General features: G+C 44.7%; 1 long non-coding RNA gene across 1 annotated transcript; it reads right to left on the reverse strand.

Moving 5' to 3' along the window:
• Positions 1-23,790: 23,790 nt before the first annotated feature.
• LOC138842953 (uncharacterized) lies at positions 23,791-101,937 on the reverse strand. Its single transcript, XR_011377983.1, has 3 exons — positions 101,883-101,937; positions 95,752-95,915; positions 23,791-23,838 (listed from the first exon to the last, which is right to left on the reverse strand). It is a non-coding gene; the product is annotated as an uncharacterized lncRNA (long non-coding RNA).
• Positions 101,938-144,179: the final 42,242 nt, after the last annotated feature.

The raw sequence follows: 144,179 nt of genomic DNA on the forward strand, positions 1-144,179 counted from the left end.
GCATCGTATTTTTGTTTTGACAGCCGAGGGCCAATACAAGGGAGCCCAATACTATAATTCTGTAATTTCTGCAGTTACAACTGAGATAGTAGAGTCAGAGGCTAAGCGTGCAGACTCTGGGGTCAGACTTCCAACAACAAATGTTGGCCTTTGCTACTCCTTTGTGCGTTCTTAACCTTAACCTTAACCTCTCTGCACCTCAGTTGCCTCATCTGCAAAACAGATACAAATTATACTTATAAGCTTATTGCAAAGTTTATGCCCATTAATAGATGTAAAAGGTCTGAAGCATGACGTCATAAGCACTATATAAGTGTTATCCATTATTGATGTTTTTTTTTATCGGGCAAAGTGTTGTGAGGCCAATTAAATAAGACAAAGTACATTACGTGCTTCTGAACAGATATTTTTGTTGTTTTCTCTGGTCAGGCCATTTAGCACTTTTGAATGAATTACTCACACACAGAACGTTTTGAGTACTCCTGGGCACGATGGGCAAATTCCATAGAGACACACCACAGCCCCCCCAAATGCATTCTCTTCCAATCTCTATTCCCAAACTAATACATATCCCTGGAGCTCCCTCCCTATTAATCACAGGAAGGATGTTGCTTCATGCTCACCCACCCCAAGCGCGCCCAAATATTCAAGCTCCCTCATTCTCTGTTCCTGAACATCAACTCTCCTTGCAGTGGGAGAAGACCCCTGCATGCTGATCTCCACGTGCAACTGCTGGTCAATAAATTCTGGTATCTCTCCCACCTCCGCCCACCACCATTTTTTTCCTCTTTGACTATTCCCAAGTCCTCTGTCAGTGTCTGTTAGATTTTCGTTGGTGAAAAAAAATTACTTCCTAAAATGTTCAAAAGTCTTTCCTCGGTTTGTTATTAAAGCAATTATCTAGCATAACACAGTGAAATCGCAAAAGGTATTCTAATGGGAAACAAATGCTCCAGACAAGCGACCGACTGGACTGAGAATCTTTATTGAAAAATGAGAGGAAAGCGATTAGTGGGGAAAGGCAAGGAAGGAAAGATTTTCCACCTGGCCTTGGACAGTACATCAAACGGCCGTCAAAAGGATGCTATTTATAATCATTATTGCTCTGTCTTTGGAGCCCTGTTAGTCCAGCCGTGCCTCCTGTCTATTCCTGTCTTCCTTACCCACTCCCCCTCCCCACCTCTGCCTGCAACCCGGTTCACGTGGCTGCCATCTTTTAGGGCTAGGTCACAAGGGGCCATGTCCTGGAGAAAGCTTGCATGGTTTGAGGCCCGCTTGCCAGCGAGACAGGTTCCCGTGTGTCTTCATGCAGACCCCAACATCTTTAAAAACTCATTTCAACTTTCCAATAGGTGAGTCCCAACGACAAAACACAACACCCAGAAGATATGCCAGACTGTATGAATGTCCAATGGAAATTCCAGTTTTCTGGGATTGGGGGCTGGAGTAGAACAAATGCCACAGGACAAAAAGCCAAGGGGAGGATACAGTAATTCCACAAACATTGATCAGGCACTTATGATGTGTGCATTGCTATACTTAGCACTGGGAAGATATTGGTGAAAATGAAAGTTCCACAGAGCTCTTTTAAGTGCTGACACTAGTGTAGAAGGTAGATTTAATCTTGGACCAACTCCTGTTCATTGGCCAGTGCTACCTGGAACCATGACTTGCAAAGATTCTGTGCTTGGAAGGAAATAACTCTGTGATTGATTATTGATGGCTGCCAAGGACACAACAGGAGCAATGGCAACACTCTGCATATATGACAAAGCTTGTCTAGCACTGCTCTTCTCACACTTCAGGGTACATGCAAATTAACTGAGATCCTGTCGAACTGCAGATTCTGGTTCAATAGATCTGGGGTGAAGCCCAAGATTCTGCATTTCTCCTGGGGGATGCTTATGCTTCTGGTCTATGGGTCTCACTTTGAGTAGTGAGCGTCTAGTGGAAACTACCAATGAAACCACCACTTTTCGCATGGTCACATAACTTTGTCTAAATCATTGTACTGGAGAACAAGAGATTCCAGGGTGTATTCTGAAAGAGCAATTCAGCATCTGGTCTCTGAGGTTCCCGAAATTGAAGGCAGTGGTCCAGCCAGCTCAGATCTTGAACAGGTGGCTTCCATTGATTGGCTGAGAGCAAATGAAGTTTCCCAGAGGGCTACACCCTTGGCTCAGAGCCCCAGCCAGAAGTTCAGATGTGTTTCCAAATCAACTCCAAGGCTTCCACATGTCTCTGGGGGCCTCCCAGGCACTCTGTCCAAAGCTCTAGAAGGTTACATTCCTGGGTGAGTCTTTGGGCAACACCACCTCCCCCTCAGCTGAACAGATGATCACTTCAAAGGTCTTCTTTCTTGTGGTATTTTAGTACCTCTGACCTTGGCCAGGAACCATGAGCCCAGAGGCATAGGAAAGTGAAAAAGAAAAGAGAAAACATTGTTCATCAACTTCCTCACTTCCACCATAACAAACTTTGCCAAAGCATTTTGCTTGGGCTAAGTTTGAGTTTGGATGAAGACCCAATGACAGCTTACAGAGTCAGTTAACACTTGATTTAGTTCTGCACCTGAATCCTACTATTCTTGGAAGAGCAGAAGGCACCCACCTGGTAGGTGGTGTGGTATTTAAAATATTTCAATTGCTCAAAGAAAATATCCTAGCCATGCAGTGAGAGGAGTGCCACAATGTACCAGAAGATCTGTTCTGGGTGGCCAGAGATATGTCTCTGCTGAGCAGGAGTGGGTAGAGAAGAAGTAAAGAGCAGAGGACTTGGAAATCAAACTTCTGGGGTTGAGATTCTGCTTCACTGCTTACCTGCTACATCTCATACTCTTTCCTGCTCATGTGCTGCCGTCTAGCTGGACTGCCCATCTTTCTGTTCCTCTAAAAATCTCATTCCTACCCCAGTCCCTGTGTTCCTGCTAGGCTTTCTGCTTGGAAGGATCTTCCACAATCTTACAGCTGCTTCCCTCTCATCATTTGACTTACACCTCGCCTATCACCTCTTCAGAGAGGTCTTAACTGGTCATAGTGGCTGAAGGAGCCCTCTGGCCATACGTTAGCACATTGCCCTAAATAGTTTGTTTCAAAGCACTTATCTCTATCTGAAATTGAATTGTAGTTTAAATTTTTTTTAATTTATTTGTTTATATGTTAACTATCTGTATTTTCCTCTAGAATATAAGCCCTGTGAGGGTAGAAATTTGTCTTCTGTTCACTGGTGTATTTCCACATACCTTGAAGAGTTCCTGACACATAGAAAGTACTCAATATATATTTATTATTGCTGTTGAATAAATGATCTCTCTGACCATAGTGATTTGTTCAGGGATGGTCATGTGATTAAGACAAGGCCAATATGAGTGTTTTCAAGACTGTTTCTCTGTGGTTAATGGAAAGGGAAGTCACTTTCCATGGACTAAATGAGAAGGATGTGGGTGCTGGGCTGTGAGCAGTCATCTGACCTGTTGGGTGGAGAAAGGCTGTCCAAGAGATGGATTCAGCACCGACCACAAAACGGGAGCCTTTCCTGAACCCAGGAAGATCTCCCTTTGGCCTTTTAAGTTACAGGGACGATGCACCACCTTCTACCTCCCTTCCCCATCCCCCCAACCCCTCATAAAAGCTTAAATTGAGCTGGGTTTCTGTCATTCAAAATTGACACAATCCTGAGCAAGACATGCAGGGTGATGTCAAGATCTGTGTTAAGTCCCCCTCTACCCCTTCTTGGCTAGGGGACCCTGCCGTAGGTCGAATGCTGGTCCCCCCTCCAAAATATGTCCACCAAGAATCTGTAAATGTGACCTTTGGTCAAAGGTTTTTGCAGATGTAATTAAATTAGGGATCTCGAGATGAGAGATCCTGTATTAAAATTACCCAGGTGGGCCCTAAATTCAATGACAAGTGCCCTAACAAGAAAACCGCAAAGGGAGATTTGAGAAACACAGAGGAGAAGGCCATGTGCAGACAGAGGCAGAGACCGGAGTGATGCAGCCACAAGCCAAGGGATGCCTGCAGCACTCAGAAGCTAGAAGAGGCCAGGAACAGATTCTCCCCTAGAGCCTGCAGAGGACACCCTGCCAACATCTCGATTTTGGTCCAGTAATACTGATTTTAGACTTCTGGCCTCCACACCTGTGAGAAAACAAAATTCTGTTGCTTTAAGTCACCAAATTGGTGGTAACTTGTTACAGTAGCCACAGGAAACTAATACAGACCTCCAAACCCTTCTCAGTTTTCATTTCCTTTTCAGGAAAATCAGGATAATAATCCCTGCCGTGTTTTCATCAAAGAAGGCATTACACGAAGTCAGATTAACCTGGACCCAAATCCCAGCTCCTAGCTGGGTGACCTCAGAGAGCCATTGTGTTCTCCAAGCCACAGTTTCTTTATCTGTGCAATGAATGCTTTTCCAACATTCTCTCCATAGGTGTGTCAGAGGATTAAATGAAGACGATGCAGCTAAAGTTCTGTGTCTGGTGCCTGGCACATAGTAAATGTTCAGTAAATGACTAGACGATTTTAGATGAAAGCGTGCTTGCATTTGCTTGCAGTGACGTTGCCCTCTTGAAGGAGTCACCGTCAAAGGAAAACCTTGAATTATAATTTCAGGAGAGCTCCTGAAGTACCAAGGAGCAGTGCATTGTCATCTTTGTTTGTTTGTCTGTTTTGTTTTTCTCTTTTCTCACTGTCACTTTTTAGATCGGTGACTTTTGAATGTCAGGGTTATCTGCCAAGGTGACGGATGAAGAATTATTCAGAGAGATGGTTAAACACACAGATCACTGGATTCCACCAAACATTCCTTAACTGAGAATTCAGGAAGTAAGATCAGGAACCTGGATTTCAAAGAAGCAGAGCTACATGTGGGACCTACTCTTTTAGATCATTATTCCTATTATTATTACTTAGAAAACAGCTGCTGAAAATGTGCCAGATACCACCTACCACCACCACCCCCCTCCCCAGAGGCTGTGCTTGGATCTCCTCTGCCAGGAATCAGCCAGAGACAGCCTCTCCCCATGGCTGCGTCCCATCGGGACCGTTTTCAGGGAATCAGTGAGAGTTTTCTTCAGCTCACACCGACCCTGTGATGTGGTGTTCCCTGTCGGGCAGAGTGGAGGGAACACATGCAAGAAATAAACCACATAAAGAGCAATGGAATCCGTAAATCTCCAGCATATGTTGTCTGGTTCCTTAATCTCAGTTGCAGGACAACAGCCAGGATCTGGAATCACAGCTGCCCCGTCACAGATCCACAAGCCGCCCCAGTGCCTCCCGAAGGCCCTTTGCTAGAAGGAGAGACTCGACATCAGGAAAAGCTTGGTATCCATCCATGACGTAGCATCTTCTTCCTTTTGTTTTTTAAATGGAAGAGGCAGAAACTTGAAGAAGTGAAAAGACAGTGTTTAACGTCTTTGCTCATAGCCGAGGATGCACAGCTGTCTGGGATGCCGGGCTTGGCGGTAGAAACCACGTGGGGTTTCCAAAGGCAAACTGTTTTGAAGGGAAGCTGCTCCCTGAATTCAAATTCTGCCTCTGCGTTGTAGACATTTATTTGTGTTCCGGCTTACCCTGAGCTGAATTAGGAAGAGCATAAAATATTGCTGGTACCCATGTCTCGAACTAATAAGGAACAACTAAAGAAACACTCAACAGGCCTCCTATCTCAGGAACAATAGAAAGGGTTCATACTCAGCCTATGTCACTCATTTGCATGCCAGATCTCCAGAAAGTTTTGAGTTTGTAAAACCTGTTTTGACTGTGCTCCAGGCACTGGGGCCTGAAGGGTGCCAGGTAGTGTTGGATCCACTGAAACCCCAGCCTCAGGACTGGATTAACTGAATGGGCTCTGGTGCCGACTGACAGACTGTGAATCCTAGCTCCAGCATTTCCTGTATAACTGCACCTCAGCTTCCCCAATCGGTAGAATGGGCACAGCAATATGACCTCCGACTTTGGATTGTTGTGAAAATTAAATAAGCCCGCCCAGAAAAGCATCTTGAAAAAGGTCCACTTCTGGGACTTTCCTGGTGGCGCAGTGGATAAGAATCCGCCCGCCAATGCAGGGGACATGGGTTCAAGCCCTGGTCCGGGAAGATCCCACATGCCGTGGAGCAGCTAAGACCGTGAGCCACAACTACTGAGTCTGTGCTCTAGAGCCCACGAGCCACAACTACTGAAGCCCACACTCCTAGAGCCCGTGCTCCGCAACAAGAGAAGCCACCGCAATGAGAAGCCCACGCACTGCAACAAAGAGTAGCCCCCACTCGCCGCAACAAGAGAAAGACGGTGCACAGCAATGGAGACACAACGCAGCCAAAAATAAATACATAAAGATCTTGGTGAAAATGAAAAATGTTTCTTTAAAAAAAAAAGGAAAAAGGAAAGGGCCAGCTTCGTATGCAGTAAATTCTCAATGTACATTAACTAGTCATATTATCTTGGGACGTTTTCCTAATTTCTCTGAGGCTAAAATGGGGCTGATTCTTCCTGATTCACAGGAGTGTGGCCAGGTGTAGATGAGGCAGCACGTGTTCCGTGTATAACATGGTGCTTGGGACACATCACAGGTGGTCCGTCAAAGTCAGAGGCACGTTTTCCAGTGCATGGGTAGATGTTTCGTTTGCAAATACTTTTAGCAAGGAGCAGTGGGTGTCACTGAGTTGCCAGCAAATAGAAAATAAAAGAATCTCCGTTCCTGGGCAGAAAAACACTGCACACAATCAATGATTCAGGGTAACCGTATGGCCATGATATGGTCGGAGGCGTACATGACAGAATGAAATCTGTATCAAACCCAGCAATCCAGAGCCTCAGGCTACATTTTCCATGGCAGTCACTGTCCTGTCTGGCTGCAGGGACACGATAAGATGCTGCGCCTGTGGTGCCAAATCTGAACTGTTGCTGGAGGGAGGGGCAGTTAGCATCGTGTGCTTGTTCTCTCCGAAAGGCTGTTCTCACCTGCTCGAGTGATGACTTAATGCTTCAAACCTCTGAGATGGGGGGTCACACATGACAGGGGAATAAGACACAGAGCTAGACACCAGCGATGTGTTTAGGGCATGGGAACATTTGTTCTGCTCATTGCAAGAGTTTCCTTGGTCTCTTTAGAGCTGTGCCAACAGCTGGCTGAGAAATGGAAGCTTCAGAGCGTTTCCAGAGTGGAAAGGTGTTTCTCTGATGCAAATGATTTTTTCTGCTTATCACATGCCTATTACTGATCACTGGGAATACAGCTGTCAATAAAACAAGCATCCCTCTCGCTTGAAGGTGACACTCCAGCGGGATGTAGAGCTTCGGCAAAAGAATGATGAGAGATGAGATGGCATTCGTTTCCCATTCCCTGTCCTAGTTTTCCTCTAATTAGAGGCCCTGAGTGGAGAGCCAGCTGATGGTTGTGTAAGTTGTGCGTTGCACAACCGCAAGGCATACAAGTCCCACTGTAGGCTGTCAATGACCTTCCCTAGAGTCATTCAGTGCCTAACCTGTTCGACCAAGAGCACAGCTCTGGGGAGCGGGAAGGGTGATCATGTTGGGTTATACTTAGATGAAGACCAAATGCAGCAAGTGGTACAAAAAATTACGTCCAGCAAAAGATGTTACTTGTGGGCCCTACTCCTCTCCTGCTTGGGTTGGTCTGAGCATCTCACAACAACTTCAAGGCCAATATCCATCATCTACCGGAAAGTGACAATGTATCAGACTTTGTGTTGGGTTTTTAAAATAAATTACAGTCAGCCCTCCGTATCTTGGGGTTCCATATTCACAGATCCAACAAACCTCAGACTGAAAATACTTGAAAAAAAATTTTTTTCCAGAAAGTTCCCAAAAGCAAAACTTGAATTTGCCATGCTGGTAACTATTTACATAGCATTTACATTGTATTAGGTAGCATAAGTAATCTAGAGGTGTTTTAAAGTATGAGGGAGGATTGCATGGCTTACATGCAAATATGACACAATCTTATAGCAGGGACTTGAACATCCCCAGATTTTGGTATACCCAGGAATCCTGGAACCATTTCCTCATGGATACTGAGGGGCGACTATATCTCATTTAAGGCCAATACATCAATTACGAAAGTGCTAGATGCTATAACAAGTAAATCCCAGCATCTTAGTGACTCCACACAATACAAATGTGTTTTTCACTCACGTAGGAATTCAATCAGGCATTCCTAGCAGTTTTTATCCACTCAGACTCCATCTATATTGTAATTCTGCCATGCCTTGGGGCCTCATCACACTCTGAATCCATCCAACAGAGAGGGAAAGGGAGCACAAGGAGACACAGATGCTTAGAAGAGCCTTGTTCTGGAAATGATGCCCATCGATTCTGCTCACCTTCCGTTGGCTAGAACTCAGTCACGTGGCCTCTTCTTACAGAAAAAGAGGCAGGGAAATGTTTGGCCATGCACCCAGCAAGAAGAGGAGCACACACATAGCAGTCTCTTCCTTGGCTGGTTTCATTATTCCCATTTTACAGATTGGCAACAGAGGCTCAGAGACATTAAGTGAGTTGGCCAAGGTCACGCAGATAACAGGAGCTGGAAATCAAATCCACGTGATTAAGCAGACAAGGAGATTCTTTTACTAAATGAGGACAATATTAAAAGGAAATATTGAAATTGAGGAAAGTGGTTTTGCACTTATGTCCTTGAGTCTTACTATGAGCTCTCCAAGGAATACCACTTCCTAAAGTACTTTTCTGAAATTACCCCCATACTCTTACATCCATATCAAATGCTATTTCCTCTATGGACCAGAAAGCCTCATCCGATACATGAAGCAAATCCTTCTGCACTTGCCTTGTTCTCCATATTTTTTAAAAGGAGGGTGTGTATTTCACTCATCCTTGGATTTTTGTAACATCCAGCACAGTACGTGACACCAGTGGAGGCTCAAAGACTCTTGGTTTGCAATCATAACAGGCAGAAATCTTTTATGAAGCTATCTTACCTATCGATGTCGTTTTCAAAAAACCCATGACTTTGAATTATGATTCTGAATTCTAATATTTAAAAAATGGTTCCTAGTCTTGTGTACGATTTCAAGTTAAGTTTAGTTGTCACAGAGTTCAAACCGACAGCAGTTTGAACAAAGTAGAAACGTATTTCTCTTTCACATATAAATCAGATGGTAAGGAGTCCAGAGCTAATCTGAGGCCTCTTCATCACAATGTCCCCAGAGGCCCGGGCTCCTTACAAATGTTTGCTGTGGCTTCCCCAAGATGTGGCCCGTGTTTTCATTCTCCAAGTTGGCTGCCAGGATGGCAGCTATTGTATTCAGGAGAAAGAGACAAAAAAGGGAAAAAAACAAATGAACAAGCGAACGAGGTCTGGTCCAGCTGTCTTTTTGGAAAAGTGCTTATAACCTATTAGCCAAAACTTAGATATATGGCCACGCCCAGTAGCCAGAGAAACCGTAGTCTTTATTCTCAGTGACTGTATGTCGACTGAAATGGTGTATGTGTGTGCTTGGGGAGGAAGGGGCTGTTGGGGGGTGATGATGAGAGTAGATGGAAATGTGGATGGAAATTGGAGGGAAGGTGCAGCCTTTTGCCACCTGTTGAGCTGGCCTTAATAAGAGATGCCACACGTTCATTCTAGGTATCTTTCTTGACTCTTCTCAGGGCAGGGTATCTCACCTCTCTCTCCATGTCTCTTACTCTCATTAACTCTGCCATTGCACTGGCTTGAACTACATGCATGAATTTCTAATCTAAATAGTCGAATCCCCAGACCTTTCAGTTGGTTGACGTTTTCCTGGTACACGGTGCCACTCTACCCGAATGAGTTCCTTCTTGTACTTCCTGACTCCATATGAGAAGAAGGCTAAGACAGGGTCAGCCTCTATGGGGTGGCCTGAGATAGGCCTCTTCCTTTTTTTTTTTTTTTTTTCTCTTATGATTCCTCCTTATGTAAAATGAGGAGCCAGGTCTGGCTGGGAACTTGTCATCAGGGTATAGGAGCAGGAAGTTTGATGATGTCCCAAGTCCAAGTAGAACTCTACCAGGGAACTCAGTGTTCGGTGTCATTGAGTCCGGGCTGGGTTATCAATTACCATCAGGTATTAATGGTAATTCCCTACTTCTTGGTGTTCCCTACTTCTTGTTCATTCACCATTTACGTGGAATTCTTGGCACACTATTAAGGGAGGGACAATATTTAATAAGTGAATGACTAAATGAAAAGGAATCTAACTAATGCCTTCCCTGAGCCTCAGTTTCCCCAGTTGTGAAATGGAAGAAGAGAAGAGTAACCTCACAAAGTGGCTGTAAAGACTAAAGAAAAGATGGGGAGTGGTACTTGGCACATAAGAGGCACTGGGTGAATGGCGGCCACTCTGGGCGGTCGTGGTGCTGGCAACCATAGCTTTAGCATCTCCAATGATAGGCATTCAATGTCTGCCTCAGGTACTGTCCCTATTCTGTGGTTTGACTCAAACCCCCAGTGGGGCGAGACTGTGGCAAAGGAGTAATCTGAAATTAGATTTGCCACTACGATTCCCAAATCAGAATCCACTTTCATTTAATACGTCTCCATGCCGTGAGGGGTGCAGCTGTGCCGGGGATTAAACAAGGAGGACGGATCTGTCTTCCGAAGAAGGGAGAATTTCCTGTACTGGTCTGTCGAGATATTTGCCTTCCCACCATTTGTCTGGGTTGGATCCCAGATGCCCCCTCACACTGGCTTTCTCCCTCGCAATAACCAGAGATCGTTTTAAGCATCAACTCATGGAACTGAGAAGAGAGATGGACACACACTAATGTCAAGGTCTCCTGGGTGCGTCGAAAATAAATATTATTCCTCTCTTCCCAGTCGTCACACCATCCTCCAGGGATGCCCAGTATTTATTTGTCAGCTGTGCCAGCAGGTCTGGGAGAGGATCCCATAGGAGAAAACGGATCAAGGTCGTGTAACATATCACTTCAATAAATTGAAGGCAAATTATTCAATACTTCAAAGCAACGTTGAGGTTCTTGAGAAGGGGCTCGCCTCAAACCCTCAAACAATTCTACCACTAGCGTAACTTCCCAGTTTCCTGATAGAAAACAACTTGGGCAGCATGATAAAATTTGCTGGAGGAGGTAAGGGCCCATCACTCAGCAACTAAGTCAACAATCCCTGTCTCTTGGATATTCCCTGTGAAAGCCCCATTGCCGTTTCACAATAATCTTAATCCAACTGTGTCAATTCAAAAAAGTCCCCAGGGCTTGTGGAAGACTGGTACAAAGTGGCCCATTAAAATAATTCAGGCATGGAGTCTATTTGCCAACTTTAAGAATGGGGGCGGCTTTAGAATAAACCACGTGTGTCAGTCACCAATATGTCAGGTGTTGGTGGAGACCATATAAACGAACTCGTCTTGTTCAATACAATGTTTTTCTTTCATCACCTTGCATTTTGTCTCTCATGGTTGATGAGAGCTGAATCTTATGATGTGGTGGAAAAGGCGCTGGACTGGACTTAACTAGAAGCATGTTATATAATTTGGGGCAAGTAATTTTTATTTGGGGCTCCAGTGACCCAGCTGGAAAAGGGGGTAATTGGACCATAGGTAGGAGATTTTATATTTGGCATACAGGTCATATAACTCTCGACTGTCCTACCCATCACAGACATCACTAATTGATCCTTTTATTCTTTCCTGCGTATCCCAGATACAGTCTCAGAATCCATTTCAACTCAAAGTTTCAGGGGGCCACCACCAATCGATCCAAGATAGACTTTGAGGAGAACCTTCTCTATCATTCCTACAGCAGATGATCTCAAAGGTCTTCATATTGTGCAAGTACTATATTTATGGAGGGTAATTGTCCATGTCACCATTGCTTTAAGTGTGTAGAGGAACTTTCTACTTTCAGACCTCCAGCCTAGCCCTGTAAGCTTCCTTCAAAAGAACATCAATGGGGGTTAAGGTTTCCAAATAATAAACCACTCACGAGTTTTAAAAAAGCTGGTTGAGTCTCTCATCCCATAAAAGCTTCAGAAGGACATGGGAGAGCTTAATGGAGATGACCTCAAAGTGATCCAGGGGACCGTCTGGATGATTGGCAAGATCTGCCTAGAACCAGAAGACAAGGAAGCTTCGCTGGACTCGTGAGTGAGGTTTCTTCGCAGACCCAAGCTCAGTCCTACCCGCAGGAAGGGATTTGCTTTTCCTTCAGATTATAGCTGATGAAGGCATCTGTCTGCCTCTCAGAAGTCCTTGGAAGGAACATGGGAAATTGTGGCTGGGTCTGAGGTTTTTACACAACATCATAGCAGCGATAAGTCCATCCTGGACCTGGCACATCTGTTGAGGCTGACATATGGCAGAGTAATGCTTCCCTAAAGCAATGCCACTTTGGTCAAAGAGCAATTCTGGTGCAGCTGAGAAAAGAATATGGGTCTGAAGCCCGTTCGTGTGTGATGCTATTGGGCATAGCTGTTCCTGGCCTCACGACGCATCTGTGAGCTTTTCCTCCACCAACCCTAGTGTTAAAGGTGATAAAACTATGATCCCATAGAAGGATGGTGTCTGGCACTACTCCTTTGGGACACAGGCCATGAAACTCACAGTGGCCTATCACCCAAGTTTCCGTGGTGCAGAATCTTCTCTGATTTGGGCAAATGCCCCACAAGGTAGGGATATCAGAATAAGGCTCAAAGTAGCGACAGAAGCAGGAGAAAATGTTTTGAATTCTGCTGGCTTTCACTTTTGTCTGATGTACACATAAGTCTCAGAGTGATGTTACCTGAGATATTGCACATCAAGCACTTAGCACAGGGTCTGGCAGGTAGAAAGAGCTCAGTAATGGGAGATATTGAGTGGATAATTATAATAGCATCATAAGTAAGCTTCCAGCCTCGAACTTTATCTTCTCTGGTCCTCTCTCCACTCCAAGCAACAGTGATGGTGACGATGATGTTGATGTTGATGGAGATAAGTGTAGTAATGGTTTTCCCATTTTCAAGCGCTCACTGCACGCCAAGTAAGATTGCCTACATTACCTCATGCAATTCTTTTAGTGTTTATAAATATTATTGTGCCAATTTAACAGTTATGGACAGTAAGGCTCGAGGAGGTTAACTTGCAAAACTCTTAACAGCTAGTGACTGTAGGAGCCAGGATCTGAACCCCACCCCCTTCTCTTAATCACTGTCTTTCATTCACTTGCCCAATTAGGATTCATCAGGGACCTACTAATCTAGTCTATGCACCATTTCTGATTCTGGGGACACAGCAGGGAACAAGACAGAGAAGATCCCTGCTTGCATGAAACTTCAATTTTAGTCGAGGCAGACAGACAAGGAAGAAGGGAAATGCGAACTAGATGATTTCAGATAGCAGTAAGGACTCCAGAGTAAAGACCTCAGTGAGACACCATAGGGAGTAACAGAGGGAGGAAAAGCAATTAAATCGAGTGCTAAGGAAGGGCCCTCTAAGGAGGACACGTTGAGATCTGAACATAGGAAATTGTTCGCACTTAAGGATCTCAGGGCAGAGGCTTCCCTGGTGGAGAAGTGGTTAAGAATCCGCCTGCCAATGCAGAGGACAAGGGTTTGAGCCCTGGTCCGGGAAGATCCCACATGCCGTGGAGCAGCTAAGCCCGTGAGCCACAACTACTGAGCCCACGTGCCACAGCTACTGAAACCCAAGTGCCTAGAGCCCGTGCTCCACAACAAGAGAAGCCACAGCAATGAGAAGCCCGTGCACCCCAACGAAGAGTAGCCCCTGCTCTCTGCAACTAGAGAAAGACCGCGCACAGCCACGAAGACCCAGCGCAGCCAAAAATAAATAAAATAAAATAAATAAATTTTTTAAAAAAAGGACCTCAGGGCAAATCATATCAGACATGCGGAAAGACCCTGAGGCAGGAGTGACCTTGCCATGTTTAGGGAAAATCAAGGCAGCTAGAGTGGCTAGAGATGATAGAAGTGATTGTTCCAGCAAGAGATGAGCTTGAAGAAGTAAACAAAGGCCAGTTCACTAAATTATCCCTGACATTTGATGCAGAACTTGGCACATCTTCAATGATCAATGAATGATACTGAATGGATAACTTCTTTGCCTTAAGCTGGTTCCTCACCAGACTTCCTTTCTCTTTACCATGAGGAATGCTTTTCCATATTTTCTGATATTCAAAAAGCTGTTAGGACTGGGAAAATTCAAGAAAGAGTTCATGTTTAAGCAGAAAGGACTGAAAAGAACTTCCCAAGCTGGGCTCAACTGACCTCATACATGCTACAAACATTTCTTGAATGCCTACTCAGTTCCTGCCCTAGGATACTCCAGCTCCTTGTTTCCATTTGGAAGGTAAAACTAGTCCTGTTTGGGCTTCCCTGGTGGTGCAGTGGTTGAGAACCTGCCTGCTAAGGCAGGGGACACGGGTTCGAGCCCTGATCTGGGAGGATCCCACATGCCACGGAGCAACTAGGCCCATGAGCCACAACTACTGAGCCTGCGCGTCTGGAGCCTGTGCTCCGCAACAAGAGAGGCCGCGATAGTGAGAGGCCCGCGCACCGCGATGAAGAGTGGCCCCTGCTTGCCACAACTAGAGAAAGCCCTCGCACAGAAATGAAGACCCAACACAGCAAAAATAAATTAATTAATTAATAAACTCCTACCCCCAACATCTTAAAAAAAAAGAAAAAACCTAGTCCTGTTATTCCCCAGAGGTAAGGAAACTGAGTCTTATCCATGAGTCACCCTGGGCTCAGGCAAGAAGTTCAAAGCTCTAAATGGACTGTAAACACACAAGAGTCCCAAGTCCTAAGAGTCACTAGATCAGCAGTTGAGAAGGTCAGCCTGAGAGTCCTTGGACTTGGATTTAAATTGTGGGTCTGCCACTTTCTAGCTAAGTTGTCCTGGGCCAGCTACGTCACCTCTCTGAGCCTCAATTTCCTCATCTGTATTATGGGGATAATAATAATATCTTACTCATGTGAGGATACATTCTTAGTATACGTATAGTCCCTCCTCTCTATACCTTGACATAAAGTGTTGATAAGATAGCAAATGCTTATTTTATTATTATTAATAATATTATTATTTAGATAATTTTGCCTCATAAAAGAACCTGAGGAAAACTACTTGTCCTGAAAAGTGCAGCCAGAGTGTGGTATCAGAGGAAGAATGTTGCATTAGAAGCCATGAATCCCAGCTTCTGGTTCTAGCTCTGATCCCTACTTGCCGTGTTATCGTAGGCAGCTCATTTTCCCAATCTGGGCTCTGAATACCGCGGTTTGCCTCTCAGCTCAGAAATTCCAGGTTCCTTTACCTCTAGAGCAGAGCATCGAGGCAAGCAAAGGCTATGCTTCCCCACACCTGCAGTGCCTTTCCCGGTGGAACCAAAATCCATCCAGCTGCCTCAACCCTTTGGTCCTGTGTATACTGGCACATACACAGCTTCCACGTGGGCATGACTATGTCAAAACAAGCTTTCCTCTGCCCCAAGGGGTCAACCTCACTTCTGAAAATCAAGCAGCTGACTGAGTCCAGGTCCAAGCATCGTGGGAGCTGGAGCACAGAGCAAAGCATGTGCATTCACATTCCACGATGATTATGTCCAGTGATGCAGGAACCAGCTTCTTGACAGGGAGGAAGTTCCTACAGGTTGGCGTGACCTTCCTAGCCATGTGTTTATTTGACAGCCCAAGGCAACGAACTCACAGACGGGAAGGGAAGAGAGAAGGAAGGGAAGGGATAGAAAGGTTATTTAAGCACAAGAGCATCCTCTCGGGTCAGCCAAATACATTTAAAACTGTAACAACAGGAGATCATATAAGCAGGTTGAGAAAAAAGAAGATAATCAGAGACTCAAAGGACCTAGGGAGATGCTGAAACCGGGAAACAGGTACTTTGTCTACTTAGTACTTAGGTGCATTAATTGTTACTGAATCCACTTGGCACGTCATAAATACTCAAGAATTATTTGTGAAATGAATGAATGACGGGAAAACATTATTGTTGGCTAGAGCTACCAGTGAAGGTGTTTCAGGTTAAATGGGTTGTGGGAGATGGGCAGGATTTGGATTGCCAGAGGGGGGAAGTAATTAAGGAAGAACACCAGCTTTAACACAGATCCTCAGGAGAGAATCAGGTTGGCCTGGTGTGTTCAGAGACGTATTAGTCAGACGAAGCGAGGCTACGCTGAGGTCAATTTCCCTGGAATCTCGGTGACTCAATATAATAAAGGTTGATTTCTTACTCAAGTTGTATGCCCAGTGCAGGCTGTCAAGGAGCTCTGCCCCACGTACTCACTCCAGGACCCAGGCTGATGGCAGCACTGATATCTGTCAGTTAGCTGCATCATTTGCAACATGAGTTTTTATGGTCACCACAGTAGGGAAAGAGATCTCGTGGAGAACTTGAATAAGCTTGGATTCAGTGGATTGACAATAAAGCAAAAAAGACAGAGGTTAGACTTAAGGGGAAATTTTCTGGCCCTCAGAGTTGCAGAGGTTCCTAAAATGGGGGAAAGCAGTGAGTCTCCCTCCTTAGAGCTATCAAAGCACCATAGAGATATTTCCCTGTATCCCCAAAATTTCTCCAAAATATGCAGGGAGGATATTTCTCCAAAATAAGTGGGCATAGCTAACAGGACATCAGAACTGTATTCCCACTGCTGGTCTAACCGATCTCCATGCCAGTTGGGCAGATTCCCCACTTCTAGAAAGATACCTGTTATTCTTAAAATATCCATCAATCGTCCCAGAGATCTATGATAGCAACCAAGTTCCAGACCCTTAATCTCAGAGAAACAGTGATTCTAAAATTATGAGAAAGGCACTGAGCGTGGTAATCATATTTAGGATATAGGAATAAGTAAAATATACTTACCTCACTGAACAGAGATGATCATTGAGGGTAATCGTAGATCTCCCAGACATCCCAACATGTGGTAGATATTATGGCAGACTGTATTTTTGAAAACTAGCTGCAATACCATCTCCAGTCTCATCATTTATTCTTAAAATATGACTTTGACCTTTCTCATTGAAAGGAGGCCGTGTGATCCCTCTGTTTGAATCTGGGTAGGCTTATGACGGTAGTGAAAGTAGCATCATGACTTCCAAGAATAGGTCACAAAAGGCAACGCAGCTTCTGCCTGCTTTTCTTGGGACACTCACCTTTGGATCCCAGCTGCCATGCTGTGAGGAAGCCCAATCAGCTTCGTGGCAAAGTCACATGTTGGTTTCCCAGCTGAGAATCCAGCCTCCTAGAACTCAATTGCTATGCTATGAGGAAGCCTGTACTCTCTTCCCACAAAGGAAGACTGCATAGAGAAGCCATGTGCGTGTGTTCTGGTCAACAGTCCAGCAGAGATCCCAGAGCACCAACCACCAGACATGTGAACGAACGTGCTGTTAGAGTCTTCCAGTGCCCAGCTGTCAAGTCACCCTTAGCTTTTGAGTCTTTCCTGCTGAAACTCAGGCATCCTGAAATAGACACAACTAATTCTCATATTGCCCTTTCTGAAACCCTAACCTCTAGAATAATAAAATGGCTATTTTATACCACATGGATTTGGGTAGTTTGTTATACAGCAATAGAAACCAGAATGGCTACTGAGTATAGCTGGATCATCTAAGGCTTTAGTCTAATGATAACATTCTGGTTACCAGAGCATTCTAGTTAGTTCACTGGCTGTCTACTAAGTCACCATAGTGCCAGGATTTCAGAGTTGAGTTGAAAGTTTACTGGTCCTTAGTAGCAAAGCGTTTTTGTTCTTGCTACATCCAAAAACAGCATTCCCCAAAAGATCACCCCATAAGGTTATGTGTGACCTGAGTTTTCCCAGGACTCTGCAGTGGGGGATAGGATTGAGGTCATATTCAGAGAAGTAAGTTTAATTTCATTAGCTTATGTCCCCAGACATTAAATCTTCTGTTAACTGCTCTTATTATTTCTGAGACTCTCTAGGGATGTCTTGCCTTTATTTACAGAGTCTTCTTGTGTTCTTCCAAATCTAAGCTCCCTTACTGATTTTGGTATTGAATTATTTTTCATACTGTTTGCTATCCTTCATTTAAGATCTCACTCTATGGGAGAATTATGCGTTCCTGTTCCAGTGATGTCAGAGTCAGTCAAGTGACTTACTTTGGCCAGTGGCATATAGACAGAAGTGGCATATACCACTTCCAAGCACCAGCTCTAAGATCTTTTAAGAGCCATTGAGTGGTTTTACCATATTCTTTTTTCTTCCCCCTCTACTGTAAGGTCATCAAGGCCCAAGATATTGTTTATTCCATGGACATATAACATGAGCAAGAAATAAATCTTCATTGTTGTCAAGCACTGGGATTGGGGGTATTTCTCACTGCAGCACAACTTAACCTAAACTGATTGATACACTACTAATGCCTCACTATTGAGACAGCACTGATGCTAACGCCAAGAGCTAACCTAACCTCCCGGAGCTTCCACAGCTGATACCTCGGTAGTGTTAACATGGGTACCTTTGCCCTCTATTATCTCCCTCAAGTCAGATCCATGTTGAGTTCCAGAAAAAAATAAGGGGAATACTCTTCACCTCTACATGGTGTCACCTAGGACCTAAATCAGAACTCTTTGTGCCTAGCAGACCACAAAACCTAGTGACAGCAGTTCCTGCAGCTTTTGCCTCTACTCCCTCTGCCCCAAGGATACAGAAATAGATTCCAAGATTCTCTATTCTGGGAAATAGGTTTTCTGTCATTTTTGCCATTCTTTCCCTTTTCTTCCTCTCTGAGATGTTTCACTTCCTCCTCACATTTCCCTTTCTCTCATGCAGATTAAGACATGCAAAATCACTCCTGTGGGCTTGGGTCCTATCACTTTATCAGACACTCCCAGACATATCTGAGTCCCAGATCAATAAGACAAGATACCACCTCTCTCTCCTTCAAGGACAGTCTATAATTCTTCTTCCAGATACCCCCATGGGTAGCACCCTGGCTTTCTTTGGTAAGATTCCTTCATCAAGGAGATGGAGCCTCCCTCTAGCATCCTTTATAAGTAGCAACTCCGTGCCCACTTTAGCCCATCCTACTTCTTTTTTTGTTTGTTTATATATTTATTTTTTAAAATTTGTTCAATAGTTAAAGGTTACTTTCCATTTACCGTTATTACAAAATATTGGCTATATGCCCCGCCTTGTATATACAGTACATCCTTGAGCCTATCTTACACCCAATAGTTTGTACCTTCCACTCCCCCATCCCTATATTGCTCCTCCCTCCTCCCCACTGGTAACCACTAATTTGTTCTCTGTAATTTGTTCTCAGACTCTGTGAGTCTGCTTCTTTTACGTTATATTCACTAGCTTGTAGATTTGGTTTTATTTTGTTTTTTGGTTTTTTGGCTGTGCTGGGTCTTAGTTGCGGCATGTAGACTTCTTACTTGTGGCATGTGGCCTCTTAGTTGTAGCATGCAGGCTTCTTAGTTGCAGCATGTGGGCTTCTTAGTTGCAGTATGTGGGCTTCTTAGTTGTGGCATGCGGGCTTCTTAGTTGCAGCATGCGAACTCTTAGTTGCGGCACGCATGCGGGATCTACTTCCCCAACGAGGGATCAAACCCGGGTCCCCTGCATTAGGAGTTCAGAATCTTACCCACTGGACCACCAGGGAAGTCACATCTTGTAGATTTTTAGATTCCATATATAAGTGATATCATACAGTATTTGTCTTTCTCTGTCTGACTTATTTCACTTAGCATAATGCCCTCCAAGTCCATCCATGATGCTGCCAATGGCAAAATTTTGTTCTTTTTTATGGCTGAGCAGTATTCCAGTATGTGTGTGTGTGTGTGTGTGTGTGTGTGTGTGTGTGTGTGTGTGTATAATACATGTTCTTTATCCATTCATCCGTCGATGGGCACTTAGGTTGCTTCCATATCTTGGCAATTGTAAATAATGCTGTTACGAACACTGGGGTGCACATATCTTTTTGAATTAGCGTTTTATTTTCCGTTATATACCCAGGAGTGGAACTTCTGGGTCATACGGGAAAAGAATTTGAAAAAGAATAGAAAAAATACATTTTTTAAAAACCACAGTGAGATATCACCTTACACTTGTCAGAATGGCTAACATCAAAAAGAACACAGATAACAAGCATTGGTGAGGATGCGGAGAAAAGGGAGACCCTTGGACACGGTTGGTGGAAATGAAACTTGGTGCAGCCACTGGGGAAGACAGTGTGGCAGTTTCTCAAAAACCTGAAAATAGATCTACTCCTTTATTTTTATTTTTCTTGTTAGCATTTACCATCGTCTGATATGTTATCCAATTGTTTACACTCTGCATCCTCCTCTAGAATGTGTGCGTGTTTATTGCCCTAGTACTAGCATCTAGAACAGTGTTTGGTATATAGTATGTGTTCAATAGATATTTTTTGAATAAAAATAATGAAAACTCTTTCGATTTAAAATAATAGTATTGAATGGAGCCTTGGACTTTCAAAATGAATCCCATGGAGATCCACTCCATGTGGAGAGAGTATTAGTTCTTCTACTCACAGGTCAGTTGGACCACTCTGATTTTATTTGCTGTATCCAGGAGGGGCTAGAGGTTAAGATTTTATTTGCAAAGGAGGGTCAACTTAAAAAGAATTTGGGAATCACTGATACAGGCCAAATCACACATTGAGTGGATGGATAAACTGAGGTCTAGCAAGGGGAGGATGTTTACCAGATCGCTCAGCTGGTTAATGACAGTGTCAGGCCCAGGACACAGCTCATTCATTGATTTACTTTGCATCATTGGGATGTAAAGATCTGATTAAGGTGACTTAATCGGACATTGCTTCTTCCATGAACTGTGGAGTCAGGACACTGAAATGAAACTGAGTTCAAGGACAGCAGCACCTCCTTGTTAATAATCCTCCCCTGTGACACCAAGGTGGAAAATTCCAAGATCTGACTCTTTCTGACTGGCAAAGTCCATTTCCCTGTCTGATTTCGTGCGCACGTGTGTGTATTTATATTCCGTCAAGTACTGTAGGTGGCAGATTTCATTCAGTTGTGACCAACTCTTTTTAGATAGTCAGGCACTTGTGGTTTGGGTCCTTGTCTCAATGGAGGGTCCCTCTGCTACAAATGAGAAGCGCCCAATGGCTATTCTTTATCTCACAGAGGAGGAACTGGGGAAGGGGAACTCCAGGGCCGGGGGGTTCAGTAGTTCAATGACATTATCAAACTCCCAGGTGTCATTTCTCAGCACGTTTGTCTTGTTCACACTTCCTTATGGCCCCGTGAGAGCTCCTGACTCATGAAGATGTCATGAGTGGAGACCGAAAAGGGGACATCTCCTCCCTGTGTCCCCTGTTATGAGAAAGGAACAATTAGCTAGAGGTCTGCCTTTGGCATTCTCCCCACATGCCCGTGCTGGAACCAGTTTGCGTGACTCACACGACCTGAAGGGCGGGGCTCCTGCAGGAAGGGAAAACAAAATCAGAATTCTGTTGGTGTGATGATTAGTTTTACGTGTCAACCTGGCTAAGCTCTAGAACCCAGTTATTCACCTAAGTTTATGTGTTGCTATGAAGGTGTTTTGTAGATGTGGCTAATATCTATAATCAGTTGCCTTAAGGAAAGAGGATTATCCTTGATAATCTGGGTGGGTCTCATCCAATCAGTTGAAAGGCCTTAAGAACAGAAGTGAGATTTCTCTGAGGAAGGAGGGATTCTGCCTCAAGACGCATCGGCTCTGGCCCTTGAGTTTCCAGCCTACCAGTCTGCCCTGCAGATTTGGGACCTGAGACGCATGCCCAGTACTCAAATGTGCATGTGTGTGTGACCTGAGATACATACTCAGTACTCAAGTGTGCATGTATGTGTGTGCGTATGTGTGTGTATAATATATACATTTATTGATTCTTTTTTCCCTCTGGTAGAACCCTCACTGGTACTCTTAACTAGAAAGAAATTGGGGAACAGCTATTAGGTAGAGAGTCAAGATTCTTTTTTTTTTTTAACCGAACGATGGGGTTTTCAAGAATACACCATTTATTCATTTATTCAACAAATACTTTGAGCACTCGCTTTTACATTTATTCATAAATATTCTGTGTATTTTCTGGATACTTGAGAGAACAAAATGGACCAAAAGTCCTACCCTATTTTAAATCAATACCCTCTGATATATGCATTCATGTCATCCTAAAATTTACCTTGATAGCACTTATCACAGTGCATTTATACAGTTATTTTGTGATTTAAAAAAAAAATACATGTGTGGCTCCACCATTGGACCTTCAGTTTTGTTTGGGAAAAAAAGCAAATATTAAGAGGCATAAGGAGATTTAAGCAGTGGAGCAGACGTGGCAGATTTCTGGTGCTCGCACATACCTGGCTCTCCTCTCCTTCCTGAGCAGACAGAGGACGATACTTTCCATCCCCTGGAAGTAAGGTGGGGCCTGTGACTAGTTCCATCCAATGGCCTATAAATGGAAATGATGGGTGTCACTTCTAGACTGAGACTTATAGAAGCTAGCGTGGGTTGTGCTTGCCTGTCTCTCTGATATATCCACCCAAAGAGCCGTGTATCAAATATCATCACCTTTGGGAGTTAGTATTTTGACATACGAATTCTGGGAGGGACCCAAACATTCAGATCGTTGCAATGGCTCTTTCTGACTGCATGAGTGATTCCCAGAGAGGGCTGATGGCTGAGACATCCACTGATGACCAGCCGTGACACAGCGCCTCAGGCCAGATAGGGCTCCCATCACTCACTCGACACCTTTTCATTGAGTTCCTACTATGTGCAAGGTATCTGCTGGGTAATGAGTTCACAGATGTGAACACTGACCTCAAAGTTTGGGAAAGTAGATGCATAAACAGGCAACTGCAATATACAAGAGGCTTTTGGGGGTTTTGTTTTAATTGAAGTGTAGTTGATTTACAATGTCGTGCCAATCTCTGCTGTACGGCAAAGTGACTCAGTTATTCACACAGAGACATTCTTTTTTTTATATTCTTTCCCATGATGGTTGATCACAGGATATTGAATATAGTTCCCTGGGCTGTACAGTAGGACCTTGCTGTTCATACAACTCAACAACAAAAGAACAAACAACCCAACTGAAAAAAAAAGGACCTAAATAGACATTTCTCCAAAGAAGACATACAGATGGCCAGTAGGCACATGACAAGATGCTCAATGTCACTAATTATTAGAGAAATGCAAATCAAAACTACAAGAGGTTTTAAAGAAGTATCCGTGCTACTAACAACAGTAACAGCAATTATAATAAATGGTACAAAGTAATGAGCACTTATTCTACACTAAGCCCTCTTTTTAGGTTTTACCGTGTATGACTTTACTCAATCCTTACCACAAAGAGGCAAGTGCTAGTATGATTCCCATTTTGCAGATCAGGAAAATGAGGCTCAGAGAATGAAATGATTGGCCTCATTTAAAAAGCTAGAAGACTCAGGTCATAACTCATGTTCCATATTTAAAGCTTTTGCTGGAAATGGCTACATAGCACTGCTTCCTACTACGTGCCTAGTACCGGCCCTAGACCATGATGGGTGCCCTCAGTAAATAACGGCTGACTGAATTAGCAACCGCTACAATAGAGTCAGTACAGGAGCCCGGGAGGCCAGCAGAGGGGCGTTACTGAAACAGTCTAAGCCAGTGGTTCTCAAAGTATGGTCCCTGGACCAGCAACAAAGGGAAATTGGTAGGCATGCAAATTCTCAGGCCTCCAATCCAGACCCACTGAAGCAGGAATTCTGAGGATGGAGCCCAGGAATCTGCATTTGAAAGGTCTTCTGGGCATTTCTGATACACAACACAAGCTCAAGGACCTTGCTTCTCAAAGTGTCGTCGATGGACCGTCTGCATTGTCGTCACCCTCCTGCGAGCAAATGAGAAACGCAGAAGCTCAGATCCCACCCCGGACCTACCGTTCAGAATCTCCATGTTAACTACATCCCCCCAAAGATTCTCCTGTAAATTCGAGTTTGAGGAGCCCTGATCCAGACTGTTAGTTTTCAAACTTACCTACTCCTGGGAATCACCTGGGGAGTTTTCAAAATGACTGATGCGTGGGTCCTCCCTCTAGAGATTCTAGTTCAGCTGGTCTGGGGTGTGGCCTGGACATCAGACTCTAAAACTCCCCAGATGGTTGTAACGTGCAGGGGAAGTTGAGACTCGTGGGGAATCCAGGACTCTAAGAAGGCTTCCCAGGGAGGCAGCATCTAAGCTCAGTCCTGCCCCCAAGGTGGGTGTGGCCCGGAGAGGGACAGAAAAAGCCAGAGCGTTTTGGGTGCAGCTGCCACCACTATTTCTCCCAAATCAAGGGCTGTCAATCCACCCCCTGTTCACAGCCTCAGATTCACGAAAACGCTTCAGGCAAGGGTTCAGAGGCAGGGCAGAACGAGGGAGAGGTTTTGTTACATAAAGCCTGCATTCTCCGAGCTGTGCCTTCATTAATTTCAAAGTAGCCTGAGTGATAGGGGGAGGTTGGGGGCAACAATACAGGTAATAAAAAGACTTTCAAAAAGTCCCTCGTTTCTTCTTGGCTTGCCTCCCGGCCGACCCACCCAATCACAGTCAGAGAAAAAGGCCAGCCTGTAAGTGTCCAGCCTTTGCAGAGGCTGCCAGAAAAGAAGAAGCAGGGCCAGTGAGAGCATAGAACTCAAGCGGAGAAGGAATCGGTAGGGCCAGAGAGAGAGGGGCCTCCGGGAGTTTGGAGCAGGTGGTGGAGAGGGCAGGGGTGAGGAGGACGTGGAGGAAAGAGTGACTTGAGCAAAGAAGGGTCTAGATTCTTCGGAATTGGCCTTCTGGGCTCCAGCACGGGAGCCGTTTCCATTGCACCCACTTCCCCACCTCCACCTCCTCTCATCTCCTGTGACTAATGATTTTGACCCTTCCCCAACCCGATCTGCAATATCTCAGGCCTCTGTCATAGTCGGCTTCCGGCCATCCGCAGGTCAGATGGCTCTGAGCACAAGTGCGCCAACCTTGCAGCAGTCAGAAGGCAACAGGACGTAGCCAAAGGCAGGTTCCCCAAATACCCCCAGGGCCCAAGGTTTGCTCTCCTTCCTTCCTTTCCCCCTCCCCTATCTTGTTACCATGAATTACCCTTTTTTTTTTATTGTAGTTGATTTTCAATGTCTTGCCAATCTCTGCTGTACAGCAAAGTGACTCAGTTATACACATTCTTTTTTTTATATTCTTTTCCGTGATGGTTCATCACAGTATATTGAATACAGTTCCCGGGGCTATGCAGTAGGACCTTGCTGTTTATCCATTCTAAATGTTGTCGATTCTTCTCTCACTTTTGGGGCCCCTCTCTTCCAGGCCCTAGCTGAGGAAGAAATGTAAGGCAATGGTAAAGTGACAGTGCACCAGAATGAGTTCATCACAGGAAACGCTTTTCTAGAGAGACCCCTTCCAGAGGGTATTTTCGCAGAACAAATTCGGAGCCGTCACCCCACATGCTCTTGGAATTCCTCTTGGGGAATGGCCTTTGGAAATGCCTAAATGGACATTTCAAAGCAAAGCACAAAACGCATTACAATTATGCTGTGCGTTCATTTTTTTAAAAATTCATGTTTGCACCCTAGTTCTTTGACCCCGAATGAATGTACCTAAGTGAATCACCCATTTTATTCTTTTTTTCCCCTTTAATGTCTTTAATGGAGTATAATTGCTTTACATTGTTGTGTTAGTTTCTGCTGTATAACAAAGTGAATCAGCTATACATATACATATATCCCCGTATCTCCTCCCGCTTCCATCTCCCTCCCACCCTCCCTATCCCACCCCTCTAGGTGGTCACAAAGCACCGAGCTGATCTCCCTGTGCTATGCGGCTGCTTCCCACTAGCTAGCTATTTTACATTTGGTAGTGTATATATGTCCATACAACTCTCTCACTTCGTCCCGGCTTACCCTTCCCCCTCCCCATGTCCTCAAGTCCATTCTCTACATCTGCGTCTTTATTCCTGTCCTGCTCCTAGGTTCTTAAGAACCTTTTTTTTTTTTTTTTTTTAGATTCCATATATATGTGTTAGCATATGGTATTTGTTTTTCTCTTTCTGACTTACTTCCCTCTGTAGGACAATCAACACTATGTACAATAACCAGGACGTGGAAGCAACCCATGTGTCCATCGACAGATGAATGGATAAAGAAGATGTGGCACATATATACAATGGAATATTACTCAGCCATAAAAAGAAACGAAATTGAGATACTTGTAGTGAGGTGGATGGACCTAGAGTCTGTCACACCCATTTTATTCTTAATGCTTCTCCCTGAGTGATACTCGACTCTTTCCCCAGGTTAAAGCTACCCTCAAAGTTTGCAGATCTAGCCACCAAGAAAGAAACGGTCCCAAAAAAACCAAACAAGAATCTGAAGAATATGCTCCTCTTTCCCACCCCCCACTCCCAAAAAATCAACTTCTAAAAATACTCTGAATTATGACAGAATCTTCAGGAGAAATGTCCAGCCTCTGAAAGACAACTTTGGCAGAGCAATACTTACTTGAAGGGATGCTCTCTAAAATCGTTAAGGGTTTTCTTAGTCACGATTAATGAACTCAGTCCCGCTTCCTCTTTTATGTGCACAATAGTATCTGGGACAATCCCAGCTTTCAGCAACTCAGATTTTCCAGGCATCTTTCCTCCTCAGGATAAGCAACAAAGGGAACAAGCACATACTTAACTAAGTATTATAGGATGTGGTTTTCTGTTTTATTTTTCCTCTTTGATTCCTCTCCTCTCCTACCTTGAAAGGAAAGATTATTTTCACACCAAGTTAAATCCATTCAACAAGTATTTTCTGCATGCAAAGCCCTGTTTCACATGGTGTGTGGGAATCCCAGCCACCTAAGTTGTGTTTTCTCATTTATTTTCCTCTAGGGTGCCAACAGAGAGAAATGGGTTCAGGTTGCCCAGGACACTGTGTTGAGAAGGATTCTGAGGTCCAGATTCAGTGGGAAAGTACACATATGGCTTCTTTCTCCTTACATTTAATAGACATTCAAATATTTTGAATGAATAAGTGGGGGACAAAAAAGAGAACTGCATCCATAAGTGGTGAGACCTACCAGTTGGGCAAGAGGAAGTGAATCACATCATGTCCACGGATTCAAGTGAACTTTTAGAGTAATACTCATTCCAGACGGTTGCCAGAACAGACTCCCTTCCTATTTCCAGTGTTAAAAGTCACAGTATAGGTGGGTTCCCCACTGAAATAGTTTACCTTGAAGTATACTTTGCCCCATTCTGCTGAACTAGAATGGCCACACATGAAAGTATAGAAAAGACTAAAGAATTGCTCTAGAATTAAGCAGAATGAAAGAGACGTGAAAACTAAATGTAACCAGCAATTCTGCACTGGACTTTCGCTACAGACAACTCACTGAGTGGAACCTGAATGGGATCTGAGAACTACATGGTAACAGTATATCAATGTTAACTTCCTGATATTTATTCATGGTTATAATTTGGTTATACGGGAAATGCCTTTGATTTTAGGAAATAAACATCAAGTAGTCAGGGCTAAAAGAATTTACCTTGTTCACAGATATAAATGACATCTTACCCTGTTGCGCCCAATACGAAGATGAAATTTACCTCCAGCAAATATACCCAGAGTTTCCTAATAAACACTCTGGCCAACGGAAAAGAAAAAAAAACAGTCAACAGAAATATGTTGGAGAGCTGAATTAATATATTTAGGTCTAGCTTGGCGCTCTTTGTAGCTTGTGCTGAGGAGAAACTTTCCAACTCTCATGAAATATGCTTTAAAAGGAGAATATATTTTGAGATGGCCATCAAACTTTGCAGCAAAAGAACGGACTCGGAACGTTATGAGGTCTTAGGTCTTATAATATTATGAGTTGTCACAGCCTGGGGCAGTCATAGAGATTTCATGGCTTTTACTCTAGAAGACGAAGAATTCCAGGCACGTTTCTAAACTAGTATCTTACCGTGAAATACACCTGTCAACGTTCCTGATTCTTTGAAAGATGTGCTTTTAAAAAATATATGCCCCAAATGGAAGAAACGTTCCCAAATCACAGTTCTCAGGGTCGGGTTTGTGTAAGAAAGTTTTGGTGAACAAATAACTGAACAGATGCCGGAAAACCTAAGGCTTTCATTTGAGTAGAGGAGAGGGATTTATTAGACCACTAGATTAAAATTCCTGTATTTAAGACATATTTCACAAACACTTAATGGGGTTTTCCCACCCGTTAAGAGCAAACCAAGGGCACAGTGTTCCATTTTAATAGGAGCAGTAACTTCACTTCATTTATAGACTAAACTGACAGAAAAAAAAAAAAAATACCAGGGTAGCTCTGGCCAGAGAAAACATGACTTAATACAAGCGCTCAGGCAACATATTAGAAATAAAGATCTGTCTGTAGCCTTGGTAATTTCTTTTCCTTTTTCTATTTTTGAGAGGGGGTGGTGATTTGGAAGAAAAAAAATCCTGTGGTTGGTATCTAATGAAGTTAACACTTCTGGGGCAAGACGTCTATTACCTGAAAACGTCATGAATTATAATTACAGAACAACCTATTTACTCATGGAGGAACACAGGGTCAAACAGAAAACGCTGCCAAGAATCTCAGCTTTTGCCTGGGAAATACTGGCAACTGGCATAAAGCAAATGGTCTCGGGATGGGGCAAAGGCAGGAGGGACAAAGAGATCTGGTTTGAAATCCATACGCTGTTTAGCAAACACACGTAAAGAGATTTATCGTGGAGAACCATGGAGATCTATCCTTTTGATAAACTGGCCTCAAAAGACGAAGAGACAGCCCCACATCTATCTCACAGAATTACAGACTCTTAAACTGCTGGTACAGGTAGAAAGCAGGTGTAACACTTTTTCAGGGAAATTTGGAAACATCTGTAATAAAACCTTAAATAAGATGAGTACCCATCTCTAGCAGTACATCCGAAGGAAATAATTAAGCAATCTTCCAAAAAGATATACACTTACATGCAAGGATGTTTATCGTAGAGCTGTCTACAGGTGTAAAGTATTGGAAAGGAGCTAACTATTCATTGATAGGCAATTGGTTAAGTCAGAGTAATCCACAAATGAGCTACCATGTGGCCTTTATGAAGCATGACATCTATTTGTATGTGTTGCTTAGGAAGATGTCTCGATACATTAAGTTTAAATGGCAGGAGCTTAAGAAATCCAAAGTATGATTTCATTTTTTCGTTAAAAAATGAATGTATATATGTGTGTATAGTTTTTGAAAAAAGATCAAACTAACATCTACAGGACTACCAAAAACAGTTACTCTTTGTAGGTAGAATAACGAGAAAATGTTCAGTTGCTGTGTATGTCACATTTCCATATTGCTTGGATTTGTAGACAAATGTAGATCACATTATAGTTAGAAAAGTCTCTAAAGATATTGCCGGGAAAGGAAAAGAAAGTCTCTTTCAGAGAGTTGATCTCCTTTTCCTCTAGATGCTGAATTCGGACACGCCTACTTTCTAACTTTTGCCAGCTGTTGACACTGGGGGAGTCCATCCTCCACTCTGTAATGTAAGGACATTCCTTTCCTCCTAGGCTGGTGACGAGGATTAGGTGAGGTAATGTTTGCACAAGGCCTGGCCTGGTGCCTGGCACACATGAGGAGCTCAGCTAAAGAAAAGAGTGAGCGCCTTTTCCATCGAACAGGTGCAACGCACGTGATCTGCACCACGAATGGCTGTAACCAAGGGGATGCAGGAGGATGCCTGCTCGGTGTCTTGCCTTCTGCTTGGCACTTTCTGGATGATAAACAACCTAGTTGATGTGGTATCTCCACTTAAAGCTGGGAGATGGGTAACCATGATTAGTAACATGTCTAAAGCACCTACTAAGTGCCAGGCACTGTTCGGGCTCTTTAATGTGATAAGTCATTTAATCATTCAAATCACTATTGTAGATCAACATTATTATTATTATGCCCGGGTTAAGAAACCAAGGTACAAATAAGTTATGTGACTTGGATAAGGTCTCCAGGCTGCTTAGGGGTGGAGCTGAAACTAGAACCCGGAACTCTGGTTTCGGAACCTGAGCTCTGACCCAGCCAAGCACACCCCTGTCAAATAACTAGGGGTGAGATCAAGGCTAAAGAGGGGAATTCAGAGAAAGGGGCTGGGGAGGGGGGTGTCTGTGGCAGAGGGTCAGCCACTGAAACCTTAGAAAAGACAAGATGCTCAAATTTGAACGAGCATCAGGTGTCCCAGGGGGGTTATTATAACAGGATAGATGGATTCCACCCCCTAGAGCTTCTGATTCAGTAAGTCCAGGGTGGGGCCTGAGGACGTGCGTTTCTAACAAGCTCCCAGGTGGGATGGGGATGGGTCCAGAATCACTTGGCCCTTAGGGCTGCGTAGCAATCAGACTGACAGGGAGCAACGGCAAGGCAGGGCAATGCCAGCAGCACCTAAATATGCAGCCGCAGCCCTATTTCTGATTCCACAAAGTGTCAAATCATAGACGTTTATAAGCAAGTGTTCATCGCGTATAAATACAACCCTATCACCCTTTGACGTCCACATCTGAGTGATGCAGCGCTCAAGAAGTGTCTTTCAACAGCCAATCAAGGCGATGAAAAGCAACTTCATCTTTTCTCCACATCTTCCCAAAGACATCGCTGAGGACCCAGTTCATCACTTGCCCGACGTCACTTCTCTCCCACCTCATGTGCTCAGGGACTTCTCTCCTCCAAACTCTCCCCAAAAGGCCTCTCTTCAGCCCTGGGGGAAACATGCATCTAGTTGCCTTTCTCCTATCCTCCCAAATTCTTGCCTTTCTCCTATCCTCCCAAATACGCCCAAAGGACCAGGGTGGCAAGAAAAACACCAAGGAAGTCCCAATCAACTATGTTATTTTGACTGTTATTGCTACTAAAAATACTAGTAGTCAAGAAATCAGGTGGTACATTTTTTTTTTCTATTTTAGCCAGTTAATTTTCTCAGATAATTCTACCTTAGTAATTTATTTCTGCAAGACATACACCTAGTCTATTTTTTGGTTACTGTAGTCTTTTGGGAATGGAACAAGGGAGGCATAAACTCTACCAAATTCCACAATAAAAGAATTAGGAAATCTCCATCGAAGTTTTTTTTCTTTTAAATAGATTTTATTTATTTATTTATCTATTTATTTATTTATTTTGGCTGCGTTGGTCTTCGTTGCTGTGCGCAGGCTTTCTCTAGTTGTGGCCAGCGAGGGTTACTCTTCCTTGCGGTGTGCGGGCTTCTCATTGTGGTGGCTTCTCTTGTTGTGGAGCACGGGCTCTAGGCGCGTGGGCTTCAGTAGTTGTGGTGCACAGACTTCGTTGCTCCGCGGCATGTGGGATCTTCCCAGACCGGGGCTTGAACCCGTGTCCCCTGCACTGGCAGGCGGATTCTTAACCACTGCACCAGCAGGGAAGCCCCTGAAAATCTCTATAGAAATTTAAATGATGCAAATTAAGGGGAATTCAAAAATTAACGAGAATTTTTACATGCAATTTCTGGGAACCTTGATTTATAAAAATAAATGTAGTCTGAGATTTGATATCATGTTGAAAAATTTGAAAGCTGTAGCCATGTTTTGACTAATCAAATCTTCTTGAATGAGAATATTTTGGAAGGGAGAAAGGAGTGCTAATTTTCTCATTGACTTATTTTGGGGAGTCCAGAAAGTAGGTTATAAGTTTCCCAATCTGTTCCAAAGAAATGTCTTTATTGCCTCCAAATATCAATGGGAAAATGGCCCACTTAATTTAAGCTTCAGATCTCCCATCTACTCTTCAGCCAGAGGGCTTTCTTTAATGTTACATTTTGGAGTTTGACCATAGACTTCCCCTGAGAAAATATTTCTACAGCTAAAAGCAGACTGAAGACCACTGACAGAGGTCATTTCCATTGTAAAAACACGCATCTCCTGTCCTGGGACTCAACAAAACTATTTTCGATTTTAATGAAAAAAAAAAGGGCATAAACATTTTTATTTTTCCAGACATCTCTCGTGAAGGGAAAAAGAGGATTACTCATCATCGAATTAAACCATGGTTTTGTATCTTTCAGGTTTATGGGAAAATAAGAACCTCTCTCTCTTGCTTTTACCTCCAAGTCATCACCCCCAACCCCAACAAATCCACAGTCCGTTTGCCCCTGTTCACGGCCCTAAGGACGGCGTTATAGAAAGGAGCCGGCTGTCTTCCCTTAGGTCTATTTCAAAGATTATACACAAAGCGCTGGTTTCCATATTTCTCTGAATATACCATTACATAAACACCATGCACGAATTCATGTAAACCAGTGACTTTCAATCCTCACTGTGCACCCAAAGCTCCCGGGAGCTTGTAAAAAAATCTAGATTCCCAGCACTCATGCCAGATCTACTAACTAGAAGCTCCAGGGATACGTTCTGGGCGTATTTAAGAAACAGTAGCACACTCACAGTTTTCTCACTCTTTCTCCTGAAATGGGATCAGAGTCAATACCATGGGGGGAAACTGGCTGCACAAAGTCTGAAGACAAAAAGTTGCGCATCACCCATTCAGACGCCAACAGGGAGGCATGTCGGGGCGCCTAGGAGCTACTGAGCATGCTCTTACCCTTGGCACCTAGGTCCTCTCAAGGTCAACATAGTCTGTGGAATGCCATCTTGGCTGTTTCATTCCATGTCATATGCTGCCAATTCATTCAGATAAGGCTCCTGGGGAGAAAAGTCCCGGTCTCCTTAAGCAGTATTTCCCAAGTGTGGGTTTCCTGTGCGATACCCAGTAGAAAATGGATGTCTGTGGTCAAGTTCAGGACATGCTGTTAACGCTCATCCCCACTTTAAGAGCCACCGTGTACTAAGGCTCTGAAAAGTCCTGCAATAAAGAAATCTGCTTACGCAGCATTCCCCACCCATATTTGATCAAGGAATGCTTCTCCTATCCATATCCCTATCAGTAGCAGAGGGATGTGCTCTGGCAAATGCCAATCCAGACTGTGAACTGCTGAACGTAGGGTCCAATATCCCCCTGGTCTTTGTCTTCCTTAAAGCAACCAGAGACAGGAAGGAATCGGGGCAGCACGCAGGGACAGGAAAGACGTGGGTTGGCCGAAGGGATTTAGAATCATGATAGTAATCAGAGAACTTGAGTGAAATTGCCTACGGTGCTCCTGAAAGCATCTCAGCCAGGCTGGTGGTCCAACATCGTAATTAGCTAATGGGCAGAGAAGGGTTTTCCATGTTTAGAAATGAAGGCTTATCGGCTCAGCACTCAAAGATACTTTTTTTTTTTTCAATTGCCATTTTCCTCTAAGAACATGATGCTCAAACTTTAGCGTGCATCGAACCCCCGGAGGGTTTCTTAAAACGCACACTGCTGGGCCTCTCGCCCTCAGAGCATCTGATGTTGTAGGTCTGGAGTGGGATCTGAGAATTTGCATTTCTGATGAGTTTCCAGGTGATGCTGCTGCTGCTGGTCTGGGGACCACACGTTGGGAGTGAATGTTCTAGAACAACAGAAGAAAGCAAGAGGATAGGAAGTGATGGAGAACGAAGAAAGAACCGAAAGAAGAGAGAGGATAGAAGGGAGAAGGAGGGACGATGGGGAGAATGAAAGGTGAATGTGGGAAAGGGGAAAAAGACAGACAGAGAGGGGAGCGAGGAAGAGGGATGACACTAAAAGAAGGGAGATGAGGTGAGAGAGGGAGAGAGAGAGACGGAGAGAGAGAGACGGAGAGAGAGCTGCTTGAAAAAAGTGCATTCCAGTTGTCGAGGTGTCAGCGCTAGAATCTGGTCACAGGACCAGTGGGAGCTGAGCCTTGAGCGTTTGCCGGGCCACCTACTGTACGTACAGCTAGAAGTTTCCCATCCATACTTGTTGGTGGATATTCCTGGGTTTGGAGTTTCCCAGTCTCAGCTTAGTGACACCAGCTGATCTGGAAGCAAATCTGGCTCCAGCTAAGGGAGAAAGCCATGAAAAAGGAGGACAGAGTTCTCCAATGGCCTCCTTTTCTCATCTTACCGGCCCCCCTCCTGGGTCTTGTTAGATCCTGGATCTCCTTACCAACTGTCCCTCTGACCAGGGAAAACTGACAACTCATTCTGGAACCAACTCTCTGACTCCAGGCATTTCTGCTCCCTGCTGCTGGCCTGGACGCATCCCCCAGCCAACCCATGCCCAAGAGTTCCCAGAGTTCCCCTTTGAGGCCATTCTGGTCCTCATGTCCCGGGTCAGACAAACAAATTGCAGTCTTGAGGGTCAGAGGAGACCCCACCAGGGGCTGCTGATGAAATGCACATATTCCTGGGGCTGCCTTCCCAGCAAGGAAATTTGTAGCATCAGAACCTGGGGCCACCTCCACGTGAGGAAATCCAAGTGGGTGGAGAGAAGCCGGGGCTCAGCTATGTCACCTGGTTCAAAAGAGACACGCACTGGTCCCTGGAGATGCGCTGTGTTGTAGCGATGGTGGGATAAACAGGCTGAGGAATTGTAGGCTCAGCCTGGGAAGCCAGCAGGGATGGCAGTGCCTCTCTCCCCTGGAGGTGCAAGAAATCCTCCCTATAAATGAAGGAAATTAAATAGAGTGCAGGGTTTAGAGGCATTGCTCAAACTCCTAATCCAGACCCCAGGGTTGCTGAAAGGACCGCCACGCCCAGCCAGAAGAAAACTCTTTCACGGGCTTTGCTCTCCCAGGAGCCCAGCGAGGAGGCTGGACCCAGTGACAATTCAACTGGTGGAGCTTCTTTGCAATCCCAGGGCAGAGGAACGCTGGAAAGGGATTCAGAGACCCTTTCCTCTTCCTGCAGAGAAACTGAGGCCAGATACAGAGGAGAAACTTGTACAGAGGCATTCGGGATTACACAGGGATTAGTTACCACCTGAATCCGCAGGCGCACACACTTGCACCTGCAGGTGGCAAGTGGAAACTGTGTCGGGGAACAAGGCGTTTGCTTGTAGAACCGTGAGCCTGTGCAGGGTAACGCAGGGCAACAGAGGAAAACGCCTACGTGAGGCAGGATGCATCTTTAAAATGAACAAGCGATTGACGAGCACACTTCTTTTCCTATTGTGAAGTTAGGCAAGCACATGTATCACTTTTTTGGAAAATGTAAAATGTTTCAAATAAGCAGGCAAGGGAAAGCAAACCCTACCAGGAGGAATGGCTTCAGATTTTTGAGCGTTTCTGATGCATCGGACAGGAGACCAAGCCCTGTCCTTCAGTCACGTCACTTGATCCCCACAAGTGCCAAAAGGAAGTGCTTTGGTTGCAGCCATTTTTCAGATAAGGAGAGTAAAGCACAGAGAGGTGGAGGTGGTTGCTCAGATCAAAATCTAGCCCCTCTGTGCTTTTCACTTGATTCTCTCAAATGAGCGTTTTTCAGTGACAGAAATGATTCTTCTACGACATCACTTTTAATGGCTACCTACAATTCGGTGGTAGAACAGACACAGTATCTTTGATGGCAGGACTGCAAACTTTTTCTTTAAAAGCCAGAGAGTCAATACCCTCTCCTCTGCAGACCCCTGGTCTTGTCCCAAGTCCTTGACTCTGTTTTTGTAGCAGGTGAAAGCAGCAATAGGCAATACATAAACCGTGGGCATTTTGCAAATGAATAAAACTTCATTCACAGAATCAGGAGGTGAGCTGGATTTGGCCTGCGGTCTGTAGTATGCCTAGTTTGCCATCCCGTGCCCTACAGCACTGTCACTACCTTGTTATCAATGCGTAATAATAACAGTCATTATGGCTATTGTTATTGTTGTTGTTACGCAGTATAACAAAATAGCTGTGACAAGATAGGGTCTTGTATCTGCAGACCAACTCATCGAGCACAGACAGCAAATCCTGGAGAGCAGCGATGCTCAAGCTGTGCTGTGTTTGAGAATCTATGGAGCTTGTTAAAAATGCAGGGGGGGCCCCACCCCAGAGAATCTCATACAGACAGGCTGCATTAGGGCCCGAGAATCTGAATTTTTTTTTTTTTTTTTTTTGCGGTACGCGGGCCTCTCACTGTTGTGGCCTCTCCCGTTGCGGAGCACAGGCTCGGGACGTGCAGGCTCAGCGGCCATGGCTCACGGGCCCAGCCGCTCCGCGGCATGTGGGATCTTCCCGGACCGGGGCACGAACCCGCGTCCCCTGCATCGGCAGGCGGACTCTCAACCACTGCGCCACCAGGGAAGCCCAGAATTTGAAATTTTAATGAGCACTCTTAAGGTGGCCCTGATGAGGAAGCTGGGGGACCACATTTAGAAAAACACTTCTAGATGGGTCATGGGCTGGAAGGCGACAAGAGATGTCTTGGGGGAGACAGGCCAGCATCTGGAGTAGGGAGGAACAAGGTGGCACCCCTAGCAGGATAGCTCTTGGGGTCTTGTGACGATCTCCCTGGGAGCGACAGTGACAGGGTTGAGTGGTAAAAGGAACAGATCACTAGAAAAGCATCTACTACGTGCCAGGTGATTCCCATGGGTTAGCTCAACAACTCAAGTCCCTTTCCCCCAGATTAGAATGGTGACAGGAGGAGCAGAGCTTGCCTTAGAGGCTCAGCTTGTCGGCCTCAGTCTGTAATCTTGCCCCTTAATCACAGAACCTGAACAAGGACCCGAGTTTGAGAGATTGGAAGATTGGGACACAGAGGACGAACCAAGCTCAGGATGGAGGAGGGACTCACAGTGTTGGAGGCTCAAATAGGTCCGTACAGGGAAAAGCTGGGCTGCCCAAAGAGCTCTGGATTCTGTGGATGGGCTGATCTCCCAAGGGCCTCTAAGGTAAGTTCTAGAATTTCCAATTCCAGGCCAGGGAGGAATGATTCTCAGAATCAAGGTCACATGACCCACTCTACCCACAGTGCACCTGCATCAGGACTCAGGCTCCTGATGCCTGACTTACCGGCTGTGGTTTGGCGAAAAGATCCCAGCAACTTTATCCTTTCACTCGGTGGCTACGCATCTGCATACAGTTGGCACTTAATAAATGCTTGCTGATTTCCTCTGGTACCCAAATCATGTTCCTTTCTCTCTTACAGTGTTTTAGCACTGAGAGTCATGCAGGCAAAGATTTACTGTAGGTTTGTCACGGGTGGACACCTTCTGTACTACATGTGCTACATTCACGGAAAAGAATTCAATCTTCAGGCATCCTGGTGTTAACCATGAGATAATTCGTGTGTATTTTGCAGAAGTTCTGTATCTGCAAAACTTTATACTCATTCCAGAGAGGTCTGAGCCAAGTCTCAGGAGGGTTAAGTGATTTTTTTCCCAAAAAATTGTAGAGTTAAGAGGTAGAGGAGGTAGTATTTGAATAATTTGTTTAAGCTATTTAACCGCCATGTCACAAGCCTCTCTAGTTTCCAAACATTCTCTCACGTATGCTCTCCTTCGCTCCTTATAGCAGCCTGTGGCTCGTTAGGGCAAGGCGGTGGTTCTTCAAAGTGTGACTTCTAGACCAGGAGCGCCCACAGCACCTGAACTTGTTAAAGGTGCAAACTCTCAGGCTCTTTCTCAGATCCAGTGACTCAGAAACTTGTGAGGAGGAATAACCAGCAGCTTGTCCAAGGATACACAGGAGGTGGTGGTAGGGCTGCCTCTTAACACCATTGTTCAGGGTTTCTCATCAGAATCACCTGGGAGACACTGCTTTTCCCTAGACCTTGTAACTCAGGATCTCCAGAGCTGGAGCCCCAGAATCTGCATTTTCACAAACTCCCAGGAGACTCCAGAGTTTGCAAATGACCTCCAGAACTTCCACTGGACTCGAATCGCACAGCACATTCCTCTTCCCACCGCCAAATTCCCTTCTTTCCTTTGTGCCCAGACTCCCTAGGCAGGGTACAAACTACTCACATACAACTAACCAGGTGTAGAGAGAGGCCTAGTTTGGTGCAGGGAAATCAGAAGAACCCAGGTACCCTGCCTTACACCTCTGAGTTCTTAAGCTGTTTCAGTAAAAAAAATTACAAGTCATCCACAGGTGTTTATTGTAAGAATTTCAAACACAATCGAACTTCATAGATTTTTTAAAAGTGAAAGCTGTTTTTCTCCCGACCCTCACCCCCATATCCAGACCACACTCAATTACTGTTAACAGTCTGGTGTGTAGCTTTCCAGACATTTAAAATTCGTATTTAAATCTATATATGCACATGCACACTCAGCTGATAATTCAAAACAGAAATGGGACTGTGTTATTCTTATCATACTGTGGCATGACCCTCTTAACAGGATGTTGTGGACATACTTCTCTGCGTATGGTGTGTTTTTCGGGGCATACATATATAGCCTCTTCTTGCTAAAGGTTATAGGGTATTCCGCTTCCAGAAGTATCTTAATTGAATTAATTAGTCTCCAACTGATGGAGATTTTTGTAGCCTTTATCTTTCACTATTACAACATGTGGGACCCGAAACATCATCAATCACCTTGAAAAGGAGATCCTGGGATCCTGCCTCCTGTCCACTTGACGATCCTATTCTATCCTTTTCCAGTCAGACTTTTCTACGCCTAAGAGAAAAACTGACACAGAATGACAGCTACTTGTCATTTCTGTTGTTTTTTTTTCCTACCCGCTTCTTGAGGATTAGGGAAGGTAGAAAACTGAAATGAAAATTTTTTCTTTTTTTTTTTTTTCCGAGGTGGGATGATTGGCATGAATGCCAATTTGAGCGTCAAGATGGACACTCTGGGATAATACTGTCCATACGACTTTTCGAGGGAGGGGAGCTGTTTTTCCTGTTGAAAGATGTGGCTGTTGGCAGAGACAGGGTAAGTGGGTGACTTTTCCCAGGTTGAGCAGGAATCATGACAGAGATTGCGTTCGTTGCTCTCCATTGCTTGCTGTCCTTTTTCTTTCCTTCTTCCTTCCTTCCTTTCTTTCTTTTTCTTTTTTCTTTCCTTCTTTCTTTCCAGATGAACAATAATTATAATTTCATTTTTATTTCCCAATTTAACTTCTAGTATGAAGCCCCACTTGCCAGAAATTAATCTCATTCTTTTTTTTAAATTTAATTTAGTTTTTTGGCCACACTGCGCAGCATGCAGAATCCTAGCTCCCCGACCAGGGATCGAACCTGCGCCCCCTGCATTGGAAGCGTGGCGCCTTAACCACTGGACTGCCAGGGAAGTCCCAATTTCACTCTTTTTTGATGTTCTGCAGCCTCTTCCTTGAAGCTGATTCTGAAAGCTGGAGTCTTTATATAATGGCAAGGTACGGGATGGAGATGGAATTGAATTTACCAATTGAATGTATTACATTTATTCGCTGTAATCTGTTGATGGGGGCGTCCACCAAGAGTGAGATCTTCCTGTATGGCTTGCTGTTATTTTCTGAGGTTCCCCCCAATCCCATGTGATTTCAGTATAAAAGCTGCACTGCCACCCCCTCCCCCTCCCCCAGCTCCCTATGACTCAGTCCCCTACTCATCCCTGAGTCATTCGAGAATGGAAATCATGAGCAAAGCCTGGCTTTCACCCAGGCGGTGACAGAGCACATCCAGAAAATCAGGGATTCCCCATTCTGCCAGAGAGGCGTGAGTGGAGACAGCTGATTCTCCATGGTCAGGAGGGAGATGTTTCAAAGTTCCAGGCCACTGGGGTTGGCAGGAGAGCCTGTTGTTTTGGGAAACTGTGCATTGTAACACTTGTGAGAGACCAGAACTGTCTTCAAGGCGAGAGAAATAACAGCTGAAATAGACAATGCAACAGTGGTGAGCTATGACCTCACGTCCCATTGGGGTCATCCTCTTAATTACCCATATGTTAAAAACCCATTTCTCTTCTTTATCAATAATCATAGCTCATCTTGTTGTTATTGTTGTAAAAACAGCTACTCTGTTTGGGGCACTTAGAAGGCTTTATTCCCTCAAATCCTTAGGACAACACTTTCGATGGGCATTGTTGTGATCTTTATTGTAAATTAAGGAAACTGAGGCACACAAAGGTTAATAAGCACCTTGTTACACAGTTAGGAGAATATGGCCCCCAGGGCTGGTGAATGTGGTAAGCACAGAATTAATAGTCCCAATGCACGTGAACAATCATTACTAAAAAGGGACAAATGCTGCTGGCCTCAAAGCTTGTATTAGTTAACTACTGCTGTGTGACAAATGACCCCAAATATCAGTGGCTGAAAACTACAGACATCTATTATCCCACAGTTTCTGTAGGTCAACCATCTGGGAGTAGCTGAGCTGGGCAGTTCTGGCTCAGGGTCTCCAGTGAAGTTGCAGTCAAGTTGCCAGCTGGGCTGCAGTCTCATCTGAGAGCTTGTCTTGGGGAAAATCCATTTCCAAGATCGCTCATGTGGCTGTTGGCAGGAGGCTTAGCCCTCATCAAGTGCATCCCTCTATAGGGCTGCCCCCAAAATGGCTTCTCCCAGAGTAACTCATGAGAGAGAGAGAGAAAGAAACAGGGAGACAGGAACTGCAATCCCTTTTCTTACCTCATCTCAGGAGTGATACACCATCACTCTTGCTGTATGCCACTGGTCACACAGATCCACCCTGGTACAATGTGTGAGGGGACCATAGAAGGGTAGGATGCTGGTGGATGTCCCAGAGGCTGGCTGCCACATAAGGATGCATCTCATTACTAGAGAATCTTCGAGGTCTTCATGTAATACAACACGTCTGAGGGCTCAGTATCCTTTGCTTCTCTTTCCTCTCCATCCACCACTTGGACCAAATTCAGTGGTATTACAAAAAAAGAAAGGGACGCTTCTCATCAAAGTGTGGGGAGATTCGATCTTGATTCTTCACAAGAATATCACCCAACAGACTTCCTTCCTGTCAACTCAGTCTGTTCAGCAAATGAGCAGTTTACATGATCCTTTCCCTTACCCTCTTGAATCCAGGATGCTGGTTATTCCAGCTCTGCCTCCATCACTCTGCACCCCATCGCAAAACCAACTCTCCACCCTGCTTGACCTCTCTGTCCCAGAGGCTGAACCATGCAGACTCTAAGACCTGCATTCCCTTGACACTGGATTTCAATTGATTTTGCCCAAGAAAAGCACCAGCAGAAGATCGGAGGATGGAGAGAGAGGGGTTGCGGTGTCAGTGCCCCTATCCCCCCTCTGCTTCTGCATCATCATTCTGAGAATGGTTGTGGCCCTCCATGTCTACACCTCTTATTGGGCAGCCCCCCCGCCCCCGGCTCCAACTCTCGCTGGACCCTGAGACCTTCATTTTCCTCCACTGCCCCTTCCGTTCCAGGGTTGTTAACAACTTCCTGCTGTTGGAAATCCCTGAGCCCTTTACCATCCCCTTCAGGTTCTTTTTATCAGGATCACAGCTCTGTAAATAACCCCTTTAGAAATGTCTCTGAGTGTAACCATCTGAATGGAATTCTTTTTTCTGCTGGGAACCAGGCTCAGAGAGAATGAAATGGCCTCTGACTTCCACACCTTTATTTCCTCACATTTCGAGACAATCCTTTAACTATGTGCCATTGTAGAGAAGGGCATAGGGCTTATTTTAGGAGACACAGGACTTGAGAATCCTTGAGCCATATTAGGGCGTATAAATACGTCGGATTTATATGGCCATGACCATGACTACTGCATCACTCCACTAGTGTCATCAAGAATTTTATGGACGTTTAATGTAGAATGCATGCGTGTGGGCTTTCAGAGGATTCCCAGCAGATGATTACTTAAGGCACTGAGATTTGAGGAGACTGAGGCAGTTCTTCCTCACCCCCAAAATACTACCATCCTACCAAAATTGATCACAGTTTGCTATCTGGGTCAAAGAGCACTGTGTATGGCCTCCTCTTTTTTTTTTTTTTTTTTTTGCAGTACGCGGGCCTCTCACTGTTGTGGCCTCTCCCGTTGCGCGGAGCACAGGCTCCGGACGCGCAGGCTCAGTGGCCATGGCTCACGGGCTCAGCCGCTCCGCGGCATGTGGCATCTTCCCGGACCGGGGCACAAACCCGTGTCCCCTGCATCGGCAGGCGGACTCTCAACCACTGAGCCACCAGGGAAGCCCTGGCCTCCTCTTTATTATACTTTTTAAAATAAGAGTCTTTATTAGTTTTTCTTTCTGGGGAAGGATCGTTAAATAAATCCAGATTTTAAAACTCCTTTCCCCACTTTAATGAATCCTCGCTCTGGAGCCCAACTTCATCTGCACCAAGAAACATCACAGCTGAAGACCCCTATAGGACGGTTCCCACTCCTGGTGGGTCCCTGGTATACAATCTTGTTGGCCCAGGATGGGGGCTGAGGGCTGGCTTGTCCCTGATTCTGTGACTGCCTTCACAACTGCCACGTCCAGAACACTCTGCATCCTTACAGATAACTGACTTCCCAAGTCCTGGCCGATTCTTAGGATCCCTATTTCCTTGCTGAGTGACTCCATTCATTTATGTATTTGTTCATTTATGTATGTATTCAACAACTACTTTTGGACTCTGGTTGTTCTAAGCACTGGAGAAGTAACAGTAGACAAAACGGACATTATAGAGACACTAAGTATAAGTTACTCATGGAGCATGTTTGAAAGGGATGAATAAAGCAGGGTGGAATGGAGTGGGAGGTATGGATGAGGTTGGGATTTTAAACGGGATGGTCAGAATAGGCTTCCGTGAGGTGACATTCGAGCAATCAGTTGGGAGTGAGGGGACGTCCCAGCCTGCTATCCTGGGGAAGAGTGATCCAGGCAGAAGGACAGCTTGTGCAAAGGCCCTGAGGTGGCAACCATAGGTTAGAGGAACAGCAAAGAGGACTGTGTGTCTGGAGGGGAGGGAGGGGCGGGAGGGAAGGAGAGGTGTAGGAGATGAAATCAGAGAACAACAGGTGGAGGGTGAGGAATGATGGAGCCTTTCGGTCGTAGTAAAAAAACTGATTTTTATACTCTTTAGTCTAATGAAAAAGAAGATTCAGTGAGACACTTCCAGAAACCCTCTCTGTACATTTATGGAAGTGCTGAACACAGAAAGGGGCTAAAGCATCTTTCCACTTTGGGGAGAAGAGCTGAAATCATTATGCAGATAAAGCAAATAGGAAGTCTCAGCTGGTGCCTGTACGAATGCACACATGTGAGCGTGCGTGCACGCACATGCGCGCGCACACACACACACACACACACACACAGCACACTCTCCTAGAAACAAGAGTGTTATAAATAGAGAAATGGCGACGGTGGCAGCTCGGAGCCTTGGGCTGACGTCGGGGGAAGCCGCAGCACTAACGCTAATGAATTCTGATGATTCGGAGCAGTCATTAAACTAATAAACCCATCTGCAAATTAACACAGCGGCTGCAGCCAGCCAACATTTAATCAAGCCGCCTTCATTATTTTAGACACGGCACACTTGGCCGAAGTGACTGTAGGAGACATGATCGGGGACCTTCATCTGATGATTTTATCACTTGCCTGCCAGAGCGTGAAGGAGCCGGCGTGATGAAGTTACTCTGTTGGTTTTTTCCCTGCCAGAAGGGAATGACTGGGAAGGCCAAGGCTTCTTTTCCTCTCTAATTACACGATGCCCTTCTTTTCACAAATACCTTGAGATGCATTCGTTATTTACTATTTTGAGCTTACTTCTTAAGTTTTGTTATTTGACCCCCATCTTCTAAAGGAGTGTTTTTGCTTCGGTTCCTCCGATTTTCTCCCCATCTCTCTCTTCTCCCCAAACTTGATTCCGGCCCCCAACCTCCCCCGCCTTTTCTCAGTAACTCAGTCCTTGAAAACCTCAGGGCAGGCAATTCCCAGCATGAGCAGGGAGGATGGTGGGGTCCCAAGAGGGTCCTGATTCCTCTCTTGAAATGTCCAGCCGAATCCCTGTTCGTCACCTGTCCCCTCGTCCCCCGAAATGCCACCCTTGCTGACCAGTTCGCATTATTATCTGTGATCTGATTAGATTAGGGTGACCAATTTGTCCAGGATTTCCTGGGACTTTCCTAGTTTGAGCAAGGGAAGTCCCACATCCAGAGAAAGCCCTTAGTCCCTGGCAAACTTGGACAGTTGGTCATCACGTCAGAGAGTCACCACCATTTCTGTCTTATATTGGGCTTGTGCTTCCCAGGTGTAATTTGGCTTCATGTATAATTTTTATTATTGATAAAGGATGAAATGTTAACAGTTCCTAATAAGTCTCTTTCTCTCCCTCTCTCCCTCCCGCTCTCTCTGTCTCTGTCTCTCTCCTCCTCTCTCAATCTGTGTGTGTGTGTGTCTCTCTCTTTCTCTTTCTCTGTCTCTATCTCTGTCTCTCTCTCTCCCACACACACACTAGCCTGTAACCCACTGTATGTTAAAGTAGGTGGACTTTGGCTAGAGATTATGGTTAGATTTATTCAGTTTTTTTAACTGAAGTATAGTTGATTTACAATATGGTGTTAGTTTCAGGTGTACAGCAAAATGATTCAGTTATATACATATTTCTAAAGATTATTTTCCATTATAGGTTATTACAAGATACTGAATATAGTTCCCTGTGCTATACAGTAAATCCTTGTTGTTCATCTATTTTATATATAGTGGTGTGTATCTGTTAAGCCCACACTCCTAACTTATCCCTCCCCCTGCTTCCTCTTTGGTAACCACGAGTTTGTTTTCTATGTCTGTGAGTCTGTTTCTGTTTTGTATATAGATTTATTTGTATTATTTTTTAGATTCCACATATAAATGAGATCAAGATTTACTCAGTTTTGCAAACTTATGGTTACCAAAGGGGAAAGGAGGGGTAGGGATAAATTAGAAGGTTGGGATTAATGTATACACACTACTCTATATAAAGTAGATAACCAACAAGGACCTACCGTACAGCACTGGGAACTATACTCAATATTTTGTAATAACCTATAAGGGAAAAGAATCTGGAAAAGAATAGCTATACATGCATATACATATAACTGAATCACTGTGTTGTACACCTGAAACTAACACAACATTGTGAATCAACTATACTGCAATATAAAATAAAAATTTACAAAAGGACAAAGTGAAAAAAAAGAATCAGAAAAAGAATAGCTATATATACATATACGTATAACTGAATCACTGTGTTGTACACCTGAAACTAACACAACATTGTGAATCAATTATACTTCAATAAAAGAAATGGAAAGAAAAAAATTTATTCAGTTTTGAATCTTCTGAAACTTTGTGTGAGGGGTGTGTGTGTGTGTGTGTGTGTGTGTGTGTGAGAGAGAGAGAGAGGGAGAGGGAGAGAGAGAGAGAGAGAGGGAGAGAGAGAGGGAGAGAGGGGGAGACACGGAGAGAGAGAGAGGGAGAGAGGGATGGGGGGAAGGGAAGGGGAAAGATATGCCATTTTTTTTTCTAAGAAGAGGTTCAAACATTCATCAGGTTCTCAGAGGGGTTTGTAAGCCAGAAAGGTTAAGAACCGTGGCTCTGGGACATCCGGAAGCAAGGATGGGGGTGAAAGAAAACACAGTCAGAAAGAGAATCTCAGCCCCCCATCTTCTGTCTTTCTTTCGCTTCCCTCTGCTCTCTTTTCTTTCTCTCTCCTTCTCACTTTTGTCCTCTTTTCCTCTTCTCTCTCTCTCATCTCCTCCCTTGCCCTGTCTTCCTCTCCCTGCTTCTCTCTGTATCTGTTTCTCTCATCAAGAGGATTAAATGCGAGAATGTGCAACTCCTGGCTTCTGATGATATTCAATCAAATGTTTCGTCATGTTTGTTACCACGCCCGGTGAATTCCATAAACACGGTTGCGTACAACACTCTGATTTTAAAAAGATTCAAATTGCCTTTCCTGAGTGCACGGGTGGAAGGAAGGATGGGTTCCCAGCTGGGAGGTGCTGACGTGCCCTTGTTCAGATACAGACAGGGCACGTAGGGAGCTTGAACATCACGTTCAGGGTGCCCCGGGGGTCGTCTTCGGTGGTCCCTGGCCTCATTCCCAGGCCTGCCCAACACCAAATGCTTCCTTCTTAGGCCCTAGCTTAGATGGCTTGAGGGGAACTGCTGAACTTCGGTTTTTCCTTATTACAAAAAGATGGATAATCCCTGTGTTTTCTTCCTATTGGGAGGATTTGGGATGGAATGAACAAACATACTGGGGAGCATTCTCTAGAGGCAAAGAACATGGTGAAGAGTCTGGTCGTCGCTGTACTTACCCTCAGGTATTTTCTTTCCTCTGCCTTGAATAGAAATGGAAAGTTGTGTGTGTGTGTGTGTGTGTGTGTGTGTGTGTGTGTGTGTGTGTGTTTCCTTCTGCTGAACCATCTCCCCATACTTCTCAGAGGCAGTGGTCCTATGGAGGCATAAGAGGGATAGTGGAAGAGGGAACATTCATCCTACAAAAAAAGAATTCAAAGCTAATCGCTGTTCTTACCTTTGCAAACACTTCTGTCAGGTTGGAGGCTCAGGGAATCGGGGCACGAAGCTGCAGAGACTTGAGCAGAAGAGGAATTAAGTAAATAAACACACCATTTGAAGATGATGAAGTGGTTGACAGGAACCTTGCTGTGGGTGGGTTAATTGATCAATATTTGCTGAATTCTTGTATTAGATGCCGTCCCGAGTCTTTAGGAGATGTCGTTCTTGCTGCAGAGATAATGGAAAAGGTCTTTAGAAAGCCAAGCCTCCTGTCCAGACGTGTGGCATTTTATTCCTTTTCTGAAACGATAATGCCAGTTACTATTGATTGAGAGTTCGATGGGTGCCAGGCATGCCATGTGCATTACTTCATTGAATTCCCATGTTGGTGTCCACAAGGAAACTGAGACTCAGAGAGGCTGTGTGACTTACGTGCTGGAGCTCAGCTTTCTGTGCCTTTCTTCACCTGAGTATCAGTCAGGATGGGCTAATACTCAGTATCAGCACACTGCGATCTCTAATGTGCACACAGATCCCCTGAGGTATCTTGTCAAAATGCAGTTCTGGGGCTTCCCTGGTGGCGCAGTGGTTGAGTCCGCCTGCCGATGCAGGGGACGCGGGTTGGTGCCCCAGTCCGGGAAGATCCCACATGCCGCGGAGCGGCTGGGCCCGTGAGCCATGGCCGCTGAGCCTGCGCGTCCGGAGCCTGTGCTCCGCAACGGGAGAGGCCACAACAGTGAGAGGCCCGCGTACCGCCAAAAAAAGCAAAAACAAAAAAATGCAGTTCTGCATCTGTAGCTCTATTTCTGTTTTGTAGATAAGTTCATTTGTACCCTTCTTTTTAGATTCCACATATGAGCGATATCATATGATATTTGTCTTTGTCTGACTTACTTCACTCAGTATGAAAATAAATTTATGGTTACCAGAGGGTAAAGGGCAGGGGAGGGATAAATTGGAAGATTGGGATGGACATATACACACTACTATCTATAAAATAGATAAATAATAAAGACCTACTGTCTAGCACAGGGAACTCTACTCAATACTCTGTCACGGCCTCTATGGGGAAAAAATCTAAACAAGAGTGGATGTATGTATACGTACAACTGTTTCACTTTGCTGTACAGCAGAAACTAACACACATCATAAATCAACTACACTCAAAGAAACAGATGAAAGAAACATTGATTAGAATAGCCAAAAAAATGCAGATTCTGGTTTAGTAGACCCAACAATCTGCATCTCTAACAAGCTCCCAGGTGAGGCCGATGCAGGCGATCTGCAGGTCGCCCTTTGAGTAAGAGGGACTAGGTTATGCTGCAGTAACAAACATCCCGCAAATCCCAGCGGGTGATAGTAACAAGGACTCCTTTCTTGTTCATCACAAGTTGAGTGAAGGGCTCCACCCCATGTCATCCTCACTTTAAGAACAAGGATAATGGAAGAGCTATCATTTGGAATAGTGACACTCACAACAGCAGGAGAAAAAGATCTCTGGGGAGGTCTCCTATCAGCAATTAAACGGTCCAGTGAGGAAGTGATGCATGTCACTTCTGTTCGAAGTTCATTGGTTAAAATTAGTCACACCATCCCACCTAATCACGAGGAGGACACGGATTGCCTGCAAATTTAGGAAAGATGGGAGGCAGGAATGTTCGGTAAGTGTCAGTAAAACTATCACGACTGCCTACAGACCCATCTATCAAGGGCTTAACCAGCACTTCTTAAGCAACTAACACCAAGTGAGGTACTATGGGTGGTATTTAACAATCCTTTGCTCCCTTTCACGTGAACTCTGGTTACTGCAACCATAAAAAAGGAAAACATGCAAACAACAGTTCATGCACGGACACACACAAAAAGCACATCAAAAGTTTTGCAACCTTAAAATATGCAGTAATTACAAAAGAGCTTTTGGACTTATGCAAAATTTGAATTGCACAAGACTTTCCAAAATAAAACTATTGCATAAGCAGGGAGTGTCCTTGTGTTATAGATGGAGATCATTCTGTATGCAGAGTTTTGCATACTGCTCTTATTTTCTTATCATTTTGTGCGCACAGTTCTCTGTATCTTGGATTTTACAGACTATATCATTTTCTCAGGCTATAATATTCTATTGGTACAATGTATTTAACCAATCATTTCTGTTGAATATTTAGTTTGGTTTCAACTTTTAGTTTTTGCTATTATTTTCAACAGTACAGTGACTAAGCAGGTAGGAAATATTTCTGCACATTCATACTTATTTCTTTGTAACAGATGCCTAGAAGTGGAATTACTCAGCCGCAGAATATCAACACTGTTAAGGGTTTTGACGTACAGTGTCAAAATACTATCATAAAGCAATGCCAGTTCAGAATCCCATCAGCTTTATTTGAATGTCCATTTCATCAGAGCTTCACAAGAATGGGAAATAGGTTTTAATTGTAAATTTGAGAGTAAAAAATATGGTTGCAATTATAGCTTTTGCGTTTCTTTGGTAACTAGTGTGTGGGAATTTTTTTTTTTAACATTCATTAGTGAATTTTTCCTTCCCTATCATTTATTAGTCCATGTCCCTGTTCCATTTTATTTTCCTTTTGAGCTTTAGAGCTTTGCTTATTCTATGATGACTTTATGTAAAAGAGCGCCTAATCCTTTGTTTAACATGTATGTAGCTAGAGTTCTTTTCAATGTGTCTCTTGTCTTGTAGCTGTCATTTTAAAAAGACATTGTGGGATTGTGGGAGATCTGAATTGGTGGGAACTTTATGGGAGCAATTTGACAAAATGTAGCTAACAATTTGAAAATTTAATACTCCTTCATGGAACAATTCCACTTCTAGGAATTTTTCTTAAGGAAATCCACATGAATGTGGACAAATACTTAGGTATTAGGTTATTCCTTGCAGTGTTGCAAATGATAGCAAAAAGAGGTCTTTATTTTATTTAATGAGACTTACCCAATCTGTGCTCCTCTATGTTTCTTTTTTATTGTTTTGGTAAATATTAAGTCTCAGCTGCTGCACTAAGAGAGACAAAGATGTCATTTTAATATTCTTCGAGGGTTTTTTTTCCCCTAACTACAAATTGTGTGTGGGTGGTTGAGTAAATAGATAGACAGACAGGTGAACAGATAGATGACAGAGGATGGACAGAAAGACAGACAGATGATGAGGATAATAGATAGATGATGGGTAGATAGTTGGATATGGTTGGGAAGACAATAGGTAGGTGACAGATAATAGGTCGTAGATGATGATGATAGATGATGGGTAGATTATAGATAGATAATAGATAAATAGATGATAGATTATGGATAGATAGATGATAGATGATAGACAAATAGATAGATAATAGATAGATAGACAGATAGATACAGAAGAGATCCGTCTCTTTGACCAACCAGTTCTGTGCATTAAATGCGCATCGGTATCGCACAAAAAGCTCTAGTCACTTAATCACATCTGGGCTCCTCCCCCAGAGGGGATGATTAAGTTGAGCTGGGTGGGGCCCCGCAGTGGAGGAAAGAGCAGAGCAGTGCTCTTGGGAACAGAAGCCAAGAATCAGAGAGAACGAACAAGGGGCACCTGAGTCCCCACCGAGGTGGAACGCTAGAGAGTAAACGTGCAAGTTCCCGCCTAACTTAGAATAGAGCGCACACGCCCCAGCCCGGCCCCGGGCTCTTTCCGCACGCTGCCCTGGAGCACGGCTCCGAGCTCGCCTGGTCCCGAGCTGCCCAGCCGCGGTCCTCCCAGCTCTGCTTCTGAGCCCCCGACACGCCAGGCCTTTGTCCTCACTGTTCCCTCTGCCAGGATGCTCTTACCTAAGACACGGCTGTCTCTCCCCATTGAACACTCAGGTCAAAAGTCACGTCCTCAGAGCCACCCTCCCTGTCTCCTCTATTCCAAAGAGCCCCCCCGGCCCCCTATAACCAGATGGCCGTAACTCTGGGTTCTCTCCTCCATCTTCCCGCCATGGCTCAGTCTTCTCCATCCTCTTCCTCACCTCACCAGGGTTACCCCCAACCTGCTCAGCCGCGCTGTGGGTTGTCAGTAATTCAGGTCCTTCTAGTTCATCTCGGGTTGGGACCATGGAGGTGGCAACATCACCTTCCGAGCATGGTCTCCCGTTCCTCTTAACCTGTCTCCTATGTGTCATGACATCTCGCTCTGCCTTGAGTTGTGCTAGCAAACGTCCCTTATGGACCCCCAACCCTAGTGTATGACAAGCTAGAGTGGAGACAGGGAACACACTGGCCCTACACACGAATTGTTACCCTGGTGCATTGAAAACCCAGAGAGAGCTTTTGTTCCTTGCCATAACAAGAAGGCAGCATATGTGATAGATGTTAACTACACTTACGCTGGTGATCACTTCACAATATACATGAATATTGTATATTGAATCATTAGGCTGTACACCTGAAGCTAATAGAATGTTAGTTCTCAATTATATCTCAATTTAAAAAAATAGAAAGTAGGTGTTAAACCTTAAATAAAGGTACACTTTACTTAAAGAAAAAAAAAGATAGTAGCATAAATTTAATGAGGACCTACCATGTTCCAGGTATTGAGATGGGCGTGAAGGTTGAGACCCTCTCCTTCTGGGCAAGGATCCCTCCAGCTCCAGGTCACCGCAGTCCCCACCACTCCCTAGTGTAACCCTTAGCTTGCCTCACTCATTTCTTACTCCCATGATCCCTGTGAGCCGTTGAGATTCCAATCTCTCTTGTTGAAATTGTTAAGGAGTTTGGAGTAGGTTTGAAGCTGCAGAGTGGCAGGATCTGTTTTGTTATTTATGGGGGAGACAGATCTATCCATGCAATCCCAGGGGAGTTACGTAAGAGGTATTTCTTCACTTGCGAACTATTAGGTGAGCATCTTGGATGTGCCTGAATGGGCGCTGTTCTGGGCACTCTGACGAGGGTGAGGCAGTTTGCCCTGGGAAGGTACCAGAGCCTCCCTTTACTCACTCTGAGGCTTCAGATGGGCTTCCTGACGGAAGGTGGTGACTGAGTAGGAGCTAAACAATCTATCAGGGGTAAAAGGTTCCAGGCAGAAGAAATAGGAATAGAAAGTTCAGGCCTTGATGGCCGCGGTAAGGAGTTTGGCCTTTATCTTAAAGGCCGTGAGAATCTGTTGAAGCATTTGAAAGAAGAAAACATTGGATTTTTTCCGATTTGAAAAAGAACTCTCTAGTGCACACATATGTTCATGAAAAGATAATGACATGAATTGTTCAGAGCAGTGATATTTATAAGAGCTCCAAACTGAAAACCCCCCAAATGCCATTAGCAGGAGACTGGAGAAATATTTGTGGCATATTCACACAATGAATCCCATGCAGCATTTAAAAAGAATGATCTACTGATGTACAAGTACCCATAATAACATGAAGATGCTCACAAAAAATAATACCGAGTGCAAGACGCAGACATAGAAGCATGCATACCTTAAAATTCCTTTCACGTAAAATAAATAGCTAGTGGGAAGCAGCCGCATAGCACATGGAGGTCAGCTGGGTGCTTTGTGACCACCTAGAGGGGTGGGATAGGGAGGGTGGGAGGGAGGGAGATGCAAGAGGGAAGAGATATGGGGACATATGTATATGTATAACTGATTCACTTTGTTATAAAGCAGAAACTAACACACCACTGTAAAGCAATTATACTCCAATAAAGATGTTAAAAAAAAAAAAAAGAAAGAAAAGCAATCTGGGCCCAATATCTAAAGCAGCAGATTGGAAGAATGGTGTTGTCCTTTCCTCTTACAAGGAAGGAAGGGAGGGAGGGAAGGAAAGAAAGAGAGAAAGAAAATTATCCCTGTTCTCTGTCATTGTAAACTTTACTCAAACTAAAAATGCTCTCTGGATAATACAATTTTAAAAGAAAAAAAAATTCCTTTCAGATAAAGAATAGAAATAACCAAAACAAATTTATGGTCTTGAAGTCCAGATACCAGTTGCCCTGGAAGACAGCGGGGCCCAAAGGGTTGAGGACGTGATTTCTGTTATTTCTCATTGGCACTGGGTTACGTGACGCGTCCAGTTTGTGACAATTCATCCAGCTGAACATTTAGAACCTGCGTCCTATTCTGCTTGTATACGACACTAATAAAATCCTCCACATTCAGCACCATACTAGAGATGATGGTGGCTGGCCTGGGGCAAATGTTATCAAGCTTAAAATGAATGGAGTTAGGAGATGCTCAGTAAGAGATAAAACCTATAAGGTGAGCTTCCCTGGTGGCGCAGTGGTTGAGAGTCCGCCTGCCGATGCAGGGGACACGGGTTCGTGCCCCGGTCTGGGAAGATCCCACATGCCGCGGAGCGGCTGCGCCCGCGAGTCATGGCCGCCGAGCCTGCGCGTCTGGAGCCTGTGCTCCGCAACGGGAGAGGCCAAAACAGTGAGAGGTCCGCGTACCGCAAAAAAAAAAAAAAAAAAAAAAAACCAGAAAAACAAAACAAAACAAACAAACAAAAAAACCTATAAGGCTTGGATCTTCAGAGGCAAAAGAGGGAAAGCTTTGAGGGCAGAAGAAACATCGCTAGACCAAACCCAAGAGCAGGCAGGTTCCAGGCACCGTTCAGAGGAAGAAGGAGAGAATCTTTCATCTCAACCCTGTTGGAGTGGAGTGGAAATGGCAGCAAAGCCCACACGGAGTTAGGGTTTCAAAGGAACTAAAAGAACAAGGGAAGGCGAGATTTGCTGATGAAACATTTATTCACCTAAAAAAGTAACCCATAATTAAAAGACATGTGTAATAGGAATGCATCTGGGCCATGGAAAGCCGTCCCCCATACATTTCCTCGAAAGAGCTCTAATGCATCCCTCCCTTCCTCCGGGTACCATCTGCTTTGAAATGCCCCCTGCTTCCTCTTCTCCCTTCCAACCCCGCCGATATCTTTATCAAATTCTTGTTGAAACCTGGAAAGGGAAAAATATTTCCAGCAGTGAAAGCTTTAACTTGTCGCCTCGTGTTCTTCTCGGATTTCTAAAGCACGGAGGCCCGGAGAGTATGTTTCCAATATCCTCTCTCTGCGTGCCTTGTGCTCGCTTCTACACCAAGGAGGCTCTGACCCTGGTGTCTCCAGGGGGAGAGGGGTTTGGAGCTGGGGTCAGGCTTGTCAGAAAGGAAGAGGCCATCCCGCCTTGAGCCGCCCACCTCCCCCCCTCGTTTAATACATTTAACCTGGAAGAGGCACTGCTCCAGCCGAGATTAGATTACGAGGTTGGTGAAGGTGGCCTAATAAATGGCAAATGGCGGCATGTGGGGCTGAGCTAATCTCTGTTGACACGCATCTAATGCGAGGCCCATGTTGAAGGCAGCGGGTCCCGTCTGCAGCCCGACTTTGCCTTGATGACCGAAGGGGGAGGTGAGGCCCAGGGAAAGCCACTGGGATGCCTGTCTCTTTCAATCGTCTAGTGCCGGGAGTGTGCACGTCATTATTTAAAGGTCTCCTGGTACCAGCTAAATGTCTCTGCCTCCTGTGGGCCATGAGGTCGATTTCATCTTCTCAGAGCAAGCTTTGGAGGATTGCATGTCTCTCAAATGTTTTCATGTTCTCCTCGCTGGAAGTGTGAGAATGCTATCACGCATTCATTCAACAAACCTGGTTGGATTCCGTCTCCATGCAGGACCCTTGCATGAATGCATCAGGACCCAATTTTTAATTTTCCGTGATGATCACATAGATAAGGGTGCACATCCAGTTCTGCCACCTTCTCACTGGACAGATCAAAACTCCCTGAGCCTCAGTTCCCTCATCTGGTGCTTGTCTGGTCCCTTACTCCAGGGCCCAGCACATAATAGTTATTTAACAACTATTTATAGAATGAGAGCATCTGTAGAATAAAGATTGCTAACTAGACATACACACAACAGAATTGCATGAAACGAGCCATTTATCCGAATGCCATGCTATACTCTATATTTCGTGGCAAAAATTGTATAATCCCTGCTCTCCCCTTGTTCCCATCCCACTAGCTTAAATGTAAGATTCACAAGGGCAGGGACTGTTGCCTTTGTTCACCTGATATAATCTCAAACACCTGGATTAGTGCCTGAATCAATGTTAGGAGCATAATAAAGATTAGATAAATTTTTATCAAATACTGAATTGAATGAATGAGTGAATGAGTAAATGGTGAATGGCTTGTGGATCAACCTTCCTGAAAAATGTGGAAGGCAGACCATTGAACTATTTAATAGTTCTGCTTATCATTTCATTTTCCCCTTTCCTTTTCAATAAGATCAAATTCTACTACTTTAAAAATATTCATTGATCCATTGCACATCAAGTATTATGTACTCAGGCTCTGTAGACAGGGAATCTGAGCTTGGATTCCAGCTCCATCAGTTGCTGGTTCAGTAACCTTGTGCAGGACATTTAATTTCTTGGGGTCTCCATTTGCTCATTTGTAAAATGAAGAAAATAACAGCACCTAACTAATAAGGTTATTATGAGGTTCAAATGAATTCATATATATCAAGAAATGAAAGCAGTACCTAGCAAAATCATAGCTCATTATTCATGAGTATTGAATAATGTTGATATTTTAAAAATAAACCTAGTTGAGAGAATAGGAAACAATAATAATATTAGAAAAGAGAAAGGGAGAAAGGGAGAAATGAGGGCTTTTAAAAAAAAATCACTTTATTGATGGGACCTCCCTGGAGGTCCAGTGGTTAGGACTCCACACTTCCACTGCAGGGGGCATGGGTTCGATACCTGGCTGGGGAACTAGGATCCTGCTTGCCGCCTGGCATGGCCAAAAAATAGATAAATTAAATTAAATTAAATTAAATTAAAATCACTTTATTGAGGTATGATTAATATTCAAAAAGCTGTAAATACATATTGTGTACAACTTAATGGCTTTGGAGATAAGTACATACCCATGAAACCATCACAACAGTCTATGCCATAAACATATCCCTCATCTCCAAAACTTTCCTTCCTCTCTATTTATTATTTTTTGTGTGTGTGATAAGAACACAATATAAGATCTACCCTCTTAGCAAATTTTTAAGCATACAATACAGTATTTTTAAGTATAGGCACTGTATGTATAGAATTTATTCAACTTGCAAAACTGAAACTTTGTATCCTTTGACCAACATCTCCCCTTTATCCCCTCCCCCCAGCCCCTAGCAAGCACCATTCCACTCTTTCTGCTTCTATGAGTTTGACTATTTTTGATTCCTGATGTAAGTGGTACCATGTCGTACTTTTTCCGTCTGTGTCTGACTTAGTTCCCTTAGCTTAATGCCCTTGAGATTCATCCATGTTGTCCAGATGGCAGTATTTCCTTCTTTTTTAAGATTGAATAATATCTATAATATTTGTAAATACTGCATGTTCTTCATCCATTCATCCACCAATGGACATTTGTGTTGCTTCCATGTCTTAGCTATTGTGAATAACGCTATAATAAGCATGGCAATGCAGATATGTCTTCAAGGTCCTGATTTCAATTTCTTTGGTTATACACCCAGAAGTGAGATTGCTGGATTCTATGGTAGTTCTACTTCTAATTTTTTGAGGAACCTCCATACTGTTTTCCATAATGGCTGTGTCAATTTACATTCCCACCAACAGTGCACAAGGGTTTCCTTTTCTCCACATCCTTACCCGCAATTGTTACCTTTTTAAAAAAATAATGGTCATCTTAACAGGTGTGAGATGATATCGAGTTTTCGATTTGCATTTCTCTGATGATTAGTGATGTTGAATACCATTTCCTGTACCTATTGGCCATTTATATGTTTTTGCTTTGGAGAAATGTCTATTCAGTCCCTCTGCCCATTTTAAAATCTGGTTGTGTTTTTGCTATTGAGTTGTAAGAGCTGCTTATATATTTTGGACATACATTCTATCAGATATATGGTTTACGTGAGGACTATTTTAAAACTAAAGACTATACTAGATAAACATACACACATATACATATAAAGATATATGTAATGTATATATAATTTATATCTCAACAAAATGGTTAATATTCTGGGGAGTATAATATTGACTGAATTAACTGAAGACTAGAATAAAACAAGGGACATGGAGAACAATATTCAAAAATGTTGAATATTGATGTTAAAGATTCAGGAGCCAAGTTTAATAATCAACTTTTTAAGGCTCCGGACGCACAGGCTCAACGGCCATGGCTCACGGGCCCAGCCTCTCCGCGGCATGTGGGATCTTCCCAGACCGGGGCACGAACCCATGTCCCCTGCATCCGCAGGCGGACCCTCAACCACTGCGCCACCAGGGAAGCCCTAATAATCAACTTTTAACAAGGAAGAAAATGATCAGTCCCATGCCATGTAATTTGTTCCTGAACATAGGCAAAAGTGAATCACTTCTTACTTCATTCTTTGAAGCCATCATAACCCTGGTAACAGCAATGCATGACAAAAATGGCACAAAAAACAAAGCTACAGACTAACCTCATCTAGAATCATTAATGCCAAAATCCTCACTAATTAATTTAAATAGTATAATAAAAGAATCAACTGTCATGTCCAAGGAGGGCTTATGCTAGGATTAAATATAAAACAGCTTATCTAACAGTCAAGGTAGGAATATATAACAATCTCAATAGAGTCATGAAAGGCATTTGAAAAAATAATTAGCATTCATTCACCAAAAAATCTTTCAGAAAACTTGAAACAGAAGGATAGCTGGTTTTTTTTTTTTTTTAACATTCTAATGATTACCTATCTCAATACCACATCCAGAGTGAAGTTTAATAGCGACTTACTACAAGTATTTCTGTTGGAATCAAAATAAGACAATGATGTTTACTATCACCATTGACATTTAACATTTTTCCTGAAAGGTCTAGGCAATGTTAAGAACTCATAAAACAGAAATAAATAAGTAGATAAATAGACTCAGAAAGGAGAAATATGGCATTTGCAGATGATATAGTATTCTACATTGAAAACACAAAGGAAACCAGTGAAAAACGTCAAAACCCAATGAAGAGTTCAGTTATGTTGCCAGATACCAGCTAAAACATTCACAAATCAATAGCTTCTTAAACAGCAACAAATAGCGGTTAGAAAAATAAAAGGGATTCAGCCCAAATAGCAACAATTTTCGTAAAATGCCTAGGGAAAAAAACTTATATAAAATGTATAACACCCACATGCAGAAAACTACTAAACGTTCCTAAAGGGCATTTAAAACGATTTGATTAAATGAAGAGATTCAGCACTGTAAAGATGTCATTTCCTCCCGATTGTTTAAGCTGCAACGCAATTCGAAAACAAAATACCAGTGATTATTTTTGTGAGGTGCAAGTTAGGGAAGGGAGTGTGCCAAAGCAGTTTATTTCCAAGTTCATTTGGGTGACTAAGTGCACGGCATTTGCTAGGAATTTCTTTGCGAAGGTGAACGTATTTTGCCTTACCAGATCATAATATCACGTAGCTACGATAATCAGATTGTGTGCCTTGGCGGAAAGAGTCAACAGAATGTGCTTGAAGGGATAGGGGAGTTAAGCACAAAAATAAACTTTATTCAATGATTCATTTTATGATAAAGGTGGGAGCACAGATCAGGGGAAAGAAACAGGGGCTGGGACAATGGGGTATCGTTTGTATCCTCATCAGCACTGAAGACCACCTTCGAGCTTAATTATATCCCCATGGACCCCTTCCCTATCTTTTCCAAAATCTCTCCAAACTGCCTTCTTCTAGGTTTTTCAGAGGTACCAGAAGGAAGATGAGAAAGAGAGCAAGGAGGAGGGAGAGGGGAATCCTATGAGGGTAAAACCGGACCGCATTTTCTTTGCCAGGCCCAATTCCAGGTCACTTGAGATAGCAGATGCTCGGGGTGCTAAAAATCCTTCCAACCACACCAGAAATGTTTTCTCGGGATCAGCTTGCTTTAATGGGAAGAAACATAAAGAACGAATAACATGTCTGGCCCGCCCACTGCGTGTCTGCAGATGCCAGGCTAGCCTAGGAGGCAAGATGGTTCCGCGTTAAGAGGGTCCTGAATTCAAACCCCACCTGTCACTTTACAGCTGTGTGACTTTGAGCAAATGACCCAGCCTCCATTTCCCTATGTGTAAAAACAGGAGTTCTGCTACCTGTCTCACAAGGGATCATAATCATGATTGAATGAGATATGGACCATATCTCCTTTTTAGCCTCTTTGTGCCTCAGTTTCCCCATCTATAAAATGGAGACATTACTTGTACCTGGCTCATGGGATTGCTGTGAGAATTAACTGACTTAATGCACATGAAAGTCTTAGAAGAGTTAAGTGTTCACTGGATGCTATCAGTTATTGTATTATGGACAAATCCAGATAGGTGTTAAGTATTCTATTGACAGTGGTTATCATTATTATTAATATTGTTATTACCATTAATGATATACTTTTATTATATTTTCATTTAATATTTTAACATTTATTATTTCTACCTGATTTTTTTTTTTTTTTTTTTTCACCTAACAAACAGATTTTCTTGCTGAGCTGATTTCTCTCTTGTCCTGTAGACAACACTTCAGATGCCTGGTAGCAGCCAGTACAGACAAAAGCTTCATGGAGTTGCCTCTCTCTCTCCAGTTGTCTTCCGAGTTCCAAAAAACTAGATTCCCAAATGCCATGTAAAGAAGTTTTCAAGTACTTATCAGCCTGGTTCTTCCAGAGGGTTCAGTCAAGAATGAGCCCAGGGGACTTCCCTGGTGGTCCAGTGGGTAAGACTTCTCAATGCAGGGGGCCCGGGTTTGATCCCTGGTCAGGGAACTAGATCCCGCATGCATGTTGCAACTAAGGAGCCTGCATGCCACAACTAAGAAGTCTGCGTGCTGCTACTAAAGATCCCGCATGCCGCAACAAAGATCCAGTGTGCTGCAACTAAGACCCAGCACAGCCAAAATCAATAAATATATAAACAAAAATAAATATTGAAAAAATATGGCTAGGAACGAATATACCTTCAATAAATTATGACTATGTTAAACTGAGAATTTAAACACTATATTAAGGTATATGAATACACTAAATTTACAAATGTACTAAAAAGAAAAGAATGAGCCCATATACTGGAGCAAAGACACCCTTTGATGACATGACAGCATTTGAGACTGGAGACCCCCTTTGATGAGCTGTGCTCCATTTGGAAATAAGGAGTGAGACAAAGATGACTCACGGGGAGTCAGGCGTCACTTTCCCCTCCATCCTCTCCTACCCTCATCCCAGCTCAAGCCATGAGCTGCTTTTCTTTTTCTTTTTTAAAATTTTTATTGGAGTATAGTTGACTTACAATGTTGTGTCACTTTCTGCTGTACAGCAAAGTGAATCTGTTATACATATACATATATCCACTCTTTTTTAGATTCTTCTCCCATATAGGTCATTACAGAGCACTGAGTAGAGTTCCCTGTGCTACACAGTAGGTCCTTATTAGTGGTCTATTTTATATGCAGTAGCATGTATATGTAAATCCCAATCTCCCAATTTATCCCTCTCGCCTTTTCCCCCCTGGTAACTATAAGATTGTTTTCTACATCTGTAATTTTATTTCTGTTTTGTAAATAAGTTCATTTGTACCATTTTTTTAGATTCCACATATAAGCGCTATCATATGATAATTGCCCTTCTCTGTTTGACTTACTTCACTCAGTATGACAATCTTGAGGTCCATCCATGTTGTTGCAAATGGCATTCTTTCATTCTTTTTTATGGCTGAGTGATATTCCATTGTATATATGTACCACATCTTCTTTATCCATTCCTCTGTCGATGGATATCTAGGTTGCTTCCATGTCCTGGCTATTGTAAACAGTGCTGCAATGAACATCGGGATACATGTATCTTTTCAAATTATGGTTTTCTCCGGGTATATGCCCTGGAGTGGGATTGCTGGGTCATATGGTAGCTCTATTTTTATTCAAGATGCCAGAGAGATGCTTTTCAAATTAATTTGATGCCAGTGTTTTCCACATCACTAGCGCTGGGAGAAGAAAGAAGGTGATGTCTCCTCACCCTAGCTCTTGGTTACTTGTATTTTCTCCTGACCCAAGGAGTCAATATCTTTTAGTCATGAATGGAGGAAATAAAAGATAGCCTAGCTGAACTTGTGGCATTGCTTTATGCAAGGGACTCTCCCAAAAAAATCCTTTAGAAGGAAAACTTTGTGTCCCTAATGCTATGAAGGGAGCTTCCATATGGTCTGCTGAAGCCATTCACAGAGCTGAATACCTTAGAACAGGGAACAATGTTTTGGCCACCGATTAGTCTATATACCTTTTTTTTTTTTTTTTTTTTGCCTCAGAAAAACAGAGAGAGAGAGAGACCCATCCAGGGATACCAAAGAATTTCTGGAAAGAAGAAAGGAAAAACCACTCCAGTGAAGGATTTCATGGTTTTCTTGCCTTCCAAAAAAATGCCTCTCCGAGCTGGACATTTCCATTCAATCACTTTATTAGTGCTTCTCTCCTTTAAGAAATGCTCCAGAGGACTGGATTTCAGGCAGCGAAAAACCCAAGTTCCCAAAATTAGCTTGAGGTCTTAGTGCGGAGGGGTGGGAAAAAATAGATCAAGTGAAGTAACAAAAAGCTCTCCAGGATGCAGAGGCCATTTCTGACTCACTGCCCAGGCCAAAGTAAACGTGAAACCCAATGCTCAGAGAACCCTAAACGCCTGGTCACTTCTCAGAGAGAAAAATGCAACTGATCTGGGAAAAGATAGCAGTCATATTCCAGGGGGAACTTACACATTCAAGGATCATTTACTGAGCGCCTGTTACGTGTTAGATGTTGTCTGTCTTGACTCTTCACAATCACCCAGGGAGGCACCATCTATTCTCCTCATTTGACAGATGCAACCCAGAAGTCAGATTGCCCCATACGGTTTCTCTGTTTTAACTGATGCCAATAGAGCTTCAGAACATAGCCACTCACAACAGAAGCATTAGTGAGCTGCATACATTTTACTGAAGATTCTGCAGGCCAAAAGGAGGAGGGTGTTTACATCATGCACTCATGAAAAACTACCTAAGACTTCCCATCAGCCAAGTCCACTCTCTGACATTGGCCCCTCCCTGCCCTGCCATCCATGGAAGGTCTTCTTCATTTTCATCACCCGTGGGATTCCTAGATTCTTTTTCTTTAACCTCCAGATCAGCCTTCCTCCCCCTGTAGTCCTGTTATGATCCCAGAAAATAAAGGTTGTGATAGGAAGATCCAAAAGCATTGATTCATCAAGAACACAGGATGGAAAAGGAGAGTCAGAAGCCAACACTTGTACACTGTCTAGAATTCCCTTATAATATCCAAGAACATTGGTTTTTGTGCCCTGTCTCGGATACTTTCAGTAAGGGAGAACTTAGTGTCTTCTGAGACAACCCAGCCCATGGTTGGCCTGCTCTGGGAATTTTTTTTTTCCTTTACTTTGAGCCAGACCTCACCTTCCTGTAACTTTCACCCACAGTTGCTAATTCTTCCTTCTGGATCTATCTGAAATAAGTCAGATACCTCTTTGGCATTACGTCTTTCTGCTATTTGGTGGCGGCCAAGTCATGCATGATCTCATTCAGAAACTTCTTGACATCCATGTGAGGCAGAGGTATTTTTCACCCCCATTTTATAAATGGGGAAATAGTCTGACTAAGGTGAAGAATATGAGTGACGGTATAGAGCTAGTGAGGGTCAGAGGCTGGGCTTGAACACAGGATATTGAACTTGGGGTCTCACAGCCAAAGGCAGGTTCAGTGGATTCTCCATCCATTATTGTAATTGAGCTTTGTCTACTTGATTCACTTTTTCCAATGTCAGAAACAACAGTCCATAAAGGGATACTAAATGTATAGGAGGAGTGTTCCAATGAGAAAAGAAATAAAAGAAGACCAAAGGAAGGAGAAAGAAAGGAGAGGGGCAGAGAAAGAGAGACAAACTAGGTGGTAGTAAATGAGGGGGAAGAGAAGAGAAGAAGGGAGAGGGGGAAGAGAAGGTTATGGCTGGATACGATGCCAATGATCTAAAGACAGCTACCAACTCGGATGCTGTTGGAAGCCTGCCTGTCCGGTCACGGGCAGGCCATTGACTGCTGGAGATACCCATGGCAGACATCTGGAGGATGCAGGAAGTGGTGCTTCTGCGTCATGACCAACAGAAGAGATAATGCTTTCAGCTTGTGATCCCTGAATAGCATCCATTTACAAGTAGATTTCCAATCTTCTGCTGAAGGCAAGCAGAAGGTACTTAAGTTTGAAACTGCTGAATATTTTAAGTTACCTGGGTATTATTTTCCTCTAGAATAGGGGCTCTTAATATTGGATCCCTGGACTGAACTTCAAGGTGAAACGGGTCTTTGAACATCTTGAAATCAAACGTAAAATATTGCGTGAATGTTCAATTATCTTCTTTTTTTTCATATTTCCACCTTCTTATTTGTAATATGACTTTCGAATACTGTCATGATGGAGGTACGGCTGATAGTACAAAGCAACCCCAGGGTCTGGAAGAAGAGCCCTTGATCTCAGATTTTGATCACTCACTCGCCGAAGGACATTTGTAAGCCACTTCCTCTGTGTGGGAGCAGGATAGGAGCTAGGACCAGTTAAAATGTATTCGATTCTGTTTGGAGGGCCAGGGAAGGCCCTGAGAACGGCCACCAGCCCTGCACCATCTGCTCCCCACCTCCAATAAGGTCACTTTACAGTATACGTGTTGTCACTGTATGCGAAACCCCACAGCCACGCTGTGGCTGACTAGGGTAGGGTACTTCAGATGCTCTCTCTTTGGGACTTGGAACGGAACACAGAGCTGGTCGGTTAAACCAAGCAGATGGAGACCCGAGAGCTCTGCGTTCACCACGTTAGCCATGGGACCACAGACGCAAAGGCGTGGGCTCTTAGGAGTCGAAGGGAGGACGAAAGGAGATGTGAGGAGATGATCAGAGAGAGCATGTGGGGCGGGTGGAGGGGATCGGTGGGGGAGGCAGAGAAAGAGAATGTGTATATATGCGTGTGCGTGCCTAGAAGCAATGTCTGGAAAGATAACACAACAAAATAACAAAAATCGCTCTGGCTGGGGAAAGTGCGTGCTTTCTAGTCTTCAGATTTCTCTGTCTTGCCTGCCTTTTTACAGCCGGCACATATTAATTTTACAATCAGCAAAAAAATGATGAATCTATTTCCATTTGGGGAAAATTTTCTTTAAAAGGAATGCGTCTGGGGACACCAGCGTTTTCCCCCATGCGAAGCCCAAGGGAGGGACGGAGCCAGTGCTCAGGCCTTTGTAGTAAATATCTCCAGACCACACTAAATCCAATCTTCTTATTTGGGGTTATTTGCTTTCCGGATGGCAGGGCTGTGATGGATCCCAGATCCAGCACTCGTGGCATCTCAATCAGCTGTGTTTAGATGCTGCTGTGACACAAGATTATGACGTTTTGATGGGATTAGGAGATAACTTTGCTTTAATCTATAAAGCCCTGTATGCTTTGGGATCTGATTACCCTGGCAATTCCCTTCCTCAGCCCTAGCAATTAAGCTCAGCCAGAATGCTCCTCTTAATGACCCCCATATTGAAAGCTCAGGAAATCAGAAATGGGTGGTTTTGTTTTGTGTTGTTTTTTTCTGATTTTGTTTCCTGTTTCCCTTTTCTGCTGAAGGCTCTAGGTTCTCTCTAAGGCTCTTGTCTTCAGATCCCAGCAGGCTGCCTGTTTCATTCCTCTCTGCTCCCTGGAGAAGCCATCTTTGGGATGCCTTATTCTCATTTAAGCCGAGAAGGTTTGCTTCTGTCTAATCAGTTTTACTTGCGCTTGGTACCATCAGTCCCAGCAATGACGCATGTGGATTTTTTTTTTTTTTTGCAGTACGTGGGCCTCTCACTGTTGTGGTCTCTCCTGTTGTGGCCTCTCCCGTTGCAGAGCACAGGCTCCGGACACGCAGGCTCAGCGGCCTTGGCTCACGGGCCCAGCCGCTCCGCGGCATGTGGGATCTTCCCGGACCGGGGCACGAACCCGCGTCCCCTGCATCGGCAGGCGGACTCTCAACCACTGCGCCACCAGGGAAGCCCATGCATGTGGATTTTTAAATCCATCCAAGAAGTGATAGAGCTTAGATTTACAAAGATTGTAATGAAACTCCTTCTGCCTAGGAAGTTTGTTCTTCGGTCCACCATAACCACATTGGCCCCAGGTCATATTTTCCAGAGAGGTCTGCTCCCAGAATCCTTCAACTGCGAGAATTTATGATTTAAGGTCGCAACATTGTTAACTTTACTCATCCTTTTGTTTCCACTAAAATACAGTTGCAATGTACAGGATGCAGTACAAAACAACAGCAGCAAAGGTTATTGGAAAGTGCAAGTTTAATCCACTGTCATTTAAACGCGGTGCATGCGAGAGGCAGTAGATCATTCTGATGGCTGTCCTGGTTTGCCCTTCCAGCCCACCTCTCCACACTGACTTCTTCCCTGGAAGGGTGACCTGTACGTTAGCATCAACAGGCCCCCTGGCCTGAGGATTCCAGTTCAGTCTGACCAATAAATTCACAAGAGATGTGAAAGAGGGAAAAGAGAGGGGCCAGAGTATTTATTCCCCCTCGGTTCTCTCTTGCTGGGTTCGGGCTTGGATAACTGAGTTCTTCTACCAAATCCACATCTCCTGCCTGGAGGTCCTTTTCTGCAGCTATAGCTCTCTCCGTGTTTTAGCAACTTCTCCCTCTCCACGCTTACCTCTTTGGGCCTAGATTAGGTAATAGTTCAGGCTCTTGCCAACCCCAGGGTATTTCACTAGCCTTAGCAGTCTCCTAAAACCCTGCCCACACTTTTGCCAATGGTCCCTTAATTACATTGACTTCCGTTTCTCCTGTTGAGTGAGCCTTCTCTCCTGTAGGGACCCTGACCGATCCCACCATCATGCTTGATAGCTGGATTTCTGGAATCAGAAAACCTCCAAACTCAGAGGCTCCATCCCTCCCTTGGTACATGAACTTAGCACGTGATTTCATGTCCTTGAAACTGAATCATCTCATCTATAAGTAAGCACGCAAACAATACCCAGCTCATAGGGCCCTTAGGATGGTTAAGTCCACCTAGAATGTGATAGTCTGTTGGTACATAGCAATCACCCAGTGAATATCTGCTTCCTCCCATTGACTCCCATACCCAATACCGACTTCTCATTAGGCCTGGTGCCCATTAATGGCAAGGATTTTCTTCTCTGAACAAGTTCTTTCTTCGGTGAATGACATGATTATGACCCATTGACATTATCGAGTACCATGCGTTGGGAAAGGAGGTGAAAAAGAAAGACTCAGTAGAAAGAAGGGCCCCCCAAGGGCCCATCAGGTGGCCTGTCACCTTTGCTAATTTTATCAGAATAAACCCAGGACCCGGCAAAGTAATAATATCTATGCATATTTTATTGAATATTCATTGAGTATTTATTGAACACTGTCCTTCCAAAACTGGGTTAGGCATTCTTTCTCTGTGCTCCCACAGCCCTCAGTAAATCACCTTACTTATTACAATGGTTGTGATGTCTAGTTTTTGTTTCATCTGTTTTCCTCACTACACTTGAAGGTAACATGGCCTAGAATTTGTCCTCTTCTGAATAGTTTACATACTTCCTGAGACTCGTGAAAGTACTCATAAAGCACATTAAGTCAATGAGTGAATGAATGAATGAGGGCAAGTGAGTGAATGAACACTGTGTGTCTCTTGAAGGAGGAATCATATAGGAAGGCTTCACCAAAAAGACGGGACTTAATCTGGACCTTAAAGATGAATATAGTTTGCAATAGGAAGAAAATAGTTGAGAATATTCCAGGCAGAGGACATCCAAGCAGGGATGGGGGAAAGAAGTATATAAACTCTTTTGACCAGAGGGGAGATTTTGTATATTATAGTGGAGAGAAATGTGACTGGGTACCGTATTAGTTAGGACGATGCTAGTTGCTATAACAAATAAGCCCTCAAATCTCGGGGGCTTAAAGCAATGAAGTATATTTACATAAAGTCCAAAACAGGTATTACTAATCGGCAGGACGCTCAGCTTCAAGAAGTGATTCTGGAACCGTGTTCCTTCCATCCTGTGGCTTTCCCATCCTCTATGGTCACCCAGAAGTGAAAAGACTGCATGTGACTGCACAGCAGCACACTGCATGCGGACATTTATGGACCACGTGGTAAACATCACCTCCACTTATATATATCCCATTGGTCAGAATTCAGTCACTTGATCCCACCTAGCTGCAGGCAGGCTGGGAAATGTAGTCTCGGTGGGTGACCGGGAGGGAGAGTAAATGGATTTGCCAGGCACACATTGCTAAGATTGGAAGATCCCGGAGAGCCCTGAGTATCAGACTTACTTCTGTGTATTACGTGGCCAGAAACAATTCTCCTTTCAGAAAATAGAAGGTGATCTATGGAAACATGATCACAGTTGAAAGACTGCCGGGGAAGGGCTCGAGAAGGTTCTGGGGTGACCCTAAGCCCAAGGAGGAATAAGTCGTCTCTTGTGCAGAACCTCAGCACCAGAAAGTAGCTTTCTCCAAACCCAGGCATTATCAGGTTTCAGTAATTCTTGAGCCCCAGCCAAAAAAAAAAAAAAAAAAAAAAAAAAAAAACCCTTCTCCTGCAGTAGGCGTTACAGGAAAGGAAAAAGAAGAAAGGAGGAAATACAGTTCTTAAAAGACACTCACGATTGCTAGTATCAGGGTCGCTCTCATTGCTTCCTCCCCTGATTACAGGCCATCCTGGGTTTTCCAGGCCTGAGGGGGTTTTATGGGACTCGGGGCTTATAGCACTAAAACTGGGAATGTCCCAGGCAAACTGGGACAAGTTTTCACGGGAGCTCTGGCATCCAAGAAACGTGGGTTCGAATCCTAGCTCTGATGCTTAGCGAATTTGTAACTTTGGGCAAGTCACTTAATCTCTGTGAGCTGAGGTTTCATCACCTTTGGTATGGAGACAATGAAACAGCCACCTCCTTGGGTTGGCGTGAGGATTGACTGAGATAGTGCACGGAAAACACTGAGCAATGTGCCTGATGCGTAGAGTACGCTCAGGCAATGTTGATGGGGGCTCTCTTCCTTTCATTGAGGCTTGTTTAAAACAGAGGCCCTGACCAGGTTGAGGTTCCCCGTGGAGGAAAGTGAGACAGGAGCACATGCCGAGGCCACGGCACTCACTCTCCACTCAGGTCCTGCTGGGAATGCGGGCCAGGTGGTGCTCAGATGCACCAGGCAGGCGGGGCTGCACGTGGCTCTCAGCTGCCTGTCGTCAGGGACACCAGGGCGAATGGGGCTCAGATGATGCGTGAGGAAGGCAGCCCGCCCAGGAGGTTCTGATCGCCAACTCTCGCCACCAAGGGAGGAAAGGCAGGGGGTGAGGGTGACGTGATAAAAAGGCCCCGAGGAGCGTTTTATTCCCGAGCTTTCAAAGTTCACCCCTTCCTCTTACAGGAACCTAACTTTAATAACCAGAGCCAGGGAGTGAAAGAGAAAGAAACCAGACGAGCAGGCCAACCCCCTTGAAACAGGTCACGTTGTGCTCAGAAGGCAGCTTTGAAATTGTGCATGTGTAACCACAGCAGAGAAGGGTAGGGTCTCCTCTGCTCTCTCCTGGGCGTGAGCTGGAAGAAAGAGAAGAAATGAAAGGGAAGAAGAAAGGGGAGAAATGAAAGGAAAAGGAAGGGACTAGGAGAGATGATCAGGAGAGAGACAAGAGAGGAAAGAAAACCATTTTCCTGCACATACACACTAGACAGAAGGGAGCCAGCCATGGACCACCCATCTTTAAGGTTCATCATCTTCTTGAGGTTGTAGGCGATTGTGAAGAAACACAGATTTTTTTTTTTTGAGCAGTACTCTGTGCCATTATTCCTGTGCAGTATCATATTTAATCCTCATAACCAACCTCTGATTTTAGAGATGAGGATACTGATGCTCAGAATGGTTAAGTAACTCGTCCAAGGACACACAGCCTGTCAGCGGCAAAGCCAGGATCTGGACCCAGTCTGTAATTTCTACTAATGTTGGAAATGTGAAAACCAACTTTGCTACCTAGCATGCTATAAAGGCAAAAGGGTATGGGAGTACCAAGTATAGTACAGGGATACCAAGGAGGGAAAAGTACAGAAGGTACGGCCTAAAGCAAGGTTTCACAACCCCAGCACTACTGAGCCTTCGGCTGGATAATTTTTTGTTGCAGGGGCTGCCCTGTGCATTGCAGGGTGTTGATCAGCACACTTGGCCTCTCCCAACTCAATGCCAGTAACACCTGCCTTCCCCAGTCCTGGCAACCAACCGAAAAGGCCTCCAGACATTGCCAGATTATCTCCTGGGAGCAAAGTCGCCTTCCGCTGAGAACCAGTGATGTAGAAGCAGGTATAAAAAATAAATTACTATGAATTGAGAGTCTAAACGCACCATGGAAGACATTTCATCCCCTTTAACCTCATTTAATATCTCATTTAATCCCCACCAGATCCCAGTGTAGAGGCATTATTTCTTCTGTTTTGTGGAGGAAGCACTGAGGTCTTTGAGGGTTTAAGTAACATGCCCAAGTTCATACAGCTGGTAAGAGACAGAGCTGGGATTTGAACTCAGGTGTGCATATTCCTCTCCCCAACACTGTTCAGAGAGGCAAACAGAAGACAGGACGAATCAAGGAGAGAGACAGAGCGTCACAATGCCAGGTAGTAATAACGATGCCAAAAATGCAGGGACAGGTCCAGCACGTGGCCTGGTTGTGTCATGCCATCTCCCGGACAAAATCGCTTTAAACTGCCACATCGCAGGCAGCTCCCAAGCTCTCACCTCCTTTTCCTAATGCATCCCTTCCTGTGAGCGTGCCCTGCACGTGAGTCCACCCTGACTCTCTCCATCTCTCTCTCTCTCTCTTTCTCTCTCTCATATCTCATAAGCAGAGACAATATATTCCCAAATGGCCAATGATTTATGGGGCAAAGCCACTTCCCCGACCAATCGTCTCTCTTCACAGGGACACATATGTTGGGGAGCATTGATCCCAGAAACGGCCCACATGCATTTTTTGCCAGCAGCCAATGCCTTGGGGAATTCAAGAAATGCCCCTAAATTACAAAGGAGTGGGGGTGGGGAAGCTTCCTCTAGAAACTTTCTCCCCAGCTTAAGCCTAGTTGTAAATCACCCTGCAAGCATCACACCCCACTGTAAACCACAGATGTGTGGGGAACGGCAAGGTGAACTTCTGCTGGCGAGAGAGAGAGCAAGATTGACCAAGACCTTGGACGGGGTGGCCGTTTGAGGAACTCACCCTGACCTCCCCCACTTCCAGCAGCCTGTAGCTTGGCATTTCAGGGCTGATACCTCTTGAGCAGGAAGCAAGTTTCTCCCAAGGGATTTTTTTTTTTTTTGCCCTCGCCTCCCCCCTCCACCTTTCCATCCCCTGCAAAATTGCATAGCATTTGTTCTTAATCTTTTCGGGGGTGAAGGTTCCCTTTGAAAATCTGATGAAAGCGATGGACTCCTCCCTTCATTACATAAATGATTGTTTACTTGTGCTAAAACCTCTGAAAATGGTTAAGACTGGTTTATGGTGGGTTTTCTAGGAAAATAAAGGACTTTTTCCGCTGTCACATTTTAACAAAACAAAAAAAACCCCACCTTTTTTTGAATGTATTGATTTTTTTTTGAACTTTTACTGACATATACATACAGAAGAGTGCACAACTCGTTAAGTGTTCGGCTTAAGGTATTTTCACAAACTGAACAAACCAGTGTAACCTGTGCCCCAGTCTCGAAAGAGAGCATTAGTGCATCTGGAAGCTTCCTGACGCTTCCCGCCAGTAACTACCCTCCACCAAGATGAGCCACTAGCCTGACTTCAAAGAGATGCGTTTTGCCTGGTTCTGTTCTTTGCATCGGTGGGTTCATATAGCGTGGCTCTGTGTTTAGCTTCTTTCACTTAATATTACATTTGTGAGGTTTATTTACAGCATTTTGTGTAGTTGCAGTTTGCTGATTCTCATCAGCACACACGGTTTTCCATCGTGCGAACGCACCATAATTCATCTCTATCCTAGTGTCAAGAGGCATTTGGGATGTATTCTCTGTCACAGAATTTTACTGAAATTCTGTCCTTTAGAGTTGTCATTTTAACTTGCCCTATCTTTGAGCACGTTTCACTAGCTAATTTATGTTAGAAATGCATAATAAATTCTTCTTGTTAAAAATCCAACATTTCAGGGAAAGAAAGCAGGGAACATTCCTCTTGCTTTCCTTGCTTCTCCCTCCCATTTTAACGTAGCTCCATTGTTCCTGGTTTGCCGAGCTCCGTTGCAGATATTTCTCTATGCATCTATACACAGATGTGTGCAGTGCGTGCATATGGGCTTTTGAATTTCGTTTTCACATGGATGCAGTTGCTGTGCCACTTTTTTCACTTATCAGAGTGTCTTGGGGATCGTCCCATAGCTCAACCTCACCCTTTAAACCGCTGGACATTCTTCTCTTGCATGGACTTGACACGATTGATTTAACCAGTCCCCTGCCGATGTGCGTTTAGGCTGTCTCCAGTTTTCTGTCTTTGCAAAGAGGGCGGCAACGACCATCTTTTGATGTGCTTCTTTATGAGCATTTGCAAGTGTTTCTCTAGCAGATAAATAGGTGGAATTGCTGGGTGTACGCATTTGCCTCTAAGTGGTTTTTATGAGGTCAGAAGGATTGTTCAAACCACCATGATTTCTGGGTAGCACTCGCAACGTATGCGAAGGCATTTGGCAGAAAGATCCAAACCCACTTGGATTTTCCATTTCACTTCGATCCCACTTAGAGACAGTTTCCCAGCACCTTGGTCCCTGGGGACGTGACACTTTCCAGAGATTTCATGAAGGAAAGAATCTATTGTCTGCCCATGGGATGGCTGGTTGGAAATGGGATATCTGAAACTCCAGGGACAGTCGTTCAAGGACAACTGGAGTAATCATCATAACAGCACTGCAAACATTTGTTGAGTACTTACTCTGTGTCAAGCGCTGTGCGTGGAGTGCCTCGTTTAATTCTTAGCGCAGTCCTATGGGGGAAAGTACTGGGTTTGAGTCTCATTTTCCAGCTGGACAAACTGAGGCTCAGATGAAGTCACTTGCCCAGAGTCACGCTTATGTGAATTACTGGGAGCTTATATCATGCAGCGAGCTTGACGTGGCTTTTGCCTACAGAAACCTCACTGTCTACTGGTGGAAGCAGAATACGTCACCAGGCATTACAATACAGTTAGAACGAGCCCGTGCTGGAATCCAGGTGGTGCGCCTCACAGACTACTTCCAGAGGCTGCAAAGGAAAGGCAACTTGGAGAAAAGGGGGACCTACAATCCGTCCCAGGAAGATAAAATCTGTCTGTCTCTCTGGTCCTTCCAGGCTGCGGTATCCAATGCTGGCACCCTAGCCAGGAAAAGGTGACTCACTAACTAGTTCATACTAAGAGCACGAGTAGGAATCGACGGCCAGCAAATGGCTCCCCCACATCAATCCTCAAAACAGATCAAGGGGGAAACTGAGGCTCAGAGAGAAGTGACGTTTTCAGGAGTCAAAGTGAATATGGGCCAGAGCCAGGAGTTGAATGGGGTCTCTTTGTGCAGCCTGGAGCCTCCGAGTATGCAGCGCACGGCCCACCCCCCGGCCCTACCCCTACCCCACCCCGGCCTTCCTGCCCTTCAGACAATCACAGTCTAACATTCCCTAATCAAAAATATTCCAGGGCCAAATTGGGCCGGATGTGCTTTAGTGGTGGAAAGGGCTGAGAGCTGTTTAGATTCCAGCCCCAGCTTCCAGACTCCTCACTTAACAATTAAAAATATCAACTCACATACGTCGCGTAATATCGCTTCTATGTGGAATCTAGAAAAATGGTACAGATGAACCTATTGGCAAAGCAGAAATAGAGGCACAGATGTAGAGAACAAACTTACGGTTACCAAGGGAGTGGGGGAGATTGGGATTGACACATATACACTACTGTTTATAAAATAGATAACAAATGAGAACCTGCTGTCTCGCACAGGGAACTCTACTCGATGCTCTGTGGTGACCTAAATGGGAAGGAAATCCAAAAATGAGGGGATATATGTATACATATAACTGACTCACTTTGCTGTACAGCAGAAACTAACACAACATTGTAAAGCAACTCTACTCCAATAAAAAATAATAATAATAATAAACGGAAAGAAAAAAATAAAATTAAAAAATATACATCAACTCACAGCCCATTGTCCCCATGTCAGATTGATGGATGCCAACTTTCTCCATTTGCACTGATGCCTCCTGACTTTTTGAGGCGGGACCAGTTGATGATGACCCTTTTTAATTTTTCTTCTGTTTTTATTTTCAAGTCTGCTAACCAGGCCATCACTGACACTGTCCATACATTCTGGGCCTGATTCTGCAGAGGTCTGACAAACCCGCCCAGGGGCAGGAGATTAAGCTCTTCCAAATTGCTCAGATCAAGGCGAGCCCAGATTGGGTGCTCTGAGACTGAAGTGGCGGTTGCGGGGGACATCCTTTCATTCCTGCCCTTTGGAGACCTCCAAGACTAAACAGTTTAGGCCACATCTTGAAGAAAATTGCTTTATCCTTTCACCTTTAAGTGGATTCAGGCGCAATCAGTTGACTCGGGAGCACGTGGAGGTCAGCACACACACGCCAGGATGGGGGGTTGCCTGCAGAATCACCGGAGGAGGGGAGGCGAATACAATAAAGGAAGATGGAAAAGCTAGGGGGTCGGTTTGCAACCTCGAACATCTGGTGACAAATAAGAGCGTGCCGGGCAAAGCACTTGGGCTTGGAATGGGGGAGCGAAATGGAGACGAGGGTGCAGTGGAGGAGGCTTTCAAAGATGGTGACTGGGACAAACAAGGCCGCCTGTCCCTCTCAGATATCATGGGAGGAAGGGGGGGGCGGGGTGGGAAGAGGAAGGGAGAGGTCAGGTCTCCAGTCCCCAGAGCGAGGGGACACTCAAATGCTTGCAGATGGGATGCAGAGGATGGTGGAGTGCAAATTGCATCTGGCTGTCGGGGAGCACAGCACAGAGACTACTGGATTTATTAATACTGGGAGAACCTTTTGCACAAGTAGGAACAGCAAAGTCCCCTTGACCGAGAGCATCCCAGCACTAGCGGGCTGGTGATAAGGAGCCCTGAAAGCAGAAGATCTCCCACTACCTAAGTTCCTAGCCTGAGCTCCAATGACCCTGGCTGGCCACGATTTCATGAGCCCTTCCTCCTTGGTGGCAGTAAGCCTGGCTCCCTAAAATTAGGTCTTGGGAGAAGATACCCAGGGAGCGATGTTTAGCTGTAGGAACAACTTGGATCTGTTCCTCCCTGAGATAACAGGAAAGAGGCTCCGACCTGCTCTGACCTGTAAGAGAGCCAGACATCCACTCAGATGGCCAACATCTAAACTGCTTTTATGTGGAGGATTTGCATGTGTTCAGAGACCTTCCATGCATCCATTCCAGCAAGTGCGTCCGTCCCCTCTCACTCTGTTTTCCCAGTACAGGGGAATAAAGTTGCAACCCCACCGTCAACTTGGTTGACAAATCTCTCTTTTCTTCTTTCATCTTTCTCAGGAAGTTTTCAAAGGGACCTCTCAGATACTTAAGAGCCCCAAAACTAAACTTACTTTGACATCCGTTAGGATTCCTTCAGCTGCAAGCAACAGAAAAGCCAGCTCACAGTGGATTAAACCTTCAAGATATTTAACGTAGATCTATTTGAACATCTGTAGACAGGCAGTTGTTTTCCATGTTTGGGGAATCCACTCAGCCGCGCGTCAAGGCAAGCTCTGCCCATCCAGCCAGTCTACTGGGCTCAACATATTGACTTTTCTTCATGCCTCTCAACTCATGCTCACAAGATGGTTGGCCACAGCTCCAGGTCACGACCTGTGCCCAAGGCAGAAAGTGTAGGCGAGAGGGGAGGCCTTTTTCTGGCATCGCTTTCTCTTTCGAGCAATAAAGAAGCCACGTTTCCAGAGTCGTCATAGCCTCCATCCTACTCTCACTGGTTAGAATTGGGTCCCATGCCCACTTGCAGACCACAGGCCAAAAGGTGAACAAAAGCAGTTTGCAGGGAATAAGGGGGATGCCTGGTGGGCTGGTAACCATAGTGTCTGTCTCACCATCTCCCCCAGATCTCTTCCTTTGGTACCCGAATCTGATGAATGGCTCTACCATCTACCTGGTCACCCAAGGCAGATACGTCGACCTACATCATCTAGTAATCAAGCCACCCCCAGGTCCTCGCCCTCCCTCCCTCACTCCTTCCCCTGTTCCTGTCCTGTACACCCTTCTCTGAGCTTCTGAAACCCCTCACGCGATGCTGAGCATACAGCAGGTACTCAGTAAATGCCCGGATTCACTCTGTTGTCTCTGCTCTACAATCCCGCAGCTCTAGGAACAACTCAGTGAACTAGGAAATTCCCACTGAGAAACTCAACTCTCTGAGCCCCAGTCGTTACTTAAGAAGAGATTAGTGGTTAAATGACCAAGTATTGGCGTCATAGAGCCTGGATTCAAATTCCCACTCCACTAGCTATCGTGGCCCTGGGCAACCTGCTAACACACTCTTAGCCTCAGTTTTCTCATCTGTGATATGGACATGATAGTACCTCATAGAATTCTTGTGAACGTTAAACGTGGTAATACATTTAAGGGCTTAGCACAGTGTCTGGTACCTAAGAACTGAAGATATGCCTGCCGTAATTGCTGTCATTTCCCAAATGTCCGAGTTAGTTGCTGTGTAACTTTATCTCCCAGCCAACACCAGGTGCCCCACAAGCTCTGAATCATCTCTGGAACTTTTCTCCTATCCTGATTTATTTTTTTAATTGTATCTATTTAAGGTGTACCACGTGATATTATGATATACATACACATATGCTGTATTAACAGATCCATATGTATTATGATGTCCATACACACATGTATGTATTAACATATCCATCTCTTTATATCATTACTTTTCTTCTTGCTGAAGTGGCGAAAGCTCCTGGAATCTACTCTCTTAGCAAATTTCTAGTTTTCAGTACAGCACTACTAACTGTAGTCATCGTGCTGTTCATAAGATCCTTATTCATTCTGCATCACTCCAACTTTGTATCCCTTGACTAGCATCTCCCCAGTTCCCCCACTTCCCCACCCCTGATAACTACTGTCCTACTCTCTGCTTCCATGTGTTCAACTTTTTTTAGATTCCACATGTTCATGAGGTCATACGGTATTTTCCTTTCTGTGTCTGGATTATCTCACTTAGCATTATATCCTCCAGGGTCATCCATGTGTTGCAAATGGCGGGATCTCCTTTTGTTTCAGGCTGAATAATAATAATAGGTAATAATATATCATATTAACTATAATTTATATCTCATATATATGACCATTTCTTTATCCATTCATCCCTGGACAGACACTTAGTTATCTTAGCTACTGTGAGTAACGCGGCAACGGGCAGTAGACGTTTTCTCCCCAGCCCACCCTCGGGATGCAGAGTACCAGCAAAGTGCTTGAGAGCCACTGGATTCCCATTGCAACGTGGAGACCACATTCCCATCCTCACCAGTCCTGGGGGCAGCATAGGGGCTCGGTGATTGAGGCCTATTTCCATTGCTTTAGATGGAAATCGGGCAAGAGAGCTCTCGACAGCTCCCCTTATATTTATTTCTGGCCAGATCAAAGGTCCTGTCGGCAACCCGTCCTGACGTCTTGATTCCTGTTTTCCTTACTGAATTTTTTTTTCCGGATGGTGTTCGCTCCAAATAAGCTACTAAAAGTTCCCCTGGGAATAAAAGAGAGAGGGAGGGAATGAGAGCCTGGATGGGCAGAGTTTAGTTATGTCTTGCTATAAATAAGTATATGGAATTGTACAGATCTCAAAGGCCTGAGATCAGCCACTGTTCTCCACGGTGGGAAAAAGACAGGCTCGTGGTTATTTCTGGATTCCGAGTGAGATTCACAGGCACCCAGTAAAGACTGGAAAAATAAAATACTGATCATTTATCATTTATTGGGAGGAAGCAGTACCCAGTGGTCAAGGGCACCAGATCTGGAGTCAGGCATCCTTTGAAAGTTCCTTTTACAACTTAATTTGTAACCTTGGGAAAGTGATCTCATCTGTCTGTTTCCACATCTGTAAAATGGAGACAAAAATAGTTCATAGCTCACAGAGTTGTTGGGAAGATTAAATAAGTTGATGAACGTAAAGTGCTAAGGATAGTACCTAGATACTCAGCCATAAAAAAGAATGAAATCCTGTCAATTGTAACAACATGGATGAACCTGGAGGGCATTATGTTGAGGGAAATAAGTCAGACAGAGAAAGACAGATACTGTATGATCTCACTAATATGTGGAATCTAAAAAATGCAACAAACTAGTGAATACAACAGAAACAAAGCAGACTCACAGATACAGAGAATAAACTAGTGGTTACCAGTGGGGAGAGAGAGGGAGAAGGGGCAGGATAGGGGTAGGGGAGTGAGAGTTACAAACCACGATGTATAAAAAAGCTACAAGGATATATCATACAACACAGGGAATATAGCCAATATTTTATAATAACTGTAAATGGAGTATGACCTTTAAAAATTATGAATCACCGAATTGTACATTTATAACTTATATACTACTGTGCATCAACTATACTCAATTTTTTATAATTAATTAATTAATTAATTAATTAATTTCTGGCTGTGTTGGGTCTTTGTTGCTGCACGCGGGCTTTCTCTAGTTGCAATGAGCGGGAGCTCCTCTTCGTTGCGGTGCGCGGGCTTCTCATTGCGGTGGCTTCTCTTGTTGCGGAGCACGGGCTCTAGGTGCACGGGCTTCAGTAGTCTGGCACATGGGCTCAGTAGTTGTGGCTCACGGGCTCTAGAGCTCAGGCTCAGGAATTGTGCCGCACGGGCTTAGTTGCTCTGCGGCATGTGGGATCTTCCCAGGCCAGGGCTCGAACCCATGTCCCCTGCATTGGCAGGCGGATTCTTAACCACTGCGCCACCAGGGAAGTCCTCAACTATACTCAATTTAAAAAATAAAACAACAGAAAAGAATAGTACCTAGCGTATGTTCGGCAAGTATTAGTGTATTAATATTTGTTGAACAAGCATTAGACATATAGTATTTTTTTTAACCTTTTTTTTTTTCTCTTTGGCTGTGTTGGATCTTCGTTGCTGCCAGTGGGCTTTCTCTAGTTGTGGCGAGAGGGGGCTACTCTTCATTGTGGAGCGCGGGCTTCTCTTGCCGTGGAGCACGGGCTCTAGGCACACGGGCTTCAGTAGTTGTGGCACGCGGGCTCAGTAGTTGTGGCGCACGGGCTTAGTTGCCCCGCGGCATGTGGGATCTTCCCGGACCAGGGCTCAAACCCATGTCCCCTGCATTGGCAGGTGGATTCTTAACCACTGCGCCACCAGGGAAGTCCCAGACATATAGTATCGCATTCAATCCTTGCAACAGTCTTTGACATAGACGCTGCTACTCATAGATGTTATCTCCATGTATAACTCATTTTGCAAGAGAGGAAACAGAGAAGCATAACGACGGGAACAATCTGGCTACCGTTAGTGAGCAGCATTACCAGGGTTCAGAACCCGGTTTACCTGATTGCTGTTTGCGAGCCCCGTGCCCTCTGCCCTCTGCCCCTCCTAGTTAAGCGGGACCAGCTGTGCCGATGAGCCGGCCTGGCAGGATGCCATATATTTAGCAAGGCACCTAGAGCAGGGCCCACCTTGATTGCGTAACTTCTAAGGGAGTTACCCCAACCACGCAAATTAGCTGCTCTAAGTGCACCATGGAAAAGGGAGACAAAAAACTCTGTTCACCTCTGGCTGCCTGATGGTACCTGCAAGGTAAGCTCTGGACCTGTGTAAACATGACATAGTCCAGGCCACAAGCCAAGCCTGCAGATAGCACCAGGAGTGACTGGCTGCACAGTTAGAGTTTGGGATAACTTGTCAGCTCAGAAAAACTTTGCCTACAAACTGGTTATGTCACCTTGGTTAGGACATTAACAAAGGCCCACTACCTACCCCACCCATGAATGTTCTCGAGTTGCCCTCGAGGAGGGTGTCAGCTCCTGCAGACTTAGGAAGAGGGAGCCCTGGTTCCTTGAGATGTTCCTTGATTAAAAATCCAGCCTGAAAAACACATTCACCCCTTGCATTTCAAAATCCTTCCGAACATATCCATCGTGTTCCTGCTTCGGTCAAACCAGACACTTTGAAGATTTCTTTGAGAAGTGAAAATCTTAAAAGAGGGCTTCCCTGGTGGCGCAGTGGTGAAGAATCTGCCTGCCAAGACATGGGACACAGGTTCGATCCCCGGTCCAGGAGGATCCCACATGCCGCAGAGCAACTAAGCCCGTGTGCCACAACTACTGAGCCTGTGCTCTAGAGCCTGCGAGCCACAACTACTGAGCCCATGTGCCACAACTACTGAAGCCCAGGCCCGCATGCCACAGCTACTGAAGTCCGTGCTCCTAGAGCCCATGCTCCACAACAAGAGAAGCCACCACAATGAGAAGCCCACACACCACAACGAAGAGCAGCCCCCGCTTGCCCAACTAGAGAAAGCCTGAGTGCAGCAACGAAGACCCAACGCAGCCAAAAAACAAACAAACAAACAAAAATCTTAAAAGAGCCTCAAGATCCTGAACAGGAACATCAAAGACATTTGTGAACACCGGACAGGGCAACAGTACAGCAGCTTGGGCTGCCTTTCTATAGACGCAGAAAAGGGCTTGGCTTTGCTTTGCTTCGCTTTTTCTTTCCCTAATTTCTAATACATGCATGTGCCCTCTGATTCACTTTTTCCTGTTGAAAGCTTCCTCTGGTTCCCTGTGTTCCCTTGGAAATAATAGCAACTGCTGTTTATTGAGCAATTCTTGTGAGCCCAGAACTGGACTAAGCCTTTACACACATCCTCAGCAAGCCTGTGAGTTGGTACTAATGGGTCATTGTCCCCATTTTACAGATCCAAGAACCAAGGCCCTGGGAACCAAGTGTCAACCCAGTGCATAAGCAGAGGCGCTGGGTTTGGAACCAATATCTATCTCTAAAGCTCGTGATGCTAGCCTCTATGCTTTTCAGTCTCTCATCACTTCCTTCAGTTCTGTTTCTAAAAGCACCTAACCACATATATTATCAATTTTTTCCTATTACATATCTGTTTCATTCATTAACATGAAGTTAATCCTAACAACCACTTATTAAATAAGCCCTTATATGTGTCAGGTGCTGTGCTGGTAGATCTATACGCCTTTTCTCTAATCCTGCTGACAGCTCTGACAGCTAGGTGTCAGGCACTCCATTACACAGAGGAGCAAACAAGTTCAGAGAGGCTGAGTGAATGGCCCCAGGCCGAGGAACTGGTGCGTGGTGGAGCCAGTTTCGGGAATCAGGTTTGATGGGTCCAAAGCCCATGCTCTTTGTTCTGTGTCTTAACCGCTCCTACTAGTTGCCAGCTTCTCAAGGGCTGGGCTGACATCTGATGTTCTTAGTGTCCCTGAGTGGCAGGCCGTGAACTGAAGGAACTGAAAAAAAAAAAGGAAGACTCAAGGGGCCAAGCCAGTCAGCTGGGTGTTCTGCTCAGAAGAGACTTTAGATTTGCAAACTGGTACCAAAACGATGGAAACGAGTTATGCGTATTTCTTTTTGTTTAATGGAGCAACTGAAGAAAACTGGAAATAAAATTGAGTGTCAATCTCTCATAGCCAGGATGACTAAGTCCCAGGTATATATTTGAGCCCAGCAGATACCTGTTGAGTGAATAGATGCATGGATTCAACTGTGTCCTTGATATCACCACTCAGATATTGAATAGGCATCTCAGACTTCTTAGGTCCACAGCTAAACTTTTGGTTGTCGCCACCTCAGAACTGCTTGCCAGCCATCTCCCCATGTTCATAAACGGAGATCTATCTTTCTAGACTCTCCAGCCTTTGTGTCCTGCTTGACGCCTCTCCTTCTCTCACACCCCTGCATTAATCCAGCAGAAAATCCTATCTGCTCTACTTTCAAAATATCTCCTGAAATCTGACTTTTCAGCTCTCCTGCTGCTGCTGCTTTGGTCCAAGCCACCATCACCTCTCACCTGGGATATGCCAGTAGCCTCCCCACTGCTCTCTCTGGGAGCCCCCCTTCCTCTCCCCTCTGGTTTATTCTCCACTTGGCAGCCAGAGGAGATCCCTCTAAAACCCAAGCCAGATCGTGTTACTCATCTTCTCAAAACTGAGTGGCACGCGTCCACCTCAGGACATTTGCCCAGCAGTTCCCCCTCCTTGTAATTCTCTGCCTCCAGAAACCTGCAAAGCTTGCTCCCTCATCCCCCTTTTTTTTTTTTTTTTTTTTTTGGTACACAGGCCTCTCACTGCTGTGGCCTCTCCCGTTGCGGAGTACAGGCTCCGGACGCGCTGGCTCACCAGCCATGGCTCACGGGCCCAGCCGCTCCGCGGCATGTGGGATCTTCCCGGACCGGAGCACGAACCCGTGTCCCTTGGCATCGGCAGGCGGACTCTCAACCACTGCGCCATTAGGGAAGCCCCCTCATTCCCTTTTTGATGAGCCTTCTCTATCTTTTATAGAGCAGAACCCTCTCCACTTCCTAGCACCCAGAATTCTTCCTTAACTTGCTTTATTTTCCACCATAGCCATACTCTATTTGTATCTCTAGAATGTCTGTTATCATATACTAGCATTTAAGCCTCACAAGAAAAGGAACTGTCTGTCTCAGCTGAATTCTCAGCATCTAGAACAACGTCTGGCAGGCGGTAAATATTTGTTCAATGAATGAATGAATGAAAGGCTGTCAGACTATGGTTTCCTTTCACTCTTTGGAACGTGTAGGGAAGAGTCCAGAAAGGTACTATTTCCCAGACCAAAGTTGTCCAATTGAACTTTCTGTGATCATGGAAACAGTCTACATCTGTGCTTTCCGATACAGCGGCCACCAGCCACGTGTAGTTATGGAGCACTTGAAACGCGGCTACTGCAACTGGGAAACTGTATTTGCTTTTAATTCATAGACTTGCATTTTTAGAGTGGTTTTAGGTTAACAGAAAAACCAACCAGAACCTACCAAGAAGGGACTGCATGTTCAATTTTATTTTGTTCTGGTTCATTTAAATAGCCATACGTGGTTCGTGGCTACTGTCATGAGCAGGGCAGACTTAGACGGAGCCGGGGAAGTAAAGCCCTGTCCTGCCCTCACCGCCCCATGCATAGTCAGTCCCACAAGGGGATCTGGTGGGCAGCCCCGGGAAGGCCTGCAAAGGGTTTTCTCTGGAAGGATTCGCCAAAGCCCCAAAGGCTGCTTCAGGCCTCCGAGCAACAAAGTTTGCAGATCAGTCTTGAGGAAAGAGGGAAGTAGACAGCACAGCGAATCAAAACGTTCGCTGAAGACGTGAGGATGGCAAACAAAAAAGCTGCCCCCCCCCCCCCCCCCCCGCTGGCCGTCTGGTGTTCCTGTGAGCTTCTGTTGAATCAGCTCCTGGGGTCTTGGGTCTGAGTCACCTCCCGTCCACCACCTCGTCCCCCTCCCACTTCTCTGTGCTTCTCTCTTTATCTCTCTCGTTATTCTCAGGGCCCCAGTCTGCCCCTTCTCTTTCACATCCATCCTTCACAGCCGTCTCCAGCTGGGCCAAGGGCTACGCTGGGTCCTTCTGCCCATTCTTCCCTTCCCAAACTTGCTCTGTCACCTGGCTCTTCATCTCCGTAACAACCGGGAAAGCAAGTATCCTCCAGAGGTGACAAAAAAAAATTTTTTTTCTGATGGGTGAAATGGAAAAAGAGGACTGGGAACAGAGTTCAAAAGCGAAAAAAAAAGTAGATAACCCTTGCCAACAAATAAACAGAGACCTTTCTAGGGAAGAGCAAAGGGACTTGGAGCTGCCTGTAATTAGCGGCTACCACAGCCCAAAACAAAATCAGATTTTCAGTCCTTGCAGGATTGTTGCCATAGAGATGGGATCCAAGATCCGCCAGGCTGTCCTCCTAAAACGATTCCTTCCCTGACCATGCCCACATCAGAAGAAGCCCTTCCATGCTCCTTGGCGGGATGGACAGTACCCAGGACCCCACCGCGAATCCAAAGAGTGCAGGCAAGGGAGGGAAACAGACCCAGTAGGAAAAATTCCAAACGGTCTCATGCCAGACGTGTCAGCTTCTCACGAGACACAGCAGGGGAAGGATTCAGCCAAGTAGGACTTAGGGACTTTCTATTATAGGGATGCATGTGCTGGTCATCAGACGCTGCCACTGATGACTTTGATTCTTTTCATTCATTTTCATTCTTTTTTCTCTACACACTAAAAAAATAAAATACTCAGAGATACAGAGAAGTTGGTGGTACCAGAGGCGGAGGGTGGGGAAAATGGGTGAAGGTGATTAAAAGGCGCAAACTTCCAGTTATAAAATAAACAAATGGATAGCATAGTGATGTTGATAATGCTGTCTATTGGGAGAGGCACAAAATAGGTGAAGGGGATTAAGAGGCACAAACTACTAGGTATAAAATAAGTAAGTTACAAGGTAGTAATGTACAACACAGGGAATCAATCGTTTATAATAACTTTGTATGGAGTGTAATCTGTAAAAATATCGAATTACCATGTTGTACACCTGAAATTAATATAGTATTGTATGAAGTCAATTATACTTCAATTAAAAGATTAAAATTTAAAAAATAATACTGTATATTGTATATCGGAAAGTTGCTAAGAGAGTAGATATTAAAAGTTCTCATCACAAGAAAAAAAAGTGTAACCATGTGTGGTGATGGTTAACTAGACTTACTGCCTACTTGTTGAAATTGTAGACTTAACTAGCCTACATTTTGATATATACGTACATTGAATCATTATGCTGTACACCTGAAGCTAATATAAGGTTATATTTCAATTATATACAGTATTTTTTTAAATTTTTAATGAAAAAGATGACTTAAAAAAGATAGGTAGCTAAGAAAAAAATAATAAGGTCCCAATCATATTGTTCTGATAGTTTTGCTTTCTGGTTTTTTTTACCCATTTCATATTAGAAAGTAAACATGGCCACATGTTATTTATCCTTTGCATAGCTGTGTCTGTCAGTCATGATCCAGGCTGGAGACAGAAAGCCCATTACTTATTCTAATAGAAAGAATTTAATAGAAGGAGTTGTTAACTAGGTAGTAGGAAGAGGTTATGTATCGTGTTACTTGTGCTATCTCTAGAAGGTAATTAGCTTATTGTCTGTTACCCCAAAGTTTCTTCACTTACCATCCGCAGGATGGAGGCAGGGCGTCCTCTCCAATCTGAATCATCCTGTAGAATTTCGCACTCCCTGAGAGCTGATGAATTGTCTACACTAGACTACAAGCTCCTTTGGGGGCAGAACCTATATCCATTTTGGTCACCATGGTATCCCCAACTCCTAGCATGAGGTGGGGCACATAGTTGCTGTGCAACAAATATTTTTTTGAAGACAAAAATGAATGAGCTAGTGAATAAAGCAGAAACTAACACACCATTGTAAGGCAATTATACTCCAATAAAGATGTTAAAAAAAATGAATGAGTTAGTGAGTGAATGAGTGATTGGATGGATGAATAGATGGGTGGATGGGTGGATTAATGGATGGATACAGGGATGCATGGATGCACGGATGGACAGATGATGAGTATTCCATTTAGAGAAGCAGTAAATTAAAGTCTAGCCTGGTCACCCTTTCAATTCTCAGGGTAACTTTTCATTTTCCCTGAGTTGAGGCAAAGAGCATTTAAATCAAGGAACAACTAAGATATTCCCCAACCACCTCCCAAAATAGAATATCCTTTCCAAGGAAGAACTGGCCTGTGGGTCCCACAGCACTGTTTTCTACTGCTGAGGTTTAACTAGTTCTCTCCAGGAAAGATAATCCTCTGATTTCATACTATAAAAAGAAGCAGATATGATCATACTTATGCTGGGAAAGCCAAAAGAAAAGCAGATACCCAGTAGTAACAGATGCTTTCTGTTTTCTCTCTTCTTCCCAAACCCAAAAGGAAGAAAATAGAGGAGGAGGCTGAAAGAGAGAGAGAGAGAGGAACATAGCAAGGGAGGAAGAGTGAAGAAGAAAAGAGAGAAGACAGCTGCCACTTTCTGAGGGCTTTCTAGATGTCATGTGCTGTATGCATGTTGCGTCATTTATTCATTCAGCAAACACTTATTGAGCCAGGCAGTCTCCTAAGGCGCTGGGGACATAGCAGTGAAAACTATAAACATAATCTTAACTTCACAGGGCTTACATTCTAGTGGGAAAAGCCGACTGAACTCCACCAAGATTTGAGCCCAGACAGCTACATTTTAAGTGTGGAATGCCACGCTTCAAACAGGAGAAAACCAAAGCTCAGAAAAGTTAAGCAACTTTCGGGGGCAATTATCAAAACGTTTACAGATGAATTATACATAAGAAGAAAAAAATAGCGTGGATGCATAAATGAAGGGAGAATGAATGGATGTCCCCTCTCTCATTAAATAGAACAAGATCGCTTTATGGCTCCCAGACACTTCTTGCAATAATCCATCCCTGTTAAACCTACACTGGGACGGTAGGGGACTTCATACATTCAAAATAAATCCGTACCATTGTGAGCTGTGGCTTGGCTCCCCAGAGATCAACACATATCCTCTGATCAATGTAGAGTCAATCATATTTTTGAGTGTTTTCCTATGAAATAATTAGCATCAACAAAATGACATGGAGAATTATTCTTCAGCCAGGCCTTCTCCACATGCTAATGAAATCTTTACACAGTGTGTTAACTGTGCTCATTAGCTAGGCAAATCCTAAACTGTCCTGCCTGAGGGAGGTCAAAATGACCCAGACAGAAGCTGGGATCAAAAGACTGATTTCCACCTCAGCCTTTAAGCTTCCCAGGCTGAACCAGAATGTTCTAACTCTCTCAAAACCCTCAAACCAAAAACCTCTTTTTCCATTTCAACAGATGGCTCTACTTCTCTCTCACCCTGTATTCACTTTGTCATCAAATCCTGCCCATCCTTCCTCCAAAATATTTCTTGAAAGCGTCCACTTCTCTGTAAGTCAACCATCAACTCCTGGTCTGAGCCACCATGGCTCCTTACCTAGCCACCCAAGGGGACTCCCTACTGTGTGTTTTGAAAAGCAAATTTCATCAAGCTTACCGTTTCCAATTTTTCACTGATGTCCCAGAGGCCCCAGTATAAGTGCCAGAAACTGTTCCATGGCCCCTGTGGGCCTGTAGAACATGGCCTAGGCTAACCTTTGCCTCACTTCTCAGAGGCTTATTGCTCTCATGTTCAATCCAGCCACTGGCCTGCTTGTCCTCCCTCCAGTGTTCAGACTCTCTTTATTTCATCCCCTTTACACACATGACTCTCTGTACCTGGAATAAATTCTTGACCCTCTTTGTATCAGTTAGCTATGCTGCATAACAAATTATCAAAACTTAGTGGCTTAAAACAAAAATACATTTAATATCTCATGATCACTGTGGATCAAGTATCTGGACCTGGCTTAGCTGAGTCCTCTGCTTTGGGTCTCTCATCAGGTTACAATCCAGTTGTCACCTGGGGCTGAATTCTCATCCGAAAGCTCGACTAGGGAAGGATCCACTTCCAAACCCACTGGGGTGTTGTTGGGACTCAGTTCCTTGCTGGCTGTTGGGAGGAGGTGCTCCCAATTCCCTGTCATGTGGACCTCTTCAACATGGTCATTTCATCTACATCAAGCCAAGAAGGCAAAAGAGACAATCTGCTTGCAAGACAGAAGTTGCAGTCCTCTGTTAAGTAATCATGGAAGTGACATTGCATCTCCATTGCCTTATTCTATTAGTCGTAGCAAGTCACAGGTCCTGCCCACACTCAAGGGGAGAGGATCACTCAGGGCGTGAACATTAGGAGGCAAGGATCATGGGGGACACTCCAGGCATCTGTCTGCACATCCCTCATTTAGCAGGATAAATAGTTATTTTCCCTCCAAGCTTTGCTTATATGTCACTTCCTTAGCTTCCAACAAAAACTGCTTCCCTCCATACATGCCCATGCAGTGGTCTGCATTAATTAACTTACACCCATGCAGTGGTCTGCATTTTAATTAAATTACACCCATGCACTCTTAATGGCTTGCTTCGTGATCATCTTCACCATTAACCTGTTCAGTTCCATAAGGGCAGGGCAAATATCTGCTCATAGCTGCATACCCAGAGTCTACCTGGTTTGTTGTGATGCTCAGTAAATGCGGTACGCGGTACGCGGTACCTTTTTTGCGGTACGCGGGCCTCTCACTGTTGTGGCCTCTCCCATTGCGGAGCACAGGCTCCGGACGCGCAGGCTCAGCAGCCATGGCTCACGGGCCCAGCCGCTCCGCGGCATGTGGGATCTTCCCGGACCGCGGGGCACGAACCCGCATCCCCTGCATCGGCAGGCGGACTCTCAACCACTGCGCCACCAGGGAAGCCCAGTAAATGTATTTTTGAATGAATGAATGACCAAAGAGAAGTATTGTGAGTGCACCCTTGTCCCAAACTGGGCAACTTACAAAACTACCCAGACCCTCACATGTCGACCTGCCTCCTCAATATCTCTGCCTGATCTTATTCTCCCTGCTCCCTTATCAATCCTGGGGTGAAAGGAGATCCTGAAAAACTTTAGGGACTTTCCAAAGTAACACTGCTTACCCTGGGTAACCACCCATGCTCCGTCCTAAGATGCCTATTCTTTCCTACCCAGTGATGTTTACTCATCCCATAAATCCAAAGGAAGACTGAACCCATGGTGAACTTACCATATTAGTTCAGGAAGAAGAGAGCAGGCTGGAGAGGGAGCTAGTGTGCCAAGGACCATATTGTGTCAATACTTGTGAAATCTTTCAAGGTCAGGATTTATATCCCCGTTTTTCAGATAGGGAAACAGGCTCACAAAGAGGAAGTGAATTTCCCAGCGATGTGCTGGCAAACTGGTGTGAGGGAGCTGGATTCTAGTGTGTGCTGATTTTCTTTTCTTTTCTTTTTTTTTAATAAATTTATTTATTTATTTATTTTCGGCTGTGTTGGGTCTTCATTGTTGCGCGCGGGCTGTCTCTAGTTGCTGTGAGCGGGGGCTACTCTTTGCTGTGGTGCGCGGTCTTCTCATTGCAGTGGCTTCTCTTTGTTGCAGAGCACGGGCTCTAGGTACACGGGCTTCAGTAGTTGCGGCACGTGGGCTCAGTAGTTGTGGCGCATGGGCTTAGTTGCTCCACAGTATGTGGGATCTTCCCAGACCAGGGCTCGAACCTGTGTCCCCTGCATTGGCAGGTGGATTCTTAACCACTGTGCCACCAGGGAAGTCCCAATGTGCTGATTTTCTTGATGAGCGTATTCTCACCTGGACAATCTCAAGCCACCCACAGTTTAACAACTAGCTCACAAAATTCCTGAATGCTTGTCAATTGGCCTTTGCAAGCCCATGAGTGCTGGCTCCAGGTCACCACTGCACCTCCTCAGGAACAGGCCAGGGGTTCCGTTTTCTTTCTGTCATCTCTCACCTTCCACCAGATAAAAACGCCACTGAAATATTGGGTTGGCCACAAAGTTTGTTTGGGGTTTTCTGTAGCATTTTAAGGAAAAAAAAACGAATAAACTTTTTGGCCAACCCAACATTAAGCTCCTGGAAGTTGAGGCTTTGTCCAGCCCAGAGCCTTGCTGGAGGGAAATGATCAGTAAATAGCGGTTGTGTCACTGTGATTGGAATTTTCAAGGGCAGCCCAAGAGGAGCCAGATCACCCCCCAGACAGAGGATAAATGAGGATGCTGCAGAGGAAATACAGGAGGGACTGGAGAGCTCCCCTGGTGATAGCCTAGGAGGCAGGAGCCCGTGGAAATGGCCCTCCTCTGACTAAAGCAGCTGAGCAGGAAAGTAAGCAAACCAGGGTGACGCCAGCTGGGTGGGGGGCTGGGGGGCTTACCTCTTGCCTTTCTGCCCTCCCGGCTCCTGCTGCTTCGGAGCTGTTGCTCAGCAGATGGATTTGTGACTTGGGATCTTGGGAGTACCAGAGAGAAAGCTGGTGTCTGACAGGTGCTGGAAGCACACCTGGAATCTTCTCACCCGCCCCAAAGCTCCAGAGAGAAAGAGCTACCTGACACCAGCACTGAGCAGGATTTTGGAGAGCGCCCGTGTCTTTGCTCGTTCATTCAATAATCACCTGTTAAAGGTTTTGCTGTAGGCAGAGTGAAATAGTGATAAGCTAGACAAAATTAGTTCTTGACCTCATGGAGTTTACTGTCTGGTGGGAGAGAAAGAGAGAAATAAAGCATAACATCAAGATACTTCTGATTCCTGCTAACCAAGGGGGGAGAAAGGGAGGAGACATCTAATCCAATCTCTATATATAGCTTCCTGGAGGAAGTGACATTCAAGGTAAAGCCAGTCTTTCTGAGGCCAAAAGAGGGGAAGGGACATGCCTACTGTGTCTGATTCTGTGTACCTAACCCCATGTTATCAGCCTTGCCTTTCTTTATCAGATAATGAAAAGTCTATTTTCTTAGCCGTTGCTGTACACCAAACTACCCACTACTTAGAAGCATCAAGCAACAACACTCTTGTTAGGTCTCATGATTTCACAGGTCAAGAATTTGAGTGGGGCTCAGCTAGGTGGTTTTTTGGCCCTGTGTGGTATTGATGGACGGCACTCTGTTAAGCAGCAGGAGAATGGGCCGGTCTGGAGAGTCCAAGTCTTTTATCTGTGACTGGTGATTTAGCAGGGATGAATGGAAGGCCAAGTTCATCTGGGATGGTTGATTGAAGGCCTGGACATGGCCTCTCCACACGGCAGTCTCAGGGGTGTCGGATGTCATGTATAGTGGCTCAGAGCTCCCAGAGAGAGTCTAACGAGATCCAGGGAGTGAGGCTTCCAAATTCTTGAGACTTGAGCCTGACATCTGGCACAGCATCTCCCCCACTGTATTCTATCCGTAAACAGTTACAGAGCCTTCCCAGAATCCATGGGGGGAAACAGAGATTCTATCTCTCCACGGGAGAAACATTAAAGAATTTGAAGACAATGTTTTAAAACAATAAGACTCAAAAGAAGTTGCAAAATAGTACAGAGAGTTCCTTGTACTCTTCACCCAGCTTCCCCCAGTGATAATATCTTACATGACCAGAGTATATTGTCAAGACCAGGAAATTGACTGCAGTGCTGATTAATTCAGGTACAGACCTTATTCAGATTTCACCAGTTTTCACATGTGCTCCTGTGTGTGGGTGTCTATGTGTGTGTGTGTGTGTGTGTGTGTGTGCGTGTGTATTGTGTGCAGAATCCCATGAATTACCATCACATGTATGACGTTGAGTAACGATCATCTTAGTCAAAACATGGAACTGTTCCATCTCTACAAAGAGCTTCCCTCATTTGGACAACTTTAATCCACTGCAAGGTCTAACGTTGACATCAGTTTGATACTTCTTAGTATGAAGCCCAACTCTCCTATTTAAAAGTGACTCATCACTGATCCTCAATTTCTTTATCTGTAAAATGAGTCAACAATACTAAACCTAGGGTTTGCAGTGGGAATTCAATGAGAGAATTCAATAGAAATCAGGAAGCCCAACTCACAGATTTGACTTCAAATCCCAATTTCCTGCTTCCCCACCTTTGCAAACATGGGGGAATGACCTTCCGTTCAGTTCAGCTCAGTTCGTCAGTAAAATTGGAATAAAACAGCACCACACATTGTAAGAATGTGTTGATGATTATGGGGGACGATGTGGGTAAGACCCTCAGCCCATCGCCTGCCAGAGAGAACCTCTAAGATTCTCTGCCTGCTGTTCATCTGTGTCTTTCGACTTATTTATAATTCTGGCATCTTGAAGAGTTTGTGTATTTACACACCAGGCTTTGTGGTAAATTGGTTTGGGTTGGTTGTGTAATAGGTTAGGTAAAACCTTATACTGACTCTTAGCAGGATATTGTCTAAAAGAATCCTTTTCGTTTTTTCAGGTTTTTTTTTTTTTAGCCTTTTAAAAAATTTTTATTGGAGTATAGTTGCTTTACAATGTTGTGTTAGTTTCTCCTGTACAGCAGAGTGAATCAGCTATACGTATACACATATCCCCTCTTTTTTAGATTTCCTTCCCATTTAGGTCACCACAGAGCACTGAGTAGAGTTCCCTGTGCTCTACAGCAGGTTCTCATTAGTTATCTATTTTATACAAAGTGGTGTATATATGTCAATCCCAATCTCCCAATTCATCCCACCTCCCCCTAAAGAATCCATTGTTAAAATAATTCAAACCATCCTTCTCTCATTACTCTGAATAATTAGAGACCACGAAAAGTAACAGTCCCCCAAAGGGTTATAACCTGACTAGAGAAAACCCAACGTGAAAAATCCAACCATCCAATTTTCACACATCTTTAGTGAAGACGCTCTATATGGACCTGGGTTCTCAGTAGCCCAATCTCTTACTTCCCTGCAATGTGACCTCAGGAAATATGAAGACGGAAAACAAAAGCAATTTCCCTCCTAAGACAAAAGAATTATGATTCTTTGTCTTGATGTTGGCATCTCCTCGTGCTCTAGAATTCCTTTTCAGCTCCCTGACATTTCCCTTCTCTTCTCGGACAGTTTTCAGCCTGAATGCATTTCTGAAACGGAGAATCACTGGATCTGCAATCAAAGCAGAATCTCACTGAGATCACAATGTGTCTCGGTCTGCAAAGTCTCGAGGTCTCAGGGCTGCCTCCTTTTTCTCGCCCACGGTCTGCTGCCTCTTTCTCTTACACGACCACGTCCCTGCTACAGTCCATGTGTGTGTTCCTGGCAGTGTGCAGACTTAGAAACATGGCACTTGTATGGCTTTACTTAGGGAGGATATAAACTGAAACAGCCCCATTGCATGACTTTAAAAAAGCTTCTGAGAGTCTGCAATGTACCCAGGCGACATTGGACAGAAATTAAATTATGACCATTTTGAAGGAAACATGAGCATTCTTTTGTTCATCTACCCTTTGAGCGAGCCTTGCCCCTCAGCTGGGTGAAACCTCTGGCCCCTTTCCGAGAACATCACAAACTTTCCTTTGTACATATTTCCTGGAGAAAACACACAGGTGTCTGTTTTCCCTCAGCCTGGAAACAGCATCCAGTGACAGTGAGAAACCCCATGTGCATCCTGAATCCACCCCCCAGCCTCAGTAGCTGGGGACACTCGTCCTACTTTTGCACATTGGTTCACATTCAGGGCCACCTCTACTTTATAGTTAAAAAGGAAACAACCATTCTGACGCTCTCTCTGAGGACTTCTGGAGAGATGGGTCAGTGCAGTAAGATCTCTAAAATAGCGCATCTCAAAATTTCATGCACACGTAGACCTTCTGGGGATCTTGTTTAAATGCAGATTCTAACTCTGTAGGTCTGTAGGCAGGCTCTGCGATTCTGCATTTTATGGGCCGGCTTATCAATATGACACTGCAGCTCTTGGTCTGGGGACCACACTGAGTACAAGATTCTAGGGCAGTTTAATGATGAAACATTGGGAGAAAACTTTGAGGTCCCTCACAGGCATTTTCTCATTAGAAACCTTATCTCCTGAATGTCAAGAGTGTTTGGGGTAAAGCTTTAGAATCCATTGTAGCCAAGTTTTAGGCTCCGACTGCCTCAGAGTGAGCAACTCGGTCACACTCAGTCTATAGTCTTCTGAGTTCTGAAGGCACCACTGCTGGAGAAAGGCAAAGCCAGACAGAAAACCAAAGACAATTCTTTTATGTATTTGTTCTCCTATGGCTGCCATAACCAACTATCACAAACTTATTAGCTTAAAACAACACAATGTCGTTGTCTTATAGTTCTGGAAGTCACAAGTCTGAAAATAGGTTTCACTGGGCTAAAAGTCAAGACATCAGAAGAGCTACGTTCCTTCTGACCTAGGGGGGAATCCATTGTTTTGCCTTTTCCAGCTTCTCGTGGCCACCAGCATTCCTTAGCTTATGGCCCCTTCCTCCGTCTTCAAAGCCAGCTGCATAGTAGTTAAAGAGAGAGATCAAGTCTGCTGTTGTCATCCCTTCTCCTTCTCCGACTCTGACACTCTTGTTTCCCTCTTATCTCTCCAACTCAAAATAATCACATCTATGGAGGCCCTTTTGCCATGTAAGGTAATGTGGTCACATGTTTCTGGGCTTAGGATGTGGACCTATTTGCGGAGCCATTATTCTACCTACTACATCTTATATCCATTCATGAATCTAGGTGGAATAATCTCACCCTGAATAGGACTGAGGTGCAGACAGGTTCTCCAGGAGGTAGTCTTAAGATGTTGATTTCAGGGATGCTGAGAAACCTCTTTCTCCAAAGCTAGAAACTCCTTCATAGACCATGTTCTTTGGTGCAAGTCGTGTGGTAGATTATAGTTTCCAAAGATGGCCATGACAACATCTCCCATCCCATGTGCTCTTATACAGTGTGACCTTGCCAGCCTCCCATCCAGAATTGGGGGTCTGTGCTTCCCCCCTCCCTGAATCTTGGTGGGCTATGACTGTCTTTGACAAATAGCGTCCAGTAAAGTATGGCAGAAGTGAAACTGTGTGACTTCAGAGGTTAGGTCCTAAGAAGCAATACAGCTTCCATCTTGTCCATTGGGGCACTCATGCTAGAACCTTGAGACGTCATTCAAGAACGCTGAGGCCGCCATACTGTGAGGAAACCCGGGCCACATGGAGTGTCCACATATAGGTACTGCGTGAAGGCACGTCGAAATGTGCCCAGGCCCCAGCTACAGGGTCACTGCCAGCCCTTAAACTCTTCCAGCTAAGGTCTCAGACATGGAGCAGAGACAAGCTGTCTGCACTGTCCCCTGTCCAAATCCTGACCCACAGAATCTGTTACATAGTAAAATGGTTGATTTATGTCCCAATTTTCACGGCAGCACTGTTTACAATAGCCAAGACATGGAAGAAACCTAAATGTCCATCAACAGATGAGTGGATGAAGATGTCGTACATATATACAATGGACTATTATTCAGCCATTAAAAAGAATGAAACAATGCCATTTGCAGCAACATGGATGGACCTAGAGATTGTTATACTGAGTGAAGTAAGTCAGACAGAGAAAGACAAATATGGTATGATATTGCTTATATGCAGAATCTAAAAAAAATGATACTAATGAACTTATTTATAAAACAGAAATAGACCCACAGACATGGAGAATGAACTTACGGTTACCAGAGGGGAAAGGGGTGGGGGAAAGATAAATTAGGAGGTTGGGATTAACATATATACACTACTATATATAAAATAGATAGCCAACAAGGGTCTACTGTATAACACAGGGAACTATACTCAATATTTTGTAATAACTTATAAGGGAAAATAATCTGGAGAAGAATTTCCAGACTCATATATATATATATATATATATATATATATATATATATATAGACACTGAATCACTGTGCTGTATACCTGAAACTAACACAACATTGTAAATCAATTATACTTCAATCAATCAATCTATCTATCTATCTATCTATATATATATATAGAGAGAGAGAGAGAGAGAGAGAGAGAGAGTCCTTTCCTGCCTCAAAGTCTGTGAACATGCTGTTCCCTCGGCCTAGAATATTCTTTTCCCGATTCTTCCCCTGGTGAACTCCTACTCGGGTTTTCGGCAGAAGGAACTCTCCAGACTCTTTCATGTAAACCAGGCTCCCCTGTTATTCAGTGAAGAGTCTTTTTTTTTTTTCTTTTTTTATCATCAAGTAAATATTTTTTAAACAATGTAATTTATGGAGAACATGAAGACCTAAATAAGAGATTGCACACTCGAAAACACAGTAAACAATACAGTATTTTTAACTACAGGTACTGTAGTATGTAGATCTCTAGGACTTATTCAACTTGCAAAACTGAAACTCCGTACCCTTTGACCAACACTTCCCTGTGTTCCCCTCCACCCAGCCATTTGGTAACCACATTTCTAACTCTCTGCTTCCATACATTTGACTATTTTAGATTGCTGATGTAAGTAATGTAGTACTTGTTCTTCTGTGTCTGGCTTATTTCATTTAGCATAATATCCTCAAGGTTCATCCATGCTGTCACAAATGATAGTATTTCCTTCTTTTTAAAGGCTGAATAATATTCCATTGTGTGTAAATACCGCAATTCCTTTATCTATTCATCCATCAATGGACATTTAAGTTGCTTCCCCATCTTGGCTATTGTGAATGATGCTGTAAGGAACACTGAAATGCAGATAGCCCTGGGAGATCCCGATTTCAGTTTCTTTGGTTATATTCCCAGAAGTGAGATTGCTGGATCATATTGTAGCTCTATGATTAATTGTTTGAGGAACCTCCATACTGTTTTCCACAGTGGCTGCACCAGTTTACATTCCCGCTAACGATGTACAAGGGTTCCCTTTTCTCCACATCCTCACTAACACTTGATATTTTCTTCTTCTTTTTTTGATAATAGCCATCCTGACAGGTGTGAGATTATATCTCTGTGATTTTCCCTGATGATTAGTGATGTTGAGCACATTTTCACATACCTGTTGGCCATTTACACGTCTTCTTTGGAGAAATATCTTTTCAGTTCCTTGGCCCACTTCAAAAATTATTTGTTCTATTGCTGTTGAGTCGTAGGAGTTTATATATTGTGTCTATTAACCCTTTATCAGATATATGGTTTGCAAATATTTTCTTCCATTATGTAGGCTGCGTTTAATTTTTTTTGACAGTTTCCTTTGCTGTGTGAGAAGCTTTTTATTTAATCTAATCCCACGTGTCTATTTTTCCTTTTGTTGGCCTGTGCTTTTGGCATGATATCCAAGAAAGCATTGCCAAGACCAATATTAAGAAGCTTCTCGCCTATGTTTTCTCCTAGGAATTTTATAGTTTCTAGCAATTCCAGTCTTAGGTATGTAGCTAACAGAAATGAATGCATCAAGAGACAGGGAGAAGAATATTCATGGTGACACTAGTCACAATAACTCCAAACCCAAATGCCCATCCACAGTAGAATCAATCAATAAATCATGATATAATCCTACAGTGGAACAATACTCAACAATAAACAAACAGCTTCACAGACAGCAGAGATGAAGCTCACCCACAGTTTCAAGTAAAAGAAACCAGATACAAGAGAGTAGTTTCATTTATATAAAGTCCAGAAACAGTCAAACTCATCTTTGGTGTTAAAAGTCAAGATAGGGATCACCTTGGGAGAAGGGATAAAGTATGGTGACTGGAAAGGCACCGAAGGGAGAGGGTTTGGGGGCCTGGCAATGCTCTATTTCTTGGCCTGGGTGTGGTCGGATGGGTGTTTACCCTGTGATTTCATTGAGCTGTTTGTTTAAGTTTTGTGGATTTTTTTTTTTCTATAGATACCCTATAATTCAGAAAAAGGTTTTAAAAAATCAGAAGGCCCCCATCTTTGCTGCCATCTGACTTAACGGGCAACGCCCTCCTTGCAGCCGCAGCTGGGGGCACTGTTTGCCTTCGCATGGGGAGGGTAAGTGCTCTGAAGCCCCACCATCAGACCTCCCTCTTTGGGCCCAGCCACTCTGATACCTCCGGTTGGCCTCAGGCCAGCTTCCTCTCCTCCCGGGGTCCTTTGTGCTTCTCAGGTGGAAGTGTTTTCCCAGCACGCTCCCCATCCCTCAGCCAGAGGCCTGGGGGGTCTGGGTTTTGTTTCCTCAGCGACACCCTTCCCTGTGGGCTGCTTCAAATGAATCCTGTGGAAGACAGAGAAATGAGAGAGTATTTAAAATGTCAGCGGCAGATCCTGAGATACACAGCTGGGTAAATAGAGCCAGTGGAGATGTTTTTATTAGTGGCTTTACGGTTATAGTCACTTAAGTTATGGATTTCACGTGGGAGGTGGGACAGGCAAAGAGGACTAAGGGTCTTCCATCCATTTCCGGACCTTCTGGGACCAAAGCATCTGATGTCCTCAGATCTGAGGGGAGCTCCATCAGTTTTGGGGGGCTCTCGTCATTTTAGAAAATGTAAGCCTTTGCATTATCCCTTTACAAAGAAGTTTCCCTCCCAGAGATGGAAGCTTAAAGCTCCCTTTCTCTTGAATTTCTCTAAGAAGCTTCACTCCTCCGGAAGAGTTGATATCAGATTGTTTCTCTGGCAAAACATGGTTAGTTTTCAAATGGGAAATAGGAAAGGCCAGTATAGCCACTCTGATCAAGTGTCATGGTCAATGTCCTCCCAGGAACCAGAAATGAGTGCCGTCTCTGTAATTAACATGTCCAGAGTGATTATTTCATGATCACTCATTATGTGAGTCAGAAAGACCAGAGTTCATATTCAAGTTTAACGACTTGTTAGCTACATGACCTTGGGGAAATTATTTAAGCTTCTGTCTCTTCCTCTCTAAAAGATAAATAAAATAATACCTACTTCACAGCACAAGTTAACTGTTAGATACTATCAGTGTTAGAATATGTTTTCCCAACAAAACCATTATCTTAAATAGCAACATTCCCATGTTCATTGCAGCATTATTCGTAATATCTAAGGTATGGAAACAACCTAAGTGACCATCGCCAGATGAGCAGATCAAGAAAATGTGATATATATATAATGTAATATTAAATATAATGTAATATATATATAATACATATATATGTAATGTAATATTATTCAGCCTTAAAAAAAGAAGGAAGTCTTGTCATTTGTAACAACATGGATGAAACTGGAGGGCATTATGCTAAGTGAAATAAGCAAGAAAGAGAAAGACAAATACTGCATGGCATCACTTATATATGGAATCTTAAAAAAAAAAAAAGTCAAACTAGAAACAGAGAGTAGAAAAGTGGTTGCCAGGGACTGGGGGCTGGGGGAAATAGGGAGATGCTGGTAAAAAGGTACAAACTTTCAGTTATAAGATGAATAAGGTCTGAGGATCTAATGTATGAAATGGTGACTAGAGTTGATAACACTATATCAAATAATTGAATTTGCCAAGAGAGCAGAAATTAAATGTTCTCACAAACACACACAAAACAGGAAAGATAAATATGTGAGGTGATAGATGTGTTAATTAACCCAATGGGGGAAATCCTTTCACAACGTATACGTATATCAAATCATCACATTCTATCGTTCAAATATCTTACAATTTTATTAGTCAGTTATACTTCAACAAAGCTTAAAAAATAATGTCTTCTTAGAAGACATAATATTTGAGTGTTGCCTTGAAGGAGTATAATAATACAAATAGTTCAGGGCATTCTAGTTATTTTTACTGCTTAACAATCTACCTCAAACATAATGGCACAAAACAATAATCACCTTATTCTGCTCATATATTCTGTGAGTCAAGAATCTGGACAGGGCACAGAGCAGGTGGATGGTCTCTGCTTCACTGTCTAGAGTCAGCTGGGAAGACTTGAACAGCTGGGACTAGAAAACTGCTTGTAAGTGTCTAGTGCCTTGGCAAGGATGGCTGGAAGGCTGGGTTAAGACACAACTGTTACAGGAAGTGCCCACCGGCGCCTGACCCAATATGGTGGCCTCAGTGCAGTTAGACTTCTTCCACAGTGGCTAGTGTTCCAGTGAAGAAAGCACAAGTTGCCTTGCCTTTTATGATGTAGCCCCAGAAGTCACATGCTGTCACTTCTGCCATACTCTATTGGTCAAAGCAGTCACAAGCCCACCCAGATTCAATTGGAAGGGTCTTAGACTTCATTTCCCTATGGGAAGAGTGTCAAAATATTTGTGGCTCCCCCTCCCTTTTCTTGGGAAACTACCACAGAGTTTACTCTGTGCCAGGTCTCTAGCTAAGTTCTCACCACCCATGGTGTCATTTGATCTTCACAATAAGCCAATGATGTTAGCATTATCATCTTTATTTTTGTAATATATGTAGATAAGGAAACTGAGGTGACAAGAAGTGGTTTCTGGTCCAAGGGCAAACAGCTAGTCATTTGAACCCACATCTGTCTGAACCACGTTATTTGATTTTAGAATCACTGTTCTCATTAATCTCATAAATATTGAATCTCCCCCATAAATAACAGATAGATAAGATGATAGATAGATAGATAGATAGGGATAGATGCGAACCCTAAGTTGAACAGAGTTGAAGCTCAGATTCCTAAGGGACTACAGGACTCTTGCGAGACTGACTCTACATTAGCTCTCTGAGAGAAAGAGAATTCTTAGGAACCTAAAAGAATACAAATACCCCTCTGATAGCCACCTAAGAACACCGACAAAAGCCTCCTACGTGGAATCTACAAGATGTGGAACATCTGGCTACTTCCAAATATTTGGATGATGGACTACCATATTTTGGCCAACTCTTCTTCCATTTGTTTGGTAAACACAGCTGGCTTGGAAGTTAGTAGTGGAATCTAAATGCCAAGGAGAGCCCCTTAGAGATTTTCTCATCCAAATCCCCCCTTTATACAAATGAAGGGACATATATACCCATAGAAAGCAAGGGGCTTGGACAAAGTTGACAACCAAGTGGCTTTGGCATCTTCATTTCAACATGACTTGAATAAAATCTATCCTGATTTAAGTAAGATATATCTTAGGATCCAAGAATCTACCTCCAGGAAGTATCTTACACATACCTTTATAGTGTACGTTGCAGTGGAGAGGAATTGGAAATAACCTAGGTGCCCAGCTCTAGGGGAATGATAGAGAAAATGTGGGGAGTGCACACTATGCATTAATTAGAAACAAATAAAAATATAAAACGTATGTATACATTTTAATATATTCATATAGCAACAAGGAAAGTTTTTAAAACATAATGTTGAGTAAACAAATTAAGTAACAAAATGAAATTGGTACCTTACCGATTTTATGTAAAATAAGTAGATGCAAAAACTCACTATATGTTTTTAAAGGAAAAATATTTAAGGATGTATTTTAGACATATGAAAGTGAATGCCTTTAGATGCCTTTAGTGGGAGAGGGAGACAAAAAAATGGGGATTGGAATGAAGACGGAAAATACAGTGCACACAATACAATACCATGAAGTGAGGGGATGTTCTGCATATACTAAGTTGATAATATGCTATCAAAAAAGGAGCATAGGGCTTCCCTGGTGGCGCAGTGGTTGAGAGTCCGCCTGCCGATGCAGGGGACGCTGGTTCGTGCCCTGGTCCGGGAAGATCCCTCATGCGCGGAGCGGCTGGGCCCGTGAGCCATGGCCGCTGAGCCTGCACGTCCGGAGCCTGTGCTCCGGAACGGGAGAGGCCACAACAGTGAGAGGCCCGCGTACCGCAAAAAAAAAAAAAAGGAGCATAATCACCTCTATTCTTCAGATGAGGTAAAAAGAAAGCCCTCCTATGTTTCAGCCCAGTAACATCATGGGAAATACCAGGAATTCTTTGGCTGCTGACAACACTCCAGCTCTTGGCTAAAGGTCCACTGAACAAGGTTGAAGGGCGAAAGAAGCCTGTCCTTTAAAAATCCTGTTTTCATCAGCAATAATGGGTTTAAGCCACACGTGAAATATGGCCCCAGTTTCACCTTTCAGGACTTCAGGAACCTGGTTTCCCTTCACATGTCTGGGGGATATACATCTCAATGGGCGATTGAGATGTAATGTGGTCAGCTAGGGAGATCACCTTTCGGAAATGATGGATGAATTTCCATCTTCCCAAAGTGGAGGACTTTCTTCAGCCATCCCACATGCTTTCTGGATGGTCCCATTCACCACCAATATCACAGAGGGAAAAAAAGTCCCTTCCATTTCTAGAACTGTTTATACTTCGTAAAGTGCTCTCAAAATCATCACATAAGATATAGATGGATCAGGTGTTATTATCCCTGTAGCAAGAAAGTTAAAAGGCCTAGGTGGGGGGGGGTGCAACATTCAATCATGTACATCTGTGTGACTTTTGAATCCAATCCTACATTTTTTTTTTTTTTTTTTTTGCGGTATGTGGGCCCCTCACTGTTGTGGCCTCTCCCGTTGTGGAGCACAGGCTCCGGACGCGCAGGCTCAGCGGCCATGGCTCACGGGCCCAGCCGCTCCGCGGCATGTGGGATCTTCCCGGACCGGGGCACGAACCCGTGTCCCCTGCATCGGTAGGCGGACTCTCAACCACTGCGCCACCAGGGAAGCCCCTCCATCTTTTTAATATATTCTTTCTCATGTAATATTTGCACTCCTACAATTGCTAAGAATAATAACTTCATTGATCAATTTATGACTATGTGCCAAGTACTTCACATAGAGGAGGTCATTGCATCCTTCTGCGTGTGACATACTAGTTTATCCATCTTGCAAACGAGGAAACCAAGGAACAGAGAGGCCGCGTAACTCAGGTGAGGTACCACAGCTCTACGTGGCAGAGCTGATGTCTGAATCTTGCTGATCAGTTCCAAAATATTCACCTGTAAACACTGTACTTTGCTACGTAAGGTCCATAGACCCAGTTTGTCTTGTACTATGTTCTTGCGATACAAGCATCTCATTAATTGAGTCATGCATTCACTAAGAAGGTATTGCGCACCTATTATTATGTCTCAGACATTGTGCTAGGTCTTTTAGTGGGGACATATAAGCATGAGTGGCCAGGGGAATAATCAAGAGTTTCAAATTCTAGATTCAACACTATTTAAGCCTGAGTTCCCCAGAAAACAGGCTGAGACAAACATGTATGCATTGGTACTTTGATGGCCCAGTGTGCCCCCAGGGAGCAAGTAAAGGATGGAGGAATGAAACGGGGAAGGAAAGAGAGCCAATACAAGAATGTGTCGCCATTCAGTGGACCACCGTGAGGCCGCAGGACTTTCTGAGAAGCCGCGTGATACGGGCCTCGGGCTGGTCTGTCTCCTGGGAGGAAGAAGGAGGCGTTCTCTCAAGCTTGCATCCTCCAATGATCAAGGACTGCCCAAACAGGCCTTCAACTTCTGCCACTTCCAGGAAGATGAGTTAGTTCTTTGCTGTGTCCTGTATTTTGACACCTGAAGAACAGACCTGGGGCCAGAAATGAGAGGTACACAGAGCAGGCCTGAGGTGAAGCCCTGTGCATTGCACCTGCATGAAATATGGTCAGACCTTGTATAGAACGGGACACCAGGTCATGGCTGAAACCAAAGACAGGTGAGGCAAGGGGATTGGAAGTGTGCATCGGCAGTCTCCACATCAACTATTTATCAAGTGAGTTCACAAGCCAAGTATTAAATGATGATAATAATTAGAGAAATAACCGCGTTATTACGAATATGGCACCTGTCACAAAGGACAGATATACTGCCGGCCCTCTATACTGTGCACATCAGACAGGGTTTTCATGCATGCAGACAACGCCCCAATTTTCATCATGATCATATGAACCAAGAGTGGAGAGGGTGTGTTTTCATTTACAAATGAGGAACTGAAATTGAGTGTTGATGTTGGTTGCTATGGTTACCAAGACAGAGAGTGCGGGCTGGGATTCAAACTCAGATCTCCAACCCCAGGGCTATTTCCCTGTTATCTGTGAAAAGCTTGAATTCTTGCCCTATCCTATTTCAGGAAAAGACAGCTGAGTGGGGGGAAGAACAGCTGCCATCAGCCTCATAAAAGATGAGTTTCTTGCCCCCCACTGCTACAGAAGGAAGGCAATGAATATTTGGTTCTAACTGGAAATAAAGAAAATTTAGCTAAACCATTGTGGGACAGGAATATTTTCCCAGTTTCATTCAGAAATAGATTTAACCCGTTCAGCTGTTCATTACCAGTTCCTGTATGCTTGACTCTGGGTGAGTTACTTTTCTTCATGCCTCAGTTTTCTTATCTGTAAAACAGCAACAATAATAGCACCTAGATGATTGCTCAGAGGATAATCAAAATAATCGCATCGAACACAGTAAGACACCTCCAAAATTAGCAATTATTATTACCATGTCTAGACTGCTTTTACCACCTGTCACTGGTCTGTCATGTTCCCTCTATCCAGGTTATATGAACAACTCACATCACGCCATGTTCCTTCTCAGAAGTCTCCAGTGATTGCGTTCAAGTGCGTCCAGAATAGGATCTTTTCTCCCTCTTCACTCATTTTCACAACCTACATGCCGTTCCCAGCACACACACTGCAATTTCCCGATTCCGGGATTCTTCTGTCTATGCTGTCCTTTGCGTTCACTCATCCATTCGTTCAATGATACTCAAAGCCATCCCTGCGGCAGGCCCACGGCCCAGCCATGGAGATATAACACTAAACAAGACAGGTGCCTGTCCTAAGGTACTTGCCTTCTCATTTGGGGCAGGCAAAGAGGGTGTATCTTGAGAACCAATTCCAGTTGGTTGTAGCTGGTTGGGTTGCTAGTACTCCTGTATTGAAGTGGGTTCTAGGGACCTAGGGCCACCTTCAGGCTCAGCTAAAATCTTCTGTGGTAGCTTATGGATGTCCACCATTGGCAGACGAGATGGATTTGGAACATCCTATTTGCTATTCGTTCCCAAGGGGAAATTTGACACACACATAGTGTCCTTCTCAAAGTCTACTTCCTCTTATCTAAATGGACCACTTTCATCGATCCCCATCCCCAATCGGATGTGTGTTGTCTCTCCCTTTGGACACTACTAGCACTTTGCCCCATCGGGCATCTGTTTTGGCTTTATGCACTTGGGACCACCATGGATGTTCAGGTGCAGACCTGAATTAGGGTCCTCTTTTCACCTCCAGGGTCCACGTTCCTCCGAAGACTTGTAGGAAACGAGACTGGGGATGTTGGAAGCAAACTTACTTGCCTCTAAGCCCTGGCAGGAGACCCTTGATGACAGTGGTCACTTATTGCCTCTCCACGTTTCTCTACCCAGTGCCTTGTGTCTGATTTGGATTTATCTTCAGAGACAGAAAAGCGAGGTTTTCTGCTTTTCTTTGCTGTGAACTTTGTTGGTATTGTTTTGTAATGGGGGTGATGGTGATGTTGAGTGTGTTGGCCAAAGTGCTGATGGCACTGGTGGTGGTGATGGTGGTGGTAGTGATGGTGCAGTTGTGGTGGTCCTGCTAATGGTGATGTTAGTGATGGTGGTGATGGTTTAGTGATGGTGGTGTGGCCACTGCTGCTGGTGTCCATGGTGTTGCTTTTCTTGGTGGTGGTGGTGGTGGTGGTAGTGTTTTGATAGTGGCGGCTTTTCTCCTCCAATTTCCAACAAATTGATTGGGATGTATTGTCACGTTGCATTCAAAGAACTGGCCACATGACTCTCAAATGATTCCCTCCAACCCTTGAATCCATGCAGCGAGAGCATCCCAATACCTCTCACAGGTAGCCCAATTTTCAAGCAATTCACACAACTCAAAAGAAAGAGGTGTAGAAGGTAGCCATGACAAACCCAGGTGCACCGTTATACTTGAAGGTAATTTTTTACAAAGTACATTAGATCGTGAGTAACTGATTGTCCTGTTTTGCTACCAAGGGAAACATGTTGTGTATTGAGTACTTATTATGGGAATGAACTGCACTAAGCACGTTAGGCATCGTTTCTCCTCTAACATTTACAATCACCCTGAGACTTAGATCCTATTTGACACATTTTACAAATGAGTAGGCTGTAGATCAGATTGACTAAGAGACGGGCAGGGCTTAAAGGCAAGTATGATTCTAACATTCCCAGTCTAGTTGCCTACAAGGCTTTGGAGGAACTTGGACCCTGGAGGTGAAAAGAGGACCCTAATTCAGGTCTCCACCTGAACAGCCATGGTGGTCCCAATGCTCATGGACCACCAACCCCATTCTCATTCTGATGCAGCCTAAGACCCACCATGATTATCTCAGGCCATGCACTTGGAACACTGCACCCCGGACCCCACCTTCACTCCACAACATCGTCTGTGCCCTGCTTCCAGCCCTGATGAAGCCTCTCTGAGAAGCACATCTATCCTGCCAAGACGTTAACCATATCATACCCTTGTCCTGTTTAAACCCTCAACCAACCTGCCGTCGTATTACAATGAAACTCATACCATGACTGGCCAGTCTCTGCATGATCTGTCTTCAGCCGCCCCTTGACCTCATCAGCTCCCACCTGCATCTCCCTCTCTCTGCCCCCACTGTGCCACCAACTTGCTGTTCCTCAAATACTCCAGACGGTTTTCTCCTCTGGGACCTTTCTCTCCAGTCTGTCTAGAGCGTTCTTGCCCCAGTTAACTGCATGTTTCTCTCCTTCACTTCATCCAGGTCTCTCTTCCAATGTCCACAGAAAAGGCCTTCCCTGACCACCTTGTCAGAAAGAGCCCCCTCACTCCCCCTGTCCCTACCCAACTCTACTGCCCATCTTAGTCTTGACAGCTACTTGACACACCTGTTTGTTTCACGTCTCCACAACTTTAAAGGAAGCATCATGAGAGCAAGGTCTTTCCTTGACGTATTTACTACCCTAGTCCTCAGCACGCAGAACAGTGCTTGGCCCATGGGAGGAACTCAGTAAATGGCTGTAAAGAGGGAAAAGGAAGGAAGGATGGGGAGGGAGAAAGGGAAAAAGGAGAACATAAACGAATCAATACCTAAGTGAATGAGTAAAGGATTGAAACGCATTTGGTGACACCTAAGAGGTCAAGGGCAGGTCCCAAATCAGTCCCCTCCAAGGTCCCCTATTCAGTCCACTCAACCTGGTTCGCCTGCAGTCTTGGAAGGAGCTCCCCACACCCACCCCGTCAGTGTCCTTCATTCTCCGCATTTCTCCCTTTATTGCCCTCCCCCCTCCCCCCTCCCCCCTCCCCCCTCTGCCCCGGCCTCCCACCTCCCCTCCCCGCTCTGCCCTGGCCTCCCACCTCCCATGTTAGAGATTAAAAACAACAGCCAAGCTGGCATTTACTGACTGTCAAACACCTCTTTGAGTTTCTTCAGAACAAACAGACTCGGCCGACTTTTTTGTTTGTTTTCTCCCTTTTTCTAAGCTGCTGAGCTGTCCCTGGCATTGTGCAAGAGGTCACATGGAGGGACTGTCAACAGCTCCCTATGTCAGCTCCTACCCCAGAAAGGGTGTCCAGGGTTTATGGGCCTCAGCGCCTGGGCCACACACACACACACACACACACACACACACACACACACACGGCTGATTGTTTTCTCCCATAGGTCTGGCTTTTCCCTCATGGGCGAGTGGAGGTTTGAAACGCAGAAGGCTCCCTTCCCTAATTGGACATGAAAAACAGTTTGGATAAACGGAGACTTGTCACACCAACTGTCTGATCCCTTCCCGGAGACCAGGAAGGCTGACCACGTTGAGGGATTTTTTTTTTTTTTTTACTTTGCTTTTACATTTTAAAAGTTTCGCAGTAAAACATTCATGTATTTTATGTAATAAAAGAAAAGACAAAAATGCCGAACAAAACCTTTAGTTCCACCCCCCAAAGTCAATAGTGACCGTTGGTTGTTTTATTATGCGTCTATGTACTCATTCAATAAATATTTATTGAATGTCTACTATGTTTCAGACACTCTTCTAGGTTTGGGGGATGAAGTGACGCGGAAAAACAGATTCTCGTTCTTCTAGAAAGTTTCTCTTTGCAGCCCAAAACGAAAGAAGGATCTGTGGTAAATAGGAGAGAGAGGTGGTCACATCTGTGTGATCTCACATCCCTCTCACAGAGTGATTCTTCTAGACACACTGTTCTGCAGTTTAATTTTCTATATTTAAAAATACATCCTGAACTCTTTTTCCTATCAGCCCATAAACTTCTACCTTTTGCATTTCAAACACTGCACACTGCCTTATTGTTCAGATGTACCAAAATGTATTTAAACAGTTCCCTGTAGCTGGGTGTTTGGGTTGTTTCCAAGCCGATTTCTAGAAGTGAGATTGCTAGAAAAGGAAACTAGTTGAAAACTTGACAGATATTGCAAAAGGGGCTAAAGATTTTGAAAAGTGAACTTGGCCTTTTCCCTCAGTTAACACATACTCCGTCCATCTCGCCTTAAAAGTAAAGGAACTTGTCCTAGGACACTCAAGGAGTTGGGACTTCACTGATATTTATTTGGCATAAAGCTACGCCCAACTTTAAGAAACCTAATTTCCACTTGTCTTCCTGGGTGGTAATTATCTAGTATATGCTGGGTTTTGCCAGGAGACCATGTGCTTCTGAGAAGCCAAGGTCCTATCTTTCCAGTGCCTAGAATAGGACTAGAGACAGAGTGAGTACTCAGTAAAAGTCCATGGAGGAATAATTAGTTAAAGAACAGAGGAAAAGATGAGCGAATGGCTGAATAGATGTTGGGTGGTTGGAGACACAGATGGGTAGGTGAGGGGATGGATGGATGGGTGGATGAATGGATGGATGGATGGATGGATGGATAAATGCATAGCTGGCCGGATGCATGGATAGAGAGGTAGATGGATAGATGGGTAGGTGGATAGATACACAAAAACTTGGAGGAATGGATGAATGGATGGATGAATGGGAAAGTAAATGAATAAATCAATGGACGATAGGTAAATAAAGAGTGCATGCATTAGTAAGTAAGTAAGTGAAAGGGTGGATGGATGGATGACTGACAACAGCCGAATTTACATGATTAACAAATTATAAAGATGACTACTTAGCAAAATACTCAATAGGTTATTAAAGAATTGCCCCCATAAGACTCCTTTTAATAAGCTCCTTGGGAAGGAAGAGGTTACATACCTATCAGGGCCAAATGTGTCACGTGAAGTCCAACTACCAACATCTGCAGAAGAGGGATGCCATTCCAGGAACCCTTTGGGCCTGGAACATCACCGCCTAAAACCACCACCTTCATGAATATAGTTCCTCCTGTCCAGAGTGGTTCAATGCCCAAGCCATCATCAAGGAATTAAAAGGTTCCCCCGGTCTCCGTAAGTGGCGCATGGAGACATCTCTCCGAAAGCAACAGGGATTAACCAGTACTCCACTTTGGATCAATGCAGCACCAGGCTTCTGTCCCTGCTTGTCTAGCAAGCCCCTTTGACCTGACCAGGAGCCTCTGGGTCTCCCGATCCCTTGCCCCAGCCCTCAAAGGCCACCAGGTAAACAGACCACCTTGGGAGCCATCAGCGCATCTTCCAAGGCAAACAAGCCTTGGCCCCAGTGACGTCAGCAACCAGGAGGGTGAGACGATTAAGCCACTGTCTTTGTCTGAGGTTTGTCTCTCACTGCTGCTCTTGACAGACAGCGATGTGGCAAGAATCTAATCTGCATCTGAGAAGAGAGGAGCAAGCAGCATTCACCTGGCCCATTACTGTGGGCCGGGTATTATGCTGGGCTCTGTACAACATCCCATTTTATCCTAAGGAATAGGGAGCAGTTTTCAAAAGAGAAAGCTGAGAGGCTCAGAGAGATGAAGTGGCTTGCCCAAGGTCACACAGCTAGCAAGTGACACAATGAAGGTTTGAGGTCAAGTATGCCTTTTTCCAAAGCCATTTTTTAAAATATATTTCAATTTGTGGCTGAAAGGGTAAGTAATGGAACCTGTCCCCCAGTTTGGTGTCCTCATACTGGGAAATCATAAGTATCAGAACTTGTGAATGCATTTTGTTTTTGGTCAAAATTTAAAAGGTGTCATAAAAGGAGGTCTTCTATAGCCCAGGGGGAACAGAAAAGAGGAAACTGACCATTCTTGAGTGTCCCTATGGGCCAGGTGGACACCATGGGGAACCCGAGCTCACCCAGATCCTGCTTCGCAGGGAGCTTTCAGTTGATAAGGAGAGCAAACAAAGACTTACACAAATAAATCTGAAATTGTGACTGGTGAAGGGCCAGCCCATAGGGTACTGCTGGTACAAAACAGGAGGTCCTGAATGTATCAGGGTTTCAAGGAGGGCTTCCCGGAGAAAGAGTCATTTGAATTGAGATTGATAGCACAAGTTAGATGTTGGTCAGATAAAAACAGGTCAAAAGAGCATTTCAGGTAGAGAACGTGTGAAGGCCCGAGGCACAAAACAGTATGTGGCACTCGGAGCAAAGAGAAGAGGTCAGTGTGGCTAGCGCACAGAGACTGAAAGAGCAGTTAAGTGAGAAAAGACCGGAGTTGTCTTTAGCCCGTAACATGCCGGGCCTTGCAGACCACTGAAGGGGACACAGGCACACTCTCTATATCCCTCTAAGGAAAAACATGTTGCCCCAGCTGCCAAGAGTACTGTTAGGATTTGAGTTGACCTTCAGCCATCAGCCCCTTCAAGGATCCCCCCAGGAGCAGAGAGCAGCCTAGCCCAAGGTCACATGCCTTCTCAGGGGAACCCACGCTACTGGCCGTCCATGTGAATATAAAGAACGTGAAGATCTAGCCGTGCCAGCGCAGTGTGAGACGACACCGAAGGGCCACTCTAGCTCCAGACTTCTCCAGGGGTTTGGCCAAGTCTGTTGTCAGGCCTGCCTCCTGGCCCAACTTCCCCTTCTGCCTGCTTCTGCTTCCTTCCCCTCCTCTCTGCAGGTGTTGATCCCAAGAGCACACCTGAAAAATCATCCTGTGCCCTAGACTCCGTCTCAGAGGCTGCTTCTAGGGGAAACCAACATGCAATGGCCGTGGGAAGGGCTCATCTCAGATCGTGAGAGCCGTGAGACACCAAAAGAGGCTTTCAAGGAGAGGGTGATGTGACACCATTTGCATTTTCCAATGTGGAAATGGATGGGAGAGGTAGTAGCAGTGAATCCTTTCCTTATTCTTTACCAGGTCGCCCACGATCAGACACCCTAGACCCTGGAATCTTCCTTAACTGGGAATATGAAGGAGAGAGATAGCAGAGAGGTGTGTGTCCTTTGGTCCTGACTAAGTCTTCAGGCTGCCTATGTCCACAAGCCCAGCTAAGCCAGTTCCTGGACTTGTGGAGACCAGGTAAGTCCCTCACCCACTGTGTGGGACATGGGGCTAGGAGATCATAAGCAAGGCCCAAACCCAGCTCCCCATGCTTCCCTCAATGTGCCCCAACCTTTCATATCTGGGCCAAAGGCACCATCACTCACCCAGGCACACAAAATCATTTTAATTCCTCCCAAACAATCTTCATGTCCTGCTATCAGAGCCACAAGAATACCAGCTCTCACAGAGCACTTATATACACCAGGCACGACTTAAGAGTAGTTTTATATGAATTATAGATTATAAATATTCTAAACTTATACAACTTATAATTTATAAAGCATTACACAGAGTGTTTTACATGAATTATCTCATTGAGCCCTCAAACAACTCTGTGATGCAAGTACCATCAGTGAACCTATTTTAGAGATGAGGAAACTGAGGCTGGGGGAGACGATGTTACTTGGCTAAAGGCACACAGCTAGTAAGTGCATGAACCTTCAGAGACATGCAAGCAGTCTCATTCCAGGGCTTACACCTACAGCCAGCATGTCTGGCTGCTTCTCTGAGTGCCAGTGCTCTTTTCCTGGCTATTCCAGCAGCCTCTTGCCTTTTTTTTTTTCCACTCTCATCTGCTTCTCTATCCCCATCACCCTGTGCTCCCTACTGCTCCAGAATTAGCATTCTAAAGTTTAAAATTTTCTAATCTGATTATATCCTGCCCTGCTTAAACATCTTTGATAAAGAACCAAATTATTTGGAAATATTAAAACCATACAAATAACATTAATGACATGGGAAAATGTTCCAAGATATATGTTTAAGGGCACCTTTTTTTAATAGCAGGGTCTTAACTGGTCTTAACTATGTGGATAACATGAATAGGAGTAGACAAATATCCTAGAACATTATGAGCAGTGTGGTGTCATTGGGGTTCATGGAGCAGATATGCCAAGGTCTGCAAACCATTCCCAGGGTAGATGTCCAAAGAAACAACTTACCCAAAGACTGTGCAGAATTTGGAAGTGTTGAATTGATATTCAATGCACATTAGATGAATGGACCTTCCTGGGACACTCTCTGAACCCCACTCTTTGGAGGAATTTGCCCATGGATGAGTTCAACGGGCAAGTTCATGTAGATCTTATTAAGCAGAAAATACCCCCTGTGCCTCGGGTAAGAGAAGGGCTATCAGGGCTCATTGATAGGAGGCCCTGAAGAATGTCTAGGGTCCCCAGCCTCTCCTGACCTGTGGCTGCCAGACAACATGTTCCCATGGCAACAGGGGAGATGGGGAAAGGATGCCAAGAGCATCCTTCCTTTCAGTCTTGGGATTCTGTCCTGGGCTAATGAGACGGTGATGTGGGTGAAGATCTTGGCTGTTAGCGGGCAACCCAACTCGCTAGTCCAGTACCAGTCTGATATAGTCATTGTCTCTAGAAACTTCTTCTCTACCTTCTTTTCCAGAAAACGTTCATGTGCCTAGTTCAGTGCTAGGTACTTGGGAATAATACTTAAGATATGGCCTTTACCCCCAAGCACCTCCACTGAAGATAAGTAATTATTTCTGAAAAGGTCATTTAAATACACTATAGTATGTGGGATTAATTTTAATTTAATTTTTATCTCACAAATTATCTCTAAACACATGAAAAGAGTAGAATCGCCACTCTATTTAGCTGAAAATACAGTATGTACAATTGATTTTTCATATCTATCTCATAAATGATCTCCAAACATACATGAAAAGGGCAAAGCCATCGCTTTAATTAAGTTGAGATGCAAAAATGCTTGGCATAAGATAGATGTTCAATAAATATTGAATGAATAAATATTGAAATATTGAATGAGTAAATGAATATTGAATGAATACTGAAGAAATAAATTGAATGAACTAACCATCACGGGCAGAGACTGACTAGCTGCCCTCCCAAACCCCACCTTTTCCTCTCCGGAAGATGGCTAGACTGTCTTTCCCAGAATCCTTTGCTGTTAGTGTAGTCACGTGACAGAGTTGTGGCCAGTGGGATGTGACAGAAGTGTTAAGTGCACATCCTGACGTGGCCCATAAAAACTGCCCATGATGATCATTTGCCAGCTAAATGGAGAGGCTAAGGCTCTGGAAGGAACTTGGGTCCCTAAATGAGCATCGTTTGGTGGTCATTGGTGGAAGACATCTCACCAATGAGGAGCACCTGACTGGCCTTCCACTGGGTGAAGCCACTGAAGTTTGGGGGTATTTGTGACAGCAGCAAGTTTATCCTCCCTTACACCACTCAGCCATTCCCTCTCCGTCGCCAACTTTCAGACCTACAGCTAACACCTACGACACCTTGCTGTGATCCAAAAAAGGCACCCTTTCCCTGTGCTCACCCTGTCTGCTCTCTCTCCGTTTCTCATCTAGACTGATATCTCCCCCAACATCAGTCATCCTGTATTATCATCATGAATTTTGCAACCTCCATATACTGCCTGTACTATTATACTCAATGACGTTTTTCATGCCAACTCGTTTTGCTGTCTAATACATTTATTTCAAAAAGCAACTTTATATTACTCCAGTCATTGGCATCCCAGGGTCCTTTACTCCAAATAGAAAGTCACCTTGAAAATAAACATACGGAGCACAAACTATTGATGCTAAATTCCAGTCAGATAACTCTGGAAGGGCTCTGGGCCTGAGGGGAGCTGTCCTTCTGTTTAAGAGAGGTTAGCAAGTGTTGGAAGAGGTAAAGCAGTCAAAGCACCCATGAGGATTTGCTACCTGAAGAGATCCAAAGGATTGCGAAGGAATACACAACGGAGCATCACTCAGCCATAAAAAGAAACGAAATTGAGTTATTTGTGGTGAGGTGCATGGACCTAGAGTCTGTCATACAGAGCGAAGTAAGTCAGAAAGAGAAAAACAAATACCGTATGCTAACACATATATATGGAATCTAAGGAAAAAAATGTCATGAAGAACCCAGGGGTAAGACAGGAATAAAGACACAGACCTCCTAGAGCATGGACTTGAGGATATGGGGAGGGGGAAGGGTAAGCTGGGACAAAGTGAGAGAGTGGCATGGACATATATACATTACCAAGCGTAAAGTGGATAGCTAGTGGGAAGCAGCCGCATAGCACAGGGAGATCAGCTAGGTGGTTTGTGACCACCTAGAGGGGTGGGATGGGGGGGTGGGATAGGGAGGGTGGGAGGGAGGGAGACGCAAGAGGGAAGAGATATGGGAACATTATGTATAACTGATTCACTTTGTTATAAAGCAGAAACTAACACACCATTGTAAAGCAATTATACTCCAGTAAAGATGTTAGAAAAAAAAAAAAAAAAGAATAGAGAAAACGTTTTCCACTGAGTGGTTTAATGTTATATAATGTCCTGGTCCTGTATCTTCTGAAAGTCCCTCCCAAACTGAGAAACTTTGTTCTGAAGGGTCACATAAGATGAAATGTGATCAGTTTCTGGGTCCTAAATATGTGGTTAGGATCAATGACATCTGGAGGGTCTTTGGCATTTTATCTTTTACTTTCAGCCTATCCTGCCCCGTCTCTACCAGCCCTGTCATGTAAGCTTTCAGAGCCTGCGGACCTGCCCCATCTTGGCTGCAAAACCGAGATGCAGTTCCCTCCAGTTTTTCCCAGGCAGAATCATCCCAGCTCCTGTCTCTGTGCTGCCTCCCCGCCCCCCAACCATTAATCAGCTCCAATTTCTCTTTCTCAACAATGTCCCCCTCCTGGGTCCAAGCCACACCTTTATTCCCAGGAAATCGAACTCAGGTGGTGGCAAAGATGACGTCCTCCAGGACACACACGGATCCCTCATGACCACTTCGTCCTTGAGCGCTGTCTAAGGGGAAAAAGAAACAAATACACACTCCTCACACATCAAAACCCAAAGCACTACCCAAGGAAGATTGGTGTGTGTGTTGTGTTGTGTGTGTGTTGTGTTGTGTGTGTGTGTATATGTGTGTGTTTCAGTGGGGTGGTGTTCTTAAATGCTCCACCAGGCTGCTTAACAAGTTATTATTTTAATGACTTTGCAATTTCTTTTTAATAAATTTATTTATTTATTTATTTTTGGCTGCATTGGGTCTTCACTGCTGCACGTGGGCTTTCTCTAGTTGCGGCGAGCAGGGGCTACTCTTTGTTGCGGTGCGCGGGCTTCTCATTGTGGTTGCTTCTCTTGCTGCGGAGCACGGGCTCTAGGCACACGGGCTTCAGTAGCTGTGGCACGTGGACTCAGCAGTTGTGGCGCAAGGGTTGCTCCGCGGCATGTGTGATCTTCCTGGACTAGGGCTTGAACCCGTGTTCCCTGCATTGGCAGGCGGATTCTTAACCACTGCGCCACCAGGGAAGCCCTGACTTTGCAATTTGATTTGCACAAAATAGAGTGTGCATTTACAAAAGATCCCCAAGGCTTACTGCAATTCTTAAAATAATAATAATAATTTAAAATATTTTAATTATGTGAAATAACAGTAATTATAATTATTATTATTCTACAACTCTGCCAGGAAGTCTGTAGCTAACCAGCCTTATGATCGTTGGTGAGTCACTTTGCCTCTCTGGCTCTTATTTCTTCAACTATAATATTTCACCTAGATGCTCCTTACAGCCCATCCAGCCCCAAATATTTATGACTTTATAATTCTATAAAGTATTTACAAAGTCACTGCCACTGGGAAGACGGCATACAGCTCTGTCATCTACTAGCTGTGTGTCTTTGGGCAAGTGACTTGACCTCTCTGTTCCCAGTATCTTCATCTCTGTAAATAGGCATAAGGATAGTGATTACCTGGTTAGGTCATAAAGAATATTAATCGAGTTAATCCAGGTAAAACACTAGGTATGGCACCTGGTATAATGCAGTAATTAAACACAGAGCTGGAATCCAAGCTAGGTGGACTTTTCCGCGCTTCAGTTTCTCTACCCATCATATGGGGCTGCATACGGCATACCCCTCACAGAGCTGTTGTGAGGACTGAGTGAGAGCAGTGAGTGGCACATGGTCAGCCCTTTGGATGCAGTTGTTATTATTACTGATGCTGCTGTGGTGGCTGTTGTTATTTCCATGCCTCTGGCCCTGAGACCAGAAGAGGTGATTCCCCTCAGGTGAGAGGGTTCCTCCTACAGAGGTTTAGATCCTTCCAAGACTGGAAATTTCAGAAACCCAGAGATAAATACAAAACCATTGCAACAGGGCCCTGCTCAACCTCCTGGCTTTCCTGGGCAGCTCCCGAGGCAAGGTGGGAGCCGGGTGGGAGGGAGGGAGGATAGAGCCCTAGAGCAGGAAGGGCTGGGAGTTCATTACTGCCACGCTGAAGATTCCAGGAAGACTAACAGGGCCCCCACGGCCCCAGAGATGAACAAACACAATCTTTGTGGTGTGCCTTTGTTAAGTAACTAGGGCAAACTCCGTGTGTGTGTCTGTCTTCCTTCCTTTTATTCTACTAATGAAAGAGAAAGAGAAGAAAGATTTCCCTTTAGAAAATCAGGAGACAGGGGGAAAGCCTTAAATGCTGAAACCCCAGAGGGCATCTTTGGAATCTACCCACACAAGGCAAATTCCTTGACTCTCTAAATCCTTCCAACGGCTCCACGGGCCAGGTGTTGGCGGCTAAGTTAACGACTGTCACACAGGAGATGAACAAGTTCAAGTTGGCTCTCGGGACCGTGACTGTCAGAGTCAAAGAGAGAGAAGGTCTTCATTTGGGGATGTTCCAAGAGGTTGCCTGGGAGAGGCATCTGGGGACAGGGAGGTTTGACAAAACAAGAAAGCCAGGTAGCACTTTATAGCAGAAGCTCTGGTCTTGAACCCTGAGTTCTTGTTTCAGGTCTGATGCTCATCTGCTGTGTGACCTCGGGCAGGTCCCTTCCCTTCTCTGGGCTTTGATTTCCTTGTCTGAAGAATCAAAGAGTCAAAACACATGGCATCTGGGATCCCCTCTAGTCTTATCTTTTTGTGCTGAGGAAGTTGGACCAAGCTTTGAATCAGTCTCTGGGATATCATATTGAGAAGGCATTTAGAGACAATTATAGTGAACACTTCTCAGTGATGTTAATCCACGTCCATTTACTAGGGTGCCATGTTTCACCAGGCGTCCTTTTATGGGACCCGTAATAGATTATTCTAGTGTATGCTTTTCCCATGCGTGGGTTCAGAGAAGGGATCAGAACCCTCGGTGATAAAGACTTAGCATGAAAATATTGCTGAGCACCAGAATGCAATTGTTTAAATGATCACCCATTTACCCATTCATCCATAAAACCACTCAATCATCCATCCATCTGTATATGCATGAATGCTTCCATCATCCATTCATTAATGAATCCATTCATCAGTTTATTCCTGTATCCACGCATCCACACGTTCCCCCATTCATACATATACATACACGTGTTCATCTATCTATTCATTTATTCAATCATCCAAACTTCCATTCATCCATTGATCAAGTCACACACACATACATACATATATACACCCATCCATACACGCGTCCACCCTCTCATTTATGCCTCCATAAATCCATCCAAATATCCATTCATCTATTCATACACATACCCTTCCAACCATCTAGCCATCCATCCATCCATCTATCCATCCATCCATGTACTTATCCATTCACTCATGAACCCATATATGCATATATAGCTACATACCTACCTACCTACATACATACCACACAGCCTCCTATCCATCACTTATCCATCTATGCACCCATTCATTCATTTATCCATTCAGTGATGAACCATCATCAATTCATCCAACCATCCATCCATCTATCTGCTCTTTGCGATGCCTTCAGATAGAGAAGACCTTCGTCCATTCCTTTAAGGAGCTCACTATTTAGTGATAGATAGACAAGAGTACAGATATTTTCAAGAGACTGTGCAAACTCCTATGATAGGAAGTAAAGAGACAGAGGTGAGAATGGGGGAAAATATGTTGATAACAATAGCTACCAACTATAAACCCATTTCTTTATGCCTAGGTCATTGCTCATTGTTTCAGGAGCTGCATATTGTAATCTTCATTTTGATGATGAGGAAATTAAGACTTAAAGAGGTTAATTAATTCTCCCACAGTCACATAGCAGGTAAGTAATACAGCTGAGACTCAGACAGCCCTGTCTGAGCGCCAAGACCCCTTTTCCCATATTTGCTCATTCTACAGGAAGAATAAGCAAAGAAAGTCAGAAACTTAAAGAACACATGAGAAGCCTCAAGCCAGAAGGGACCTCAAAAACCTCCTGTCTTGGCAGGTGTACTATAACACAGGGGACAGGTGAAGGACCATTTCCTTTTTAAAGGAATGGAGATTCTAACACCCTGTAGGAGGTAGAATAATGACCCCCCTCCAAAGATGTCCATGTCCTAATGCCCAGAACCTGTAAACATGTTACTTGACATGTGGCAAAAGGGGCTTTGCAGATGTGATTACGTTAAGGATTTGAGGGGGAAGAAGATTAGCCTGGATTATCCCGGGGGGCTGACTGTAATCACCAGGGCCTTATAAGAGGCTGAAGAGAGGGTCAGAGTCAGGGAAGGAGATTTGAAGATGGAAGTAGAGGTCAGAGATTTGAGTGCGACGAACCAAGGAATGCAGGTGGAACACAGAAGCTGGAAAAACAGCAAGTAAATGGACTTTTCCCTGCAGCCTGCAAAATAAAAAGAAGCCTGCTGATACCTTGATTTTGGCCCAGTGAAACTGATTTCAGACCTCTGACCTGAAGAACTATTAAATAATAATAAGTTTGTATGGCACTGAGCCCCTAAGTTTGTGGTAATTTGTTACAGCAGCAATAAGAAACTAATACACACCATTTTGGTGTATACTACCATTATCAGCATCTTCTTCCCCAAGCGTCAAGAAAGACATTTTTGTATTTGACAGCAGTATCCCTTCTGATTTTGTTTCTTAGAGAATAAACATTGAATAACTATTTTTATAACAGCATTATTGAGATACAGTTCACATACCGCAAAATGTATCTATTTCAAGTATACAATTCCATGGTTTTTAATAGTATATTCACAGAAATGTGCAACCGTCACCACAATCAATTTTAGAACATTGTTGTCACCTCAAAAAGAAACTCTGTACTCTTTAGCTATCACTTCTCCAACCCCCATCTCTCCCCCAGCCCTAAACAACCACTAAGCTACTTTCTGTCTGTATAGATTTCCCTGATCTGGACATTATATATGAATGGAATCATATAATATGTGGTCTTTTTTGACTGGCTTCTTTCACTGAGCATAATATTCACAGGGTTCATCCATGTTGTAGCACGTGCCAGTACTTTGTTCCTTTTTATAGCTGAACAACATTCCATTATATGGATAGACCACATTTAACTTATCCATTCATCTACTGAAGAACATTTGGGCTGTTTGACCCTTTGGGCTATTATAAATAATACCACTACAAACATTTGGACAAGTTTTTGTGTGAACATATGTCTTCATTTCTCTTTTCATTTCTCTTGGGTTGTCTCATTTCATCCCATTCTCCTCTAATACCTAGAGATGGAGTTGCTGGATCATATGGTAACTCTGTGTTTAATCATTTGAGGACCAACCGAACTGTCAGAGTACTGTGGCATTTCACATTCCCACCAGCAGTGTAGGACGGTTCCAGTTTCTCTACAACTTCCCCAGCACGTGTTATCTGTCTTTTTTGATTCTAGTCCTTCCAGGAGCTGTGAAATGGTATCTCACTTTGATTTGGATTCCCTCATGACTAATGATGTCAAGCATCTTCTCATGTGTCTTTTTGCCATTTACGTATCACCTCCTTGGAGAAATGTCTATTTAGATTCCTTGCCTGCTTTTTAATTGGGTTATTTGTCTTTTATTGAGTTATAAGAGTTCTTTATATACTCTGGATACCAGTCTCTTCTCAGACATGTGATTTGTAAATATTTTCCTATTTATCAAGTATTAATTACATATTGATATTTCTTACGTATTAATTAAATATTTTCTCCTGTTCTATGACTTGTCCTGCAAAGTGAAAATGTTTAATTTTGTTGCCTGTGCTTTTATCTATTTTTTTTGTTGCTTGTGCTTTTGATGTCTATTAGATAATTATCTAAATAGGAGAATGATATATGTGAAATATTTAGCACAGGCACGGTCTAGCATATTGTAAGTGACTGATCAATATTGAGCTGCTATTATTAATAATGGAAGGAGGTGCTAATCCAGTATTTGATACAGGTACCTGCATAGACATTCTCCCACTGATTGCTTCTAACCACCCTCGAAAGGTAGAGATTATTATCCCCCATTTACTAACAAGATACCCATGACCTGAGAAGTTAAATGATGGTTTAGGTGGTTAAGCCAGGATTCTCACCCAGCTCCTTGCCAGACCCCAAGCCTGGCACTCTTCCCAGTATTGAACAGTGGCCTCAGCACTCTTCTAAGCCCTCTGGGCCAACAAAAGACAAAGTCTACACATTAGTGCCTGATTCAGGAGAGGACCATTTCTCAAGAACTAGGGGTCACTCATAGCAGTGCAGGATGGTACCTGATTGAGGAGGGAATGATGACACTCTGGAAGCAGGGCATATTCATAGAAGCACAGGGTTCTGATATCGGCTGTCTGATATAGGCTGGAGTGACTTGGAGAGGGAAGAGAAGTCCGTGAGACCTGGAGGAACCAGGGAAGGCTTCATGGAGGTGGTGGCTCTTAAACAATAGTAGGATTTAGGTGTTCGAAGCAGGAAGTAGTAAAGATGGTTAGGTAGAAATGACAGAGACAGAAATGACTTTTCTGCATTAGACAAAAGGAGAAACAACTTCTAATAAGAAATAATGATAATGACAGTAACTATAACAATAATAATTGTTCACATGCCAGGTATTGTTCTAAAGTTTATATGAGCTTACTTAAGTCTTTATAATGATCCTTTGAAGCAGGTAGTATTATCATCCCCATTTTATAGATGAGAAAACTGAGGCACACAGAGATTAAATAATTTGACCCAGATCACAAGTTAGAACTGGGTGAAAACCAAAATCAGCCAGTGGTGTTGTAACAAGCAGTAGAAGGCAGGAGAACATAAAACTGCTGAATAGTGTAAGAGCAAAGGTTATATACACTTAGACATTCCTAAGTTGAATCTAGACATTTTGGGGTTCAATGCATGATTCTATCCATTTTCTGGCTATGAAATCCTAGCAAAGTCCCTTAACTTTGCTGAGCCTGGAGTCTATGCCTGAAAAATAGGGAAATGGTTAAAGTTCCTAGAACGTTGATGTGAGGATTTCCAGAAATCAGTCATCCAAGTAGGGGCTCAATAAATATTTAAGTTAGTGGAGTGTGCTGACATTATTGTCTTTTAGGGTGAGGGCCTTAGAAACACAAGATGAAGGTCCAAGGAGGCCCGAGGATGAGAGCAGGTGTATCCCGGAGGTTTAGAATGCCACCTTGGGACCCACTCTCTGGATTCAAATATCAGCTTGGCAACCTCCTGGCTTTGTGCCTAGAGATAAGTCACTTTGTGTCTTTGACCCACACTTTTCCACATGTTAAAAAGGGATGGAAATAGGGTCTGTTTCCAAGGGTTGCAATGAAGATTAAATGACTTCATGTACTGTACTAAGTGCCTAGAACAAGGCTGGGGAAAGGGAGGCACATTGTGAGGGTTTATTCTCATTAATGCGAGGGGCCAGGCCAAGGGCACCCCAAAACCTCAGAACAAGCCACGCAAGTGTTTTCTGAGGACGACCAGGCACGCTGCATCCAGCTCCCACAGCGGGAAAGCTGAGTGTATCAGCTATTACGCTGCCGCCAATAGCTGCTGGTGTCGTGGCCTTGGAGCCTCCTGCCTTATACATCAGAATCCATTTCACTCCCATGAGCATATGAGCATTCAAGGAAGAAGGGGGCGGGCCTCATTCTGTGGCTGAAAAGACTCCAGCAACTGCCCCAGCCCCAATACACACACACACAGACACACACACACACACACACACTCCACCAGGAACCAGCCATTGTGTGATGCAGCTGAACCTTCTACTGTTCCTGTTTGAGCAGCATGACAAGCGATTGCTTCCCAGGCCCTATTTATGGCTGTTTTGTTTTGCAGTAGTTGGCGAGGGCGCGGGTAGCAGACGGATACTGCCGTTTTCCAGAAAGTCTATTTAAAAAACAGAACGCCATAACGGGTTGGCTTTGAAACAATGAGGATAAACATATGCTGTCGGTGATATTTTTCTCTTCATTCGTTTGGACTTTTGTTGAAACCCAAATCTGAAACAACCATGAACGTAGATATCCCATTGTAGAGACAGGTTCCCCCCACAACACCTTTATTTATTAAAAAGATTCAAAAAAGAGAGACCTTCAATATTTGAATCAGCTCTCTGATGAAACCTCTATGAACATCCACACTTGCCCTCAGAAGGTCTTGCAAAATCACAATTAGTTCACTTGACGTATAATTGTGTAGGGCCGTCTAGCTCATGGGGTAGGTAGAACAGGAATCAAATTTCAGCTCTGTCTTTTACTAACTATGACAAACAATTTAACCCTTCTGAGCCTCAGTTTCTGTAAAACAAAAGATAATAAGATTTGTTTTCATTTATTCATCCATTCACCTATTCAAATATTTTTTTGAGCACTAATTTGGGGCCGGGTAGCATTCTAGGCACTGGATATAGAGCAGTGAACAAAACAGACACAGATTCCACCCTCATTCTTGCGCAGGAGGAGAGATCATGAACAAAACAAATAAAGAAAACTGCATAGGAGGTTAAATGAAGAAAAACCAGAGCAGGGAAGGGGGATTGGGTAAGTAAGACTCTGTGTGTGTGTGTGTCTGTGTGTGTGTGTGTGTGTGTGTCTGTGTGTGTCTGTGTGTGTCTGTGTGTCTGTGTGTTGGAGTGGGTTGAAGGGGGGGAGTGGTTAGATACAGTGATCCAGAAAGGCTTCACTGAGAAGGTAACATTTGAGACAAGATCTAAAGGAGGTAAGAGAGCAAACCATGCAGACACCTGGGCAAGAATGTTTCATGCAGAGGGAACAGCATGTGCAAAGGCCCTGAGGTAGGAGTGTGCCTGGTGTATTGAAGGAGCAGCAGGGAAGCCAGGGGTGGGGACTGTGGGGGGGTGAAAGGCTGAGGAGGAGAAGAAAAGGTCAGAGAGCTAACATTATGAAGTGTCCTTGAGGATTAAATCATTGCGTGAGTCACATATGTAACAGATATACAATGACCAGATTGTAGATGGTGAACCCATGAAAATGAATGAGTGAGTGGAGACTGAATGGACATCTCATTTATCCATCCAGACACTAGGACTCAGAGAGGTCTATTGACTTCCCTAAGTCCACTCAGCCGGCACATGAAGAACGTGTGGCTAGACTTGAGGACCCTTCCTCACTACCCAACATTTACTCTTCCCTAAATTATCGACACAGATAAAAATCTTGATCATTGCCCTCCCCAATGCCAACAGTTGACATTGTGAAAAGAAGGCATCCTGGGTGCACAGGACAGCACCCCATCACAAAGAATGATCCAGTCCCAGATATCCACAGTACTGAAGTTGAGAAATGTCGGCTTAGGGGAAGAGCCCCAAATCTACTGTTTTCTCCCTCTTCGAACTCCCATTGTTTCAAACTCCATTTGGTGATTCTCAAGGGTGTGTGGGGAGCTGATAGTACAAGATTGAATGGGGGGTGGGACCCACTAGTCCCCCCACCCACTCCGGGGTTGGGCTGGGGGGTGACTCCTGGCTGGGATGAACTCAATGTATTTCCCCTTCGGGGGGATCTTTGTTGAAAGCATTAGCGTGGACTGGGGGGAAAGGGTGGAGATAGGAGCGAGCACAATTTTCCAAAATAAAGTCATAGATAAGAGATTACGATCCCTGAGACTGTTGCTGTACTGTTCATAGTACAAAGCCTTTATCCAGGGCTTTCCTAAGCATAGAGGGATAACAGATACTATCAGGGTAACACATGAAAATAATGGTATCTTAGTTCCAAAGGGTGGGTCTTCTCTTTGTAAAGAGTTCAGCACACTTCCGTCCAAGCTCGCCTTTCACAAGGACCAGCCTACGGGGAGACCCCGTATTAAGCCAACTTGGAAGGAGGGACTGGAATTGAGAGCAGGTTTAAGAGCTTGCCCAGTGGGAGCATTATGGGGGCAGTAAAGAAGATAACTTAGTTTTCTTGAGTCTCAGCCTATAGATTCATTCATTTATTCAACGAATATTTACCGGGTGCCTGCAATGTGTCAGGCTCTATGCTAGATCTTAGAGACACAACTGTGGACAAGACACGGTCCCTGACCTACAGAGACTCACAAGCTAGAGAGAAAGGAAGGCAAAGCTGTAGGTACAATAATATGGACTCTTCCCCTGGAGTCCAAGGACCACACAGAGTTGATGGAGGCTGTGACAGATAAGATCAGAAGTGCGTGGGAGCCAAGGGACGTATCTCCTCCATCCAGGGATTCAGGGAAGGCTTCCTGGAGGAGGTGAGATCTATACCAGTTTCTCAACCTTGATGCTATTGACATTTTGGACTGGCTGACTTGGTGTCATGTGAACCGTCCTGTGCATTTCAGAATGTTTAACAGCATCCCTGGCCTCCACTCACTAGACGCCAATCAGTAAGTAGCACCCTCCCCCCAAAGCCGTGACAACTGGACATTGCCAAATTGTGCCCTGAACGACAGAATCCTCCTCCTCCCCTCCCTCTCCTCTGCCCCCGCACCCCCAGTAAGAATCACTGGTCTAGAGAGAGGTGCAGAGAATATGGGGAAGGCAGGGTAGTAGGAGACTCCGGACCACTGTACTCTGTGGCCTTGTGCTGTGTGAGCCAATGTTATTCCAGAATCCACTGAAGCTGCTGGTAAGTGTCACGATCTGGTCTTGGTTTTCAAAACTCCCTCAGTGACTGAATGGAGGGGGGGTGGGGGCACTGTGAAGGTGGCATGCGTAACCAGAAGGAAGGTCTTCCCCAATGAATCAGTCTGGGGCCTGCAAGTGACCCCAGTGGACCTTGCTTGGCGCCAAGACTGGAGAGGGGAGCCCCTCCCGGGCCAGGCTTGGCCCCTGGGCTGACACATCCTCTCGGGCAGCAGTCCAGGCGCTGAGCCAGGGAGGAGTTCCTCTTCCAGGTCCGCTGGTTCCAGGAGACAATACCAACATCCCGGCCACCCCGTGACTCAGAGCAAAGGGCTTTTCCCTTTCTGGAAAGATTGCTCAGTTTTCAACGAGGATAACGTGTCAACCGGAGAACATCGAGCCTTTACATCGGAGCCAAGGCACTGTGGGAGTTCTCCTGGCTGAATCCACAGCACCAAAGGGAAGGAAGGGACCACAGGCCTGAAATCTACGATGTGCCAGGCCCAATGCTCAGCCTGTGGGACCCTGTGTTAAAACGTACAGCATACTTTCTTGTCACCTCATCTATCATACATGAACGACCATTTTTCAAGGAATTAGAATAAAGCGCACTTCGCACTAAAACAATTTTAAACTTAATTTCAATTAGGTTCCTTATTAATAACAGTGATCACTATTCTGAAGGAAGTATTGCCATCTCACAGATGAGGAAACAGGCCCTGAGGAGGGGAGTAAATTGCCCAAAGTCACACAGTTCAGGAAACTGGGGATTCAGGGATTCAAATTCAATCTATCTAAGAATAAAATCTGAGTTTCTGTCACTTCTCACTCTTTCAAAGCTCTGGACACTTCACACATAAACATTTAAGACTCTAGATATTAACACTTCTTCAAATTCTGGGTGTTGGAATTATGAGGAGCTCTAATTCTCTTTCTACTTGATTTTTCCAATTTCTCAAAAAAAAAAAAAAAACAGCCAGCCATCTTGCAGCTAATAAAGATAATAGCAATGCATACCATTTATAGACTGTGATGTGCTTACACAGTATATACCATACCTCTCTCAAAGTTCAGACCTGTGCTACAAAGTCCGTACTGTTATTATTCCCATCTTATTTTTTTTAAATTTTTTTTAACGTCTTCTTTGAATTCGTTACAATATGGCTTCTGTTTTATGTTTTGGTTTTTTTTGTCGGTGAGCCACGTGGGATCTTACCTCCCAGACCAGGGACTGAATCCTCACCCACTACATTGGAAGGTGAAGTCTTAACCACTGGACTGCCAGGGAAGTCCCTATTCCCATTTTACAGATGAGAAAATCAAGACTCAGAGAGGCCTTCTACTTAGGAAATGGCAGAAGTACAGTTCAGAGTGGAGTATGTCTGGCTCCAAGGCACTCAGAGAACACAGCATGATTTTAGTCCCTGCCCACACTGTGGGCTGCTTTCTCCTTGGGCTGAGGTGGCCTTGACAGCCGCAACCAGCAGGAAGGTCATGGGCAAGACAGCAGCACCTGAACCCACTGCTTTTCTTCCCTGGAAAACAGCAGGGTTTTTATGCAGCACCAGGCAAGTATCCGGGGCTCTTGATGTGGCCTTGGGAACCCTCAATAGGAACCGGCTTTTCTCTCACTCCCCTACATTTTCAAACCTGCAAACTCTTCTGAAAACTCAGGCATCAAGGAAGGTCACTGGGACAAAGGCACCCACTGTGTGTTTTCAAGAAGGATGTGCCAGGATTCTCCCTGCGTCAGCCAAAGCCATCACCTTAGACCGCTACAAGATCAAATCATTCCCCAGCTAAAAAGACTCCACTTTTTTTTTTTTTTTTTTTTTTTGGTATCAGATGCAAATTCCTTATGTAGCCCCTCTGACTTGGCCTGGCCAAAACTTCTACGCTTCTTCCCCTTTCTGGCCACAAACACCCACACCCATGAATATCCATGGTCCTCTGCACTTCCTGTTCTCTCTGCCTGAGACACTGTTCTCTCCATTCATCACTGGTTCCATCTCCTCCCCAGCTTTGATCGGGCTGGTAGCAGGGAGCCGTACAAGGTTCTAGAGCAGAGGAGTAGAAAGAGAAAGAAACTCGCCTTACTGACCACCTACAACGGGGCTGGCGGTGTGTGGCATTTAATCGAATTCTTCCACCATCCTCTTAGGCCGTGTTATAGATGAGAAAATGGTGGTTTGAAGAGGGATTGTCCTGCCCAGAGCCAGCCAGTTTCCAAGGGCAGAGGTGAAATTTAAACCCACTCTGCAGTCTGCCTAATTCCCTTCCCCTCTTTACATCCATGGTCAGAGCCCTTTGAGTCACGAGCTTGGGAAACTCTGGGAAGCTCAGCTCTGGGGCAATTCGTTGTCCCAGTGGGAGCTGGCAGCCTTCACAAAGCGTCATGAACCTCCCAGGAGGCAGAAGGCACCACGGATTGGGACTTCTTACTCAGCCAGCCCATTGACTGGAGAATAAAAGAGCAAAGGCACCTGGGAGCATAAATCCATCCAGTATATCTGGGGATTAAGAGCCTCTTAGCATCCCTGCTACCTGTAATTAGAGCCCCCAACAACCGGGAATGCTGGTGATGGGGGAGAAGAAAGAATAGACCAGTAAGTGACATGGGAGTCTTTTCAGCATGGTTTATGGCCCTACCTCAGCCCTCCCCAAACAACTTTCTGTCTGATCTCTATCACCCCTGGCTCCAGGGGCAGCTGTCCTTCCATGTTATCTGCAGATCAGCTGAAGAACCAAACAAGGCTTAAATTCCCACCCAGGGCTTGTTGGTGGTAAGACTCCCAGACATCACATGGGGGCCTAGAGCGGAGAAGGTGTGTGACCTTCGATGGAGCTGTCAGATGACCCCGACAAGTCCAGAAAACACCACTCGGCAGGCCAGATGCTCGCCAAAGCGCAGAGGCAGGGAGCGGTCCCTCCTCTTCCGGAACTCCAGCGCTCCAGCATAAGCTGATGTCTTACTCTCTCATCCAATCGTACGGACTGCTTAGGACACCTGCATGCCTGGGCCGCACGAAGCTCTCCACAGCAGGGTTGGCAAACATTTTCTGGAAAGGGCCAGAGAGTAAAGATTTCCTACTTTGTTGCAACTCCTTGACTTTGCTGCGGTGGCACAAATCAGCCGTAGGCAATATGTAAATGAATGAATGAATGAATGATGAGCGGGGCTGTGTGCCAGTAACATAGGCAGTGATCCCCATTTAGCCCATGGGCCACAGTTTGTCAAGCCCTGCTTTACAAAGCATGTGAGATCCTCACATAAATGTATCAGCGTTTCATGAAATCATCTTTTGTCCAAGGTAGAAAGAAAGTCCTTCTTCGGGGGAAGATTTTCCTGAAAAGGTGGATGAACATGAATTGGCATCCTTCCGATGACCTACTTCTCCTGGGCCAGGTTGAAACCACGTGGACACCTTGCCTCGCTAGAATCCGGAATTGCAGGTCTCTTCTCGGCTGCATCCCGATGTGTAGGAAACGCCGGGCACGTAGGAGGTGCTCGATGAAATAATTGTTGAATGGATGAGTCTGCTGAGCTTCTGGCTATAACTCAAAACATTCTGGGCAGGCTTTTTTCCACCCACTCAGTGGTAACCTTGCTGGTCCAGCCTGGTGTGTCCCAGGAGCTTTGAAAAGGGTTCCAACTGGAGTTCTCATGAGTGGCCGCCGCCCTGGATGAGGCCACCTAGGCAAGCTAGAAATGGTCTTCCCTCTTTCCTCCGTTGGCTAAGGCGGTTGTTAATCACTACCCAGAGATATAAATTGATAAGTAGACAACACCCCAGTGAACATTTCCACATGAATCATTCTGTGAATGTTCCATCTTTAATTACGTATTAAAAGCAGACCAGATTTTCCTAATTGGTTACAGTGAACATGTGTTACATTTGTAATTAAAAAAAAAAAAAGCCAACCTTTTCATGTGCAAACAAGGATAGAAAAGCAGGAAGAATTTTCCTCTGGAACATTTGGTCAGGTTTCTCAAACTTCAGAGTGCCTCGGCACCACCTGCGTACTTGTTAAAAAATACCAATCCCCAGGTCCACCCCGTAGCAGCTCCTCTGTGATGGTCCTGGGAATCTGCATTTAGAAGACGTGTTCCCTTTAATCAGCTCCTACCAGTTGCTGCAGCTTTTAAAAGGACAGTGCAAGGCATCAGAGCCCACCCTGCCCCCAGAAAGAGTCCATATTTTGAAAAGGAGAAAATGGACGTCCTGTGGCTGTTACGGAGGAATCCAGTCTGTGAATTAGAATTACCTGTGAAGGCCTTTGACCCTCCCAGTTTTCTCTTATCTGCTAGGTCGCCTATTTGCTCTATTTCCAAAGTGAACAGAGCTGCCTCCAAGTCAAAGTATCTTAGGCTGCTTAATTACTGTAATTGCCACCCCAGGCAGTAGATTTCATGTTAATGCTCCACCAGGTGATTCATGTGGTAACTTACACACTGAAGATTTCACCAAGATTTACCTTTTAATCCTAAACTCACTCAAGACACTAATGCCCACACCCCCAGCCCTGGAGCAGCTGGAAGTGAATTACAGGGAGGCCTAGGGACCTCACACAATGCCTCCTCCAATTCCTGTCCGCACCTTGATTTCCTCCTTGTCATCTGTCCTTGGGCAATCCGAACTCTCCCTTCCCTGTGACAGGCAGAGCCCTACTTGCAGAAAAATGCCCTGGCCAAGTCAACTCCCAGGGAATAGAGACAAAGGACTCAATCTTCACATCTCAACAGCTGTCCCCACATCCATGGAGGAGCCTCCTGGCAGAAGCCTCCAGATTCATCTCCCAAATCACTACTTTGATCACACGTGTCACAGCTCAAACACCTTCGTGGCTCCCACTGGCCACAGCTTTAAATCCACACCTTTTAAGCTGACTTTCACAGCCCAGCCCTGCTCTGTTATCTATCTCTGCATAACAAATCTACTATCATGTATTATTCCTGTGTCTCTGGGAAGCAACTGAGCTCAGCAGGGCAATGTGTACATAGAGTCTCTCATGGCCTTGGAGGATCAGTGGCTGGCGCCGGGGCCACAGTGAAGTCTTCTCCACCTGCACATGTGGTACCTGGGCTGGGAAGACTTAAACAGCGGGGGCTGGAGCAGCTCAGCTCCTTGGACAGCTCTCTCTGCTCTTTGTGATCCCTCCACGTGTTCCCTCCAGCATGGCAGCTTCAGGATACCCAGATATTGTATAAGATGGCTCAGAGTGCCAAAGGTGAATGGCCCAAGAGGGAGGGCCAGGCAGAAGCTGCATCTCCCTTTATGACCTAGCCTCCGAAGTCACGCAACATCATTTCCATCGCAAGACGCAAGGATCGCCTATATTCGAGGCAAGGAAATGAATATCCACCTTTTGATAGGAAGAGTGTCAAAGAATTTGTGAGTGTGTTTTAAAACCACTGCAAGCCCCAAACTCCTTTTCAGCTGTATGGGGCAGGATTTCACTTTTCAGGAGGGCTATCTGCCTCCAGTCAAACTGCCCTACTCGTTATTTTAAAACCACACTCAAAACTTGCCCTCTCGAGTCCTCCATTCACCCTATTATCTCTGCAAGGAAGGCTCCCATTTTGCCCCCTTGATCCCGCAAAGCCCATCTCACCCATAGGTCTCCCCCTTATAAGTTCAGTCTCTTGGGACTTCCCTGACCATCCAGTGGTTAAGACTCCGTGCTTCCACTGCAGGGGGCATGGGTTCGAAGGCCGGTCAGGGAACGAAGATCCCGCATGCCGCACAGTATAGCTCAGTCTCTTTCTTTTTTCTTTTTTTTTTTTTTTTGTGGTATGCGGGCCTCTCACCGTTGTGGCCTCTCCCGTTGCGGAGCGCAGGCTCCGGACGCGCAGGCTCAGCGGCCATGGCTCACGGGCCCAGCCGCTCCGCGGCATGTGGAATCTTCCCGGACTAGGGCACGAACCCATGTCCCCTGCATCGGCAGGCGGACTCTCAACCACTGCGCCACCAGGGAAGCCCTCAGTCTCTTTCTTATGCCAATTATTCATTGTAAAATTTTGTTGGCAATCAGTCGTTCTGTGCTTTGTGACATCTATTCCCATCTTGATGTTTGGTTTAAATCTTTTAGGATTTAATTTCTGATGTGGATACTTCACGTCCTTAGCTGGCTGGCCAAGTCTTCATCATAATCACCATCTACAGGGCACTTGCTATCGGTCTGGCATAGTATCGATAATTGGTCCACTGCCAACAGTCGCTAAACTTTTCTGGACAACAGGCTGGAAACACAGGGATTAGTAACTTGTTTTACTGATGAGAAACTAAGGCACTGACAGGTTACCTCACATGGCCAAGTTCACATAGGCTCGGAAGCCGCAAAGCTAGAACTCAAGCCCATTTCTCCGTATTCCAAAGCCTAAACTCTTATCCCCTTGGTTGACCCATCTCTTACTTTTTATCTGTATGTCTTCTGTCATCTCACTCCGGCCACTCAAAAAGCATTGTCAATTTGATTTTAAGGTGTCTACCTTGATTTGATTTTAGTTTCTTTACCTGGGGCTTGGGAACAGTGTCAGAGGAGTTTCTTAGGAATTTCTTAGGAATAAATTTAAGGAGTTTAAAGGAGTTAAATATAAAGGAGTTTCTTAGGAATAAATTAAAGTGTACGCAGTTAATAGTGTGGGTTTGACACAGAAAGATGACTTGAGTTCCAAAAAGTACTGTTGCAAAGACTTTGGAATTAATTCTTGGGTCTTCTCCTGGGTCCTGAGTTGCCTATATTGCCTGGTCCAAACCCTTCCCAGCTACGTTTCCCCACTTCTCAAAGACGAACACCACTTTCTTACACATTCTTCAAGCTTCAGCTTTTCAGAGAAGTCTTACAAACCCCCCCGATCCACCACCACCCTTCCCTTCGAGCCTAGATCAGTTCCCCCATTACGCCCTGCTACAAGGTGAATTATGTCTCCTATAAAGGTATGTTGAAGCCCTAACCCCAGGAACCTGTGAATTTGACTTTATTTGGAAACAGGGTCTTTGCTGATGTAATCAAGTTAAGATGCGGTCATAAGGTGGGCCCTAATCCTGTATGACTGATGTCCTTGTAAGAAGATGAGAAGTGGCATACGGGGAAAATGCCATGTGACAACAGAGGCAGAGCTTAAAGTGACACAGCCAAGGATTATCTGTCGCCACCGGAAGCTGCAAGAGGCAAGGAAGGATTCTACTGTCCAGGCTTCAGAGAAAGGAGGGCCCTACTGACACCTTGGATATGGACTTCTGGCCTCCAGAACTGTGAGAAATTAAATCTTTGTGTTTTAAGCCACCCAGTCTGCGGTTCCTTGTTACCACAGCTAGGAAATGAATACACACCCTATCCTACAGTATTTCTTGGATGACCATCTTCCAGGTAAGTGTCAACCCTATGAGAGCACAGTCCTGCCTTGCCTGCTGTCATACCCTCGGAAAGCACATAGTAGGACCTCAATAAATAGTCCTTACCTGCATGTACGGGTGGACGTTCCTCCGCTCCACGTTGGTTGAACATTATCCAGACCCGTTCCTGTTTATGTCACCCCAGAACCACATAGCCATGGATGGTGCCCATTTGGCTGGATCCTTCTCTCACTGGGACACACCGTGAATTCAGAAGGGCCTGGAGACTTGTGTCTGCCCCATCTAACCGTCTTAATCCCCCTGCTCAAGGATACCCTGAGGATCATCTCGGCCCCGCCCAATAAGCGCCTCACCCTCTGAGTAATTAACTAATGGGTGGTTAGAAGTCATTAGATGCCTACCAGAGTTGAACAGCCAAGACCTCTTTGGAAGTCTTAAAACAGAGATTATTTACGACGCACAGGCCTCAAAGCCAGGGAAACAAACCTAAAAACTCCATGGGCTGAATCAAACTCCTTGCCTCAAATGGAAGAAGGCATAGGCTCCCAGCATTCTCATAGCCTGAGCTGTATCCAGCCGCTAACCTCTCTCCTAAATTGCGCATCCAATATAGACCATTATTATAATGAAATACCTCAGCCAGGAATGTTCTGGGTTTCAGCTGAAAGGTTTTCTTTCTGACTGCTGTGCTCACAGGCACCGCCTTAATTTGGGGGAACTTCCCCTTGGCCGTCTTGGAAAGACTTCGACAGGTCTCTTTCTATTCTATTTAACTTGCTTCATTTTGGCGTGTGGGTCACCATGCCCCATCCTAACGATGATGAAAACTGGAAAAGATGCGGCAGCCCCAAGAAAGGATTAAGGAAAGAGAGCCATCATTTTAGTGAGGGAGACATGGGAGCGAAGCCTCAGGTTCTAGAAGGTCCCGTGTCTTCCTGCCCTCTGGGAAACAGAGCTGAAGGGAAGAGGTTAGACCTGGATGTTTGCAGCCTCTGGACCCTCCGGGCCTCCTGGTTAGAACTGTGAGTTATAATGGTCATTGCACAGGGCTGTCCCAGGAGGCTCTGACTTGAAGTGTTAAAGTTCAGTGCTAAATTCTGAAATGCTGAGAGCTCAAACTTAAGGGAGGCCAAGTGACTGGAGGCCTGGTCAAGACTTGAGGAATAAAGGGCTTGCAGGCTAGCTGGCCATTTGAGGTCCTGTTTACATGATGTCTGCACGTCTCTTCCAGCCTCCATCCCGGGTCTCAAATTGGCGGTCCCTGGACCAGCTCTGGCCCTCACACATGTTTGGTTTAATCCGCCCAGTGCGTGTTGGTTTTATATTTTTTAATGCAATTTTACGAACTGGTCAAGATTTTTAAAATGAGAAATTCCACACTAAAATTTCCAGTTCCTCTTGAAAAATCAGAAAATCTAGTGCGATAAGCCGGTATCTCCTGTCCCCAGTTAGGTGGAGAATACCCACCCTTACCCACCTCACTCACTCCTCTCACAGGCCTGGCTCTGGTGAACAGATAGTTTGGGACACCCCACCCCCAAACATTTAACCCCTAGGCAACACTGCCCTCTCATATATTCTACAGTAACAAAGCAAATGTCACCCTTTCCACAAAGACTCTCCATCCCACCAGACAGAAAGATTCCCTCCTAGTCCTGTTATAGGTTTGTGTTTCATTTGCCTAACTCATTTGGGTATAGATCCTCCCCTCCATCCGAGTTATCTGAAATAACTCCATTCATCCCTCATGCTGATTCACAGGTGTCACCTCCTCCATGAAGCCTTCCCGGATTGTTCCTTCCTGCCCCTCCAAGATAAGTTAGACACCCTTCCTTTGTGCAGCCATTAGCAGTCTGTTTCCCCCCATCCAGGCTCTTAGCACCCTGCATCAAAATGTCTGTTTCTTCTCTGTCTCCCCTGCTGAGCAATGGGGGCTGCGTAGGAATTCTATAAACTCAGCATGAAGCTCGGAACCTGGCACCTGGGAGGGTCTCTGAAAGTGTTTGAAGAGTGAGAAAGTGGGACAGAGAGGAAGAAAGGGGTCTTTGCTCAGGACAGTCAGAATGCTGACAGCAAAAATGCATAATAATAATAATAGTAGTAGTAGTAGTAATGATAATGATAGCGCCTAACACCTACGGGGGCGGGGGCTTTCCATGTGAGTCTTTCACAAATTAACTCATTGTGTTAGCTTAGGTCTTCTGGGAAGCAGATGCCTAGGTGGGATCACAGTCAAGGGATTTGCCGGGATGTCTGTGAAGGATGGAGGGTCAGGGCACAGAAGGAGGTAGGGGCAGCATGCAGACTACAGTGGGGTCTGACCCCTGGGACGGGAGAGGGGGAGGAAGTAGAGGGACTGGGCAGGAATTGCCTAAGACTGCAGCTCTGAGAAAGTCTCAGCCAGGGTGACAGGGAGTGCCCAACAGGGACCCCTGGCAGAGGAGTCCCGAGCTGGGCAGGAGGGGCCTGGCTGTAGCAGCTCAGGCAGGCACAGTCATTGGCTGGGGGCAGCCCCGTGGACAGCGTGCCTTCGGCGTGAACACTGCGGTGGAACTGAAGACGGGTCAGCTGAGGGCTGTCAGCCAGCCCCTCCCTAACAGCTGGGAGGTCCAGCCCCACTGCTGCAGCACCTGCTTCGTCCTCCTGAGAACACCTGAGGAGCCATTGTTCTTATGGCCCTTTACCAGAGGATGAAACCTGGCCTTGGCAAGGTGGGTGATGTGCCCTAAGGCCACACACACACACACACACACACACACACGCACACACGCACACACAGCTCTCAAAGATGGAAGCAGATATCAATACCAGACCAGCCGGCTCCCACTTGCGTGTGTCTGTAGCCACTCTGCCCTGGGGCTCAGGGATCTCAGCAACCCTTGGAGAAAGACAGTGATGGTTTAGGGTGCGGGCTGACGGCTCGAGGTACATTTTACCGACGGAGATGGAGTATGAGACTGTGGGCCGGGAGCTGACTCGTCCATCCCGGAGTGAGGCCAGCAGGCAGGCCCAGGACTCCTGGCTTCTCTCTGTAGCCCAGAGGAAGGAGACTCAGAGGCATCAATGCTGGGGCTTAACAGAAGGTGGATTTCCACCAGCTCCTTGTCAACCCCTCTCTCCCCACACCCCAATAACGATAACACCAGCCAACGCCTAAATAACAACTTTTACGTGCCGGGACTGTTGAAGCATTACATCTTTGCACTCCGTTAACCCTCCTGGCAGCCCTATGGTGAAGGCACTTTTCTATTCTCCCATTTCACAGAGAAAATTGAGGCACAGAGAGGGGAAGATGCTTACCCAAGGCCACAGCTTTGTAAATGGCGAAGCTGAGATGCAAGCCCATTAGGCCCTACTCTTAAGGGCTCCGCTACCTTCAGCAAAGCAAGTACAAAGAATGTATTTGACATACGTGTGGTGTGAACAACAGCATCTTTGGAAAATGGTGGGTTTTATTGAGCTGTGAAATACAGATGTTGTTCAAATGCAGAAGCTTCCTAAAGACGCCGTCTTCAGCACAGCCTCCCGGCCCCCCTCCATCCACACCCCCACACCCCCACCCCCAACTGCAAGCCCCGGGGGGCGGCAGGGGCTGGTGCCACCCGGCCTCCGCTCAGGTCAGGTGGCTGGGGCAGGATCGGGGCGGGGTCGGGCGGGCGCCGGGCTGGTGGGGCGCGGGTCCAGGACGCTCGGCCGAGCGGCGGTCACCGGCCTGCGTGCGAAGCCGAGGCCGCGCCCGCACGCCCCTGCTCGCGCCGTGCCTGCCGCCGCCACCACCCGCCCGGCCGCCCGGCCGGCCACAGAGTGGCCGCCGCAGACTCGGCGGCGCCAGCGCACCTGCAATAAGGCCCCGCCGCCGCCGTCTTGCGCCCAAGGCCGCCGGGCCGCGCGCCGCTGATAAGACGCGGGGAGGGGGGCGCGGGGCGCAGGGGGAGTTCCCGGCCTTTTTCCGGATCGCGCTCTTCGTTGGCCGTGTCTCTCCCCAAAGGCTCTGCCTTGCCGATCTCTTTCTCCTGTCTGTGCCCCTCGGCTCCGTGTCACTTTCCTCTGCCCCTCCCCACCATGTGCCTGCGTGTGCCATTTTCTCACCTATATACCTGTCTGTGGTCACTCCCAGCCCTTTCTGTCTCACACTACCCTCTCTGTTTGTCTCTGTCTCTTACTGTCTGATTCTCTCCATCTCTCTTTATTCCCTCCTCTCTCTCTTTTTTGGTCTCTCTTTCTTTTTCTTTCTGTTTTTTGGGGTTTTTTTGCTTTTATTTATTTTTCTTATTTTATACATATACATTTATCTATTCCTTTTCAAATTCTTTTCCCATTTAGGTTACATAATATTGAACAGAGTTCCCTGTGCTCTACGGTAGGTCCTTCTTGGTTATCCATTTTAAATACAGTAGCGTGTACAGGTCAATCCCAAACTCCTTAACTATCCCTCCCCCCCTTCCCCCCATATCCATAAGTTTGTTTTCTAAGTCTCGAGTCTTTCTTAGCATTGAATCACTCCACCCCTGTTTTCTCTCTTGTTCCCCTCTTTCCCTCTCTCCCTGTTGCCTGTTCCCTTTCTCTCTCTTCCTTCTCTTGCTCTCCAAATCGGTCCCCTCCGCTCCCCCCTCTCTGTCTTCTCTCAGTGTCTCTCACTGTGACTCCCCCCTCCCTCTCTCCCCCTTCTCTCTCCCTCTCTTTCCTTTTCCTCTTTCTGAGTCATTCCTTGCCCTCCCTCTCTCTCTCCCGCCCCCTCACCCCATCTCCCTTTCTATTCCTTGACCTGCATCTCCCTCCTTTCTCCCTCTGCCCTCTCCCGCCCATACTCTGGCCTCTCCCCCACCCCACTCTCAGAGTCCTGGGCTCTGTCTCTCCGTTGCACCACCACCTGCCTGCCCGCAGGAGCTAGGCCTTCAGGGCCAGCTGGGGCAGGAACAGCTGGACCCCAGGCCGGTGGGGCTCGGCAGGTGTCCTGACATCAGTGGGCAGGGCTGTGCTCACCTGGGCGCCTTTCATCTGAGGCTCTCCACACACTTCACAAACAGTCATTAAGGCCCGCCTGGGGGCGGGTCAGGGAATATCACAGCCTGGACTGTTTGGTTATCTTCATTATTAATAAACACCCCCTCTCCCTTAAATGAGTTTAGTGCTGGGGACAGAATCTCGGCTGACGCCCAAGAGATTAAGGTCTCTCTGGGTTGCACAGGACAAAGATGACAAACTGATAGAGCAGGGACGTGAGATGCTGTTGCTTCCTTCCCGCTGGGAGCTTAGGGGCTACCCGTTCTGAGAGCACTCCCCAGGTCAAGAGAGGAGGCTGGATTTCTCAGAAGAATGGGTCCTAGCCCTGTGGTCTACCAGGCAGGTAGCCCTGCCTCCAAGGAAGAGGCTAGCAGGGATCCCAGTGAAACCGCAGCCTCTTTGCTCTTGGCTAAATCAGGAGGAGTGGCAGGGAGACCAACATCCAGGCTTTATTTCAGTATTCCTTTCCCTTGACCAGGCGGTACATCCAGATATCACCCGTAGATAAACAGCTAGAGGCCTCAGAAGCCGTAAGCATGGGCAACTCAGGAACTGGATCCAGGGCAAAGCCTCTGGGCAGAGAAGGCCATGCCAAAAGCACACTAAGGGGTAGCAAAAGCTCTGCCATTTGAAGGCAATTTAAGTCCACATTCAAGCCAATTTTCCCAACCAACATCTTTTCCCCCCAGACTCCCCAAAAGGGAGATTTCTGGCACCTACGCTGGTGGTGGCAGTCACAACTATTGTTTATTGTTTAAGCACATAGCTCCCTGTAAATAAAGTGTTCATTGAAGCCTCCAGGATGGTCAAAATGGGGGGAAGGTGATACTGACAAAATGCTATGGGCTTTCGAGTACTTTCCACCAGCTCTGCCCCCAGTATCAGAAGTTACTGGTATAATTCTGTCACTGAAAGGCCCTCACTGTGTGACCTCAGGCAAGACACTTGGCCTTTCTGGGCCTCCTCCATAAAATAGGATGTAAAGATTTCTTTGGCTCCTTCAAGTCTCTGGCCAGGCCTTTTCTATCTCCTCACCTCACACACATTCCCCATAGGAAAGACCTAAAGCACCTATTCCAGGGTTGCCAAACTCCCTGTTCTAAATCCCTGTTTTGTTTTATTTTTTAGCTGTGGGAGGGGATTTTTGTTTTTTTTAAATAGACAAATCTAGTAGAATATCATGACAGTTTTTTTTAAAGACTCATGCTAGGATATATTCTCAATGTGAAAACGAACATTCTTGAAATCTGCTGTAATTTCCCTTTGGTAGCAAATACTCTAGTCTATTGGTAAAGACCTGAAAGTTGTAAAGAATTTTTTTAAAGACTTTTTCTTATCATTTGCAGATATTTTAAAAGATTTTTAATAGCATCACTTATTTTGACTGTCATTGAAAAGAATTTCGCCTTCACTGCTTTAGCAGTAGTTCAGCTAATAAAGTAAAATTAACAAAACATTAACTGTAGAATCCAGCCACTGGGTACACAGGTATTTGACTGTAAAATTCTTTCACTTTTCTGTCTGCTTAAGCATTTTTATAATAAATTCTAGGAACAAAAGCATAGAATGTCAACCAGCACCTCTCTTGTTCTTCTAAGAGAATATTTAGGTTTTTTTTTTCTCACTTAGAAGTTTTTATTGACTCCCAAGAATTCAATAAAAAAGCTTGAAGAAAACTCAAGTTTAAAGACAATGGAATTAGGTCTACATAAGAGCAAATTATCAGCAACTGTAAGTAGTTGGAAGCTTAGTATCTGAGATCGTGAAGGCAATCTGGCACTAGCAATGTATCAATTCAGAAAAACTGTTAAAATTTGTTTTTAAATGTCCATGAATTCTTTAGACCACAGCCAAATGAAAAGTCAAATGCAAAGTATGGAGGGCTATTAATAAAAGTATAGAAATATAGGAAACTAAATGTTTTCCATGAGTCTTACTCATAACTAAATGAGTCCTTAACTGACCAAAGACCAGAAAAGGGAAAAACTGTATTTTAGATTTGGGCAGTAGTCTTTAAAAAAAAATTTTTTTTTCATTATATGTACATTCATGTTACATTAGGTAGCTACTTGAAGTTACCAGAGAAATTAGTAATACCTTAAATACCAGAATGGAAGTGTTCTTCTTAAAACTCAATTCGAATTTTGAAAATTAACTTTCAATTTTCACACTTTTATTCCATTCTGGAAAGTGCCCTTGATTTTGATTTACAACAAAAGCAGATTTTTACTGCAGAGTCCAGCATTTAATTAGAAACCATTTTGATCTCTTCTTGTTACATAAGTCTTTTTTTTTTTAACATCTTTATTGGAGTATAATCGCCTTACAATGTTGTGTTAGCCTCTGCTGTACAACAGAGTGAACCAGCTATATGTATACATATATCCCCATATCCCCTCCCTCTTGCGTTTCCCTCCCACCCTCCCTATCCCACCCCTCTAGGTGGTCACAAAGCACCGAGCTGATCTCCCTGTGCTATGCGGCTGCTTCCCACTAGCTATCTATTTTACATTTGGTAGTGTATATATGTCCGTGCCACTCTCTCATTTCGTCCCAGCTTACCCTTCCCCCTTCCCATGTCCTCAAGTCCATTCTCTACGTCTGCATCTTTATTCCTGTCCTGCCCCTAGGTTCTTTAGAACCTTTTTTTTTTTAGATTCCATATTTATGTGTTAGCATACGGTATTTGTTTTTCTCTTTCTGACTTACTTCACTCTGTATGACAGACTTTAGGTCCATCCACCTCACTACAAATAACTCAATTTCGTTTCTTTTTACGGCTGAGTAATATTCCATTGTATATATGTGCCACATCTTCTTTATCCATTCATCTGTCGATGGACACTTAGGTTGCTTCCATGTCCTGGCTATTGTAAATAGAGCTGCAGTGAACATTTTGGCACATGACTCTTTTTGAATGATGGTTTTCTCAGGGTATATGCCCAGTAGTGGGATTGCTGGGTCATATGGTTCTATTTTTAGTTTTTTAAGGAACCTCCATACTGTTCTCCATAGTGGCTGTATCAATTTACATTCCCACCAACAGTGCAGGAGGGTTCCCTTTTCTCCTTTTCTCCACACCCTCTCCAGCATTTATTGTTTGTAGATTTTTTGATGATGGCCATTCTGACCTGCGTGAGGTGGTACCTCATTGTAGTTTTGATTTGCATTTCTCTAATGATTAGTGATGTTGAGCATTCTCTCATGTGCTTGTTGGCAGTCTGTATGTCTTCTCTGGAGAAATGTCTGTGTGGGTCTTCCGCCCATTTTGGGATTGCGTTGTTTGTTTTATTGATATTGAGCTGCATGAGCTGCTTGTATATTTTTGAGGTTCATCCTTTGTCAGTTGCTTCGTTTGCAAATAGAGCATATTTAGTTTGAAAATCAAACTTCCTGTCTTTAAAGGTCAGAGTCTAGCTAATAACTGAATTACTTGAGTAAGCTGGATGTTTAATGGCTCTTTTTGAGGAAAAAGAAATGCTGCCTGTTTGGCAGCCCAAAGCTAGCCTGGAGGATCCACAGAAAAGACCTGAAGGTAGAGAAATCTGGAATCTGTTTACACATGGGCCACTGAGTCACACTCTGACGTTGGGTAAGCAGGTTACCTGTTTTTCCATCTGTGAGATGGGGGTGATAATGCAGGACTGTTGGGACAAGCCAGCAGATAACTTTCAGAAAGCCCTTTGAGCTTCTTGGAAATAGCACTCAAGATATGATTAGGCGCCAGCATGCTGCAAAGAAGCGTGCCTGGTGGCAATGGGAATGATCCGAGTTCACTCTGGGCAGACGTGGTCATCGAGCTATAAACAGAGCTTTTCAATTCCTCCACCTGGTGTCTTTCCTCTCCTTCCCCACCCTTCTTCCCTGCAACCCACCACCACCACCAGTCCCACCACCAACACCAACCCTTCACCAATACCAAAAACACCACCAACACCACTCCCAACAGTATCTATCACCATACTCTCTCTGGAAGCTCCTCTCATCATTCCAACCTTGCTTACATCATCCCCCACAGCCTGAAATGCCTTCTTCTCCTAAAACTACTGCTCTCTCAGCCCAGTCACTTCTTACAGTAAAAATGCCCGTAAGAACCAGTAATTACTATTACAGCTATCTCCATGTTATTTGGTTGGCCCTGTGCTAAGTGCTTGAAAATCATCGTTTCATTTCATCTTCACTCTTACTATCTCCCTTTTACGCGTGTTCCTAAGACTAATAGCTACCAACTCCAAAAAAACTTTTCCTAACTTATTCCATTAAGATACAACTCCTGCTGGGTGATTTTCATAAACGGTGTCCTGGAGTCCTCACCATGACCAGGCAGGATAGGACATCCTGTCCTCACTCCACAGACGGTCTCCCTTTCAGTCTTCTTAGTGCTGCTACCCTCCCCATATTTCAGTACATTTTCTTTGACTTTGTCAAGAAGCTGTTTTGTCAGTTTCCCTGGTATTTCAAGGGTGTGTAGGTGCCTGTGAGGCGTGTATTAGGTTAGATTAGATGCTGTAACGAACAACAATCTCAACAAAAGTTTGATTCTCTATAATACTAAGTACAACAAAAGTCAGCAGAGGGCTCTGTTCCATACAGTCATTCAGAGATCCAGGCTCCTTCCATTTGGTAGCTCTGCCCTTCTCTACGTCCTTGGGGTCTTCTTCATTTGGCAAGTGGATGGGAAAAGAGAGCCTAGAGGATGGCCTAGACAATGGGAATATCACTAATGCCCACCATCTACTGGACATAACAACCACAAGGTCTTACCCAACCCCTGGAGACACTGGGAAAAGTAGTGTAGCTTGTGCCCAAGAGGGAAAAAAAAGAAAGAGTTTGGTGAATTCTCTGTCACAAACTATCAGCAATACATATATGAAGCAAAGAAACGTTCTTCTTCTGGAACAATTCCAAGGTTGAGCATTTTCAGAGCTGTGCACCTCACCTCGGCCCTAAGTAGCCTCTCTACAATACGCCAGCTGGGATTCCCAGCCCCTTGAAGAAAAATAAGAATATCTGACCTAGAAGTCTTGACTCTCTGCTAACAGAATTTCCTCAGGGCAACAGTAGGAAGTCTGACCACTTCCAAGTTTAAAATCTATCAATGACTCCCTAGGAAAAAAAAAAATCTCCTCTTCTTGGCATGTTATACCCACCCTTTGGGACATGGCCCTCCTCACCTTCTTAACCTCATATTCCATCACTGCCATGGAGCTATTGCACTTTCCTGAACTCACCAGGCTCTTCTCATCCCCAGGCATTTGCACATGCAGTTCCCTCTGCCTGGAATGCCCTTCACTGTCCCTGCCGATAGCTCAGAGCAAACCCCTCCTCGTCCTTCTCAGTTCAAAAGCCACTATTTGGGGCTTCCCTGGTGGCGCAGTGGTTGAGAGTCCGCCTGCCGATGCAGGGGACACGGGTTCGTGCCCCGATCCGGGAAGATCCCACATGCTGCGGAGCGGCTGGGCCTGTGAGCCATGGCCGCTGAGCCTGCGCGTCCGGAGCCTGTGCTCCGCAGTGGGAGGGGCCACGGCAGTGAGAGGCCCACGTACCGAAAAAAAAAAAAAAAGCCACTATTTGTTGAAAGCTTTCTCAAATGCCATCGTAGGATCCTAGAAGACGTATGACATTGCTTGTAGCTATGGGTTTGCATTTTCTTCCAACAGTGACCCCCCTACTCCCACCTCTGACTGACAGACATAACCTCTTAGAAGTCACAGTCTTTGAAAGAAGGAGGCTGGGGTCATGAAAATAGCGATCTGTGATCCTTCAAACTGGCTGGCCTCTCTCCACCTACGAGTTACAGTGGTCGCTATTCTTTGCTGACCCCAAAACATCCACTTTCCACGTCTTCCTTTCTGAAAGAGTCCAGTTTTCTCTTTCCTTGTCTAGTGGACCCCTGTGTTGACTGAGAAAAATCCTGATTCGTCAAAGCTAATCATGTGACCCCCCCCTTCCCTTGCTAGTGATTGGTTGAAGAGAGAACATGGGACCCATGAGGGCTATGTGCTAGGAGCCGCTTGCAAAGCTGCTTTGTTCTTATAAAGAGATACAAGGAAGAAATGGACCTTTGTCTGCCTTTAGCCATTGGTGTGTGAGAAAGTTGCCTGAAACAGCAGGGCCAACGGGGCAGAACCAACCTAGAAAGGCTGGCCAAGGAAAAGACAGAAGGAACCTCAGTCTTCAGTGTTGTTGAGCCTATGAATTACTCAAACCTGGTGCTATCCTAACTGCACTGCTTGATCTGTGAGATTATAAAGTCCCTAATGTCTAAACCTCCTGAATCTTGGCTTCTTGCTACTTGAAGTCAATAGCAATTCTAATAGGTGACAATGTAATTTATCATTCAAACACTTCTGAGGTGTGCAAGGAACCACTATTCATAATTACACCAAGACAACGAACGTGAACTGGGACTAAAACAAGCAAAGGGGCATGTTCATCTTAAAGCTAAATTAGATACATCCAACTTAATTCAAGTTTATATACCTGTTGGACATAAACTTTCATTTCCTCGTCTGCCAAACGGGGATGATGTTATCTAATTTGAATCATTGGTGTGAGAATTAAATAAGAAGGGATGTGAAGTACTTCCAACGGCCTTTAAAACATAGCAGGTAGCTCTCGTTCTTCCTACATACTAAGGAGAATTCTGGTCTACATAATCAGTTTATTTCCCTAACTCACCTTCAACTGTTGCCATGCTGAATCTTCAGGTTCCATTATACAGAGTCACAAGAACAGAGAATAGGAATAAGGAAAAAGCGTCCATAGGTTTTGTGCCCATTTCCCAGTGTCCAAGAGATACAAATAAAGAACTTGAGGTATTAGGAAATTACTTTCTGGTTGTCTGTGTTTTATTAACAGTGATGGGGGGCCTAAGCCTGAATCACACAGCTCACAGATGCCTTACAGTAATAAGTGAGTGAATGAATGAATAAATGAATGAATGAAGGCCTTACTTGGACCAACAACCAGGCAAGAATCTATCTACCAAGAATAAGGCTCCTCGGGCTTCCCTGGTGGCACAGTGGTTGAGAGTCCGCCTGCCGATGCAGGGGACACGGGTTCGTGCCCCAGTCCGGGAGGATCCCACATGCCGTGGAGCAGCTGGGCCCGTGGGCCATGGCCGCTGAGCCTGCGCGTCCGGAGCCTGTGCTCCGCAGCGGGAGAGGCCACAACGGTAAAAAGAATACGGCTCCTCTAAGGGTGGATCGGAAAAGAAATATGTTTTGAGAAATGCGCTATTCCACTTCATTCCTACATTTCAGTAGCTGCGCTTCTATGCTGGCCATTCTGTGTCCTCTTGTTCTCCATGTCCCAGTTAGATAGTAACCTCAGGAATAAAATCAGCCCCACCTATATGACAAATCTTGCAGAAATCCCTGTGTCGATATGGTTGAGGAAAAAAATCTGATGTAACTAACAAAGTCATCTTACAGTGCCTCGTCTTCAATTTAAGTCAATCAACATTTATTGAGCACCTACAAGGGCTCAGGCACTGTTACCCAATCCAGAGGTACCTGAACTTAAAGAGGAAAGGGAAGGGCAAGACTTAGTCTAAACTGATCGATTTCAAATGCGCCGCCAAGCCCCTAAGGGAATGTTTCCCCACAAAGGGAAATATTTGTGATTTGGGAACCTCTCTGAGTCCTCATCATCCCACTGAATGAATGTTCTGTTTATCCCTGACCTACAAGTTTGATAAGTCATGAAAGAAAGTAGGTTAAAAATAAACTCAAAGGACAGTCAGCTTCTTGATCAGCCATATTGAAATTTTTAAAACAAATATTTAATATGATTTTTTCTTATGATTAAAGAAATAACACAGAAGAATTTGGGTAATATAGAAATGCACAAAGAAGAAAATACAAGTCACCAGTCAGAGAATTACTGGCACTGTATCCACCCTTACACAATTTTTCTTGATGTGTGGATACAGATATGTTTTGGTTTTTGGCTGAAGTGGTATCACATACTGCAGATTCTTTTAATATTTTTTTATTTTATCTATCATTAATATTTCTTCCTATTCTTTAAGACCATGGTTTGACTCACTATATATAGTTGTCCTTTGTATATATTTTCTGTAAGAATCTACTGCTGCGTAGCTAATTTCCCTTTTCCCTATCATGTCTTTATGACCATCTTTGTATACATATCTTGGTGACATCTCTGCCTATCTGTATATCATCTGGCTGTCCCCACCACCTCAATAATCGTCACTATTTTTTCCCCCATTTGATAGGCAAAACACAGTATCTTCTTGTTTTAATTTGCATTGATTTTATTGTAATGCTATTGAATAGCTTTTTATAGCCTTAATTCACCATTTATATTTCTTCTTTGGAAATTGATCACCCATAACCCCACCCTTTTTTCTATTTATACATTTATCTTCTTACTAATTTATAATAACTCTTCTTTACATAATAAAACCAGTAATCATTTTACTCCCATAATGTATATATTTTCTCCTAGTCACCTTCCTTTTGATATTTATGGTGTTTTTTGGTTTTCATTTTTTATTTGGTTTAATATATAACTTATAGTTTTGCCTTCCTTTTAATGACTAAAATAAAAGGCTCCTCCACCCAGTGTTCAAATAAAGGTTTATCTATATTTCTAATTCTTTTATGGTCTTACTGTTTACAGGTGACTCAATCTACTTATATTAATTAATTTTGCTACATGACATAGGTAAGTGTTTGCCTTTATTTTGTCAAATAGTTTATCATACATCACAGCATCATTTTTCACTTAATGGTCATTTCTCCATTGATTCGAACTTCTCCCTTTATCATGGATTTGATTCTTATCTATGATTGGGAGTATTTATGGGATTTTATATTTAATTCCATGTATCTAGGTGTCTATTTTGCATTAGGCCCATACTGTTTGAGTTATTGTAGCTTTATTATGTTTTAAATTTGGTAGTGTAAGACCTCTTTTATTTTTCACATAAAAATTTATGGCTACTCTCACCTAATTTTAACTTTAAGATTGTTTTCACTTAATTTTGATGAGTTCTTTTTAAAAATCT

The sequence above is a fragment of the Globicephala melas genome, chromosome 13 (genome assembly GCF_963455315.2).
Source record: "Globicephala melas chromosome 13, mGloMel1.2, whole genome shotgun sequence".
In the NCBI taxonomy this organism is placed as follows: Eukaryota; Metazoa; Chordata; class Mammalia; order Artiodactyla; family Delphinidae; genus Globicephala; species Globicephala melas.